Source organism: Odocoileus virginianus, chromosome 1 (genome assembly GCF_023699985.2).
Source record: "Odocoileus virginianus isolate 20LAN1187 ecotype Illinois chromosome 1, Ovbor_1.2, whole genome shotgun sequence".
NCBI classification, from domain to species: domain Eukaryota; kingdom Metazoa; phylum Chordata; class Mammalia; order Artiodactyla; family Cervidae; genus Odocoileus; species Odocoileus virginianus.
In genome coordinates this window covers 24,170,287-24,314,465 of record NC_069674.1, presented here as the reverse complement: position 1 = coordinate 24,314,465, position 144,179 = coordinate 24,170,287, and the positions used below count along the sequence as shown (strand labels likewise).

Here is a 144,179-nt window from a genome sequence, read left to right as displayed (position 1 = left end):
GTCAGGACCACGGAGTTGCTGTCATGACAGATAGCAAACCCAGAGACTGTCAAACAGCCTCCCAGGGCGGACACTAAGACGGTAGGCGGATCAGGACCCGGGTTTTTCCTTCGCGCCGCCGTCAATTTGCATGGCTCCATTTTTACCCATTGTTCTAAAGGGTCCCAAGGAAAACTTCCTTTAAGGAAAAGCTTCCAGGCTCTAATGCTAAAAAAAAAAAAATTTGGAAAAATGGCTAGTGTTTTCATTTGCCCCAAACTATTCCCCCGTATTGCATTTGAGAACGCGAGGACTAAGTGGCAGGTATGACGTCGCCAAGCCAACAGCAGGTTAATAACAGTGTTGGAACCAGTCTCCAGCCCTCAGTCACCCTTCAGGGGGTTGGAAACCTCCGCCAGAGGGAAGGTTGTCAGTACTGCAGCCCCTCAATACACCCCACTTCCCACTCGCCATTCCAGGCAGGACGCAACTTAGAAGCTGTGTGAGCCCCAGTATGTGAGGCATTCAGCATGTACATGGTTGGTGCGCAAAAGATAGTGATGAGTATTCTTACTTCCTGGCATCAGTGGTGGGGAATCTGCTCTGGGACCCCCATGTGGTCAGCCTCAAGTGCCGAGGGCGCCCTTGACAGTGGGGCTCTGCACCCTCAGCCCCTGGAGGGACCTGCTGAGCTGTGACAACATCCTGCCCTCAGACCCGTGGAGTCTGGGAGAGGGAAGTTGGGGTGGTGAGCAGCCTGAGACACCCCTCCCTCCCCCGACCTAGGAAGGTGGGAGTTACGGTCCTGAAAGCAGAAGAGGACATGGCATCCCCTCCCTAAATTCTTCTGGGAAGGATCCTCGTGTCAAAGTCAAACTAGGGGGCCTTCTCCCAAGGTCCCCACTAATCTGCATGATGCTCCCCATGACCTGGGCCATGAGATTCATTGAGATATGTTCCTGAATACAGGCTGCAGGAGCCCAGTAGGAAGGAGGAACAGCCCACGCTCACTGGATGGTGCGGGTGCTGCCAGGGCTGGGGGGACCAGGTGCCTCTACCAGCCTGCCCTGCAGGCTCCGGTGTCACAGGGTCACGGAAGTTGTTGCAATACAGCAGGACTTCTGGTTTGCAGGGCAGTGAGAGGCTGGGGTAGGCGAGGACTAGGAAGTGACAGGAGGGAGCCTCCTCGCAGAGCTGCGGCCCTGGCAGGGTGAAGGTGGCCCCTCCTCGTGGAATCCTGCAATTCCATCGCCCTGAACCTGGACAGAGTGAAGGATGGGCCCTGGGGTCTTTTAAACAAACAAGCCCATCACCTGCTGAGCAAAAGTTGCTGTGGGTGGGAAGGACTGTGTGGTCAGCCCAGACCTGGCTGTTTAGCGTTTAGGTTATCTTTGTTTGCTACTGAGAGAATCATAAAGCCATCTGCAGGTATTAACTGTGCCCACCTGCTTCCAATGTTAATTTGCTCTTCCAGGATTCCAGCCAATGGCACCAGTAATAAGGGAAATTGCTTCTGAAGTTGACAGAGACTGAAAATGGAACTCTAAGACTGGCTGTCTCCTCCAGGTGGCAACTGGGTCCCTCCCCACCTGCCTGCCTGTCCCCCAAAGTCAAGGGGGGTATAGTGGCCACTGTGGAGCTGGGCAGAGTCCTCAAGTTCTGTTGTATTTTTTTTTCCCCTCCAATGACCCTGTCTGTGTCTCCCAGTCCAACACAGGGTATCTGCCAGGGTGCAGCATGAGGGCCTTAGGAGAGATACCAAGCAGAACTTCCTGGTGCCAGACATCTGGAACATAAGGAAGGGAGTGGCATCTCCTCCCTAAGTTCTTCTGGAAAGGCTCTTGGGCCTGGGAAATCAGAATAAAACAAAGGGGTCTTCCCCTAGAGTACCCATGAATCTGCAGGATGCCCCACCCTACCAGGTAACCTGAGTTGTGAGAGTCATGCAGATATTCCTCCTTAAAGGGGCTTCTCTGCTTTCAGGACATGAACTCCCACTTTTCTAGGTTGGGGGAGGTTACCTCAGAGAAGTGTATTATCGCCCCAGTGCCTCACTAGTGACCACTTTGTATGTGTGTGTTAAAAACTTCATCGCAAAAGCCCTTTTTACTCCCCCAGCATCACCCTCAGGACACGCACTGTTGTTGTACCTCTTGTTGGAGTTCTGAGGCCCTGGCGGGTATCTGGATGGTGGGCTGCCCAGGTCTCTAGGTGTTTCTCAACTGCCAGCTCCTTCCCTGCCTGCCTCCAGCCTCCAGCTCAGAGAGAACCTTGCCTGGGCTGGCCCTGGGCACCCTTCCTCCCTCCGTACCACGCTACACGTCTCGCTCAGGGCCGAGGGGCAGCAGCCTGTGTGGCTGATGTTGGGGGTGGGTAAGGGGCTCTCCCAGCCTTCTTGGGCATCCTGGTCTGGAGGGGCTTTTCCCTGGGCAAGAGGAGGGGCACCCAGAACTTGCAGGGTCTGGACACCATGTCCCTCCCTCCCCCATCCCACCCCCACCCTTTCCTCTTCTCCGCCTTCTTTATTTCTGTATCAACATCACCAGTATTCAGAGGCTTCTCAGGCTGGAGGCCTGGGTAAACGACATCACCTTCCTTGGTGGAACGGAACCCTGACTCTCCAAGGCTTGACCCTGACAGGAGGCTTCCAGGAGGGCAGCCTGTGTGCCTTAAGTAGCCGACGATGCCCTCACTTCCTCCCCGCCAGGGTCTCACTTCGATGTCTGCTGACACCACCTTGGCACAGGTGAGCTGAGTCCCATCTGTTACTCTGGTCCAGGAACCAGGTTCTTTGCAACACAGCCAAGATGGACTAGAACCTTCAAAAGGGACTTTGTTTAACTCCAAAGGAAATGCAGCCAAGGAGTAGAAGTAAGCATCACAGCAAGTAATGTGTAGTGAAGTAATGTGAAGTAAGCATCTACTCCCACCTTCTCTGGTCCCCGAGGGGTCCCTCTGCAGTACCGCTGCATCCGAGGTCCAGACCCGCAGGGAAACTCCCGCTTGCAGGGTTCTTGCATATTTCTTCTCCTTAGAGGTTGGTGTGGTGGGTTGAATGATGCCTCCCTCCCCGCCAAAAAAAGCGATGTGCCCATCCACAGCCTAATCCCTAGAACCCGTGAATGTTACCTTATTTGGAAAAAGGGTCTTTGCTGATGGAAGCAAGCTAAGGACTTTTGAGACAAGGGGATCATCATGGATTATCCTCGTGGGCCTTAAATCCAGCGATGAGTGTCCTTACAGGAGACACAGAGGAGACAGACATGACAGAGGAGGCGGCAGAGAGATAACAGAGGCAGAGATGGGCGTGACGTAGTATACGGGCCAAGGCAGGCCAAGGGCTGCGGCCACCCCATAAGCTGGGAGAGAGCTGCAGATCAGGTTTCCTCCTAGTCTCTCCGGAGGCAGGGGCCCTACCAACTTGGGACTTCTGGCCCCAGAAATGAGAGAGAGGATGTGTTTCTATTTTTGTTGTTTATATTTTGGCCACTTTGCCCAGCATGTGGGATCTTAGTTCCCTGAACAGGAATCAAACCCAGGCCCCCTGCATTGGAAGCAGAGTCTTAGCCACTGGACTGTCAGGAAAGTCCAATTTCTGTTGATCTCCACCCTCCAGTTGTGGTCATTTTTTATAGCAGCCTCACGAAATAAACACAGCTGGTGTCCTAGAACATTACCCAAAGACCACTGCCACCCTCTGTACACTGCTGACGGCTGAATCTGTCTCTCTCTGTGGGTCTCCATTCCACTCCAGTATTCTTGCCTGGAGAATTCCATGGACAAGAGGAGGCTGGTGGGCTACAAAGATTTGGACACAACTCAGCGACTAACACTTTTTTTTCACTTTACCAGATCTCTACTCCCAGTGACCTTGTGTACACCGTCACCTGCCTGTCTCACAGGAACCTCAAAGCCAACATGTTTTAAAAAGACCCACAACCTGCTTTTTCTCCCAGACTTCCCCTCCCAGGAATTGGAGAGCTGCCTTGCCCCACATTCAGCCAAGGAGTTCCTAGTCCTTCCAGGTCTTTCCACCTCAAGAATGGCACCCTCGTGCAGGGCACCAGCAGTTCTCCCTGGGGGTAACTGCCTCACTGACCTCTTCATTTACACTCCACCACTTCATTTGAAAATAAATATTTATTTGTTTATCTGGCTGCATCAGCTCTTAGTTTCGGCATGTGGGTTCTTTAGTCTTGGTGTGCAAACTCTTAGTTGTAGCATCTAGAATCTAGTACCCTAACCAGAGATGGAACCCAGGCCCCCTGCATTGGGAGTGCATAGGCTTAGGACCACTAGGGAAGTCCCAACTCCACTACTTTAAATTAGCCTTGCAGTACTGAGGTCTGGGGAAGGTGACACTCAGACACCTCTTTCTCATGTAGCTTACTATGTCCCGTGTGAAGGATCCAGGTTCAAGTCCCAGGATACCCGCTGGCGGGATGCTACTCCTCCAGGCTCCTTTCTTTGCTCTTGGCAGACATGTTCCTCTTGGTGGCTACCTGTCAACCTGTCCCAAATGAGGTTCTAGAGGAAGCCCCAAGTGGGGGCTTACCAAGCCTCTATCCCCCTAGTATGTCACCCTGAAACCCTAGCGTAATTATTTTATATTGATCCCCAAACTACCATCAGCCTACTGTCACCTGTCTTGAAGGTTATGATTCTTGACACAATTGTTAGCATGTTACCAGGGTGTTGGGCTTCTCTGGTGGCTCAGATGATGAAGAATCTGTCTGCAATACAGGAAACCCAGGTTTGATCCCTGGGTTGGGAAGATCCCTTGGAGAAGGGAATGGCTAGTATCTACTCCAGTATTCTTGCCTGGAGAATTCCATGGACAGAGGAGGCTGGTAGGCTACAAAGATCTGGACATGACTGAGCAACTAACACTTGCTTTTTTTCACTTTACCAGAGCCTCATGCCACGTCTGACGGTTCTATAACACTGGCCAGATGTCACAATGGGCACAGTCCACTGTGACCAGTGACTGTGGCCAGCTTTGGATCTGGCTGTCCCCTGCATGGCCAGGTATCAGTGGGAGGGAACATCCAGCCCTTCTTAATCACTTCCCCTCTGCAGCCAGAGCGAGCTTCCTGGAACAGAGCTGACCTCATCTCTCTCCTCGCTGGGACACTCAAACTGCAAGACCTGGCCCTGCCTACCCCACCTGCCCACCTCTCCCCTCCCCAGTGCTCCCCACCCACCTGCTTCACTGAACTACTGCAGTTCCCTGAATGAGGATGTACTTCTTCCAGAACACTTGCTCCCAACTCTTTGCCTGGACAATTCCTGCTGATCTTTCCAAACTCAGAGCAAGCACTGTCTCTGATAGCAGGCTCTTCCTGATTTGCCCTGTCTCAAGACCCCTTGCCTTAGCTTGGGCTGCTTTTATAAAATACTATAGACCAGGTAGCTTAAACAACGGACACTTATTTCTCAAAGTTCTAGGGGCTGGAAAGTCCAGGATCAAGGTGCTGGCAGATATGGGGTCTAGTGAGGGCTCTCTGCCTGGTTTGTGGACCATCACCTTCTCTGTGTCCTCACGTGGCAGGAAGAGAGAGAGCTCTGGTCCCTCCCTCTTCTTTTAAGGACACTAGTTGCAACTTCATGCTCTCATCTAAACCTAGAAAGTATGTTAGTTGCTCAGTTGTGTCTGACTCTTTGTGACCCCATGGACTGTAGCCCACCAGGCTTCTCTGTTCATTTAATTCTCCAGGCAAGAATATTGGAATGGGTTGTTATTTCCTTCTCCAGGGGAATCTTCCCAATCCAGGAACAGAACCCCAGTCTCCTACATAGCAGGGAGATTCTTTACCTAAGATTCATCTAAACCTAATTACTTCCCAAATGCCTCACCTCCAAATACATCACATTAAGGATGCAGGCTTCAGTATTTGAATTTGGGAGGGGGGGACACATATATTCTGTCCATAACCACTCCCTTTGATTGTTTGAACTGGGATCCATATGTGGTCCATACCTAGTTCTTGGTTGGTATGTCTCTTATCTCTTCTAATTGATCCCAAAAGAGATTCCCCTTCATTTTAAATTTTTAAAAAAAAAATAATGTTATTGGCTGATTTTTTTGGCTGTGCTGGGTCTTCATTGTTGTTTGGGCTTTCTCTAGTTGCAGTGAGAGGGGCTACTCTCTAGTTGTGGAGTGCGGGCTTCTCATTGCCTGTAACTTCTCTTATTATGAAGCAGGGCTTTAGGGCATGTGGGCTTCAGGTATCTATCATCCTTAATAACATTCACATCGTCTCACCCGTGGTTTAAATTTGCATTTCCTTGGTAACGAATGATGCCACACAGTTTATTCAGGCTAGCTCCTGAGTTGTTTTGACTCAGTGACCTGTTGTTCCTTGACAGCATCTTTACTTTCTGGTATGATGCGTTCTGGATTCACCTTGGACATTTTCTGCCCCCCACCCTTACCTCCAGACCTGGAATCAATCCATTTCCTCCACAGATATCTGTTTCTTTTCAGTGGGAGATATAGTCAGAGCCTAGAATCTGGGTGTCGGGGATCTCATTGCGACTGGATTGGTCATTATTTCTGGTCCTTTCCAGTAGCTGAACTTGGAAATATTATTTGTCTTAAAGAACAGTTGTTTTTTTTTTTTAATATATTTATTTGGCTGTGCTGGGTCTTAGTTGCCACACTCAGGATCTTTGATCTTCATTGCAGCACGCAGAATCTTTAGTTGCGGCATGTCAGATCTAGTTCCCCAACCCAGACCCCCTGCATTGGGAGCATGGAGTCTTAGCCACTGGACCACCAGGAAAGTCCCATGTTTTGAAAAACAATTTTTAAAAAAATAAATTCTTAAAAACTTTCTGTTCAAATCTAAGACCCAACCATATTTTAATTAACCCTATCAATCATCTGTCTGCTTTCTCCCATGCCAACATCAAGTCAGTTCTCAGTGATATCAACATAATTGCTCACTTGTTTTATTCTACAGCCCACATACAACACAGTTCAGAGTGACAAAGCCAACCCCATCACTGACAGCATGATTGCTAAATTTAAGTGTTTTCAGTTCTTTAGTCTGTTGAGTATTTTCTACGAGGAATATAAAGTCAAATTATGTATTATGGTTTAAAGTCACTTGTTATGAGTATGCCCTTTAACTAGATATAAGGATTCCTTCGTTTTAATCCATTTTTTATTTTTAGGAATTTCTTTTTTTTTTACATTTCATTTTTAAATGGCATTTTAACTAATTTTTTTTGTTTTTTTTAAAAAGAGGACACACACAATTTAAAAAAGAACTTCTCTGGTGGTTCAGTGGTTAAGACTTAGCACAGCAGGGGTCTCAGGTTCAATCCCTGGTTGGGGAACTAAGATCCCGCATGCATGCTCTGCAGCACGGCCGAAATAAGTAAATAAATACAGGAATAAAAATTTAAAAAACAAAGATTAAAGAAAGAATACATTCATATAGTCAAATCCAAGACAACAAAAAAAGATAACAAAAAATCTTCCAACCTCTTTTTCATTTTCCCCTTTCCAACCACTTTTATTGGTATCTTGAGTATCCTTTGAGAGTTTGTTGAAATGTAGGCAAATATGAATATAGATTACATTCATTCTTATATAACTGTGATTTATCTATACATTGTTCAGCACACTGTCATGCCATAAAGTAACTAAAAGTCACCTTTATTCATTTTTACAGCTGCATAGAAATTGTTTTAACCAGTTCACTACTGATTGACATTTTAGTTGTTTTGAGCTATTACAAATGGTTTACATTTAATTTTTTTATAATTTTGTAAAATATTTACACAGTTCCATAGTCAAATCTACAAAAAAAAAACAAAAACATTAAATCTGGTGTCCATTCTCTCCACCCTATATAACCACTCTGCCCCTGTATATAGCCAGTTAGAAATTTTGTATGGGTTTTTGTTTCATTTTTTTTTAAAATGGAAGCATGTGCATATATGCCCTCATATTTCCCTTTCTTAGATAAATGAAGCATAAACACATACTTTTCTCTACCTTGATTTAAATTTTTTTTAAAATGTGAAATAATTACAAACTTACATAAAAGGTTTCAGTACAGTAAAAAGAACATTTGTTTCCATTTGAGAATAATGGATATTCTAATGGTGAATACTGCATCACCTCTGAATATTTTTTTATATTTTCTATAGAAAGACCATTCTTCTACATAGCCAGGATACAAACATTAAAATCAAGAAACTATGGTTGATAGTCACTAAATCCTCAAACCCCCCTCAGTTTTATCAGTTTTATATTAATCACAAAAGGCTCCAGCTCACATTCTTGCATCATATTTAGTTGTCAAGTCTCTTTGGTCTCCTTTAATCCAAAAGAGTTCTTTTGTTCTTCCTTAACTTTCATGACCTTGACAATTTTGAAAATTTCATACCCACAATTTTGCAGAATCGCTCTCAGTTGGGGTTTGTCTGATGATGGTTCCTTATGATTGGATCCCTCAGGTGATGTGTCTTCTGCATAAATATCTCAAAAGCAGCATTGTGTCCTTCTTGTTGCATCAGGAGGTGCAATATTCTTTGCTCTGATACTGATGATGTTCTCTTAGATCTTGTCTTCAGGGCTCTCCCTCTCTCCCCATGAACTTACTCCTACCTCCTTTGTTATTAATAAGTATTTTGTAGGAGATGCTTTGAGCCTATTTGAATACCCTGTGTGTGTGTATGTGTGTGCGCATGCTAAGTTGTTCAGTTGTGGCCGCTCTTTGCAACCCTATGGACTGTAGCCTGCCAGGCTCCTCTGGCCATGGAATTTTTCAGGCAAGAATACTGGAGTGGGTTGCCATGCCCTTCTCCAGGGGAGCTTCCTGACCTAGGAATCGAACCTGGGTCTCCTGCATTGCAAGCAGATTCTTTACTGCTGAGCCACTGGGAAACCATGTAAGTACCCTGTCCCTCATCAAACTTTCAATTTGTGTGTTTATATCAGTAGAGTCACAGATTGATATTTTATTCAATGAATTATAATCTTTTACTTTACTATCATTATTTTGATGTTCATTGTCTTAGATTTGGCCAGTGGGAGCCTTTCAAGAGGACTCCTGTGTCCTTTTGACACATCCCTATTTTATTTGAGCACTTCCTTGTTTTTTGGTGCAAGATGTCTCAGACTCATCTGTACATTTCTTTTAAAAAATGTTTTTTTTTGCTATACCACACAGCCTGTGGGATCTTAGTTTCCTGACCAGGGATCACACCTGTGCCCCCTGCACTGGAAGCATGGAGTCTTGACCACAACCAGGGAAGTCCCATTAGTTACTTGCCCTTGGACTAAAATCCACCATTGTTCCAAGGGGTCCCAGTTCCTTTTAGTGGAAAATGTTACTTAGAATCAGTCTGGGCACTGGGAATGGGCACTGCTCATCCTAGGAGTATCGTGGGCACATCAAAGGTGAAAAATAACCTTTGCTATCACTGTTACCACTGATCCCATGCCCTCTTAGTGGGGAGTGCTAGAATATATGTTTACATTTATATTTATTCTTGGATCTATAGATGCAAATACATATTTACCTAGAACTATATTTCGACATTGATGTACACATGACAAAACACCACAAGTTTTCCAACTCCATAGCTTCTCCTAGCTTCCCCTTTTTTCCATATTTGTAACTTCTCCTCCAAAAGTGAGAAATCTGGTTCCTGTGAGTCTCTTAAAATGTTGACTTATTTGATCCGTTCCTGTGTGCAACCAATCTCAAGCTGCAGTCACTTCTTCCCTACAGGTCCTCTTAGTGGACCAGAAGCTCTATCTCTAGAGTGGGGTATCTACTAGTCGGATACCGCATTCTAGTCCACCCTCCTATTCCCCTCGATCTCTGATGCTCCATGACGGGTGGGCCTCCCATGGGAATGTCTCTGTCCTGTTTGGGCTTACCTGACTCAGGGGCCCACCTGCACCACAGCGTGCTTACCTCATTCAGCCCACTTCATGGCTTTGGGAATGAATTGTTCAGAAAGGGAAGAAAAAGACGTAAGAGTAAGAAAAAGAGATCTACCTTAAAAATTTTTTTTAATTTTATTTAATATATCTGGGAGATCACTCTATCTATTTATGGAAGTAGAGACATTTTCATGCCTTTTATTTTGTACCCGTTGCAATATGTAAACATATCATGGTTTATTCCATTGCTCCTTTGTGGTGGCCAATGTTTTGCCACTGCAAATAGTTGTCAGGTCTGTTTCTGAGGCACCTGGGAAGAGTCGAGTCTGGCATTTTAGAGGTTCTGTACTCTTGGCCCTGTTCTGTAGAAGCCACCAGGTACTCTTTCTAGAACATGTCCCAGATTTCAGAGAAGTCCCCCTCACTAGCCCATCCAGGGCCAAGGATAGAGGCTTGAGCCAGCCATTGGACCACAGACTGGACCTCAAGGAAGCCAAGAACATCTAGGAGTTCTGGAGACACATTGGGCTTCCCTGGTGGCCTAGTTGGGGCTCTCCACGTTGAAGGTGATCAAGGATCCAATTGGAGCCTCTGTTTCAGGAAGAAATTCCTTTAGCACATACGGAGGAAGGTCACAAGTGCTCTCACTGGGGTTTGTTCCTCAGAGGAGTCTCAGGACCCAGGGATCAGCTGAGGAGACAACCTCCCGTCAGCCAGTCTCCCTGCCCTGAACTCTAAAGGCAACCTTAAAGAACCTTGTGTGTGTAATTCTCGTAGGATATTAAATAAGGCTTTGCCCCCCACCCCCCGCCTTCAATTATGCTACTTATTTACGCAACGCTTTTTTGCATGCAGGGTACAAAGGTACATTTCCTCTTAACTCTTGTTTTCGCAAGTGTCAAATTATGAATTAGAAATGCTTTATGGTAGGTGCTCCTGCAAAAGTGATTGATGGAGAGAGAGAGAGAGAGAGAGAGAGAGAGAGAGAGAGAGTGTGTGTGAATGGGCCAGAATCAAATGAATGATTTTATGAATGAGATTCTTATCAGGATGACACAAGGCAGCTTCAGGAGATGAGATGCTCGCCTGAGAAGGAAGGAGACGGTATTTGGAGGGGAAGGAATTGGTTAAGAATTTTGAACACACAGGTCCTTCAGCTCCCAGGTGTGGATGGGGAGCTGCCAGAGGGAGATCAGAGAGGCTGGTGTTGACGTTCCAGAAAAGTGAGAAGAGGGATGTGGCTGGTGACTGTCCTGCCAGCCGGGCACGAATTATTCATGGGAAGGCATAGAGCCCGGTGGAAAGAACACCGTGCTATCTATAAGGGGGCTGGTGTGTGACACTGGATGGGTTCTGCTTGGCCTTAAGCAAGTCACTTGAACTCTGAGCTGAAGCACCAGTGGCTGCTCACATCCCACAGGGCAGGAATCCACCCTCTGCGTCTCTCAGGACCAAGTAGGTTACTAGGTACAAAGTGTCTGTGCCTAAAATCCTTTCTGCAACAAGGCAGGGTATAAACAGACAGACCAATAAAACCCAAGGCATCGAGGTCCAGGGCGGACAGTGAGACCCAGCCCAAGGATCCCAGGAGCAGCTTTTTTTTTTTTTTTAATTGTTATTTGTTTATTTATTTTGGTCACATGGAATCCATGTGAGACCTTAGTTCCCAGACCAGGGATCAAACCCATGCCCCCTGCAGTGGAAATGTGGCATCTTAACTGCTAGACTACCGCGGAAGTCCCCCTGGGAACATCTTGACCCTGGCCCCAGGGGGAGAGAGCTGCCTGGAGTGTGTGGGGGTGCTGTGTGGGACAGAGTTGCCTGTGGGGTGCCAGACACCCTGGGAAGAGCTAGGACTGTCCAGGGTGAAGGCTCCAGCAGGATCACAGGTCATTTCCCTTGCAAAATGAAATTCAAATCTCGGGTTGTATCAGTCTAGGGAAGACAGCTGGCACAGATGTGTCCGGGGAGGCTGTGGGGACAGGTGTGGACGTTGCATCACGTGCCAGCACTGCTCAGGGACCCCACCCTCTTGCTTGCTGGTCTGAGCTCTCAGAACATGGGGGCTGGCTGTTTTCACAAAGCAGTCTGGCATTTCCCCGAGGCTGTCTCTGGGGCCAGAGCTGGGTGAACACAGGCTCCTGAACCCCCAGCCCGCAGGCTCCCTGGGCCCAGCTGGGGAGGCTGAGACGGCCACTTGGCCACCACCAGCACATGCATTAGTAATGACCACTGATCCTGCTGGCCCCTCGCCCTGTTTCCAGAATGGGACAGTAACCAGAGCCCAGGTGCCCCCTGCTTTCCAGACTCCTCCCTGTAGTGGGGTTATCAGACACCGCTTCTTTTCCTGGTCCTTGATCTCCGCATCAGAGTGGAAAGCAAAGATATTATTTTTCCTCTGACATCCCGAATGTTCCATATTCACATTGTTGCTTCTTTCAGAGGCTTATCCAAGATGGAAGAGTTAGGAGGTGACCTGGGAGGCCTTTTAGGGGCACCTCGGCTCGGGTGCAAGTCTGTCCCAGGCTGGACCTCAGTTTCCTCACGTGGACTGTTCAGTGTTCATCTCCGTTCTGAGGCTGGGCTTCTGGGAACCCTGGGACTTGGTCTCTGCCCTAATGGGGGTCTCAGTGGATGGTGGGGACACAGCAGGGCCACAGTCAGACCACAGCAAGCTAAGTATGTGTGCCAAAGGGCAGCGGAGGCCCAGCTGTGGGGGCTCCTGAGAGGGCGTCCCAGACCAAGTAGGTGTGGAGGATGGTAAGATTCAAGGAGAGTGGCAGGGTCCAGGAGGCATTGCTTACACCCCAACTGTCCTCTGGCCCAGGAGGGAGCAAGGAAGCTTTGGGGCGCTCCTCTCACCCTGGCCCTGCAGAAAGGGCCTCCTCCCTTCCCAGGGCTGAAGTTCTGCCCTGCCTCTCCCCGGCACCACCCTTCACCCCCACAGCTGCCCAGGGGTCTCCCCAAGGATCTCCAGCTCTGTCCTTGGGCCCATGGCCTGGTTCTGGCAGCTGTCCTTGAGGTGAGGGGAGGTTCTGGCCACTCTAAAATGCCTCTTCCAGGAGTCCTGTATTTCCCCCGAGGGAGATCAGGCATTGCTGTTTTTATCATTGCTGTTCAATTGCTAAGTCGTGTCTGACCTCACCTGAACACATCACACTGGGGAAAAGAACACCTCCAGGAAGGAGGCCGTCAGTGAGGGACGGATAGGCCTGTGTAGGAAGGGAAAACTTTGGGGGAAGGGGGTGGGCAAGTGGGGGCTCAGGCAGCCCAAAGGCCCTGAGAAAGTGCAGACAAGAGGGAAGCGGGAGGGCGGGGCCAGCCCAGGCTCCGTAGGGGACCAGCTCTGCGACCTTAGAGCCACCACAACCCCCATCAGCCCACCTCTGCTCACCCACCCATGGCGCAGTGTCTCGAGACTGCTCCTACCAGAGCTGCCTTCACGTGCGGAGGCTGATGTCTGGGTCCACTAGGGTGGAGGCCGGGGGCAGAGACAGGGGTGTCAGGGCAGGATGACCAGAGTGGTCTTCTCTGGTTGGAGCTTTTACAAGAGCCTAGAGCTTCAACCAACTGCCCAACACCAGGCTCTGGGGGTCAGAGGCTGTGGTGCCTGCCTGGTCTTGCCCCCGTGCCCACCTCACCTAGAGCTTACCTAAGTGCGACCACCCTGGGCCCAGGCATCCTGGTGACAGAACTAGAGTGATAAGCAGATGGATGGTGGGACGTGAGGCCCCGGGCCAAGGTGAGGACGTGCCCCACCCTCAGAGGGTTCTCGTTGGCCCACCCAGGACACCAGGCCCCTGGGCAGGAGGGAGGGTGTCAGAGAGACAATGCCCCAGCCTGGCCAGGCTCAGAGGCCCGGCAGCAGGGGAGGGGTGGGCTCTCCCTGGAGACCCAGGGCACTCATGTCCCCAACTTCCCAGGCAGCCTAGAGCAACCTGGGTTTCCAGCGCCGGCCTTGGCCCTGGAGGGGGCACAGTCATGGCTGAGAGGCAGCCGCTGAATAATTCAGCAACTCTGGGTATCTTGATTCCTCGTGGGAGGCCGACTGCCAGCCCTCCAGCCCTCCACCTGGGCTCCCCAGAGCTCCTCCACACCCCCGAGGTCTCATCAGCCTCCTCACCAGGTCGAAACCTGCTTCTCCAGCCCTGCTTTCCCCATAGCTGAGACCCTGCCAGAGCCGCCTCTGTCATCTCCCTCTCCTCTGTCCTGGGGGCTCAGACAGGTAAAGAATCTGTCTGCAATGCAGGAATCCCGGGCTTGATCCCTGGGATGGGAAGATCCCCTGGAGAAGGGAATGGCAACCGACTCTAATATTATTGCCTGGAGAATTCTCTGGACAGAGGAGCCTGGCAGGCTGCAGTCCATGGGGTCGCAAAGAATCGGACACGACTGAGCAATTTTCAGTCACACTTACTCTCCTCTGTCTCACATCACCAAGTCTTTATAATTCCATTGCAGAAACCACTTTTTATGAGATCCACCTGCCTGGACTCCACTCTGGTCCAAGCTAACACCATCCTGAAACCTCTTGACAGCCCCTGGCTGGGCTCCGGCCTACAAAACGGCACTATTTGCTCTGCGCTCAATTGCTCATATTCTCCCCTGCTGCAGGCAAATTCTGCATTCCCACATCTTAAAATCAAATCCTGCTTCCTACCCGGGTCCGCCCATCCCCGGTGGTCCCACCTGTACCTCCACTCTAGGCCTTTCACCCCCACTCCAACCCCCTCCTGCTCACCCCCACCCCGCCACACACAGCAGGATCATATGCAGTATGTTACCCTAATAAATATGTTATTAGTATGTTAGGCCTAAATAAATGCCTCTTCCTCAGCCTGGAACAACGCCCCCACCCTCGGCCTCCTCAGCTGTCACTCAGCTCGGAAGATGCTGCTGTAGTCTTCCTCCTCCAACGAGTCCTCCCTGATTACCATGGCCCAGGCCACCCTAGCTGTGTCTTTATCACAGTCCCTTCTGCAGAGTTTATAACTGTCCAGTCCTGGGTCTGTCTTTTCCACCAGGGTATGGAGTATAAGAGAGTGGTAAAAGTGAAAGTGTTGGCCGTTCAGTCATGTCTGATTCTTTGCGAACCCACAGACTGTAGCCTATGAGGCTCCTCTGTCCATGGAATTCTCCAGGCAAGAATACCGGAGTGGGTTGCCATTCCCTCCTCCAGGGGATCTTCCTGACCCATGGACCAAACCTGGGTCTCCTGCATTGCAGGTGGACTCTTTGCCATCTGAGCCACCAGTATATATACTTTTCCTTGTATGTTTATCAGGTGTCTACCTTTTCTTTCTTTTTACATATTTTATTCATTTTTCTGGTTAAGATACATATAACATAAAATATACCATTTAAACTATTTTAAAGTGTACTACGCAGTAGTATTAAGTACCTTCACAAAGTTGTGAAACCATCAGTTCAGTTCAGTCACTCAGTCGTGTCTGACTCTTTGTGATTCTATGGACTGCAGCACGCCAGGCTTCCCTGTCCTTCACCAACTCTCGGAGTTTGCGCAAACTCACGTCCATCAAGTCGGTGATGCCATCCAACCATCTCATCCTCTGCAATCATTGCCATGATCCATTTCCAGATCTCATGCTCCTCTTGTCAGATGGGCCTCCTCTCTTATCAAGTCAAGGGCCAGTTCATCCCCTTCTCCTCCTCCATGCAGCCCTCCTGCACACCCTGACCTTACACTTCTTGCCAAAGGAACACACATGGAACATTTTGCCACCGATTCATCTCCTATATTGGAGTGACTATGTGGAGTGTGGGTGCTGCTGCAATTGGCAGTGTCTGCTCAAATAAATTACAAACTGTTGAGACTGGGGCCTAGGTCTCATATGCCTTCAGTGATACCCCCATCCTCCCTGACCCATAATACAAACCTAGGCACACAGAAAGATCCAGTAAGTACCAGGCAATGGAACTGTCTAGCAGGTGTCATGGCCTGGAGGGACATTAGAGCATAAGACATGTTGGGAACTGAGCTAAGCTGTGTGTCACCAGACCTATTCCTTACCAATAGAGCTCCAATGTTTTAGAACCCAAAATTTTAAAGTATTAATATCAATGCATTTACCTAATAGCAAAACTTTAGAGAAAGTTCTTTTTAAAAAATGTATTTATTTATTTGGCTGTGCCGGCCAAATAGTTACAGCACACAGGATCTTCAGTTGTGGCATGTGGTATCTAAATCCCTGACCAGGGGTCAAACTCATGATCAAAGCCTTTATTGGGAGCTCAGTGTCTTAGCTACTGGACCTGCAGGGAAGTCCCAGAACTTTAAACGGACTTCTATTATGAAACATTTATAACCTACTTAAAAGTAGAGAGGGCTTCCCTTGTAGCTCAGCTGGTAAAGAATCCGCCAGCAATGCAGGGGACCCAGTGTGATTCCTGGGTCGGGAAGATCCCCTGGAGAAGGGATAGGCTACACACTCCAGTGTTCTTGGGCTTTCCTGGTGGCTCAGCTGGTAAAGAATCTGCCTGCAATTCGGAAGACCTGGGTTTAATCCTTGGGTTGGGAAGATCCCTTGGAGAAAGGAAAGACTACCTACTCCAGTATTCCGGCCTGGAGAATTCCATGGACTGTATATCTATGGGGTCACAAAGAATTGGACATGACTGAGTGACTTTCTAAAAGTAGAGAGGATGGTCTAATGAATTCCCATGTACCCATCACTCAGCTTAGCTTCAGACGTTGTTAACAAAGGGCTAATTATGTTTCATCTACTACATGCCCTCCCATCATTGGGTTATTCTAAAACAAATTAAAAAATCATATTATTTCACCCATAAATTCAATATGTATTTTTAAAAGGTAGGTAGTCTTTGAACAAATATATACTCACAATATTAAATAATACATTTCTCACCTATAAAAAATAATAGTAATTTCCCAATATGACATCACCAGGTGGTCCATACTGAAATCAGATTAATTATATTTTTTGCAGTCGAAGATGGAGAAGCTCTATACAGTCAGCAAAAACAAGACTGGGAGCTGACTGTGGCTCAGATCATGAACTCCTTATTGCAAAATTCAGACTTAAAGTGAAGAAAGTAGGGAAAACCATCAGACCATTCAGGTATGACATAAATAAAATCCCTTATGATTATACAGTGGAAGTGACAAATAGATTCAAGGGATTAGATCTGAGACAGAATGCCTGAAGAACTATGGGTGGAAGTTTGTAACATTGTACAGGAGATGGTGATCAAGACCAGCCCCAAGAAAAAGAAACGCAAAAAGGGAAAATGGTTGTCTGAGTAGGCCTTACAAATAGCTGAGAAAAGAAGAGAAGCTAAAGGCAAAGGAGAAAAGGAAAGATATGCCCATCTGAATGCAGAGTTCCAAAGAATAGAAAGGAGAGAGAAGAAAGTCTTCCTCAGTGATCAATGCAAAGAAATAGAGAAAAATAATATAATGGGAATGATTAGAGAACTCTTCAAGAAAATTAGAGATACCAAGGGAACATTTCATGCAAAGATGGGCAAAATAAAGGACAGAAACAGTATGGACTGAAGAGAAGCATAAGATATTAGAAGAGGTGGCAAGAATACACAGAACTATACAAAAAAAGATCTTCATGACTCAGATAATCACGATGGTGTGATCACTCACCTAGAGCCAGACATCCTGGAGTGTGAAGTTAAGTGGGCCTTAGGAAGCATCACTATGAACACAAAGCTAGTGGAGGTGATGGGATTCCAGCTGAGTTATTTCAAATCTTAAAAGATGATGCTGTGAAAGTGCTGCACTCAATATGGCAGTAAATTTGGAAAACTCAACAGTGGCTACAGGACTGGAAAAGGTCAGTTTTCATTCCAATCCCAAAGAAAGGCAATGCGAAAGAATATTCAAACTACCGCACAGTTGCACTCATCTCACACGTTAGCAAAGTAATGCTCAAAATTCTCCAGGTGAGGCTCCAACAGTATGTGAACTGAGAACTTCCAGATGTTCAAGCCGGATTTAGAAAAGGCAGAGGAACCAGAAATCAAATTGCCAACATCCATTGGATCATCGAAAAAGCAAGAGAGTTCCAGAAAAACATCTACTTCTGCTTTATTGACTACACCAAAGCCTTTGACTTGTGTGGATCCCAACAAACTGGAAAATTCTTAAAGAGATAGGAATACCAGACCACCTTACCTGCCTCCTGAGAAACCTGTATGCAGGTCAAGAAGCAACAGAACCAGACATGGAACAACAGGACTGGTTCCAAATTGGGAAAAAAGTACGTCAAGGCTGTATATTGTCACCCTGCTTATTTAACTTATATGCAGAGTACATCAAGAGAAATGCTGGCCTGGATGAAGCACAAAATAGAATCAAGATTGCCAAGAGAAATATCAATAATCTATGATGTGGAAATGACACCACTCTTACGGCAGAAATCGAAGAGCTAAAAGAGTCTCTTGATGAAAGTGAAAGAGGAGAGTGAAAAAGTTGACTTAAAGCTCAACATTCAGAAAACTAAGATCATGGCATCCGGTCCCATCACTTCATGGCAAATAGATGTGGAAACAGTGGAAATAGTGACAGACTTTAATTTTTAGGGCTCCAAAATCACTGCAGAGGGTGACTGCAGCCATGAAGTTAAAAAACACTTGCTCCTTGGAAGAAAAGCTATGACCAACCTAGACAACATATTAAAAAGCAGAGACATTACTTTGCCGACAAAGGTCTGTCTAGTCAAAGCTATGGTTTTTCCAGTAGTCATGTATGAATGTGAGAGTTGGACTATAAAGAAAGCTGAGCACCGAAGAATTGATGGTTTTGAACTGTGGTGTTGGAGAAGACTCTTGACAGTCCCTTGGACTGCAAGGAGACCCAACCAGTCCATCCTAAAGGAAATCAATCCTGAATATTCATTGCAAGGACTGATGTTGAAGCTGAAACTCCAGTACTTTGGCCATCTGATGCGAAAAACTGACTCATTTGAAAAGACCCTGATGTTGGGAAAGGTTGAAGGCAGGAGGAGAAGGGGATGACAGAGGATGAGATGGTTGGATGGCATCACTGATGCAATGGACATGAGTTTGAGCAAGCTCTGGGAGTTGGTCATGGACAGGGAAGCCTGGCATGCTGCAGTCCATGGGGTCGCGGAGTGTGGGACACGACTGAGCAGCTGAACTGAACTGAATATGATCACTCATTGTTCAAATATCCCCAATCATCTCATAATTTTTTTTTCTTTAAAAGATTTATTTTTGGCCGTGGTGGGTCTTTGTTGCTGTGCGCAGGCTTTCTCTAGTTGCAGCAGGCGGGGGCTACTCTTCGTTCTAGCGCACGTGCTTCTCACTGCAGTGGCTTTTCTTGTTGCAGAGTGCACGCTCTAGGGCTTGCGGGTTTCGGTAGTTGCAGCCCGTGGGCTCAGTATTTGTGGCACTTGGGCTTAGTTGCCTTCAGGCATGTGGGATCTTCTTGGACTAAGGATCAAGTCAGTGTCCCTTGCATTGCAAGGTGGGTTCTTAACCACCGGACCACCAAGGAAGTCCCTAAGACTTGTTCAAAGAGTTGTCAGGTGGGAGATGAAGAAGTTTTATCCTTCTCTCCTTCCTTCTTCCTACTGCCTAGAACTTGGGATGTGATTTCTGAAGCTACAGCAGCTCTCTTGGACTATGAGGTGACATATGAAAAGTGGAAGCCAAAGTGAGGATGACAGAGAAGAAGAGAGTAGGAACCCACTTCACTGTTATTCCTAGTCTTTATTACAGAATAATTTAACATTAGGTTCAGTTGTAAAACATAGAAAACAAAACAAAAAATTTTAAAGCAATGGTTTAAATATGATAAAAATTACGTTTCTCTCTCATGTAACGTAAGTCTCGAGACAAGCAGTCCAGTGCTAACACAGTGGTTCCACAAGGTCACAGAGTACTAAATACGGATGGCTGTGTAACTACTTACACCCCAAACTTAGAAGTGTAAAACTACAAACACTGCTTCTGCATTTCAATTTCTGAGGGTCAGGAATCTGGGATTCATGAGGCCTGGGCTGCAGTCATTCCTAGCTTGACTGGGTCTGGAGAAGCCTCTGCTTTAGAGCTTCAATTCCCAGCCACATGAGTCTCTCCACAGTTCAGTTTAGTTCAGTCACTCAGTCGTGTCTGACTTTTTGCGACCTCATGAACTGCAGCACGCCAGGCCTCCCTGTACATCACCAGTTCCCGGAGTTTACTCAAACTCATGTCTGTCGAGTCAGTGATACGATCCAGCCATCTCATCCTCTGTCGTCCCCTTCTCCTCCTGCCTTCAATCTTTCCTAACATCAGGGTCTTTTCAAATGAGTCAGCTCTCTGCATCAGGTGGCTAAAGTGTTGGAGTTTCAGCTTCAGCATCAGTCCCTACAATGAACACCCAGGACTGATCTCCTTTAGGATGGACTGGTTGGATCTCCTTGCTGTCCAAGGGACTCTCAAGAGTCTTCTCCAACACCACAGTTCAAAACCATCAATTCTTCGGCGCTCAGCTTTCTTTATAGTCCAACTCTCACATTCATACATGACTACTGGAAAAACCATAGCTTTGACTAGATGGACCTCTGTTGACAAAGTAATGTCTCTGCTTTTTAATATGCTGTCTAGGTTGGTCATAACTTTGCTTCTAAGGAGTAAGTGTCTTTTAATTTCATGGCTGCAATCACCATCTGCAGTGATGTTGGAGCCAAAAAAAAAAAAAAGTCAGCCACTGTTTCCACTGTTTCCCCATCTATTTGCCATGAAATGATGGAACTGGATGCCATGATATTAGTTTTCTGAATGTTGAGCTTTAAGCCAACTTTTTCACTCTCCTCTCTCACTTTCATCAAGAGGCTCTTTAGTTCTTCACTTTCTGCCATAAGGGTGGTGTCATCTGCATATCTGAGGTTATTGATATTTCTCCTGACAATCTTGATTCCAGCTTGATTCCAGCGTTGTTCATGATGTACTCTGCATATAAATAAGCAGGGTGACAATATACAGCCTTGACGTACTCCTTTTTCTATTTGGAACCAGTCTGTACAGGGCAGCTCAAAACACATGAGGTGACTCCCCGCTCCTCCAGAGCAAGAGCGCCAAGATGGAAAGACGGAGCAAGACAGGGCACTCAAGGTGGAGGCTGTGGTCTTCCTCTAAGTCTCAGAAGTAACATCCTCAAATCTCTCTTCTCCTCCAGCCCCCAGCACTTCTAGCCCCACCTGCCCCTGCAGCCTGTGTCACTGTCCCTGCTTGCCCAGTCCTCTTGCTGCTGGGGAGTTCTTCAGGCCCCGTCCACTGTTCTCTGTCTCTGTATTTTCGTTTTGTGCCTCTCAAGCCCATTCAATCTCCTTTCGCTCCATCCCTCAAGGCCAACCAGGGCTCTGAGACACCTCCTCTATCTTCCCCCCATATCTATTCCCACCTCCTTAGACACCCCTGGTCACTCCTTACCTGGGCCGCCCTGGGCTTTCTCTCTTTATACAATCCCTCCCCATCCAGCCAGGCTGGATCAAATCTTCTCTTCCAGGAAGTCCCCTCTTCGTGGTTAGTAGTTCTTTGTAGAGTTTTACTCCTCCCTGCCCCAAAGGTCAGCTGGGGAGGCCGAGAGTAGCAGAGGGTTTGGAGAGTGGCTGGCACAGAGCTGGTGTACATTCCTGGCCTTTGGCCCCTCTGTGCTGAGTTCCCCGTCTGCTCTGGGGGCTCTTTCCCGGAAGGGATCCCGTTCGAAGAGGCTTATGTCCCTACCTCTGGGCCCCCACCCACTAGCACAGGGTCCTGGCTTTCGCTGGGGCTTTCCTGTTTTCAGCAGGTGATGCAGAGAGGAGGGATGGTTAGATTCAGGTTGCGTGGCCCGGCCTTTCGTTAGGGCGGACTTGTTCTGGCCAGGTTGCTCTTGAGGCCGGATCTCCAAAGTCCCTCAGCTCCTTTCACATCCCAAGCCTGGTCATACAGCACCCCCCCCCCCCCGCCCCCGGAATTCTGGGGCCCCACCTTGACCTTCCAACAAGCCGCTGCTTACTTAAGCAGTTTCATCTGTCGCTGGCCACCGGGAGCCACGGCTAAGGCGACAGTCAGGCTGGGAGGCTCTGGCTCCTACTGAGATGGGCAGGGACGGTCCGGGCCAGGGAAGGGAGCCAGGGGGCGGCCTCTGTGGCACCAACGGGGGACACCGGGGGAGGGGAGGGTCATATCCCAGGCTCGTATTTGGTGACCTCACTGCTTTTCTTCCTGGCAACCGCGGGGCACCGCCGGTCTCCCGGTCCCACCCCGGCCGGCTGGGCGGGCACACGGGCTGAAGGGCGGGTCCGTCCGGAGCCGAGGCCGCAGCGCAAGGCTCGCGCGCCCTCTAGTGCCGGAGGCAGGACCCGCTAAGGTGGCCAGGGGTGGGCCGTGCCCCTCCGCGCTGGCCTCGGATCCCGCCCCAACCGGCCCGCGGCGGAGTCCCCAGGCTCCAGGAGGAGGGAGGAGCCACTTCTGTCCCCGAAGGGGACACCTGCGAGCCCCCGGAGTGACTGTGGCTTGGGGTCTTGGGCTCCAGCCAGCAGCGCGCGGCGGGGCGAACGGCAGGGGGCGCCCTCGCGTCCTGGAAACCACGACTCCGTGGCCGCGGGCCCGACCCCGAGGGTCCCCCCGACCCCGGCCGCTGCCATGAGTCGCCCACGATTCCGCTGCAGGGTCCGCACGATCCCAGAACACTCTCCTCGGGTCTGGATGTGCGAGTCTGGGTTCTGCGCCCCGTGAAGTCTCTTGCGATTTGTTCGCTTGTCCTAAAAATTCCTGCTCCACCCGGAGCCGTCCAAGGGCGCCGTCCAGTGGGTGGCCACCAGCCACTTGTGGCTCTTGAGCCCGTGCCAGGTGGTGACTGAGAAACTGAATTTTTTCCTCTTATTTGATTGTAATTAACTATTTCAAAACCAACAGGGTACATTTTTCTGTAACCCAACCTTGTTTTGGCAGGACTCTTTTTTTTTTTTGGAAGATGACTCTTTTTTTTAAATGTTGCAAATGTAAGCGTCCAGATTGAGATGTTTTATGTAAAACACCCACTGGATTTCAAAGAGTTAGCACCGTAATAAAAATGCAAAATATATCATGCATTTTAAAATAGTCATTACACATTGAAATAATATTTTGGATATATCGAGTTAAATAAAACATTACTTGTACTCTCTTTTTTTTTTTAAAGAAATGTGGCTACTAGAAAATTTTAAATTATTGATGTAGATGGTACTCTATTTTTATATTTCTGCCCTAGGTTTCAATCTGAGTTTTCTGACTCCACTGCAGGGCCCAGAGGTTGGGGACACTGCTATCAGTGGAAATGGGGATGTGTGTGAGGAAAGGCCCTGACCCTCAAGGATCAAGCCCACGGAGTCTCTGGACAGGCCAGCTAGGCTCACGGGGTCAACCAGGAGGCATCCTGAAGGAGCCCCAGGTGGCAGAATGAAGCTCTCAGAGACCCAGGTGCCCACAGACCCAGCCGAGCACAGAACACTTGTCTATGACTTGCAGATGTGGGTCCAGCATGGGTCATGCCACATACTGTGTGCCCAGGTCTCTTGGCACCTCACAAGGAGTGTGGCCAAGGGCTGGTTTACTTCCTGTGGGGCTTCTAGGGCCAGTGTGAGAGGATGGCATGGGGAAGCCCCCAAGGGTCACGGCTCATGGTGGTTATCTCCGCAGGAGGACGCTGTGGAAGACCTCCATGGGTCTCTGGAATGTCCTTTTGTCCGCAGCACAGAATTCTTTGGAGGAAATCTGTCAAAGTGTATCTTTTAAAAGCTTAACTTTAATGTACACTTTTACATGCGCATTCGCAGGCATCTGAGAACAGAACTTGGCCTGAAGCTTCTCAAAGTGAGCTGCTTGCTCAGCGCTGGATGACTTGGGTGATAGGAACAGAGGGAAGGGGAGCTGAGCGAGAGCAGAAGGCCAGAACCCACCAGCAGCCCAGCCACCCCTTCCCAGGTTAATCATCAATGATGGAGAGGCCAGAAGGGCCAATTTTTTCTTTTAGGGAGGCCAAGTCTGTTCCTGCCACCTCAGTCATTTGACACTAGAAGCCAAGTTTGAGCCCCAAAGTGCTCTGAGGAGTCCAGGTTCACACAAGCGCCCCAACCCCTTTGAAAAATAAACATCCTTCACTATATGGGTCTACACACACACTCGCACACACACAGTGAGAGGGGATATGCTCCGGCTCCTTTTACCTCCTAACAAACCTCTAGTATGTATAACTGCGGTTCTAAGCAGTTCTGAGTGCACAAACCCTACAATGTGAGGCACTGGGGAGCAGGCTTGGCCCCAGGTAGATTGTCCCAGGCTCACTGGGGGTGTTTGGATCCCAGAGAAACCTGTGAGCTCCCCCCAAACAAGGCTGCATGGTCTGTCAAGTGGCTCCCAGGCCACCAGGACCTTGCAGATCCAAGGACTGTGGGAGCCAGACAAATGCCCTTTGCAGCGGTACTATGTGGGGAGCAGAAAACATCGGGGTCCAGAGTCACAGAAATCTATTTCCTGAGGTAGAGAGCAACCTTTTGAGATAAGAGTTTAAAGTGAGCATAAGGGGCTCTGAGCCCATAACGTTCTGTTCCAGGACAATATACTTCAGAAACCCCGCATTCCCCTTTCTCAGGAAAGGGGCAGCGCCTCAGGCAGGCAGCAAAGAGCCCCCTGCCACTCAAGAAGCAACTGGACTGAGGCTGAGAGATAAGTGATGCTGGGTGAGATTATGGTGGGTGGGGGACCCAAGCGCTGGATGCACTGAGACTCCTCATGGGGTCTTTTACAGCAGCTGCCTGTGTGGTTATCAACAGGATGCTGGTTCACATGACCCTTAATTCTTTCAGCTCGAAAACTCCTGAAGGTCTTTGGGTCTAAAACCTCTAACTTCTGGTCTTGAAACCTTGGTGTTTTCTCAGGTCGATACATCTTCTTCTTTCAGGATACGAAGATGTGATATCATTTCAGAGCCCGATGGAGTTCTGAGTCATAAAGTGTCAGTCAAAGCCTATTGGTTTAGGGACTTGACGTTACAGATGAACCTGAGGTCCACAGAGCTCAAGGCCACACAGCTGGTTTCAACAGACGAGATGGGACCAGGACTCACAGTGGTGATCCAGTTCTTCGGTCCCCTACTACCCTGGCTGAGAAGTTATCGAGCTGTCAGAGCCTGCTGTCGACTGTTTTGTCTCTGAGCACTGCGGGCAGCCAGGGGAGCTTGAGATGCTTGCTGGCACCAGAGCAGGGTTCCTAGGTGGTCCTGCCCTCCTCTCTAGTAGATAAAAAGCTGTGCCTCCAGTCGAATGCACTGGGATGCAGTGAGGAAAAAAAAAAAAAAGTGTGGGGGAGATGAGTAAGGAGGAAACAGTGCAAGAGAGTTGGGGGGATGAGGGCATGTCACCAAAGGAGAGACCCTTTAAAGGGTCTTTGAACTTAATCCAGCATAGGACTAACGGGGAAACATCGCCACCTGCTGGCCGATGCGGACAAGTGCTTTAGAAAAAGAGTTGAAATGTTGGGCTAATCCAGTGATCAGCTTCAGACCCAACACCCACTGCTTCCTCCCTTCCTTGTTGAGGCAGATTAGTCTTGGCAGGAAGTCCTGCTGCCTGTGAACTCCAGGCTAAGGGGGTGCCTTTTGCTCAGCATTAGTTAACAGGGTCTAGAGGTTTGGGCTGAAGAGCAACGCTGGAGCCACACCTGCTTTATCACATGGGGTTAGGCCGGGTCCTCCAGCCCACAGAACAGATGGTTTTTCAAGGCGTTAGTAGAAAAGCCTCAAAGACAGCCCTGTTTATAGCTGGCAGTCACCTGCCACTCCAGGTGTAGGGATAGGGCTCTGTAGGCAGTTTCTACTGCCAACACACGACCCTCCCTTCCCAAACTAACCCAGTCTTCCTTGTAAGAAATTCTCAGTTTAAAAAAAAAGTCAATATCTGCTGCTCAAAGGAGCCAGATGAACAGGGCAGATTTTTTTTTTTTTTAATTGGGATCAGTAATCACAGGGGCTATTATCTTATTGATCAAGGTCCAGCCATTTGCCAAGGTATATACACATTTTATTTAAAAAAAGTTTACAGTTTTCATTATACACAACTATTAAGAGGTTATAGTCAGAAGAGGCATTTGTCCTGTTGACAGAAGTGCCCACTAGATCATCACAATGCAAGGAGAAAGGTGGAAGGGAGGAGAGGGGGCAAGGAAAAAATAAGTGATAAAAAGCTTAGATTTCAATTAAGGGCTGGTAAATCCCTTTTATCTCTTCAAGTATCACACAATATGTACCAAATACAATCAGTAAATAATGGCCATTTCTTCCCAAGCCCACAGCCAAGACGATTATTTGCTGACTTGAGAGTCCTGGCCCTTCCTCAGGTGAGTGGAGAACCTGCACACCTGAGGACTTACTCCCCCTCCCCCAAGGGGCCTCCACTCCATCCAGTCCCTAATGGAATCTCCAAGGTGTTCAGTGGCCAGAGAAAACATGAACATGGATTCAGAAGTCCAAAGAAACGCAGGTCTTTGCGTCCGATCGGAAATGATTTGATTTCAGTCAGTAAGGCTGTGAACCCAGGCAGGAAGCTGATGAGATGAATAAAACTCTTACTAACTTTTGTTAATGGCTTTCACTTTTCTGATTGAGTCCCTAGAACACAGAAGGGTCACATGCCATTTAAAAATCAAACCCTAGTTCCCAGAAAGTTGGTGTCTAACAACTTCACCATGGAGGCTAGCCAGAGGATCTGTTTTTCATGATTCTCGGCCATCCCAACAGGACGCCTAATAAAAAACAAGTGTCAGGTCAAGGCCAACTGGGGCTTCTGGGAGCCTTGTGAGGGGGAAGAAGATTCCTTTGAAGGGAGACACTCTTCTGGAGCTTAGATCAGCCTGTTGGCAATTAGAACCGCTTTTGGAGTGGAAGAAAAACGTTAGGTGCTGCAGAGATATATGGCAACTTCTGATAATTATCTCACTAATATGAAACGCTGATAACCTGCACAGTAACTTCAAGGAGGGTGATACAATTGAAGACAAAAACGCATAAATGCCAGTGTCTAGGTTGGCTACCATTAAATGCAACCCGTGAGGCCCCGGTGCTGGGGAGGTTGGAGGGCAGTGGGCCGTGGTGCAGCCATCTTGTTTGTTGTGTTTGGTGAGAGATGGAGCTCGGTCATTTGAACAGGGGCAAAGAATGCTTTGTGCTGATAAACCGCAAGGTAGGATTTAAAAAATGAGGGGTACGAAAGAAGAAAAGGGAAACTGCCAGAAGCAGCTCTGATCTACCATTACCACCTTTAACAATGTGCAGCCTTTCTGAGGGGCTCTGGATGCTTCTCAGGAGTGTTGTGATGGGACAACGTGGACGAAAGCTTTTGGTGTCACACCTCCCCTTGCTGCAGACTCACTCGACCGTCTGTTATTGGGGGCCTACAGGCCTCAGAATCACAGCCAGGCCCTCTTGCAGCTTCTTCTCCTACCCCTCTCAGGCACAGGGAAGGGACAAAAGTTAGTGTAAAAAGGGAGTCTCTTCAACTTATCAAAAGTCAGCTTCCCCGTGGAGAGGAAAACTCCACACAGAGCCCAACACATACACGGGACCAAGGTGAGTGCCCAGAAAGCACAGGCCTGAACAGAGGCGGGGGCTCAGCACGACGCGGGCAGCTATTCCAGGAGCTTCTAGTGCTCAGAGAGAGGCCTAAAGGCACCGTCACTTGGGTGGGTGTGCGCGCGCGCACACGTGCACACACACACACACACACACACACTGCAGCCACACTCACATCAGCTTCTGAACCCCTGCAACCGCCCCCGATAAATCTCCAACTGGGAAATTCTGCACCACCAGACTCCTAGCGCTGGTGCTCTCGAGTGCAGGAGAGCTGGCTGGTGTCTTTTTGTTGGATCAACATGGATTTAGGTTGGGGAGTAGAGCTGTGGCACTGCTCACGTACCTTCCCTAAACTTGCTTCTACTGGTTTTGTTTGTTTCCTGACAAGATTAAAAGCAATTTTTATCTGGACATTATTTTTTTTCCCCAAAAGGTAATTAGAACACTATTGTTTATACAATATTGAAAAAATACAATTTTTATTGTTTGAACTCAAATCACCACCCAGCACTTTAAGCCTACCCTAAGTCGCACCTACAGATTACGGTTATAGCACAAGCAAACTGCTAATTCAGCAGGTAAGCAAGTTAGACAGTGCCAGCAGACCCTCCCTCCCCCAAAGTAATGAGAAGACAACGTGCTAGATAAGAGTTAAAGTACACCATTACATGTTAAATAGTTAATACTACCCTTCCAACAAGCCACAAATGCTAGAGCGATAACTCAGTACATGAACTAACCACAGCCCTACCTAACTGCACTTTTAAGAAAACCTTTTGCTTCATGCCCGTAATTAACATAAGTAAATTATTTGCTTTTTATTTAGGAAAATAATCATGCTAAAAACAGGTTGTACTTTATATAGATTTTCAAAGAAAAGAGTGATTGTGCTTTCTGAATAAAAAAGATAGGGTATCTTCCAACTTTAATGACTCATATTGTGTGGAATATAGCACTTCTAAACTAAAAACACACATCAAAAAGAAAGATTAAATTCTCCCAGTAGGACATTCAAAAATCATCTTTAGAAGATTTTAGGATCGGCTAATTCTGCTATTGTCCTATTGGTTGTGGCAAAAAACAAAAACAAAACTCCACAGAGCTACTGTCTGAAGTTCTCCAAATTCAGCAGGCAACACTCAGATCTGAAAACTCTGCCAGCAACCTGGACACATGGTTAGCTGAGTAAACAGTTGATTAGCAGGCATTGAAACTGTCTAATTTCCTTTTAACATATACAGGAGAGAAAATTCTCTTCCTTCAAAACCTGTTCTACATTGTATTTCTGAATCCTTTCCTCCTATTCAGTCTCACTCTGAAAAAAAATTTTAAAAAATGAAACTGTTTTTCCCAGGAGAGTCACTTTGGGTACAAGAACCCTTATTTGTTCCAATTATTACTCATTATAAATTTAGAATGTGTGTTGGGTCTACAATACCCGTTCCCCATTTCCACAGGCAGATGATGACTCAGGCTGCTGTCAAGAGCGCCAGCAGAAGGAAACACACAGTCAAAACGTGAGTGAGGACCCAGGAGGCACAGTCGCCAGCAGGGTCTTCTTCCCGAGTCTAACGGTCCGCTGAGCGGCTGTCCAAGGGGGAGGCCATCTCTTGGAAGGTGAAGGTTAAATGTGCAACCTAAGCACGATACACACACACGCACACACACCAAAATTAAAAAAAAAAAAAAACCAACCAACCACCAACAACCCAAAACCTCGAAACAAAAACCCCCACGAGCATCCTCAAAGTTAAAGCTCTCAGTCCAGGGCAGCGGTCTCACAGTGGCCAACAGCGCGATGAGGGCGGACTCTGCCGTGTGAGAGGAAGCTTCCTCCCAGTCACTTCTCTCCTCCTGTCCTGTCCTCTCAAAAAATGGTCTGGAATAGAAGTTCTACCCCCAAGAAAAAAGAATCAGATTCAGCAAAACCATTTCCAAAAGGTTCTCCAAAGCAAAAAAAACAAAACACTTGTGGCTGCAGGGCCTGGTAGCAAGAAGGGCAGAAATCTACATATAAAAATGTACTTAAAATCCAAGTCGAAAAAAATCGTTTTACGTTTCAATACTCCAGTGAGTTCCCTGTTTTACACTGTTATTCCACAGAAGCGGGGCCACCTGGGACGCACAGGAAGGAGCAGCTCTAAATGCTCCCACTGCAGGCCTTTCCTCCCCGATTTCTTCCTTTCTGTTTTGAAAAAGCACTATTCTATCTTCATGTCCGAGAGCTGGTTGGTTTTGGTTTGTTTCTTTGGAACCATCAATAAAAGAAGCGACTTTTTCCTGTTATTTTGACTCAGGCCTATCTATCAGAGCGGCTATTCCTTTTTACAGTTCAGTAGCACACAGGCTGACTTGGCCAAATGGACTTATCAATGCATGCATTCGGACCGCATATTGCTACCAAAATGGAATGTGGGAATATGCTATGCACCTCAGGTTGAGAAATGACCAAGAAATCAAGATCTAAAGGGTGATATATAATATATATATATCAATGCTATTATTCATAAAAACCTTGTTTAGTAATAAAAAAAATTGCTTTGTTTAAATATGAATATTATAGTCTGCTTCTCATGGTTAGGAAATAATAGTCTTTCTGAAAAGCAGGTGCTTTTTCTACTACAACTCCATATCCTGGGCCTCGTCTTCCGAAAAGTCAGACATAGAACTCTCCGATGAGCTGTCTCCGGTGCCCTCTTCCTGCTCTTTCAGTGCCTCCTCCGTTGCATATTTCTGGATGTACTCTGCATGGGGGGTGGGGAAGAGAAAACACAGTAAGCAGGCGGGCATGTGCTTCAGTGACCCCCAAAGCTGCCAAGTCCAAGGGAGCTTCACACTCTCCCTGTGCTGCAGGGGTGGGGGGACAGACTGACAAAGATGACAGTTATTATAGTCACTAGGGTATAAGCAAAGGGGGAAACTGCACAGGGAGATGTCTTTGGATGTTATGCATTTTGCCCCCTTGGTAAGAGAGGCAGAGCTGAACACTTGATTTGCAGGGGAACAGAGACGCTGCAACACCACCCTCAAATCTCCTGTGGGCCATCACCTCTCCCGTGGGCATGTATGAGAGAGCTGACCACCCCTGGCATCGGCAGCAAGGCTCAGGACAGCTGGCAGACGTCCAGGCCCCAGTCCTCCAGCTAGGGCGCTCTCCCGCACTCCGTGCTGTCTACTGATATAGCTGCACTCCTCCACACTTGATGAACCAGGGAAATGCAAACCCCACACTTTCTTTTTACTTCCTGTGTTCATAAAACTATTCACTGCTCCCCCCGCCCTCCCCAGACAGAACAGGGCTAATTATGATTTCATAGTCATGTATAAGGAAATCCCCAGTCATTTTTTAGGGTTGCAGTTATGTAATTACAGTCAGCCCAAATCTATTATTTTAGAAGTAGGTTTTAGTCTAAACAGATCCTGCCTGTCAGGTTTTGAAGCAGTAGGTGAAAACAGTCTCTCGATCTGCTCAGGAATGAGCTGCTATCTGGGGACACAGAGAGCCTGAGTGTGACTTCACCACCTACTCATTTATTTACCTGAAGATTTACGCTGTTGTAGCCTAGGCTGAATCTGCTGGTTCAAAAAATGTTAAGAACTGCTGAATAAACAATTAAACTTTTCCTAAAAGCTCCAGCTGCAGATGGTTTTCAAGTAAATAGCCTACGCATAATATGAAAGGACAGGACAGACTCCCACCCAGAAAAACAGATCCTCATGTCCTTCTGCTGGTTGTTCCTCCTCTGGAGTGGTGGCGATGAGAAGAGAAGGTAAATGGGCCAAGTCTGAACGATTTGGTGCAGGGTCAGTGAAAAGTATTTTTTATATTTTCAAAGGATTGTTTAAAAAAAAAAAAGAAAAGAAAAGAAAGGAAAGAAGAGTATGTGACAGAGAGCATATGTGACCAAATCTGGTCCTTAACAGAAAAAGTTTGCAGGCTTCTGACTTACACCCCTGCGGATTCATTACAATGAAATTTTACTCTGAAAACACGATTTCAAAAGCCCCTGGCTAGGTAGGAATCTGCCTTAATTCTTCTTAGTGTGAGAGAAAGTTTACTGAAGTCTTAGAAATTTTATTTTTACTCTCTGATGGGCTGGCTACTTTGTTTCTTTGTAGAAAGAAGTTGCTGCATACTGACATTGCTCTCGAATGCTGTAATTCCACACTCGAGGAGACCATCCTATATTAAGGGCTTACTGGGAGGAGGCTTTTCAGGAGACAGAGAAACGATAAGCAAGGTCACTGAGGAGCAGCAGACACAGAAAAAAGCAGTGAGGGGTAAGTGCCAGCAAAGGGATGTGGGGGGAAGGACTGTGGTCCCGTAGGGGGAGCCAGGAAGGCAGTATCTGCCCTGACCCTTCAGGCAGCTCCTTGAAGCAGCACAGGAGATGCCACCCCAGGGGAAAGGCATAGACAGCTCCGCCCCAAGCACTGGGGAGGAGGAAGTGGCTGGGATGTTGAGACACATTCAGACAGAACAAAGTTTGTTTTCTTTCTTTTAAAAAATCTGAAGCAAACAAGGCAAAAGGTACAGGTTTTGCTACAGTTGGATAGTGGGTACATAGTTAAGTTATTCTGCTTTTCTGCATGGTTGAAAACTCTTCCTGACCAACTAAGGAAGCAGATACAGTTGGGTATCTGAAACTCTTTAGAAAGCTCCAGTGGAGTCCCATCCTACAGACAGTTCACTATCTACAAGATAAAACAGCACCAACTAACTATGAATCATGAGCATGGTAAGAAAGGTTACACTTAACTACACTGACACTGAAGCAGTAAGGGGTGAATTAGCTTCCTAATGGGTAGGTGGAGTGGGGTGGTGAAGGGAGAGACCGAACCGAAGTCTGGGACGGGAAAAGGTCTCAGAAAGGCAAGGGGTAAAAATACCACAGCTGCAGGGAGGAAAATGGGTCTTGAGAAAAACCCAAATGATTAAGGAGAGAGGGGGTCACAGATTTAGCAGAAGAGGGGAAAAGAAGCTAACTCCATGAGTTTAAGGGAAGGAACTGAGAAGTTTGAAAGTTAAGGGAAATAAACAGCAGGACTTCTAAAGGAGTCCACAGAAGCAAATGAAGTCTTTTGACATGGGGAGACCTCTGGTGGGGAACCAGGAGGAGGAGGAAGACTAACAATGCTAAGAGGAAGGGGATAAATGGAGAACAAGATCATGTTGGTGGGGGGACTGGGTCTGAGAAATAAGACAGGATCTCCTATTTCCTGTAGGAGGAACCAGAAAAGATGGGTATATATATATATATATATATATAATATATATAAAGGTACATTCATATATCTTTAAATATATATAGATTATATATATACACATACCTTTAAATATATATATATATAAAGGTACAGTAGGAAGCTGGGGTGTGCTCAGGTCTGGTAGTCATGATCTTCTCAGGTTACTAAGAAACACAAAGTGAAACTAATGTTTTGGATCTAGAGCCCCCTAAGCTGGAGCTTGCTGCTCGAAGATAAAAATGGAGGTTAGGTTCCTGTAGCAGATATGTACTAAAACAGGAAAAGTGCTAAATAGAGAGGCATAATGACTATAAGAACTATAGAAATATGCTCTGCATAGAGATATCTGTGGGTTGCAGACACTAAGTGATTCTTATGTCAAAGTAATATAGTCTTGTAACAGAATTTTATCTGATTGAAAATGAAATACATGTTTTCTTGAAATATATGTTTCTTTGGCTATGTCAATATTCTGGCTACATAAATTAGATATTAATTGGCAAAGCACTTGAGACCTAGGTAAGTTAATTAGAGTAGATTTATCTGTATTTTATTTCAACAAAAAGTACCAAATACCCTAAGAGACTAGGGAAGAATGAGAAAATGAAGGAAAACTACTGTTCAACAAATAGCCCCAGATGACCCCATCTGTCTCATACTTTCACATTTGAGAGTGAAGACCTCTGCATTTCTGGGCTCTCATAAATTATTTCTACTGCCATCTCTTGCAAATGTACTCGGAGGGGCGGGCCACTTTGCAGAAGCTCCTATTCTGAGCAGCTCTGCAGATGAACAAGTCAAGCTAAAACCTGGGTAAATACCAATGACCGCCATTTGTTAAGAAGAGCCTATTTTCCTGGACTTTGAATGCCTCTCCTTTCTTGTAGAACTTTATGTATCTAGACCTTCCACTATGACAGTTCTCAAATATCTACAGAGGTAAAAGAATGTGATAAATGCCAGTAACCCTGTGTGTAGCTTTAGCGGCTCTTTCACAACCCCACTTTCATTTTAATGAGATTCATATCCCATTCGCATGTACCCTTAAGAATGGGAAAATAGGATTTTAAATCTTAAAGGATAAGCTAACTAGCGCTACTACCATTTGCACATATCTCAGCTTCAATAGCACATTTTCAAGTTTTACGTAGCACCACAGCACTGGGACAAATACCTGCAGCAGAAGAGGAAAGTACCTTAGATGTAAACTTAACCAATGCAAGCAAGTCAGTATGGGAACAAGAAAAGAGTTCTTGGGTAGTTGGGTAATTTTTATTCAATGGGTAAAATGATATAATAAAAAAAAATTTAATGATGAATTCAGTAATTATTCCCCAAATCTCAAAGTTATCTGGTGTCCTGAAAGGCCAAGATGATTTCATTTATTTTAAAAATGTGAGATTATGCCTTTCAATTAATACTTTACTCTCAAGTAAATTTTCTAAATTACAAGAGGAAGCAAGTGAAGGCAAAAGTTCTTTCTGATAGGGGGTCACAGGGATTTCTGGCAGGGTTATGTCTGCTACTACCCAACTAGTAAGTCTCCATTTCCTCATCCTTTGTTTTTTTGCTTTTTCCTCTTTTTTGTTGAAACCTTCAGCTTTCTAAAGGTGTCTCTGGAAGCTACAGAGGTTAGTGAGCTCTGTGCCAGCCCAGAGCTGTCTCTTTTTAGGCCTGAGAAAAATTACGAGTAACTAAGAAGGGTTTTTAATGATCAACACCTAACAGACTTAAGTTCTTTTGTCTCCAGGCTAAGCTATTTGCCTTACCTTTAATTTTCTGCTTGTATTCTTCTGGTCGATGGAGGTACATAGCTGCAGCGTCACCGTTGAGAGGATCTATGGGGTTGGGATAGGCCAACAACTGGGGCAGGAAGGACTCAAATATATTGGTAAGATCTGAAAAACAAACAGAAGTATGTCATGTGCGGCAAGGATGTCAAGTTCACCTAAAATTCATTTGACTTCAGTAGTCAAAGCTTCTTACCTTCCAACATATTTAACTACATGGATATTTTTCCATAAAACTGTGGTCCATTACATGTGACTTATATTACATATTCGTTTCAACACCAATTTTAAAATGTAATTTTAATTTGAAGAAACAGATAAAGGTACACTTGATATTCTCTATGAAAGGCAACTGTCCCAATGGTAATTCACTCCACTCTGTAAACTGTGAATTCAGAAATACTACAAGGTTTATTAAAACTTGTACCCCAACACTGTATAAGCACTCTACATTCTTACAAAGTGAGCAGTTAATTTCTTAGCATCGACATTTTCTATGATTTTGGAAATTCCCATTCTAAAAAGTATTCAAGCACCAGGTCTTTTGAGAACTGAATGCAATTTTATGGCTTTGACACTTAATTCAATTCTCCTTCTAATGGAGGTAAATATAATCAGCTTTTAAATTATTCTGGGCAATGAGGGTAGGAAACTATATGGACCATTTAAAATCACAAACCATCGTTAAGACAGATAAGTATCAACTTACTCCTTTTATTAATACTCATTTAAATAAACATTATTAACGCCCTTCCTGCCAGATTCAGCATAAGGTGCTGGGTGTACACAGATGACATCTACATACACAGCAAAAACAAAACCCTGCAGTTACCCAGGGTTTTATGAAGGAAGTAGGCCTTGAAAACCTCTGAACACAGCCACGTAACTTCAGAGATGCTCTAACTTCCATCCTATTTGTTGCTCAGTTAGCAGACAGTGAACTGTGGAACCTTAGTGCTTCCATCTCTCTGCCCACTCTAAGTTACTCACCATGTTTTATAAAGAACATTTCTGTTTCTGGAGGGAATGCTGAAGAATAGTAGCATAGGAACTACTTTTCAATTTATTCTGCTCTTTTCACGGATTGTGTTTTAGAGTGGGTGTTCTCACACAGTATTATAAATGAATGTTCTGTCAAGCCACATCACTTTAGTGATTCCCAGCCGGGAAGATTTTGGCCCCCGCCCGCCCGGTGGCCACTCAGCAACGAGAGGAATTTCTGGTTGTCACAACCGGGTGGGGGAAGAAGTAAGGGAGGCTGGGGTGCCATTAGCATCCAGTGGACAGAAGCCGGGGACGCTGCTAAAACATCTTACAATACGGTGCACAGGACAGCCCTCCACGATAATTATCTGGGAGCAAAATGTCAACAGTGAAACACCCTGGTCTAGATAAAAGGGGTCAGCAAACTTTTGTAAAGGGCCAGAGCAAATACTAATTTAGGCTTGGTGGGCCACACTTGGTTGGTCACAGCTACTTAACACTCAGCTCTGCCATGCAGCACAAAAGAAGCCATAGATAACTGATAAACAAATGGGTGTGTGCCAATAAACCTTTACATACAAAATCAGGCAGCCAACCTTTGCTGTAGAAAAATCCTACAAGAAGCAGATTGCCCTTATCACTATAAGGTTAAAAAACTGAGCATTCAAAAAACTCTATGACATCATGGATGGACCTGAATGGCATGTTAAGTGGAACAATTCAGACAAAGAAATCCTGTATGGTCTCACGTGTGGAATCTTAAAAAAAAAAAGAAGAAACAAATAGTTAACAGACTGGTGGCTGCCAGAGATAGTGGATGTGAGGTGGGCAAAACAGGTGAAAGCGTGTCAAAAGGTACACATTTTCAGCTATAAAATAAATATTAAGTCCTGGGAATGTAATGTATAGCATGGTGACTATAGTTAATAATACTGTATTGCATATTTGAAAGTTGCTAAGAGAGCAGATGGTGATTGCAGCCATGAAATTAAAAGACACTCCTCAGAAGGAAAGTTATGACCAACCTAGATAGCATATTAAAAAGCAGAGACATTACTTTGCCAACAAAGGTCTGTCTAGTCAAGGCTATGGTTTTTCCAGTGGTCATGTATGGATATGAGAGTTGGATTGTGAAGAAAGCTGAGTGCCAAAGAATTGATGCTTTTGAACTGTGGTGTTGGAGAAGACTCTTGAGAGTCCCTTGGACTACAAGGAGATCCAACCAGTCCATCCTAAAGGAGATCAGTCCTGGGTGTTCATTGGAAGGACTGATACTGAAGCTGAAACTCCAATACTTTGGCTACCTCATGCAAACAGTTGACTCATTGGAAAAGACCCTGATGCTGGGAGGGATTGGGAGCAGGAGGAGAAGGGGACGACAGAAGATAAGACGGCTGGATGGCATCACCGACTTGATGGACATGAGTTTGAGTAAACTCTGCGAGTTGGTGATGGACAGGGAGGCCTGGCGTGCTGCGGTTCATGGGGTCGCAAAGAGTCAAGACACGACTGAGCAACTGAACTGAACTGAAGAGAGTAGATCTTAGAAGTTCTCATCACAAGTAAAAAAAAAAGTTTTCATTTAGTATGTAAGGTGGCAGACATTAACTAGGCTAATGCAGTGATCATTTCTCCAACATGTATAAAAACATCAAATACACGTATGTCTGAAATCATGTCATATGTCAATTATACTTCAATAAAACAAGAAATAGAAAAACAAAACAAAGTCTATAACTGCACTATTCAGTAGAACTTTCTGCAATGATGACAATGTTCTGTATCTGCTACTAATATGGTAGCCACTAGAAACGTGGCTACTAAGCATGTGAAATATAGCTGGTTTGACTGTGAGGATTGAATTTTTCATTTTATTTAATGCTCCTTAATTTAAATAACTGCATGTGGCTAGTAGATCCCATATTGGACAACTCAGGTCTGGAGAGTGATCTATGGAGAGTCCCACGATGGCCAAGTGTATTAGTCACACAGTTGTGTCCAACTCTTTGAGACCCTATAGACAGTAGCCCGCCAGTCTCCTCTGTCCATGGAATTCTCCAGGCAAGAATTTTGGAGTGGGTAGCCATTCATCCCCTTCTCCAGGGCATCTTCCCAACCCAGGGATTGAACCTGGGGTCTCCTGCACTGCAGGCGGATTCTCTACCATCTGAGCCACCAGGGACCCCAGCACAGTCCTATTCTCATGAACAGACACTGACGCAGAGCAGGTTTACCTTCAACCCCAAGTTAGGGACTCAGTATTACTGATGAGGCTAACTTTCCAAAGACCACATTACAGTAAAATTCTCACATACCAGAAAACAAATGTGGATATCCTTAACCAAAAAAGAAAACAAAAATGATCCAAGATAGCCCCAACCGTCCAGCAGGATTTTTCACTGCTGTTTTATTTTTTTTAAAGGAAGCAACATATTTAACAAACCAATAATTATTGATGGTATGAAATCATTGGAAACTATTTGTAAAGCTAAGGGACAGAGAAAAACGCTTATGTTCTATTGCTGAATAGATAAAGTCTGTAGAATATTATGTTCTCTAGGGTTACAATGATGTATACAGTATAATGGATAAGAACATTTTTAAAGTTATGTCAAAGCAACAGGCTTGTAATTTCTACTTTTCACATTTCAAATAACACTTTACTTTTTTTTTTTAACCTTTAAAAATAGCCATTTGCCTATAAGTATGTACTTTCTACTTTTGCATATGTTTGAAACATTTAATAAAACATGACAAGTCTGAAAAAAATTTTCTTTTCCTCTCTTTATCCTTTAGTGGGTGGGTTATCAAGGCAATGGTAGAAAATGTTAAAAGGTAAGCAAATTAAGGGACTTCGCTGGTAGCTCAGCTGGTAAAGAATCCACCTGCAGTGCAGGAGACCCCGGTTCGATTCCTGGAATGGGAAGATCCCCTGGAGACGGGATAGGCTGCCCACTCCAGTATTCATGGGCTTCCCTGGTGGCTCAGATGGTAAAGAATCTGCCTGCAATGCAGGAGACCTGGGTTCCACCCCTGGGTTGGGAAGATCCCCTGGACTAGGCTTCCCAGGTGGCGCTTGTGGTAAAGAACCCACCTGCCAATGCAGGTAGACATGAGAAACACGAGTTTGATCCCTGGGTCAGGAAGATCCCCTGGAGGGAGGGCACCCACTCCAGTATTCTTGTCTGGAGAATCCCATTGACAGGAGTCAGGCAGGCTGCAGCCCATAGGGTCACACAGAGAGGAACACAACGGAAGTGACTTAGCACACAAGCAAATGGAGAAAAAAACAAGGGGAGTGAGCTCCGAGTTTTACAGCTTAAACATGATCCCAGCACAGAGAAGAGTTACAATGACACTAATGATAGTAACAGTAACAGTACTGGCAGCAAGAATTTACACTTACACAGCCCTTACTACAAGCCAGGCCCTGTAAACACTTTTACATACACACTCTTCCGTTTCACTACAGCCAATGAGGTAGGCACATTATCATCTCCATTTTACATACAGGGGAAATGAGGCAGAGAGAGGGGTTAGGTGTCCATGGGACTGGGTTTCAAACCTGGGTTTTTGCACTCTGCTGCTTCTGTTAGTGGATTAAAGGAATGCTGTTCCCAACCATGATGGCACAAGCTCCCTACATCTCTGGCCATCCCTCTCCCCGACAGTTTTCTTTCTCGTATGTTCAAGGCCAACAGGATGGTCTCTAAGCAGAGAATGTTCAGGTGTTTCTTCAGGTAGCCCAACCCCAGGAAGGAGCCCACGGCCATTCACAGATACACACACATAGTAAACTGGGGGCCTCTCCTGCCACATGAGCATTCCAGGCGCTGCCCCAGAAGATTAACAGCTGAATGTTCCCATCAAACGGAAAAAAACAAAAAAAAACACAAAAACTTGAAGATTTTACTCTTTGTAAGTTCAAAAGTGTTTTAGGACTTGAGAAATATTGCAGACGACATGTCTCATAACTAGGTGCTTCATGTGTTCCAGGAGAAGACTTTATACCCTTCCCCACTACTTTTAAGTTTTTCAAGCTATCAATAGATGGCTTTGCCTATGTATTTCCTCCGAACAAATAAAGGAACCCTCAATTATTGCTTTTTCCTTCTTGTGTCTGTTGTCTTCCTACAGTAATATACTTTTGATCCATTTTACAAAGGTGCTTAGTCACATCTCTAAAAACAGAAGAACAGAAAAAGAAAAGTATGCAGCCCAGTTTTGGGTGAAGATGGCAGCTTTTGAAGGCCAAGATGCTGTGGCCATGGCCATTTTAAAGCAGTAAAGTACTCCTGAGAATGGCTGACCACTGAGAGTCCTCCCCAAAGAAACATCTCTCAATCATGCAGATGTGTACAATATCTTCTTTCAAGATAAGTATTTTGGCAGGAGAGACATAAACCATAAACCAAGTATCAAATAAAGATACTCATCTTTGGAAAAATCCATCATAATAATTTTTTTCCCCCTAGAACTGTTAATAATAAAAAACTTTGATCAGTTCCAAAGTCTTTTAAAAAACACTAACCTTTCACTTTTTGAAAGGGAGACAGCCAGACACGGATCACCCAATCTAGAGATTACAATCAGCTGACTCCATTACTGGATGCCTTAATTTTTAAAGCAAGTCCCAAGATCCCTGAGAAGTATGGTTTATGATGAGCAAACAGCTTTCCTTTTCCCTTGAACTAAATCAGCACTTAACAAAATGCAGTCCATTAGGACTGAGTCTTCAGCCTGATCTTACAGTATTAATGTTAACAATATTACAACAATCATAGTTCAGTTCTGTTGTTCAGCCGCTTAGTCATGTCTAACTCTTTGTGACCCCATGGACCGCAGCACACCAGGCTTCCCTGTCCTTCACTATCTCCAGGAGTTTGCTCAAATTCATGTCCATTGAGTTGATGCAAGAATACTGGAGTGGGTAGCCATTCTCTTTTCCAGGGGATCTTCCCCATCCAGGGACTGAACCTGGGTCTCCTGTATTACAGGCAGATTCTTTACCTTCTGAGCCACCAGGGAAGCGACATAGCTCAGTTTAGGCACATAAACTAATGGTTTATATCTATATTTAATTATTTAATTATAAGCAAGAGAGTTCCAGAAAAACATCTACTTCTGCTTTATTGACTACACCAAAGCCTTTGACTATGTGGATTACAACAAACTGTGGAAAATTCTTCAAGAGATGGGAATACCAGCCCACCTGATCTGCCTCCTGAGAAATCTGTTTGCAGGCCAAGAAGCAATGTTAGACCTGGACATGGAACAGCAGACTGGTTCCAAATAGGGAAAGGAGTACATCAAGGTTGTATATTGTTACCCTGCTTATTTAACTTATATGCAGAGTACATCATTAGAAATGCCAGGTGGGATGAAGCACAAGCTGGAATCAAGACTGCAGGGAGAAGTATCAATGACCTCAGATATGCAAATAACATCACCCTTACGGCAGAAAGTGAAAAAGAACCAAAGAGCCTCCTGATTAGAGTGAAAGAGAGCAAAACAGCTGGCTTAAAACTCAACATTCAGAAAACTAAGATCGTGGCATCTGGTCCCATCATTTCATGGCAAATAGATGGGGAAACAATGGGAACAGTGACAGACTTTATTTTCTTGGGCTCCAAAATCACTGTAGATCGTGACTGCAGCCATGAAATTAAAAGATGCTTGCTCCTTGGAAGAAAAGCTATGACCAACCTAGACAGTATATTAAAAAGCAGAGACATTACTTTGCCAACAAAGGTCCATCTAGTCAAAGCTATGGTTTTTCCAGTAGTCATGTATGGATGTGAGAGTTGGACTATAAAGAAAGCTGAGAATTGATGGTTTTGAACTGTGGTGTTGGAGAAGACTCTTGAGAGTCCCTTGGACTACAAGGAGATCCAACCAGTCCATCCTAAAGGAAATCAATCCTGAATATTCATTGCAAGGACTGATGTTGAAGCTGAAACTCCAATACTTTGGCCATCTGATGCGGAAAACTGACTCATTTGAAAAGACCCTAATGTTGGGAAAGGTTGAAGGCAGGAGGAGAAGGGGATGACAGAGGATGAGATGGTTGGATGGTATCACCAACTTGAAGGACAGACTTGAGTTTGAGCAAGCTCTGGGAGTTGGTGATCAACAGGGAAGCCTGGCGTGCTGCAGTCCATGGGGTTGCAAAGAGTCAGACATGACCGAGTGACTGAATTAATAAAAACACTCAAATCATACTGATCTCTCACCAAAAGTAGCAGTTACCCAACTCGGTCTAGAGCAATGGTTCTTCAGCAAGTCTGGGTCCTGGATGTTCATCCATTAGAATTACCCATGGAGTTTTTCCTACGTACCCTAGGGATTCTGATTTAGGATTGGTTGGCATCAGCATGTGTATGATATGTGTATAGAAATGCACCACCTACCCTACCCTCAACGACCAAATAAAAAGAGTTATGTGCTGGTGGGTTCTTTAGCTCAAGAAAATGTTTAGGTCTTGGCAGTTGAGCTGTTGCAGAGGCTCTAATTTAGGGGCCCTCCCTGACCCTTTCATGTTTTTTTTCCTGCACACTGCTATCACCATCACTTCCTCCAAGTGGGAGCATTCCAAACTATAAGTAGGAAATGCAAGTCTCTTCCTCTCTGCATCTCAATTTCTTCATCTGCAAAAAGAGAAGTATAATACTGCAATTCCTTACAAGATATATACATCTCTAAAAATGATTGTAAAATAGTCTTTGAACTGCACCAAAGGACTAGACTAAAATATTAATACAAATATGCAATCTTCTCAGAAGAAATTTCAGTTACCTGTATCCCTCAAGTGATATGTATTAAAAATTAAAATGAATTATACGCACAAAAATGTACCAATTCTCAAAGTAAAGCCACTCTATTCCAGGTGACTCACAAAAAGATGGGTATGTTGCTTAAGGGAGAAGACACATAGGAGAGGATGAATCACGTATCTCATGTTTTATTCTTGACTGTTTATGAACCAGTGACCGAAAGTTATTTCTTCTTCCTCTATTTCCCTTGAACATTAAAATGGAAACTTTTGTAAAGCATGCTGCTATCTTCAGGTTAAAACCTTGTGGACGCCAAAGCTTTACGTGGTCAGCCCCACCAGGAACCACAATTACAAAGCAGGCAGTCCTCTTAGAGACCTAAACGTCATACTCTTCGTTTGTTTTTCATATTTAACATCCAAAATACTGTGACTCAGAAAATATCACCATTGGACGGCACAGTCATGGACAGGTACCACCAACCATAAGAGCCCTCCTCCATTCTCCAATGCCACATCTCATGCCCTCTTTTCTCACCATCCTTCAGATGCCCAAGGCCCTGGGTTCCTTCTTATTAAAGCTAAACAACCAACATACAGAAAAACGTGTTTGGAAAGACATCAGCCACCTGCACAGCAATGTGAATTCTGTGGTCTTTGTATTAATATAAAGAGTGTATTTTACACTCTTATTCCAGAAAGTTCATCATCTCACAATTTTAAAGAAATTAAGTCTATGCTAATAACTACCAAACCAGTCTTTTACATTTCTGGTCTTAAACTCGACATGGCCTAAAATTATTTCCCTAAATATTCCTTTCTCCTAACACCTATATTGACTGCTCCAAACCTCTGGAAGGACCTTGGTTAGGCTTTCCTCCTTTATTCCATGTACTCAGTCAATTTTCCAGACTCACTATTTACCTTAGTGAAATGCCTCTAATTTCTCTTCTATTTCCCCTGGTGTGTAACTATATCAAGTCCAATATATCTTGCTGGCTGCACCACACAGTTTTGGGATCTTAATTCCCTTATCAGGGATTGAACCCGGGGCCATGGCAGTGAAAGCGCCAAGTCTTAATCACTAGACCCCCAGGGAAGTCTCCCAGTCTATCTTTCTAGATCTGCATCAGGACAACCATCTCTGGCTTCAACCTTCCAGTCTCTAAACGCTAGCCTTTGGAACCAGAGAACATGTCCTTAAAACAATCACTCAGGTTATTTCCCATCAAGAGCAAGTTCCTCTCGTTTTTCCTACAGTACTTTGTATTCCAGAAGCATGTTATCCAAACAAACTTATATTTTACTGACCCTCTCCCTCCAAGAGAAGGACCCCTGGTTTCCCAAGCTGAGAGTCACTGAGTTAGCCATGACTCCCTAAGGTGTTCAACTGTTTTGTAATTCAATAGGAAGCAGGGCTAAAAGAAGAGTAAAAAAGGAAAAGTACCGTACCCCTTACAATCAGAGAGGTCAAAAGATGGGCAAAAGCCACAGGCAGTAGATTCCAGTGGCTTAGGACTCTTGACTCTGTGACCTCCTCTTTCCATGGCTTCAGGCCATTATAGCTGAAGCTGATGGCTAAATAAGTTGAGATCACCGGGGAATTAAAGCTATGTTATCCTTAATTTGCCAGAGAAAATCAGCAGCTGACCTTTTAAAATCCCACTGATTGACTCTGCTCATCTTATGAAGAATTAATTCAACATATTGCTAAGTAAGCTATGGGTTTAATTTACAGTTATACGTTCAAAATAAAGCCAACCATAAAATTCCATTTTGCTTACTCAAGTTTTTTTTTTTGGGGGGGGGTAGGTGGGTGGTATCTGTATGTATAAAAACACACTAACATACATGTAGTCAGTGTTTGTAAGATTGAAACAAGGCAAATACAATTTCCAGGTTTCCTCAGGTTATTTAAGAATTAGGGGTTAATTAATAGAGCTTTACTTTTCTACTCCTGTCAGCTCCTAAGAAGCTGTACCACTAATGACAGTTTTGAGTTTTTTTAAACTTTAATTTTCTCCTGCTTACAGTCTGTGAATACTAAAGCCAATCAGGAGGAATGTCCTCAGATAGGTAGGAGGACTTGAAAAAAGAAGTGGCTCTGAGATGAAATATTCTCTAACTAACATGAATCTAACTTAATAGGGAAAGCCTATTTCTATAGCTATTTGAGGGCACATATGTGGCAAGCTGAAGTAGATTACTACAAAGACTTGCTGTGGTACTGTGATATAGAACCAGCTGGCCACAAGGCTTGTACTTAGTTTACCAAATGCTAACATGCTATAATGGAATAATATATCTGGCACACCAAAATGCTAGATGACATACTCAAGAATGTATCCAATCACTTTACTGAGAGGGTCTTCTGTGTGGATAAAATATAGGAAAGGTATGAACTCATTAGATTTATGTTCTCGTGTTAGACCATGAAAATGAAAGTCGCTCAGTCATGTCTGACTCTCTGCAACCCCATGGACTGCAGCCCACCAGGCTCCTCTGTCCATGGAATTCTCCAGGCCAGAATACTGGAGTGGGTAGTTGTTCCCTTCTCCTGGGAATCTTCCCAAATCAGGATCTCCTGCACTGCAGGCAGATTCTTTACCAGCTGAGCTACCAGGGAAGCCCATGTTAGTCCATGGGGATATTTGAAAGACAAAATAAGGTCTCATGCATGCAAAAAAGCAACTCTTCCCTCCTCACATCTTCTAGACAGAATTAGTAGGAATTGGTAATAATTAGTAAACACTTGAAGAATTTTTGCAATATTCACAATATACTTAATCTCACTACTGAAAGCATTACACTTTTTTAAGTATTCCAAGCTAAAAATAAGTATTCCTATCATATGTGGGAAAGAGCAATGTCAAAGATATAGGGTGCTAATTAAAACCTGGAGGAATACCAGATACATTCTGCCAAGTGTCAGATCACCAGGTCACTGATCAGAGGTGTAGTTTTATAACATGGAATGTTTTAAAGCATTCCGCCATCTTAGAAAATCATCTTTCATCCACTGCCTAATTGCATCTCCCTCCCAATAATGTCTTTAAAACTGTGGAGATCTGCAGAATGAAATGAATGCTACTACACAGATCAGAAGGAATAAGAGAGACCCTTGTTCAACAAAAACATTCCCCTTGTTGTCATATCAATCTCAAAACACTTTCCACCTTACCTAGGTGTTCTTTAGAGGTCATTCATCCTAGTTTAAACCTGGCATGACCCTGCTTACCTTAAAAGATTGCAAGCTAAAACATGGTAATAGGATTTGTTATTAGCCTTCTAGAAATGAGGGCAGTTAATGTATAATTAGCTAGTTGGATATTCTTACAGTCATACTAAAACTCATTATTAAAGTTTTAAATTACTAGGCAATAATTTAGTTTGTCTTTAATCTCAGAAAAGAACAAGATAACTTCATGGAATTATAAGATAAGTGGCCATGGGTGGGGAAAAATTTTACCTAGACACAGTGATCACAAGCAAACAAAGAGAGAACAAATCTATAAAGTCACAATCACTTTCTTTGCAGTTATAGCCCCGAACAAAGAAGAACATGGCTGTGGCTATCTTTCAGGACCATAGCCTGGTTCATGTCCCATGATCCACAAAGCCTGGACTACTCCATGGTTCTAATGCTGACCATCAGCATATGTGAATGTGATGTTTTTAATGAATTTCTGCTAAGTTGTTCAACCCAAGGTGGCTCCATTTTTCTGTGCATAGCTAATTAAACTCTTGGGCCACAGGCCAACACCAAATCTAAATATCTACAAGCACACAAAGGAGGTGGATCATGAAGCTAGCACTACAGAAACCATCAAATCCCAAACTCCAGCATATTTTGTTATCTGTTGCAGCTGACATCTCTCCCTTGGTCTGAGAAACAAACTGCTCTACCTGGCCTCAGTCTAGGAGACTCATAATGAAATCCAGCTGCTCCAAAAAGCAGGATGACATTTGTGATTCTAACATGGATCAATACTGAGCTCTCAAGCCTGTTCAAACAGTAGTTGTTGGTGAGTCAATCATCCATGCAGACAGATAAATGATATCTTATCTCTACAACTACACTAAAACGTCTAGAAACATACCGAGCAAAACTAAATCAGCCTAAAGCATTATTGTAAGATAAAGTTACCCTCAGGTACAATCTGAATTGTTTGGAAAGATTCACAGACTACCTGATTGAAAACAGGGGTGTAATAACAATGTACGTCCAATATGGAAAGGCTTAAATTCACTTAGCAGCTTAAAGTCATTAAGTTATAGCATAGTACTATTAAGCAAATTTATGACTTAAAATTTTTCTAAATGCCTAGTAAAAGAAGCATTGTTTCTTCTGCCTAATTCTAATCTCAAAGTCCCTGAAGTACTCCTTTCATCATTGTAGTCAACTTCATTTGTCTGTTACTGACCCTCCAAATGACTCCAGGTGAAGTAATTTCCCAAATGTTTTTGGGAAATGATTTTTCTCACCAGCAAAATAAGAGGAGTATCCAGTCCATTGGCTAGCAACCTTAAGGGTGAAAATAAAATTAACTGCACAATTTTATAAGAAAATTCTCTTCCACATTACTTGTTCACACTTACTTCACAAATAAGTAATTTATCAAGCCAGTCGAGAAATGAGTAAAAGGAAGGCTAGAGACTGAAACATAATTTGCAAGGGTCAGGTATGCACAGCCCAGGAGAGTGAGAGGGAAACTGAAGTTGTGTAATGCAGTGAAGGTACCTGACCTTCCAGGAGTGTGGGTTGAAAATACACTGATGGATAAAATATATTTTGGAGTAAAAAGGAAGACTGGAAAAAACAGAAGAGGAGCTAAGAAAGCTACCTATGGTTTAATGAACTTTCCTTTCACCAGTCTTTAAAATTACAGTTGTTTTTGAAACTGAAATACAGATTCCCTTGGCTGAATTCTAAGTTTTCCAAGCTTTTATCACTGCTGCCTGGAAGAGCAGAAAGGGATGTAAAAAAAAGATGCTATCATACAGGAAGCCAAAATGAATCAATCTTGTGATGGCATCTGCTACTTTCCTTTTGATGTTGTAAAGAGTGACAAGAGTAACTCCAAACCCAACGGATAACTTCATATTGATGACAAGCAGCATCTTTACAAAATTAACCATATTACCTACTATAATTCATTCTCTGGTAAAGTAAAACATAAAATTTGAAATTACTGGGTAAGTCAACTACAGCTATACCGATTTTGAGCTTCTGAATGAACAAACTGCATGCACACTGGGTAAAGGAAAAGGAGGAGGAGAACAGAGGCGATGAGTCAATGGGCTGCCAGATATCAATTTTCTTTTACAGGGTTGCAGGTGGTAGTGATGGTGGTAGAGGAATAAAGGGCTAAATTTGCTACAAACACAAATACTGTTTATTATCAGGTAATGATGAGTATAAATCTGAAATTTCAACTAGGAATTGCCATTACAATAAAAATATGTATACATACTGCACAGTACATACCCGGGGCAAAGTTAATTGCAGGAAATTTCACAAGTACCTCCCTGCTCCTTACCATATTATATAGTAGAGGTGCTTAGACAAGTTTTGGTTACCAAGCTAAGCCTCTTGCTTTTCAGTTGAATATACACATTAACTTGCCAACTTTCTCCTATTAATTATTTCATATTAGATTAGATTTTTTTGTCCTTTGAACTAGAATTCAAGAATCACAGCAGGAAACTGAGTGATTCAAAATTTACCGATTATGAACTAACCTTCAATGCCAGAGGGTTTAGCAGTTTCTAATAAAAATTCAGTTTAGATCTCAAGATCAGATAAGCCTAAAAGAAACTTCAAGGTCACCTGAACCAATCCTTTCTACCAGTACTTTTATTAAATATATAAATTGTAGTTAACCTGCTCCTAATAAGACTTTTCATAGAAGAAATGCTGAGTTTTCTTGAGGAATAGTTTGGATTTGAGAAAAATGTCAAAACAATGCTCCCATGATGAGTATAATCTTGACTGCACTCTAAAAACATTTCCTTCCTGGTTTTCTGCACTTACCTGTGTGCTCATGTTCTTGTATTACGGAACACTCAAAGGTAGCTCATACACATGTAATTGGGAAATCAAAATTCACTTTGATCAATGTGGTTTAATTCTTGTTATTAAGTGCTTTGCAAGGTAATACAAGAACATATTCTAAAATTTTTATAGATGTGATGAAACCTTAGTCATCTTGGCCTTATGCTTGAAAGTTTATTATTAACCTCATATATTATGACTGGTGGTGGGAATGTAACATGGTACTATTTTGGAAAATAGTTCCTCAAATGGTTAAACAAAATTACCATATCGCCCTAGGTACATACCCAAGAGAAAGGAAAACATGTCCACATAGATTATGTATGGACAAATATTTATAGAGGCATTATTCATAATAGCTAAAGGGCATAAACAACTAAAATATCTATCATCTGACAAATAAAAATGGTATCTGTACTGTAGAACATCACTTGGTCATAAAAAGGAATGAAATACTGATACATGCTACAACATAGATGAATCCTGAAAACACTGTAAGAAGTGAAAAAGCCAATCACAAAACATCACATATTATATTAATATAATTCCATTTATAAGAAATGTCCAGAACAAGCAAATCTATACAGACAACAAGTAGGTTAGCTGTTGCCTAGGGCTGCGGGAGGGGCTGGGAGATGAACGGGTGATAGCTAAAGGGTACAGGATTGTCTTTTGAAGTGACAGAAATAGTCTATGATAAAAATGTGGCAATGGTGTAGTGAATAATTGTGAATATACTAAAAACTATCAAATTATACACTTTAAATGTGTGTATTTTATGTATGTGAGTTAAAGTTCAATAAAACAGTCATTTAAAAAAATCTGTTCTGAGATGTGAAATGCTTGAGAATCAGTGAACCTCTCCCTCAAAGCTCCTCTGGTCAATAGTAAAAGAATTAGTCAAACTGAAGTCCAATTTACTTTATTGTAACTGGAACCAGCTTGCATTATTTAGTTATGTACATTTCTAAAATGTGAATGCAGTTTAAGACAACACATCATTACATCAGATATTCCAGGCAGCCTGCCACGAGACATTTTTACCAAAAAAAACCATCTTGAAAGGAATTCATTTAATAAACCTCAGAGTATACGTTCTTTCCTGTTGCCTCATCTCCTTATAAGCTGCCGTTTCCCTAAACTCTCATGTTAAACAGTACTGGGGGTGGTTAAGTCACTTATTAATTCAACAAATATTTGAACCCTCACTGTACACGAGGTACTGCTTTTGGCACTTGTACCTATGTACACACACACACACACACACACACACGAGACACAGTCTCTGGTCCTGTGGAGCCTACAATCTGACAGAACAAGATGAACAATAAACAAATTTTAAGGTTTTTAAAATAGAGGGTGGACGTTATTTTAGATGAAGTGGCCAGGAAAGGAGGCTTCTCTAAGGAAGCATGTTTGAGATGAGAAAAGAAGGTGCCAACCACACAGACATCAGGGAGGACAACTCTAGGCAGAGGAAGTTATTTCTGAACGAATCGGGAGGAGGGAGAAAGAAGGATTAATTGCGCTGCTGCTGACCAATCTCTGTGGCTCTTATCACCAGGTCAGTGCAAGGTGACTCGCAGATGGAGGCTGGAATAAGGGGGTCTCGTGAACCTTCAGACCACCAGAAGGTCTCATGACAAGAGGCAGCCGTCTCTGCTTAACCCCTGCCTGATGTGATCTTTCCCTCTCTGCACCTCTCAGCAAGTGTTTGCTGTCTGGACCATTCATTCTTACAAACACACTGGTGCGAGGCACCATGCTAGGCATGCCAGGACTTAAAAGACCAATCGGATGGGTGCCCTGGCAGCCCTTAGGGCAGCAAATAATCCAGTATCACAGACAATGTAGGGACAGACAACAAACACTAAGTAGAAAGCAAAAGCCACCCCCACCCCCACAAAAAAAAAGAGCTGTAAAACTGAGCCATGTCCAGAGATTACTTCCAGCTGGAGCATCAGGGGATGCTAATGAAGTGGGGGCATGAGAACAGGGAGACTCTGGGAAGCCTGAGAACTTGGACATGTGGGGAGAACACACAGACTGATTTGTTTTATCCCTAATTAACTTTAAATATATTTTAAAATATTTTTAGCTCCCCAACCAAGTTACAAGCTCAAGGAAATAAGACCTGATTCTCTCTCTCTGTGACCTCAATCTATGTGTAGACTCACTGTAAGAGATGTCAGTTTCAGCAATGAAGGTAAGGCTAAATGATTCTTTGCTTCATAACAAAGTTTTGATTTTTGAAACAGATGATCTCCCAAACCTCCTAATTACATCATTTCATTTCAAAGGGACATTCCTAAGAGTTTTTCCAAAACTAAAAGGCATTACAGATAAACATGTATACAATGTGCTTCAGAATAACACACATATGTTTGTTTGTGTGTCTGCATATGTGTATCAGTATACCTTCATTTCAGAATCTTAAAGATTATTTCAAACTTTCACCACTAAACCAAAGTCTGTACTCATGAGAAAATGTGTTTTTTCACTGATTAAACTTTCCCACCAGGCCTTCAAACTCCCTTCACATTCCCAACAAAACATCTTAAACCAGAGAAGAAAATCCAAACAACATTTTTTTAGGCAGTGTCTCAGTATCTCTAAAAAATATTCCATGGCCAAACTCACCATAGAGAGCTGTCCAAGTTTGATTAATTACATCTAGACACACAGTTCCTGACCTGAAACAGATGGAAAGAATGGCATTAAAAGAAAACAAAAATCAGAAAGTTAGTTGCATGTATCAGGCAACTAATTTTATCATCAGAAATATTTTTAATAGATCATTGAGAAAAAAAAAAAAAAAGACAAGACTCCAAAGAATCACAATTGGTAAAAACACAATGAGGAGCAGAATATACACAGAGTCTTAAGTGTCTCTTTGCAGACTGAAAGGGAAAACCAGTAACTATACGATGGAGAACCCAGGCAACACCCTAACTGGGTGATGAGAATTAACTCTGTAATCAGGGCAGACAGACCTGTGTGCCTCCAAATGGAATACCCTGGGGAGGACACAATCTCACCTTTTGGTTTTCTGGTCTTAAGAGCATACTCTGAACCTAATGATAAGGGAAAATCAGACAATCCCAAATTGAGGGATAGTCTATGAAGTAACTGGTCTTTATTCTTCCAAAATGTCCATTCTGTACAAATCTGAGGAACGGTTTCAAGATGGAACTACTTTAAAGAAAAGAAACATGCCAACTAAATGCAGTAGATGATACTAAACTGGATCCTTTAATGAATGAAAAAAGTGCTAAAAAGTACATTACCAGAAAATGGCAGTAGATGGAAAAGTACTGCATTAATATTCATATTCCTGAATCCTATGACTGTATTGCAGTTACATAAGAGATCATCCTTATTAGGATGACTGACAGTTTCAAAAGATAATGTGGCATGATATACACACACACACACACATATACATACAACCTCTCAGAGTTCAGAATACTTCATATGTACACACGTGTGTATATATGTAATATCAAAATTTAATGCTATGAGAAGGAAAAACTGTGGGACAAATAGTATTCTAAATTGCCCTAGGAGTACAAAATAGGAGGCACTTTAGCACATTTTAAAATACCACTAAGAATATATTGGAAAGAAAGGGGTAATTGTGATTCATTAATTGTTTGCTTTACTCTCAAGAACTGAGAAATTTTAGGGGCTGAAAGTAATACACTCTGTACACTGAAGACCTATCTCTGAACTGTGTCTATACAAAGAGATGGAGATGTGGAATAGTACAAATGTTAGCTGGATACCAAGGGAAATGAAGGACTCGTTAGTGACAATGGAAAAAACCAAGTAGTCCAATAGTAGCCTTTGAACTAAGCGGTTTAGAATATCGTATTCTTGGATTCTATAGTGTCAGTGACCTTTCTTACAGTCCTATCTGTTGATAAAATCCAAAAAGATAATTGACACTTTTTTTTTTAATACATAAACTGTAATCAAGAGAGTTGCTGCTAAGATTTAAACATTTAAAAATAGTTACTTACGCTTCATCAATGTTGGGATGGAAAATTTTATTCATGAATCCTGTAGAGAGAGATGTTAATTAACAGCAAAAAGTATCCAGAGAACAATGAAAGTATTTCAGTATTGGAAATAATCTCAGTATCAGGATAGCTCATTACTTTCAATCTTAGATCTTGGGTTACTGATTAGATGATATTCTCCTGACAGTGTCAATTACTTAAACTATATCAGCGTTCTATTAATCAAATGGGCAAACTTTGAGAGCAATGAAGCTTCTAATAATCATTAGATTATTAGAATAATCTAATGAAGCATCTAATAATCATTACAAGAATTACTTTGAGTTATGACTGTACTTGCCAAGAAAATTTATAGTATTAAATGGTTTATAACTAGTGCTATGATAAAAGTTAAGAAAGCTACTCTGACTTCCCTCCTCCAAAGTTTTATTGTTCAATTTCTAAATGTGGAGGTTCTGCATTTGAACTTCTCCTTCTGAAGCTCAGTTACTGGCATCATTGTGCTACACTGTGTGCGGAACATGAATGAAGCTGTTGAAACACTGAAGGAGTACTGCTTCCAAACCACAAAGGATTTCATAAAAACAGTGACCAAAATATTTCCTTTAACTTTAGTCTACTCATTCCAGGAAACCCAGTTTTGATTAAAATTGGGGCAACCAAGAAATTGAGCAAGGTGTTTAAAAAAATTCTGTAAGATGGTTCTACCTATCGGGGATTCAAGTTTTTTGATTTATTCCTAGAAAAACAAGCAGGTACAGACTTTTAAACAAATGTATTGGTATTTAACTTTGAAAAGAAATTATTTCCTAACACAAAACCAGTGATTTAATCAGTTTGTATACAAGCAAATGACAGTCCTCTAAAGCAGAGATCCACTGTCAAAGCTGTCATTTTGTCATCTTTACCGCCTAACTTCCTTTTAAGACTTCCTTATTCAGTTCCCTAGTTTCAATAAATTGTTTTATTAAGGTGAGCATCGCCATGTTCCAATCCCACCCTCCCTCTCACCCCCATACCTCCACATTCACCTCTTTCATTCATTCAAAATATATTTGTTCAACATCTGTGTATCAGGCAATGTGCTTATTTAGCGTACAAAACCAAACAAAGACAGTACACTATTCTTGAGGAGGTCATGAGACAGGAGCAATGGGACAGGAGACATGAAGAATAAATGGAAGATGCATAAAGAGGTGACAGGGAAGCATGCATGAGGAGAGGGAGATTTCAGGAAAGAGGCAGACACGTGGCACCAAAGGAGGATTCTCAAGGATGAGGAGTGACAGAGGTCAGCTCCAAAAATCTAAGAAATTTCTCTAGACTTAGAAAATGGAGATTAGACTATATGAAGTCCCAGGCATTCCAAACCTTAGTTGCTCAAGCCACTCCAAGTACTAATCATGCTTCTGATTTTTGTTCTTTAATCTTTGGTGTTAAAGCTTAATGCTTTATCTACCTACTATTAACAAAGTCCATGCAATCTTTAAATTACTCTGATGCAAAAGGATTTGTGTCTAATTACTATGTCATATTAATTTTTCATTAAAGATGTCTCAAAGTATAGATTCACAAGGTCTGTGTTTATAAGGAGATTGTAGTAAACCAATGGAAACATTTATGCCTTAATGTTAAGAGAAGAGAAGGCAGGATAGAAATTCTACCTAACCTTAGAAAATTACTAATACATGTGTACAACAAGACCTGTGGGGATACCTGTTGCTGTAGTGTTTATAAAAACCAAGAACTAAGTTCAACCCCCTCACCAAGGGACTGGAGAGATGTTGCACATCCTTGTACTGGGAGTCCTATGCAGCTGAGGTAGTGAACTAGGTCAGTATGTATCAATTAGTATAGAGCCAAGGCTGAGGGGAAACAAAAAAACTGCAGGATGATATATATATGCATCATGACACCATTCAGATAAATAAAAACAAAGCAACACTGCTTATTCTCTACGGTAACAACAAGAGAAAACTGTACTGGACCAGCATATACCACATTTACAAGAGTATTATTTTAGAGGGTGCAGGGTCAAGGTCATGGTGGGAATGGGGAACAGAATGGGGAATAGTGATTAACGATGAATTTAATTTACAGAACTGTACTCCTTTAAAAAAGAGATGGTGCTTGCTTTGGCAGCACATATACTAAAAAGAGATAGTGTGCTTACATATTATTTGCTCTTTTTTTTTTTAAGTGTGCACATAGATAGAAAACTGGAAACAAAAATGTACAAATATTAACAGTGCTTAGTTCTCAGTGGTGAGGATATTTTCTCCACAAGTTCTAGTGAGGTGGATGAACCCAGAGCCTGTGACACAGAGTGAATAAGTCAGAAAGAGAACAAATATATTAACACATATATATGAAATCTAGAAAAGTGGTACTGATGAACCTATTAGTAGAGCAGGAATAGACACACAGACATAGAGAATAGCACATGTCCTTGTGCTAACAGAATGTCCTTGTGGACACAGCAGAGGGTAGAAAAGGGTGGGACAAATTGGGACAGTAAAACAGTCAGCTAATGGGAAGCTGCTGGATTGCACAGGGAACTTAACCAGGTACTTTCTTGACAAACTAGAGGGTGGGGATGGGATGGGGAGTGGGAGGGAGACTCAAACGGGAAGGGACATATGCACATTTATGGCTAATTCCTAATGGCACAAACCAACACAGCACCGTAAAGCAATTATCCTCCAAATAAAACAAAAAAAAGAAAAATACCTCCACCTCTGTACTAGAAGTAGGATTGCACCAATGGAAATGGGCTAGAAGGAATGAACCCTCAGAAAACTAAATAAAGCATCACCGTATGATCCAGGAATCCCACTCCTGGTTTATACCCAGACAAAACTATTAATTCAAAAAGACACATGCACCCCTATGTTCACAGCAGCACTATTCACAACAGTCAAGATATGGAAACAATCTAAATGTCTACTGACAGATGAAGGGATAAAGAAGATGTGGTATATATACACAATGGAATACTACTTAGTCATAAAAAAAGAACAAAACAATGCCATTTGTAGCAACACACATGCAACTAGAGATTATCATATTAAGAGAGGTAAGTCAGAAAGAGCAAGACAAATATATACCACATGATATCCCTTATATGTGAAATCTAAAATATGAACAAATGATTCCATCTATGAAGCAGGAACAGAATCATGGATGCAGAGAACAGACGGGTGGTTGCAAAGGGGAAAGGCTGGGGTTAGCAGATGTAAGATTTTATACACAGGATGGATAGCAACAAGGTCCTATTGTATAGGACAGAAAACTATATTCAATATCCTATGATAAGCCACAATGGAAAAGAGTATTAAAAAAAGAAAATATATGTATAACTGAATCACTTTGGTACAACAGAAATTAACATTACATTGTAAATTAATCATATTTCAATAATGAAAATAAAAGAATGAAGCTTCAATAATGTGATGTCACAGGGGACCTCAAAAGTATAAGCCAAGGAAAAAGCTATGGTGAAACAAGCCTTAAATGTTTATCAAAACTGTCTCTGAAAGAATAAGGTGTCTGACTCCTTGTCTGGAGATTACATGTGGCATCAACACAGTTTCCACACAGTTTTCAATTAAATCTAGATTTTGGCTTGGTTGAGTCCAAAACTACATAAAAAAGAGAGCCAAAAAGGGCTCAGTAAACATATTCTTTAGTAACAAGTGGGATGGAGCCCTGTCCCCACTGTCCCTGCTGAACCCCATCTGGCTGTGAGGTGGAGAGCAGGACCTGACTGCAAGGGTCAAAGTGCTAACAGGGGCTTGGCTCCCAGCCCCAGCTCTGCCTTTTAACTGCAGGCCTTGATCAGGTCACTACACTTCTCTGTGCCTGTTTCTTCACCTGCAAAGAGAGAAAGCTGGACGACACGATCGCCAAACCCCCTACTCTTATTCTGTTTGTAAAAGGACGGTCAGTTCTAAAACCTAGGTTTTAATAACAATGGCCAGAGCTCTGAGAATAGAGAACCTTAAGGAGAAATGGCCAATGGTTAAGTCCATTAAGGAAATTAATTCTGTGAGGGCACATTTTAGGTACAGAAGTATTCTGGAGAATGTAATACAAAGCTTCTAACATGCTAAAATACCACAAAGAGAAACAAAAATCTGCTGACTATTCCAAAGTAGGCAGAAATGGAGTTTATAACCTTGCCACTGAGAAACAAGCACAGCCAGACCAATTCTACCAAAAACACAATTTCCACAGCACAGTCACCTCTTCCTACACCAGGTTTTTCCTGTTGTTAGAAAAATTACCCGATGCAAATAAATGGAAAGGGGTATGTGTGTGTGTCTATATATACACACATACATATATATATACACACGTCCTTTACATTTGTTCTTGGACAAGCTGTGGGAAGCATTTCTGGCAAAGCTATTTACATTCTGGATAATGATGGCAACAGTGGAACTTTTGCACAAGGAGGGGAGGAGACGGATAAAGAATAGGCTAGGAATTCAGGGAAGGAACGTTCTCAGGACTGAGCGTGTTTGCCCTGGCATGTTTTCCTTCCTTTTGGCAAAAGCTATCACCACACTAATGAATTTGTCTGCAACAACAGAATTTTCCCAACACTTGTTTCCATTCAACCAGGAACTATTTTGAAGATATTTAAAGAGAACATGTTAATTGTTCATATAAAATTCGGAACTCGTTTCAATTTTTTTGACAATTATTCTCTGGTATGGCTCAAGCACTTATAAAAAGGGGGGCAACAGGTACAAAGGCTTAGCTGAACAGCTTACCACCTCTGTCCTCTTTTATCAGAAGGAAATTAGGAGATTTGTCATTCTGGAGGAGGAATCCACACCATGCTAAGCTGACACAAAACTAAGCATCTTAGAAGATAAAAGCACAGATTATTAAAACAGAAAAAGACGCATGCTTTTGCTTGTTTCACTCCAACACTCAACTGCTCCAGACTAACCAATCTCTTGACCCACAGGCAGTAAATGATACCGTGCCGAGTCATGCTGAAAACTGTTTTGTTTTGTTTTTTTTAATTTCAGACTGTTTCTGTATCCAATCCCAGGAGGGGATCTGTACAAAGTTGTACACACTTTTGAATAACTGATACTGGATTAATATATAAAAAAGGCAGAAATTAATCATACTTTCCATCTTTGTTCCTTTTATTCGTGGGGATATTTTTAGTGATCAAGTTTGTGGATAGAATGAAATACCATGGGCCAATCACCTATCCAGAAATTGCATCCAGAATAATCTTGAAGAAATGAGGGGTCAAACAAGGTGATCCATGAAACAAGGTAAATCCACCCTAAGGTAAACGGGTGAAAAGCTCGAAAGGCAGAAATGAGAACTTTATCCTAGAGAACAAATGAACCTGGACTTCAGATGGCTGGGGCAGCTGTGGCTGATACAATTTAATTATAAGCTTATAAATCTCTGTGAGAAAGTATTAAATTACTCTGGTGTTCCATCTTTAGCAAATATACCCACATAAAGTAGACCATTCAGAATAAAAATGATCAATTCTCTATTTTTAAAGTAGATAGAATTATTTAAAATATATTTATTAAAGATTAAATCCTGTCTTCCCTAGCAGTGTCTCAGACGATAAATTTTTAAGGGCAGTAACTTGGGTCTCCAATCCTAGCGAGCAGGAGGTGACTGGAATTAGGATGCTCCAGCTGAAAAAGGGGTGTGGATGCCGCCAGCTTCACAGTGACGGCTCTGCTGCCAGTCTTGTGCATCAGTGCACCCTCAGACAGACTCTTCCTCTTTCCTCGGACAGCCAGGCCCAGCCCGTGGCAGCCTGCACCCGGGCAGAAGTCTCTTCCGAGAGCTGAGCCTTTCCTACTCAGGACAGATGGACCTGGGCCGGTCTCTTCTTGGGTGAGGAACCAAGCAAGGAGCTCACTCTCATTGCCCTGTGTCATGGGAACCTCTGAACTGATCTTGTGTGTGTTCAGGAGATCTAAACTCAACCAGGGGTCCTCTTTTCTGCTTCTTCCTTTCTCTCTGATAATATGGAATCTGAGGAATGGGCTGGATGGATAGGAAAAGTTTATTTATAACTAAGAAAAGGTGAAGTGTTATCCTTCAACAGTACAACTCTTCTACCAGCCTAGCAGATTACCAAAACCTACTCTCTGGCAATTCCATTTTTTGGAAGATCGCCTTCTCTTTCCTGTCTCCACAGTTTATCTTTCACTCTCCTGGTCACTCATATAACCACACTGACTCAATCAGGCAGAATTTATTTTCATGGTCAGAGACAAGGGAGTCTGAGCAGAACATCCTGGATGTGAAATTTTGAGACTTAATTTCAAGTCTCTGCCACTGACTATACAAAGTTGGGGTTAAAAAATCAGGCTCCAGTCAGGCTGCCGAAGTTCCACTTAGACCTACTGAATCTCTTAGTCTTTCTGTCTCCGTGTTCATAAAGCTGGGTTAAATAATGGGATCCACACACCACAGGACTGTCACCAAGGTTTAATGAACACACACAGAGCATGTGACCAGTAACTGGCGCACAGTAAGTTCTCAGTAATGTTACTATTAGCGGACAGAGTTCAGGCACGTAATTTCATACCACTTTCCTTGTCCGAAAAATGAAAATATCTGATCCAATAGAACCTTCTCTTAATCCTTCAGGAATTGTCAAGCACATTAGAAGGTATTTTGATTATGGGATATTAGTTTTTTTTTTTTAATAACCCTATCACACTGGAAATGGAAAATACAGCTACTCTAACATTTATTATTAAACAGACTGTTCTGATTGCATTTGGCATATGGAAAAAACATTGGAATGGAAGCTAGAAGGCAGATTCTGCAACTAGTCAGCAGTACTGTATCTCCGCCTCCCTAGGTCTCATTTTTATCATCCTTCAAATAAGGTAACTAGATGGTATAAAACTCCAAAGTTCCTTCTAGCAATATGGTTTTCACCAACCATGGTATCAAGAATATGAACAAAATCTTCAACTGCATGGACAAGCATTTCCAAGGGAACCAAGTTATTACTTAGTTTTTTAAGTTTTAAATGAATTTCATTTAACTAAAGAAAAATGAAGCTAAGACTATGTTTTCATTAGACCACCAGTCCTAAAGGGAAAGTGAATTTTATGCCCAGAAAACGTCAGAATAACTAATCAGCTCTAAAGCTAGAGGTTATCTACTATAGTTAAAGTCGGAACTAACCTAAACAGTGAGTTAGGTAGGATTTCTATGCAGCAAATGGAAAGACTGTATAATCATAAATTGCCAAAGGTAGAATTAAAACTAACATCAGCCAGTTTCAGGAAGGAAATGGGTGAATCTTCTCACAGAAGCAAGCATGAATAAAAGCAAAGCTACCCCTCAGAGGTGATATGGGGAAGGGAAATGAAACTGACTACTATTTTTACTCTGGCTATATAGCAAGATGAAGCTAAGAGGACTTAGGTATTACAAACTATGAACAACAGGCTTTTCAATGAAAGGGCCAATTTGGCAACTGACTTATTCCACCATTGAGAACTTCAGCACTTGGCCCGCAAGTTTCTCCCCCATCAACGCCGGTCATTTTTAGTGACATAACTGCCTATACAGACCATCCTCTTCATACCCTAGCCTTTCAGTTATCTCAGCTTCTCCTCAATGATCTTTCCTCAGTTCTACCTCATTCACACTCCCAGGACATGCTTTTGAAGTCTGTCATCCCTATAAACAGCTTCACTTTCAAAATCACAAATTCAGACATCCCCTCTCCAATGACAGTCTCCTATCCTTGTCAAAGCACTTCCCACCCCCATGAACAATTCTTTCACCTGTGAACTCTAATCCACTGACCCTCCCCTTTTCTTCCGACCTGTGTATGTGCGCACATGCATACATGCTCAGTCGTCTCCAGCTCTTTGCAACCCTATGGATTGTAGCCTTCTTCCTACCTACCACCCTATTTTCACTCCTTCTCCATACTAAGTCTAAGAGCTATCACCATCATCATTCTCTAGCACTCCTCTACTAATTCCCTGCCCTATCCCCTCCAAAATGCCCATCCACAACTGAAGGAAACCAATCATTCACAGTTCTCTGTACTTGGACTTGAGAATGCCACTAAATAGGCATTCACTCACTGACGCAAACAATATTCTTCTGCAGAACAGGCAGTGCACCAAGTCCTGAGTTGGGGAGATAGATTTTTAGTGAACCATACCAAGGGACTGTCTGTGGAGTTTGTATCTACTGGGTTGGCAGGGAGAAGAGACATTAAGGAAACAAATGTACCAGGTTTTAAAAATATGCTCCATAATCTTTTGTGGACTCAACATTCCCTATAATTTTCCTCTCTCCTTTCTGTAGTAGCTTGCTCCCCCATTCTCCAATGACTTGGACATTTTACCAGTATGCTGCAAATCTCTCCTTCCCTTTGGTCCCCCATTTCTCACTTAGTAGGACTTAATAGCCCTGTGTATTTTCCATGCGAAAATGGGTGCTAATCAGCAGGACCCCTCATTGTCCCCAACAACCCCCCCCCATGCTAATTTCTCCTGCCTGAACAGCTTGCTCATGTTCATGGTCTTCTCAAGTACCAGTCCTCTGTGTGTGTTCCAATCTTGTCCCTTCCTGCAGTGTCGAAGGCACCACTCCTTCATCCTCCTCCTGACCTCAAACATCACAAAGCTTTCCCTCTCTCCTAGACAACTCCCTACAATGAGCATATAAACATCCTTTTGAAATCTCCAAGAAATAGAAAGCAAAGCCTTCCTTTTATCTTCCTCTAGGTACTAGCCTCCTTTGTATGCTTTCCTTAATACAGACAGATTTCTTCAAAGTAATGTGGATCTACACCACAGATTTTCAACCTTGGCACCTTGATCCAACCCACTAGTATCTCTACTATTTCCCCACAACAGCAGAGTGGTAAATGAACCTGTTTAAAACACTGCAATGATCTTTTCCATTACATTAAATATATAACTCAACCCTTTAATCTGGCCTACAAAGCCCTAACAGGGCCTTGCCCTGCCTACAATTTGGACCCTTTCTCATATCTCGCTCTCTACCCAGCCTTCCAGCCTCATCTCTGCTTCCTGAGCATGCCAGCTAAGTTCCTGCATTGGTGTCTTTGTCTTCAGTTTTTCTGTCTAAAATGCTCTTATTCCTGACCTTGAAAGATCAGGGCTGGCTTTTTTCTCCTTTTCATTTAAACCCCAGCTTAAATTTATTTTGTCAAAGATCCCCTTCCTGAACACCTAATCTAACAAGCTATCATGTCAATTCTATTACATCAATTCTCTGAATAAAGCTATCAAGACATTAAAAATTTTGCTTTATCAGCCCCCATCCCCATTTACCCCAAAAGGATTTAAGGGTCAAGAGACCAATCCATTCACTTCTCTGTCCCTAGCACCTAGAATGACACCCTGCACACAGCTGGTAGCTGATAAATTTGTGGAGCTGATTTGAAGAAATAATATAAGCTGTATCCATTTTATGAGAAAAGTAGGTTCTACCTTGGCTGCCAAACATAATCTTTTCAAAATCATATCTCCAAAATTTCATTTTCAGAACACCAGTAAAAAGAGAGCTTTTAACAATAGCTTATGGTCTCACAGCATTATCTTTTTTTTTTTTTTTAAGGAAAATCTACTAGAGCCTTGTGTTCCTCTCTATCAGAATTCAAAAAATATAGATCACTATACAATAGCACTTAAGTAACTATTTTTAAACAGGAACTACATTCAAACCCAAAGTTATAAAAGTAGAGAAGTATATTGGTGATCTGAATGGACTTTAGCTTCCTCAGTCTAAGAATTCATTCTTTTTGTGGAAATACAGTGGTTCAAATCAGTCTTTGTTAAATGACTGACCCCAAACCTCTCATGAATGACACTCCTCTCTATTCCAAATCCTGGTCCACTCCTGACTAAACACCACTCACTTAAAGTCACTCACACTAGTTCCTGAGGGAGTAACTATACAATGTTTCCAACCAGGAAGACGCAAAGGAAAATGGTAAGTATTCTAAGCTCTAGAGTTAGTCATGCACCATATTACAGAACTCTATTCCAAAAATACTATGAGGTAATTTCTGGCCATGGTGAAATAAAAAGTGTATTATGCCAGAAGAGTCTGCTAAATCTGTCAATGAAAAAGGTGAAACCATTCCCCTTAACCACTGGCACAAGTAAAAAGAATATGGTACACTGCTGCTGCTGCTGCTGTCACTTCAGTTGTGTCCAACTCTGTGTGACCCCACAGATGGCAGCCCACCAGGCTCCGCCGTCCCCGGGATTCTCCAGGCAAGAACACTGGAGTGGGTTGCCATTTCCTTGTTGGGTGCATGAAAGGGAAAAGTGAAAGTGAAGTCGCTCAGTCGTGTCCGACTCTCAGCAACCCCATGGACTGCAGCCTACCAGGCTTCTCCATCCATGGGATTTTCCAGGCAAGAGTACTGGAGTGGGTTGCCACTGATCATCAGAATATCTTTTTAATTAAGAACTGGCGGCAGACTGTGAAATTCAGAAGGAAGTCTGAGAGGTTATGTAGTCTAGCTTCCTTTTGGAACAGAATGACCTAAAACCATTCTATTTAGATAATAGTCTGAACTAGTAAAGGCCACTAGTATGGCTCAAAATAGCATTCTAATTTTTGTTACTGCCTATGATTTTCATTTTGTTTCTATTTACTTAAATGGATTTGACTACCTCCTGCCATATGCTACTGACATCAATTATACTGTGGAATGAGCTTGGTTTTCCCCTAGCCATTCTATCAACACTTGGCAAACCATGACATGGTCTCTCCAGAATCTTGCTGTCAACCAACCACTCCTTTTACACAGTCAGCTTTGGTATCATCAAATTACAGTCCCAGACAAACAGTGCATGTAGCCTGTTCCTGGGAGAAGGTCCTCCTCACTGTTCACATGGAGATACACACATGTAGTACTTCATAGTTAGTTTCTAGACTTGTTAGCTGGCCTTTACAACACAGTTTTCCATTTTAAGAAAGTATCAATGGTGACAGAGTTCTTGAGCTTGTCTTAAGGTTACTTACAAAAGATTCTGTAATATAGTTCTATTTGAAATTAGTAGAATGCATGTCTCTTAATATATTAGTCAGCAGTCATTTAAAAATAAGGTTCAATGACAACTTTAAAATCTTGTCTTGAATGCTACTGTTCAAGTAACATAGGTAGATCTGATGGATACTACTGCAGATCTTGAAGCGAACTTTTCGAGGTACTTTCAAGACCTTTAGAGGCTGAAAGCCTTAAATCCAATATTTTATGTCATATTTTATTAAAGACATAATTTTTACCCCTTGGGTTAGGTTTATCAAAAGGATTACTGTTATTAATAGCTACAAAGGGGTCTTTTTGGTTCACATGAAGAGAAAAATGGAACAAAGGAGAACAAGTGGAAGAGTCAGACTGAAAAAAGCAGGTAAGAATTGCTCAAAGTAACAGGACAGGAGAAGGGAACGGAGGAAGGCAAAAAGGAGAAGAAAGGAGTGGAGAATGGTTACATGTAAAGATGCTCCAAGATGGAGTAAACCAAACTGTAAGCAGAGAGACAAAGGACACAGTATGTACACTTACACGCTACTGCTGCTGCTAAGTCGCTTCAGTCGTGTCACACTTACATGCACAAGTAATTAAAACTGAAGGAAAAAAATTAAGGGGAGTGGTGGGAAACGCGGGAGCCTTAGCAAACTGAGAATTCTGACCAAAGACTGCTTGATGGCTTTCTAGAACGACAGACAGGAAAAGCATAGACTCAGACAAAGATGCAGACAGGACATCTGAAAGACACACACTTGTCTAAGTTTCTTACTTACTTACTTTTATAATAAAAGGGAACTTACTGTAGACTATTTGGGAATTACAGGAAAATGGCTCTAATTCCCTTAACAGCCATGGATAACTATAGCCAAAATTTGGTATTCAAACTTGGTATTTGCATAGAAAAAAATTATAGTGTAACTTTTTTATCTTTTTTTTTTTTTTGGCTGCGCTGTGTGCAACTTGCAGAATCTTAGTTCCCTGACCTGGGCCCCTGGCAGTGAGAGTACCAAGTCCTAACCACTGGACCACTAGAGGATTCCCTCTTGTGTGTTCTTTTATTAAAGACGGTGTTAACTATTTACAAGAGCTAGAACATGGAAGCAGCCGGATGTCCATCAACAGATGAGTGGATAAAGTTGTGGTACATATATACAATGGAATATTTCTCAGCCGTAAAAAGGAATGCATTTGAGTCCTAATAAGGTAGATGAACCTAGAACCTATTATACAGAGTGAATTCAGTCAGAAAGAGAAAGATAAATATTGTATTTTAACACATATACGGAATCTAGAAAAATGGTACTGAAGAATTTACTTCCAGGGCAGCAATGGAGAAACAGAGAATAGACTTATGGACATGGAGAGAGGGGAGGAGAGGGTGAGATGTATGGAAAGAGTAACATGGAAACTTATATTGCCATATGTAAAATCATAGCCAAGGGGAATTTGCTGTATGGCTCAGGAAACTCAAACAGGGTAAAACATATTGTTTATTAAAATGTACTGTAATTTGGACATTCCTGGCAGTATCCAGTGGTTAAGATTCCATGCTTCCACTGCAGGGAGCATCGGTTCTATCCTTTGTTGGGGAACTAAAGGTCCTACATACTATGTGGCATAAGAATGAGGGGGGATAAAAGGAACCATAATTTAACTACTTTATTTATCAATTGAGTCATTAGGTTGCTTCCAACTTTTAAGTTTTAAAAATAACACTGCAATTTACATACTCCTGCGCATTAATCTTAGTGTACAGGTCTGAATATTTCCTTATTTTAAGTAAAATCACTCAAAGGATATAAAATTTTATCAATATATACTGCTAGGTTGGCTATATCATAATACCTTTGCCAACAATGTTTAACTTGCCAATTTAGAAAGTCATAATATTTTTTCATTTTTTAATCTTTTGCATTCTTTGGATTGGACACAAAATGATTTTGTATCCTATGCTAATTGGTTTTCATTTTTAGGGAAAAACTGCTCTATGTGACCTCTCTATATATGGGATCACTCATCTTTATCTCCCCACAGGCAGCAACTGCAAGTCTGTTTCCTTAGATGGGTAAAAGCTTTTTCTTAGTTGAGCACATGTGTAATGGCAGAAAAGTGTGAATCTAGAGAAGTACGGAATAAGACAGTCTCCGCAGCAACTTCTTTGCATAGAACAAAACCTTCATGGACTGGGCATCACCTAGGGTTTTGAAAGAGTATTTATAAAGTCCTTACGTTCAGCTTCACCTCTCTGAAGCTTTGTAAAGACTCTATTCTCAATACATGAGATACAATTCGTGTAAACATCTATCTCCTCCATATACTCTCTTCCTCAATTGAGGTGCTGAGTCACACTTCTCCTAAAAAGCAATGAAATGCTGTCACTAGAGCAAATGCGGTATTTTAAATACATTGATATTTTTCCCTCCCAACTGGTGAAAGCCTTATACGGCCTTCCTAAGTATCTGGTGGAATGCCATATCATACATCCTGAATATTTAATACACTGGTCAATATCAAACATGCACAGTCCATTTAATTACATTATCTCATTTTCTAGAAGAGGAAACAATTCAGATAAGTATCATCAGAGTCAAGGAGAACTGGGGCCAGAACCATTCTTTCCTGATAACCAGTCCACTGACCAGTCAGACCCTCCTACCTACATGGTGACACGCCCAGCAGCACTGCTCTCATTCTAGTTTCTGAATGGGGAGATGAAAGTGTGGGCCTTCCAATAAATCAGAACTTAAGAGATTCAAATATGATTTATATCAAAGCAGTCTCTCTGGAAAACGATGCAAATATCTCAATGATGTTACAACTGATTAAAGGAGTTTTAGAATTTCTTTCTGAAAGAGCCCAAAGGGCCAGTTTAAAAAGGAAATCGTAACTCTTAAATTTCAGTCAGTTTCATAATCATATATCATTATAGACTTCAACTGATGCTACTCGGTTTTTCAATTCATCTTATTCTCTGGAATTAAATGACCTTTAGCCATTTCAAAAATTTATATCCAGCTTCAAAGCATCAAGACTCGCCATCACTCATGATATTCAAAGAGAATGTAAAATTCCAAAAGATGAGCTTATTAGGATATTTGGAACAAAGACAGCTTTGTAAGAGTAAGCTGGTAACTTCCCCAGGAGGCTGTCAATATTCCTTCTCTTTCCAAAGAGGAGTTAAGATGTAAGTAAATTAAGGAGCTAATTTACTTACTTAAAGATGAAAATTGTTTTTAAAAGGACTTTTTCAGTTACATGTCAAGCATCAGGTAACTATTGAAAACTCCCTTAAACTGTGTTTGGAGTTTACGGTTTACCTGTAAAAGTACATTGCATATACACTTAAATATTTAGAGAAAAATGTTTTAAAGTACATTTTTATGTACTTTATATAAATAATAATATCCACTGAGGGACAGGATTATAAGACATTTTAATTTTTCTTTAGTTTTGCTCACCTGGACCTTCTTACATTCCTATCGATAAGGAGCATTTATACAATTAAAAAATATACATAGCAACATTAAACAAAAGTATACATAGATATATATTTTAAAATCCCAAGACTTAATCATCAAAACACTTAATCTAAATTTACACATCTTAATATTTAAGAGATCAATATTTGGCTCTGAAAAGAAGGGCATGCTTGCTTATATACCATTGAGGCAGGGTTTAAAAAGAACAGTTAGGGTGGATTTATCTCATCTCCTCTTCTGCATACTCCTGCAGCTATTCATACAATTCAAAAACAAATCCTTGCCTACTCTGCAGGAGCTACTACCTCTCAAAATGCTTAAAGCACACTGCAACAGTAATTACATTGTTGATGACCTGAAAATGGGTCACCCCACACGACTGATTAAAACTCTTATGCAATCTTCCTCTGGAGGAAACAAGGACAGCTTGTAAAATATTTCAACTAGATCTACTTCCCTAAGAGAAGATGGTACATACACATTTGTAGGTATCATCAAGTTCTAAAAGCACACAGAAAGGGAAAGGAAAAATTATCAAGAAGTAAAGTTAGCCTAGTCATTTGTCCTAACCAATTTCATGTTACATCATTAACTTAAGAAAGTACAGAGGCTTCTGTTGCATCATTAGTTAACAAACAATGTCTGAAGTTCAGATAGTTTTACTTTGAAAGTTATGATGAAATAATTGTTACCTGGAAACATGTTAAGATTTGAGAAATTAAAAAAAAAGATTTCAGAAATAACTACATTTCTATAGGATATGTAATTGCACGTCTTGGTTCACTGTTAGCTTCATCAAGCTATACTGTTCCTTTTCTGACTAGGAATCTAGGGTAACAAAACTAAATTTACTGCTAGATTTAGCAAGCAAATTTTTAGTTCTATAGGTAAATAGTTACTTATGAAATATACCTGAATGAATTTATATGGTTTGGAGATTCTGTTTATAAAGGTTTAAAGATTCTACCTACATTCCAACATGCCAGGAACTGAGAAACAGCTGCTGTCCCACCTGTGCTAAGGTATTAAGTCAGATACAGTCAGGAACTGTCTCAAAGATTCAACACCTCAGAGAACCCTTCCTATATCACCATCTGATAACTCTACAGTTTGCAGGTTCTGATAGCAATGGGAGATTTCCAATTCAATTATCCATAAAGTATCTCCGCAACTGTTGTTTAGTTGCTAAGTCATGTTTGATTCTTTTGCGACCCCATGGACTGCAGCTCGCCAGGCTTCTCTGTCCTTGGGATTTTCCAGGTGTGTATGCTGCTGTGCGTTGCCATTTCCTTCCCCAGGGAATCTTCCCGACCCAGGAACTGAACCTGCATCTCCTGCATAGGCAGGTAGATTCTTTACCACTGAGCCAGCTGGGAGGCAAGCCCATCTTGTTAATTACCAAGTTTAAAACTCAGCTAAGGGTCCTTCAGAGGAAATTACCAGTTTATTCTTAAAATGAACATTGAGAGTTCCCAGACTAAAAAGGAATTATAGATGCTCTATAGTATTTTTATAGACTTAAATTGTAAAACATATAAAGTAGCTAGATGTCAGGGGGACAGGACACTGCATTTGATTGGGAATTACTAACATTTTCACATTATTTATCCCAGACAGAAACATGGGGGCTTCGAATTAAAACACAAAGCTCGGAATGTCTTTGGTTCACCTCTTTTAAAAAACCCTTTTTCAGGGGCAAGGGAGAAGTGTAAATTCCAAGAGTTTTGGCATTAGCTCTGACAATTCTGAGTAAGTGATTCACTGTGACAGAGAACGCTCTAAACATATTCCAATTTTATTTTCTTCTTCCTTCTTAAAATTGGCCAGTTCTTTGCAACATCTAAAAATCATCTACAGAATGAAAATTTTACAAGCTGGCTTAAGTTAGCTAAGTTACTACAGTCTCAAAATATTTAAAGGTATCAAGCTCAACCAAAATATACCTCCGCAGCATCTGATGCTAATACCTAAACTGTCACTAATGCCTTAATGAGGGTGAGAAGTTAATATCACCAATTACTGCAGAAGATGAAGGTGAGGAAAAAATACCTCACTGAGGGTATTTTATGTAACCCTACTGAGGTTTGTTTCTACTTTCTTTAGCCGTTTAGAGGGTTAAAAAGATTTTGAGTGGAAAGAATGGAAAAAGGTACATAGAGTTGGAGTGAACAAAAGCAAAAGTAAGGTATAAGGAGGATTTTTAAATGACAGAACTAGAATAGGCACTATATAATATTCATTTCAACAATCTGGCATTTAAAATGAGATTTAAGATGTTTATTATTTTACTGCTAATAGCCTGAATGGACAGTGGGTCTTAAAGTTATTTAATCTGACCCTAAAAGACAGAAAAATTTAGAGTTACAGTCATTACAAGCACATGCAAAGGATATATTTAAACACCTCTTATCACACTATGGAAGTCCCTCCTTAAAATTACTAAATAACCTGAGCAAAAAAAAGGGGGAAATTCAGTTGAGCAAATACTTCTGGAATTAATTATCACCCATAAAATGTAGGCTTGTTTTCTTTTTTTTTTTCCCTCCATTTCAAAATTCTCTAAGGAGAGAAACTGGGTAGTTACATACCTATAGAAGGAGATTTGAAAGGGTATTTATCAGGAAGATCCACTCTAACTTTCCATACTCCACCTTCATACGGTGCTGAAATAAAAGCAAAAATGTTAAAACATTAGAATTGTCTCCAAATTAGAAAACAGAATCTGACTATAAGTTAAACATTAAATTCTAATCTCTTTTGAGAATCTTGTAAATTAATTCCTTCAAGAGTCAGGGAACTCTTATAACTAGTAGGTATTCTATGTTCAAATGTAATACTTTCCTTTAAAAAAAATCTAGAATTAGCATAGATTCATTTTCTCTCTCAAATTTACCTGTTTCTTTACCTGATTTTTACCTAATTTACCTGATTCTTCAAACACTGTTCAATTATTTGGTAAGTAATAGCTTACTATCTCAGTCTATCCTGTGCCCAACCCAACCCTCCCCCCAAACAACAAAACACATTTCCACAAAACCCAGAATCCACAATTTATGTTTAATACTGTCTCACAGGGCTTCCCTAGGGGCTCAGATGGTAAAGGATCCACCTGCAATGCAGGAGACCCAGGTTTGATCCCTGAGTTGGGAAGATCCCTTTTGAAGGGAATGGCTACCCACTCCAGCATTCTTGTCTAGAGAATTCTAAGGACAGAGGAGCCTGGCAGGTTACAGTCCATAGCGTCGCAAAGAGTTGGACATGGCTAAGTGACTAATATTAAGTCACACTAACATAGAGATAAGAGAAAAAGCATATAAAATATTTATCCTAACAGCAAGATTTCCTTACTGCTTTTAGAATTCAATTTACTTTTCAAGAAGCCTATGAAGCATATCACCATCTATCTTGATATTCACATTGTCTATTAAGGAATATAAGTAAAATAGAAAAACACATACCAACACATATACTTACTTCCTTGTGGTCCATAAAACTTCACTACAAATTCATTGAGTCCTCCCAGGATAGTGACCTCATGTTTACTCTCAATACTACGGTGGAAGTTAAAGGAAACTACACCGGCCTTATTACCCAGAACTAAGGATGGCGCCCCAAGACATGCCAATCAAAGTGCTACCAACACCTTACAAGAAACCAATAAACTGTGATAATAATTCTGGTAGTTTAAAAGGCAGTATATACTCCTGTGAAAAGAATAAGAATGAGCTTTAGATTCAGAGAGATTGGTGTTCAAATCCCAGGACTGCCATTTGGTGGGTTTGAGCCTAGACAAAAAAAATGTAAACTCACTTCTCGAGCCTTTTGTTCTTGGCAAATCAGGAAAATACCATTTTACAGACCTCTGTGAAGAATAAATGGGTTAAGTATGTAATATGTGTAAGACTGCATTGTGTATGTAAGTAAATGAAAAACAGGAACTTAACTTTAGCTTTTCTCCCCTCTGTTCTCTCTCCACCCCAACCTCTCCCCAATGATCCTTTAACATAAATCCAGTGTTCCCTTTAGTCAAATTCAAGCATTCAGGAAAAACACTGATTTTCCTGAACTGGAAATGCGCACCTAAAATTACTGATTTTCTAAGGAAGTCCTGATAATTTTCTCCCTGGCTTAGAGAATAATTGAAATGACTAGTGATATAACTGTGCTATAAGTAGCACTGCCAAATGCAAAAAAACAGCAAAATATATATATATATATATATATATTTTTTTTTTTTTTTTTAAACTTTGTCTGTAGTATTTATTTTCAGCTACTCTTTTCCTCGCTCACAAACCTCTATCCTTCTTAGACTGGCCTCTAGTTTTGTAAGTGTTCAGGGGCTCGAATCACAGAGCACTGGCACTTCTGTGTTCTCTTCCTTATCAATTTTATGTGTCCTGGGACTCATTCCTTTAAGGTACTAAGATTCAATTACAGAAACCAAAACAACCCATTTCTAGATGATAGGGCTTCTGGTATAATTTCTATTTTGTCTGTGCTTTGTGGTCTAACCCAATAATGACTTTAGTGATAAAATTTTTAGGTGGTGGGGGCTCTGGGGAACTCTCAAATCCCACTGGAACATTAAAAAAAAAAAACAAAAAAACCCCCACCACAACAAGATATGACAGACTGGCCTCTTCTTTCTCAATCAGAAGTACAAATACATTTTAATTATGTGTACTATTATTCAAAAAAAAAATGCCAAATAAATTTTAAGTAATCTCTTAAATAGAGAAAAATGTTATTTTTTAAGGCTTGAAATTTGACTCTCCAAATCCTCTGTCCTGTAGGTCACAGAACAGAGGTCAGGTGTATTTTTGGCAAAGTCCTTGCTTAAGAGCAACTAGAGATATTAAGTAAGATAATGTAGTCTATTTGATCTCATTCTTTTCTAAACAAAAACTAACTACTTTTAATAACATGCACACTGAAAGAATTCAAATAGCAACCACACTGGAAAATTGGCTTCATTTCTCATGGTCAGATGACACATGAATGCAAGTTTTGGTGTACTAACTTCTTCCTGGCCAGTCACACTCTGACATCCCCCTACAAATATTCCAAAGCTAATGCTAATATAGTAGTTAAAGTAAGTGGTTGTTTTAAAACAAAAACAACCAAAACAGCTCCCTTGCATTAGTGAAAGAAAAAGTCAAATCTAGTTACAATAAACAAAATTAAATACAAACAATTAAGTTCTCAAAGAAAACAAACAAAAAAATTTTGTAGATAAAAAGGCTTAAGAATGACACCAAAGGCAGAAACCACAGAGGGAAAAATTAGCAGATGCAAGCACACATACACATTTAAAACTTCTTTATTATAAAAAACAAAGGACAAAGCACAAACTAGGTAGAAAAGGCCAGAACAGCCAAGTTAAGAAAACTGAAATTAAGCTATAAAAAGCCCAACTCATTAAAGTAGTTTAAAAATGAGATATTTTCCATTATTAATTGATAGAGATGAAAGAGCTAGATAAAACCCAGTGTTCAGTGGAGTATAAATTAGCATTCCTGAGAACAAAATTTAAGCACTATACTCTAAAACTTAAAATGAATTTATTCTTTCACTCAGATTTCACATCTTTGAAGTTATTTTTAAAAAAACAAAACCCAACACTGCTGGCAGGAGTGTGATACAGTTTCAACCATTTGAAAACTGTTGGCATGGTAAGCTGCACACACATATGCCCTATATCCATCAGCACCACTGCTAGTAGACAGGAAGAGCTATGTTCACCAAAATACACGTTTAAGAATGTTCATATAAGGCCTCCCTGGTGGCTTAGTCAAAGGTAAAGAATCCGCCTGTCAACGCAGGAGACAGAGGTTCGATCTCTGGTCCAGGAAGATCCCACATGCCACTGGGCAACTAAGCCCATGCACCAAGATTGTCGAGCCTGTGCTCTAGAGCCTAGGAACAAAAACTACTGAAGCCCAGGTGTCCTAGAGCCTGAGCTCAGCAACAATGAGAAGCCCTTGCACTGCACCGAGAGAGTAGGCCCCACCTGCCACAACTGGAGAAAAGCCCGTGAGGCGATAAATAACCCAGCCCAGTCAATAATTAAAAACAACTTTAAAAAGAATGCTCCATAACACTATTTGTAATATCCAAAAGTTAGGTCACAACCCAAAAGTTCATCAACAATTAAAAGAATAAATTATGGTACAGCCTGGCTTCTCTGGTGGCTCAGTGAGAATCAGCCTGCTAATGAAGGAGACGTGGATTCGATCTCTGGGTCAGGAGTATCCCCTGGAGAAGGAAATGGCAACCCATTCCAGTATTCTTGCCTGGGAAAACCCCAGGGACAGAGGAGCCTGGTGGCCTACAGTCCGTGGGGTCACAAAGGAATCAGACACGACTTAGCAACTAATCAACAACAGTGGTACAGTCACCCAACGGAATATTACATAGCAATAAAAATGAACCTGGAACTTCCCTGGTGGTCTGGTGGCTAAGACTCTATACTTCCAACGTAGGGGGTGAGGGTTTGATCCCTGCTGGGGGAACTAAGATCCCACATGCCCTACAGTATAGTCAGAAAACAAAAACAAAAACAGTAACAACCACTACAAGTAAATGGATGAACTCTCACAGACATTACAGTTGAGTAAAGGAAGCCAGATACCAAAGAGCACACACAGTATGATTCCATTTACACACAGCTCAAACAGGCTAAATGAATCAAGATGCTAGAAATTAGGACAGCTACCCCCTAGTGGGGACTGTGGTCACTGTAAAGCGGTTTGAGGGGGACTTCTAGAGTGTGGATTACACGTTTACAGTTCCATTTATCAGTGAGCTACAAAAATGATTTGTGCACTTTCTGCATACCTATTTAATTAAAAAGTTTACTAAAAGTAAGACTATCTGATGCATGGACAATTTTTTTTACCTTAAATTTTTAAAATGAAAATAACTTTGAGTATTTTTTGGTCTTGAATTTCTCCTTTGGCCATGCCACGTGGCTTGTGGGATCTCCGTTCCCCAGCCAGGGATCGAACCCAGGCCTTCAGCAGTGAAAGCACAGAGTTCTAACCACTGGACTGCCAGGGAAGTCCATAATTTAAGTATTTATCAATAGGAAACTGGCTGAAAGAATTATAAGCCATTTATACAACAGGCTGTTATTAGTGTCTATTAGTGTATACTAGTGCCTTTTCACCATCTAGAGCTCCCTAATATATGTTTTGGTTTAACTGGGAGGTATCCAGAAGTAGTAAAAATGAATATACTATAGTGCCACATAGATATCTCAGATATTAAACTAAAAAAACTGCAAGAATAATAATGGAATAAGGTAGAGGATTAAATGAGTTTAACAAAAGAAGTCAAACTAATTTTACAATATAAAAATCCATAGAAGCAGCATTCCCTACCAGACCTAATTTGTTATGAATGACATTGATCTATAGCAATTAGTTAATTAATCATTTAAAAGTGTAAGTTATCTACATGAATGTCCCCTCTAGAAAATTAAAGATATCTTTTCTATCCTTCAGGTGGATGCAGTAAATGTGAGTTTCTTCCATTTTGTGATCTGTCCATGCTTTTAACTATTTTCCAAAGAAGATTTTCCTTTCGAAATGTCATGTTAAAATGAGATTAGAAATTGATGCTCCAAATCTCCTCTTTCCCAGGATCCCTGGTACAACCCACATTCCAGATATACTGGGTCTGTCTTTAATTACACATTATACTGTAAATTAAAGAGTTCTTATAGTCCATTTCATATGAAAAGCTAAAAGTAAACGGAAAGAAATCTTTAAACACTTCTACAAAGTTGGTAAAATGAAGAAGCTGTGCTAAATTTATGCTGCCTTGCAATGGTACAGACACTAAATCAGATGGAAAAAAAAAAAAGAATTTTTAAGTTTAGTTGAAAGAAAAACACTGCGTTAAAAATAAGTCATTCCATCACCATGAATGAATGACTTGCCCACAAAAACTGTAAAATTACTTGACTACTGTTACCATGTGTATTTACGGTACAGGCCATGAGTTTCTTTCTGCTCTCTGCTGTAAAGTCACAGGCGAGGAAGGCAAATGAGAAGGCAGGTTACAATGACAAAAATAATGATCTATTTTGGATATGTGCTGGTCAGACTAGTAGCCTGGCGGGAACTCACTAGAAGGTTCGTTCATTACTGTCTCACTTTCAAAGTCTGAAAATATAAGACACCCTTCAGATACTGTTCTGGTAAAAATATGTTAAATTCATAAAACCTGCATTTTACTCACCTCTAAGTTATTTGTAAAATACTGCTTTTTACTTACTTAGTGTTTCACTATTAAGGAATATCAGCATTTTCAGTAGAATGATGATCAACATTCCCAGGAACCCAAGTTCATTTCACTTTTAAAATGCCAGCCTCCCACCACTTTATTTTCCCTGAATGGCATTATGATTACACAATCTAATATTTAAAGGTTAATGCCAAACTGTCAAGAGACAACTGACATTCTTGGCCAAACGTGTCTATTGGGATTTTAGAAATGATTTTTATGTAGTTCTGGGATTTTTCAGAAAGCGAGCCAAGGGCTAAGTGTGTTAAACAGGTCAAGGATTCAGACAGCATCGTTTCCTAAACTTGCTGATAATGAGTTATTCAGATAAGAGATGGTGACCTCCCTGAGCTGTGTCTATGGCAATAAGTGACCAGGATAAAGAATGGGCTTCTCCTGTGAAGAAGGTAAAAGCTATTTGCATGGCTTTCTATCTACATGTTCAGATCAATCTGCTTCCAACTCTCCTTGAGATTAACTACGAAAGAGATTACGAAAGTTGAAGAAACTAGGCAACTTTCTCTATCTAGCTTTCTTGATAAAAATATGGTATGTCTACTAATCAAGTAATGTTCAAAAATAACAAAGATAATACTTTGGGGGTTATGTTTACAAAGAATCCTTCTCCTTTAGAGACATAAATTGAAATATTTATTAATTAAGATGTATGTGTAGGATTTACTTCAAAATAACTCATTTAGGAGAGAGAGGTACAGAAGAAAGGACACTGACCTTGAGTCAACAATTACTGAATCTGATGATGAGTACATGGGGGTTCATTACACGTTCTCTCTCATTTGAAATTTTGTTATAAGTTCTGAAAAGGTAATGTGGTCAGTTATTAGAACTTTAGTATTTAACAAGCATGACAATTTAGAAGAACTTAGCTACTGTAGCTCTCTCAAAAGCTTACAAAATAATCCAACATTTTCCTGAGGTCCAATATTTAGTTTGAGGATGAAAAAAATTAGCAAATGATCAGGTCTTCCCTGGTAGTCCAGTGGTTAGGTTTCCACACTTTCACTGCAGGGAGCAGAGGCTGGATCCCTGGTCAAGGAACTAAGATCCTGAGTGCCGTGTGGTGTGGCTCAAAAACAAAAAAAATTTAGCAAGTGATCTAGTACTTAAGAAAACAAAGACTTCATATTGAAAGAGAAGAATACTGTGCCAAGATAGTCAAATTCTAGAAGAATCAAATTTAAGTGAATTCAAAAGGATGTCTAAGAAAAATCTAACCACAATGAAGGAAGATGAGCATGGCTTTTGCATATTCATGACAAACAGCCTCGGGGCAAAATAATAATTACAGACATGGCTTTGCTTAAATTATAAGAAAAAAACTGGTCATGTAATATCAAAAAGGCTCCTTGTTGAAAGTTTAAATTTTTTTTAAAAGTTTTTAAATGTTTGTGTTCTTTGTATTAAGAGGAAGGGAGACTTCTATTTAAAGGAGAAATAATAAAAACAGCAGAAATGAAAGCTACTGAGAAAATAAGCATAGGGCAAAAAAGATGAAAGGTAGTAAGAGGGAAATATACACACACAATGTACAATACAATGTGTAATACAATGTCAAGGGGAATCACCAAAATATATTTGTGCCTTATCTATTAAGCTCAGCAGTTTTACTCCTTGTATTTCCCTTCCACCATGAAATATTTATGCTTTCTACATGACTTAACAGAAATCTATAAGCTGGGCTATGGCGAGTATAATGTTAACACCTATTAAATTCACAAAGATCACAGGCTTTAATTTCTACTGAAATGTTATGCTACACATGTCCCACACACATACTACAAGGCAAACAAAAACCACTCTGAAACTAACCTGCCTTCAAGAAGCTTAAATCTTAGCAAAAGAACATAAGATCTGTGTAAGTAAAAGCAAAAAAAGTTTGCATAAAGTATATTAGAGATTAGAGTAGAAAGAGTACAGCTAGGTAGAGACAGAGAGAGATGGTTTGCTATGGAAAGGCAGGATTGCTGCTATACAGTACTACAAAATACAATGATGCCCTTTAAGAAATATACTTCTTTCCTGAAAAAGAAAATTTCCCATACTCAGGCTGGAGAGATTGGCAGGTTCTTTTCCTAGTTTGTCTTCCTTCTTTAGCCACATTTGAGAGCTGTCACTGGGCTACCATTCCTTAAAATGGATCTATGGTAGGTTATAAAAATCAGATAACCAAAGTTCATGAAATTTTATTTTTTAAAAAAGGGTAAGTAATTCTAAGTAAGACATGCTCCAACACATAATTTTTAGCTGTACGTTTTCAGGGTTAAAGCAAGCCAGGCAACTCTGGAGGGAAGTGTGTGCTCAGTAGTGTCTGACTCTTTACGACCCCACGGACTGGAGCCCACCAGGCTCCTGAGCCCATGGGATGTTACGGGCAAGAACACTGGAGTGGGTTGCTATTCCTTTCTCCAGGATATCTCAATTCAGTGCCGAAACCCACATCTCTTGTGTCTCCCGCATTGACCGACGGTTTCTTTATCACTAGTGCCAGCTGGGAAGCCCAACGCGTGGTACCGGCGGGGACATGGCTTACTTTACAATAGTCTCTTCCAGGAATTCCCGAGCAGCCCAGTGGTTAGGTCTGTGTTTCCTGTGCAGGGGGCACAGGTTTGATCCCTGGTTGGGGAACTAAGATCCTACAAGGCACACTGTGCAGCCAAAACTGAAGGAAAAAAAAAAAAAAAAAAACCTTCTTCGAAGTAAATATGTATTGTCTGGAAGTTAAGTAAAGCAAAAAATTTGACAACTTACTATGATATACTGAACACTGAAAGACTCGTTATCTAAATGGCAAAAGTAGCATGCATGATTTCTTAAATTTAACAAAGATAGTCCAAAAATTAAGTTAAAAACCAAGCATGTTCCTTACCACCCAGCAGTCTATAAATTACACTATCCTTTGCAGTTTTTCTGTGTGTGGGTATTTTTTTTCTTCTCAAGTTTATGCTTTTACTTAAAGCTTCCATGTCAGATACCAAAGCAAACACTGGCAAGACCTAAGTAAATGTTATTTTTTTAAATGGGAAAATCATTATAACTTAGCTCTTCCCTAGAAGCATTATTCTGCTACTAGGTTCCCAAATAATAAAGGAAAAAACTCAAAAGAAAAATTGAGAGTCATATGTTATGGAAAATAATTTTTTCAGGTGGGTTTTAGAAAAAGGAAGTGTATTAGAAAGGCACATAAGAAATCTAAGCCCCATTTCAACTCCACAAAATTTTTATACAGCAGATTTACAAAGTCAAATAGTCAGAGATGACCCAGATGCAGAAGTGAGAGAAAGCAAAGGGAAATATGGAAAAACAATGATGCCATCTTGAGACCAAGAAAATATAGTCAAAACAGAAATAAGCTTTACATTTTCTAAAAAGCTTGAAAAACTAGAAATTTTTCTAAAAAGTTCAAATTCAGGTTAACCACCTAAAAATATTTAGAAGGCTACTGATAAAATCACAACAGTACTTTAATATACAAATTTTGATGCTTTGCTATTTTATGGCAACAACACATTGTTCATTATTAACTAAAAATGTATAAATCCATGTATACAAATTAATAATGTATTACCTAATAGTATATTACTCTTAAATAGCTCACAAAATTTTTCATAGTTTGGTTTGTTACAGCTTGATTCACAGCATGTTAAAAACAAATCACTGTCCTAGTGTGATAATGTCATTACAGTTATTTAAGAAAATATTTGTATTTTTAAGAGGGGCCTACTGATAGATGCAGGTAACAATGTCTGGGATTTGCCCTAAAATATTTCAGAAAGAAGAGAAACAGATGTGGGAGAAAATACTGATAATTAACAAAATTTCAATTTGGGTAATGGGCATTCATTAAACCTTTAGTTTTGTGTACACTTGAACATCTTAATGAAATTATTTCTTTTTCGTTAATATCCAATACTTATCTTTTTTTTTTAAATCAGAAGACTATGTATATATTTACACTCTACTTCTGTGGAAAGGGGTACTCTACTTCTACTACTGTCAAAGAACTAAATCAGCAGGTCTAATGTCCAATTTAAATCTGCAAACTTGGAATACACCTTTGAACTGCAGAGAAGAAAATAAAAGATGGCAAGATTCTCAAGTCACAGAACATTCCTGAGATATCAAGTCCATAATGAAAATCAAAACCAATGATCTAGAGAAATTGTTAAAACAAACAAACAAACAACAACTGGGAAAAATTTTAGAGATAGGACACATAGAAAGATTGCTGTTGTTGTAGTTTAGTCAGTAAGTTGTATCTGAATCTTTGACCCCATGGACTGTAGCCCGGCAGGCTCCTCTGTCCATGGGATTTCCCAGCCAAGAATACTGGAGTGGGTTGCCATTTCCTTCTCCGGGGTATCTTCCTGACCCAAGCATTGAACCCGCATCTTCTGCTTGGCAGGCACTGAAAGATACCAGTACTTAATTACAATCTCCAGTTCTCCTGTCCTCAGTATGGAGGTCCATGGAACTATGCTCCACATGCCACAGAAGGAAACAGAAAGAACCCTGTCATTGCAGAGGCATACTACCTAATCACAGCAGGCTGGAAAAGAAACACTTGAATCACAGCCTTACAGATGACAACTGTACCTGAACACTTCAGAGTCACAGGCAACGTGTAATTTCCCCAGAGATGATAAAGAAACATGAGTGGTCATCTGCAAAATCTTAATGGAAACATCTATTTAAAACACATTCCACCTTCTCTTCTGGGCTGTATGCTACTTCACCAAGCCATCCACAGTGCAGGGCAATGTACACATGAAGCAACTTCTCAGTAAGAAGCTAATATGGATTTATGGACTATCTATGCAGTATATTTGTATTCATATTTCCAGTATTCTTCTCTTCTCAGAAAATCCTTGAGAACCTACTTCCTCTGTTGGTTTTAAATGTAGCAGAGCAGTTTTTACCCTAACACCTGATATATAGACTACAATGCCAATCAATGAAAATAGAATTAAGTTACGTGTTTGATAATCCCTACCCACTGATATTCTAATCAAGGCATATGCATTCACAGTAAGTAGTGACATTTTAAAGGAAATATTTTCTCTGCACTCTCCAAGTGACATATAGTATAATACAACTGCAAAGTGATGTGCACCCATTAATACTGAGCAGTGGTACCCATTCAGGAGATGAAGATTACAGATGAGTGAAAAACAGTGGATCACAGAAATGAGGAGGAGAAGATCTTAGGTATCAATGTACAGTCAGTCATCCTCTTAAAAAAAAGTCATGGAGCTATAGATGGAAAGACCTAGATGTGCAACCCGGGCCGTGGCTCTTCTTCCTTCCCTCTCAGCACTGGCTAATTACAAGCTTGTGTCTCTGGAGACCAGTTTTCCCCCCATCATAATTTTATGACTTCAATAATCTCAAGGAAATTTTCTTAAAGCAAGCTCTTTAAAACAAATGCCTGTAAACCCAGACAGAAGAGGGGAAGATCACAACTGGCTTGCTCTTACAAATCACTGCTCCAGAGCCTGGTCTCACAGCCTCCTCACCCCATGGTTCTTTCACAGAACATGAAGGACCAATGCCTGCCATTCACTTTACTTCTCCCACGTTCACTGGGCAAAGCAGGTGTTAAGTGTTAACAACAACCTTGACTTCATAAAAATTATAAGTTGGAAGTGAGCAGCACAGACTCAGGCTTTTTAAAGCAATATATGTACAAAGGAATCAGTAACAGGTTCAAGATCATTGTCAAGATTTTACACTGAAAAAGGCAGAACTACAGATAAATACACTGGATAGGATGCTAAATTAAAGTTCAATCCACCATGTAGAGAACTCTGCATTCCAAAGCAAATGAATGTGCCTTCATTCAGCTGAGCCCAGTCTCTATTGCCCATTTGGAAGACTTATGAGAGGTAATAGCTCTGTTGGAAATTTAATAAAGGCTTGGATAAAGGGTGGGGAAGAAAAGGATTAAAAAGTAATCTGAAGTGATATAGCATTGTCTTCTCGACTGAAATTCTGCTTAAAAACTATAGCATATAAAAGGGTATTGAGTAGGCAAATGTCCTATTTGATAAGATCAAGTAGCTATTACAAGTTGCCTTCATTTATTACCTTTATACATAATTAGAATGGAAAAAACTGGGATAAAAATTTCAACAGAAACTGGAATGCTGCTTTAAAAAAAAGTCCATACTGAAAATAAGCAAAAGAAATGGTGGAAATGGTGGGGTGGGGGGGGGGGGGGGAGCTGCTTTTAGAGAAACATCCTACCATAAGAAAATAACCCCAATATGACTGAAGAGTAGAAAACCCTGGAAAGTCAAAAAGATGTGAGGTGAAAGTGAACTGTAAGCTAGGTATGCAATGTGATACAACAAGGGAGGGTGCAGCTATTTAAAGCACCATACAAGTAACAGGTGACAAAGCTGAGAAAGGAAGCTTTCTTGCCGTGCTAGTGAGCTTGCTAGCTTGAGACCAACAGAAATGATTAGTGCATAGTAAGAAATGGGTTGTTGCGTACAATGAAGAGACATGGGAATGATAAGTAAGTGATATGGAAGCTAGCTTAATAATAATTTAACCAGAAGTTTGAGATTTAAATGTATACAAACAGTAAAGAGAATAAAGGCTATATTGCTATGAGTCATTGCTAGGAAATTAAAAAGTCGAGGTTCTCACAAGGATTACTTCCTGGATAATTAAACAATGTGGAAAAAAACCAAGTTATTTAGCAAAACAAGAAAAAATAAACCCAGACATACACAACAGTGGGTGTATATATAGTAAGAAAATCTGGCACTGAAAAGGTGACAAAACTATTAGGTTTCCCTCTCCTGTGTTTATACCATGGGGACAAGTAGGATTGATAGGCTCAGGTGCCACCAAGCGAGATGGTTTTCTGGTCCCACAATCACAGGGCAGAGTGCAGTTCTGAGAACACCTTATAGTACCACTAAATAATCTCTTGCGGTGAAGCACTGAGTTTTAGGCTTTTAAAAATTTGTCTTTTAAAATGTGACTGGGGCATAAAGCAGTGTCCCCATTCCCCTAATGCCACTGCCCAGATATTACTACTGTTTATATTAATGCTTACATATACACACATTAACATCATCATGTACACCCAGACACACAGGTGTAAACTCTTCTATAAACACCTTTCTTTGGGTTATACACAGAGAACATCTTTATTAGTACATATAGACCTAAGCTCCCTTAAAAAAATGCCTGTGAAATACCCCTGTACTATACATTAAATAACTGAGCATCCATTAGTGAAGAGTAGGTTGTTGCTGGTATTTTGCTATTACAATGTTATAATGAACATCTCAATACATGAATCTTGCTGTACTTTTGCTGGTGCCTAAATGTCCTTCAAAAAAGGTTGCGTACAATCACTTTATAACACACACCGTCATATGAGCCAACCTGTTTTCCTGATACTCTCACCAGAATTGGCACTCAAGCTTTTAAAGTGAAACAAAGTTAATCTTTAAAAACTACCCCAATTGCATCTGAGCTTCAAATTGGCCAGTGCTCTTTCTCACCAATTCAAGTGCGGCCCTGGCTGGGTCACCCAGAGGGAAAGGATCCAGCGTGTTGGACAAAAAAAAAAACTGAAAACAAGGCAAGTTTGGTCTGACATGGCATCACTCAGTTAAATGATCGGAGTAGTACCTTACTTATTTCTCTAAATACTCAAATCATTTATACTTTTACTTATCCCCTCAAGTAGAATGTAAAGTTAACTTCTTATTTCTTGGGTGCTTCTGATATTTTAAATAGCTCCCCTTAGACCAACTACTTTTGCTGTTACAGTATACAAAATAATGAATTCTCACAAAAGAATTACAGAACTGAATCCCTCAACAACAGATATTCAACATTTAAAGAACTATGTTAGTCTCCAACTTACTGATAGACAGTTTACCCCTGACTGCAAAAAACAAAAGATCTTGTAATAATGAGCATATAAATATTATTCACTGCTAAGCCAAATATCAATAACCTCAGATACGCAGATGACACCACCCCGATGGCATAAAGTGAAGAAGAACTAAAAAGCCTCTTGATGAAAGTGAAAGAGGAGAGTGAAAAAGTTGGCTTAAAGCTCAACATTCAGAAAACTAAGATCATGGCATCCGGTCCCATCACTTTATGGCAAATAGATGGAGAAACAGTGGCTGACTTTATTTTTTGGGGCTCCAAAATCACTGCAGATGGTGATTGCAGCCATGAAATTAAAAGACGCTTACTCCTTGGAAGAAAAGTTATGACCAACCTAGATAGCATATTAAAAAGTAGAGGCATTACTTTGTCAACAAAGGTCCATCTAGTCAAGGCTATGGTTTTTCCAGTAGTCATGTATGGATGTGAGAGTTGGACTATAAAGAAAGCTGAACGCAAAAGAATTGGTTTTGAACTGTGGTGTTGGAGAAGACTCTTGAGAGGCCCTTGGACTGCAAGGAGATCCAACCAGTCCATCCTAAAGGAGATCAGTCCTGGGTGTTCATTGGAAGGACTAATGTTGAAGCTGAAACTCCAATACCTTGGCCACCAGATGCGAAGAGTTGACTCATTTGAAAAGACCCTGATACTGGGAAAGATTAAGGGCGGGAAGAGAAGCGGACGACAGAGGATGAGATGGTTGGATGGCATCACTGACTCAATGGACATGGGGTTTGGGTGGACTCCGGGAGTTGGTGATGGACAGGGAGGCCCAGAGCGCTGCGGTTCATGGGGTCACAAAGAGTCAGACACAACTGAGCGACTGAACTGAACTGAAGCCACACAGTACTATAAGATTTTTTTTCAGGATTTCTTTTCCCCAAAGAAATAATCACCACCCTAAAAAAACTAAGAAAACAAGAAATAAATGTATCATTATTTGTCCTTCAACTCTGACAGACTGTCTCTTGATGATTAAACTCATCAAGATGAGTATCTGAGTATCTGCATTTGAATGTTTTCCCTCAAAAATCTACCTTCCCCACACTTCGGGCTTGATCAGGTAGCATGTGTTCCCCAAGTATATGCTGGCTAGACAGCCAAGGAAGGTGACTCATGAATATCCCAGCTGACAGAAAGGAAGCTGCCCAGGGATCAATACCTGACTGACTCTGCCTAGTGTAATGAAGAATTTTTCTGTTAAAACCACTATGATTACTTTAACAGCAAGAGACAATATCCAGTGTCAGCATTATGCAGATAGTAAAATCCAGGGCTGACAGGACGGCAGAGAATTCCCACCAACGTCTGCCACTCAGTTTCACCACATCACTGGATTGCAGAATTCCAGTTCCCCAAAGGAAGAGGGCTCTTTTCCAGGAATAGAGATTTCACAATAATACTGTCTGGAATTCTAGTAGAGAGTGGGCTCATTAGTGTGAATCTCCAGATGCCATATGGGTCTTGGGCAGGTCACTTAACCTCTCTGTGCCTTCATTTGCCTCAAGGCACAAAGAAAGCAACAGCAAATATATCGTAGGATTAAGGTTAAGGCTCAGTATTTGCTATTGTCATTAATACTTCCAAGACAGTAACTTCAGATTTAACAAGGTACATCTATTCATCTAATCTACCTTAGCTACTAACCTACAAAGCTGAAATTACAGCTCTTCAATCTTGAGAAGAGTTAAGCACATAATGACTTTTTACCTTTAATATGCCTACGTCCTTAATAATATTGATGTTAGCAGCTGCTAATGAGGGGATTATTAACCTATAACTTGTTCCAAAGATAGCATTCAGCCCAATTTCTATGCCGATGCAGCCCCTCCCCAATTTAAGAAATTGCTACTTCCCCGTTAGTCACAAATATTAACAGCTAGCCCTTCAACACTTACAATGCCCTGAGCACCATTCTAAGCCTTTCGTACTAACTTACAACCCTCACAACAGCCCAGGGAGACAAGTTGTTATTACAAAGACAGGCTAAGTAACTGTCTCAGGCTCACACAGCCAGCAAGTTGTAGAGCTGGGGCTGAAACCCTGGCAGCCTAGTTCAAGTCTGTGCTCTTAGCCACTCAACACTGTCTATATAGACCAGAGCTTTTGGAGAAGGGTGGCGCGTGCTCGGTCTTGTCTTGATTTAGGAAGATTAATTCCAGCGAGGCTGCAGAAATGTCTGGGAGCCAGTGATGGGAAGGCCAGCTGGGATCTGATCAGCAAGAACAGGGAGGAGCTGACAGGAACAGGAGGATAGAGAGGAAGCCATGTTTCAAAGAGATTTCTAAGAGCTGAATGAACTTTATGACAAATTATACGTGAGGGGAGAGAGGTGCTGAAATAGTAGGTGGACCAGCAGAAAATAATGATAGTAAGACTAAGTGAAAAATTCTCAATGATACAGAAGGCTAAACTGTATTATAGGTTCCCTAGGGAGATAAATTTAGGCATAAAAAGGAACTTCCTATGAGTGTTTGGCTAACTGTAAGCTATTTTTCACACATGAGACTGAAATTCTTAGTTCTTTTTCAATCATTATTTGTGAAAATTAACTCTCCAGGAAAGAATACACAAAAAGAACATCTAGAATCACAAGTTCTAACAAACAATGATGAATCCAGTTGCAAACAAATCTTAACCTGTGTGAATCACCATATCAACAGCTGTCTTATTTTACTCATCCGAACCCGTAATATAACCAACACACTCACGCCCTATTCTGCCTGCCTTGCGAGCTGTGCTGGTCTTTCATTTCCCTGCAGTACAAGCTCCTGCCCTTCTCAGCGCCTCTGCAACGGCTGCTTCTGGCTAGCCTTGACTTCCCTGTTTCTACAGATCGCTTGCTTCTTCTTATCCTTTACGTTGTGTCTTAAATGCCACTTCCTCACTGATCTTTCTCATCACTTGGGACTATATACCCCAACAGACCCCCAACTATTCTTTACTTCAGCCTAAGGTCTGTTTCCTTCTAGGTCTTACTATAGTACTATTTTGTCTAATCTCATTCTCCCTAACCTCCAGAAAATGTAAGTTCCAAGACAGTAGGGAACCTAGTATCTGACTTATTCTTCGTCTGGAGTATGGTGGGTGCTTAACCAACACTGGTTAAAGCAAATAAAGTGAGTGCCAGGCACCATGGCTACAGAGTGGGATCTGCTCTCAGAGAGCTCAAGTTCTTGTGGGGAAATAGACAGGCAACCAACTACCAAGCAGTGAAATAAGTGAGTGTTATGGTAAGGGTTACCCAGAGGTACTACGGAGGAGTACAGAGGATGCTCTAAACTCAGGAGGGTGGGGAATGGAGAGGGTGTTTTCAGGAGGTAATGATGCCAGCTGAACCCAAGGGGAGATGAGCCTTTTGCTCTTGGCAGCTACAATGAAGTTTTCTCTAAACATAAGAAATAAAAAGGCCTTCAAAGTTCAACTCAAGATCAACATATAATGGCTAATAAGAGGGAGGCACAAGCCATCTAAAACAGAAAGCCTGGTTTGCTGCATAACAAGATTCAAGCAGAGCCAGAAAGAATGTATTTATATATAGAGAGACACAAGGTATTCAGTGACTTCCCTGGGGGTCTGGTGGCTAAAACTCCCCGCTCCCAATGCAGGGGGCCCAGTTCAACCACTGGTCTAGGAACTAGATCTCACATGCTGCAACTAAGACCCAGCAAGACCAAATAAATAAGTATTTTTTAAAAAAAAGAAAGAAGGTATTCAACAGCAAGGGTCTGCCCTCCAAGCACTGAAGAACAATGGAAAAGAGAAAGGCTGGCAGGGGCCACGGAAGTAACTGGGCAGCAGAGGAGGACCTTTTGCTCACGGATGAGTTTTTTGGTCACAAAGGATCTCCCTGTTTGTTACGAAACGGATGGTAGCATCATTCGATCATGACAAGCCATTAAATACTTGATTCACAGCATCGCTTTTGTTCTGACTCCTTCTCGGATAACGTTCTAATTATGGTATGGGCTTCTAGCTATGTCTAGCAGAGAATACACTGAAAATTATATACTAGCTTTCCAATTTCAGACTCACGAGTTTGGTTAGCCTGAAGCCAGGGAAATGGATCTGCTCTTAGTTCACCCCCCAATTAAAGACTCTCCAACAAAGCATGAGGTTAGCCTATCTTTAAACAGAGTCAAGGAAAAGGATTTAAGGAAAATGTTTGAGGTGGATCTGACTGATAGGGAAGGTGAGGGAAGAGGGACATGCCAAGGATGAATCCAAGATTTTAGGCTTAGTTATCTTGGTATGGTTGATACCATTCAGCAAGAAAGCAACAGCAATGAGAGTAGGCCTAAGACTTATAGACGATGTACCATTTAGGACACGTTGAATCTGTAGTCTCTGAAGGGCAGGTAACTGGAGATGTCCAGTAGGCATTTGGCTATCCAAGACTGGAACTCCAGAGACACGGAATTTTTAAAATTTGGAGACATTTGTATTTGAGCAATCATAGATGAAAGAACCCAAGAAAGGCATGCCAACTACCAAAAGATGAAGAACCTGAATACATCCATTATTTAAAGGATGGAAGAAAAGAAATCTGCAAGGTAGGCTGTGAAACAGAGAAAAGCACCTATAATTGACCTAAATATCTGTTAGGTTATCTTTCAACATCAGATTTCAACAAGCACATCTGCAATTTTTTTTTTCCTTAGCAGAAAAAGTAAAAGAAAAACAAACTGCTTATAGTAAAGTCGCTAAAAAAGACACAAAAGTTCTTTCAGAATACCAAAATATGGCTTCCTGGAACAGGAAGGAAATCAATGAGATACACCCCTACTGACTTCTCACTAGGACTTGAAAAAGTGAAATAAGGCTGGTTGAAAGGAACAAAGGCTTTTCTTTTGGGACCTACTTTAAATGTTTAAGTCTTGCCAAGAGTTCAAAGTCCATGATGCTAACCACCTTTGGATGAATGTGTGAGGCAGAGATAAAAGCGCCAATGTGCTTCTTAATGACTAACACTGGTTTAGAGAAACTTGACTGTCCATTCATACATTTTTTTTCACTCTGACAAATCAAACTTTCATCCCCTAAGAGAGCTATAATACAGCACAGTACTATTCACCCCAACAGTGTCACTGAGTTGGTGACTGATTTCGAAGAGCCACTGAAAAGTTTACTGTCAACAAGAACAATTTATTGTCTTGTTTTTTTTTTTTAAAGCAAAGCCATGTGCTAAAAATTGAGCTGTACAACATTTTCTACCCTATAGCAGTTAACAAGTTTACTAGACAAGACCAAATTACTCCATAAAAAACCTGAGATTTCAATATAGATTGCAAAGTTTAAAGGCCGAACAGCAGTACACTCAAGTCAGATGAGGGTATAATTACTCAAGACCTGATTGTATATTAGAAAATAGGGTCTAAGCCAGATTTACGGAAAGGCAAGACAGTCAAGAAAAGAGACAACGTGAAGTTCCAGCAGTGCTACAAGCAGAGTACAGATATAAGCAACAGGACGGATGCAGGAACTGTGCCAGGAATCAGCTGAACAGGTTTTGTTTGGTTCTGGTTTTTTTTTTAATAAGAGATTCATGTAGTCGAGCTGTAATAAACAAGGCCAGATGCGCCAACAAGCAGCTAGACAGCTGAACACAAGGCCATGGAGTTTTGTCCTTTATCCTATGGACAGTATATGGCCAGTGGTGGTTTTATGCACAGATGGGTGGTGGATGCAAAGCAAGATTTTTGGAAAAATCAATCTGGCAACTGCATGCAGAAGAGGTAGAAGGTAACAAGATCGCGGTGTGTTATACATTTGTCAAAACTCACCAAATCTACACTTGAAATTGCCAAATTTCATGGTATGTATTAATACATTATACATCCCCAAGGCTAATTTCTGGAAGGCAAAGGACCATCGCCAAGTCAGGAATGAGACAAGTATTAAAAATACAGGCTGCAAAACTCCAAACGTTTAGTGACTGAGGTGAATTCAGCAGTGTGCTGAAGCCTGCTGATCACATGCATCTCTTCTCAAGTTCAGTGACCTCCCATCTGTAGTCTAAAATCAGGCATGGTGGAGTATTTATACCTCAAAAATCAGTAACTGCTACAAATAAGGGCTTTATCCCCCCATGGGTGGTTGTTCAGCACTCACCAGCACACCACTGTGTCAATTCTACACAAGGTCTCATATGAATATGGCACTAAATGAAGAGTCCCTCGACACTTTTGTCTAATTCAAAATAATGACATTGTTCTGAAGCACCATTTCTTAATCTTACCATCGACAGATGGTTACCAAAAAGTATTAAGATTTTAAGAGCCTAACATTTATTTAGTTTCAAGAACTAAAGCACGCCTATGAGTAAGACAGAAACCTTTGTCTGCATCTCTCAATCAAGGTTTTATAGCTATTATGTGGCTGCCCTGGGACTAACACCAATTGATGATGATAATACACAAAAAATTCCAGCATTCACTCCAATATAGTAGAGGCTAATTGCATGGGCCTATTATTGGAATATGCTTTCCAAGTTCAAACTAGTTGCATTTCAATAGAGTTCAGAGGGTTTTCTGGGGAAACCCTACTGTGAAAAGATGAACTTTGTCTTAACAACTTTAGTTTCAAAAACTATTCACTTATAGATGCCTATTACACATCTCTGAAGCAAAATGGCTCATTTGTTATGTAGATTACTAAGCAGTCACTTAGGAATAAAGAGATTTTTTTCTTTAGAGGCTCCAGCTAACTATCAGCATAGGCTCACATTCAAAACAAGCAAAGTGTACTCTAAATATGACAGCAAATAATTGTTTGAACCTTTCTGATTTAACTGCAGAAAGTACAAACATGCACCCCCTTCCTATTTTCCAACCCACCTTCCAGGGGCCAACCTGGAGTTCCTCCCAAGAAAGGCTGCCTTTCTATACAGTCCCTAGTGAAAGTGAAAGTCGCTCAGTCTTTGTAACCCCATTGACTATACAGTCCACGATATTCTCCAGGCCATGATACTCTCCAGTCCAGAATACTGGAGTGGGTAGCCTTTCCCTTCTCCAGGGGATCTTCCCAACCTAGGGATCACACCGAGGTCTCCCACATTGCAGGTGGATTCTTTACCAACGGAGCCACAAGGGAAGCCCAAGAATACTGGATGGGTAGCCTATCCCTTCTCCAGAGGATCTTCCTGACCCAGGAATCGAACTGGGGTCTCCTGCATTGCTGGCAGATTCTTTACCAATTGAGCTATGAGGGAAGCCCCATAGAGCCCCTAGGTCACCTGCAAAGCTAAGCAGTCAGGGTCCACAAAGAGGTGGGGTACAAAAAAGGGCAAAGGATGATGTTCACTGTAGCAGGCAAGCCCTTAGCGAACAGACAAGTTTTGTTTCAAAAGTTCTTTAGTTCATTACTTAAAACTCAGAATGTTACTTTCTCACAAATAAAAGTCAGTTAAACTCATCTTTTATTTTCTTGGGCTCCAAAATCACTGCAGATGGTGACTCCAGCCATGAAATTAAAAGATGCTTGCTCCTTGGAAGAAAAGCTATGACCAACCTAGACAGCATATTAAAAAGCAAAGACATTACTTTGCCAACAAAGGTCCATCTAGTCAAAGCTATGGTTTTTCCAGTAGTCATGTACAAATGTGAGAGCTGGACTATAAAGAAAGCTGAGCACTGAAGAATTGATGCTTTTGAACTGTGGTGTTAGAGACTATTGAGAGTCTCATGGAGTGCAAGGAGATCCAACCAGTCCATCCTAAAGGAAACCAATCCTGAATATTCATTGAAAGGACTGATGTTGAAGCTGAAATTCCAATACTGCGGCCACCTGATGCAAAGAACTGACTCACTGGAAAAGACCCTGATGCTGGGAAACATTGAAGGCAGGAGAAGGGGAAGACAGAGGATGAGATGGATGGATGGCATCACCGACCTGATGGACATGAGTAAGCTCCAGGAGATGGTGATGGACAGGGAAGCCTGGCATGCTGCAGTCCATGGGGGTCACAAAGAGTCGGACACGACTGAGCGACTGAACTGAACTGAAACTCATCTCTGAAGTACACTATTTTACTTTGAATTGTTAGTCCTCATCTATACCAACATTCCTATTAGAAAGTATATACGCATCCATACTGAGATGCTAACATTCTTTGAACCTCACTGTATCTAGAACCCTTCTCTCAGAAGAAGGGAAGTAGGATACAAGAAATCATCATGAAGAACTCTGAAATAAATGGAAGGAGCAGGGAGAAAACATCAGGTGGGAGAAATAACAATTACCAGGATATTAACATCCTCTTCCCCTACTGATAATTGGGTGGGGACAGTGGGTGGTAGGGATTCATCAGACATGTGCACACACTCCTTGAAGCTCCACTGCTCTATGGAGTGAGCTGCCAGGCCATGAAGAGCATAGAGGGGATGGTTCTAAGCCCCAGGCCTGTTCACTGAGCATTCTTTGTACCACAGACTCTAGCTGAAACTTTCCTTTTGACACTTTCCTTAGGCTTTTAATTCCCTTAGAAGAGTAGAAATAAGAACTCCCCAAAAAGGAAAGAAAAATGTACATGTGTTCCTACCTCTTTATTAATGAATATTTACCATTCTTCAAAATGTCCCAAGCCCAGGTGTACCAGGTACAGTTCTAGCAGCGGGGGACAAAGGTATAAAAGATTCAGGATCTACTCTCCAAGAAGCAGCTTGAAAGAGGTGGGAATTGGATATACAAGCACAAACTGATTATAAAGTGGTAACTGCTAGACTGAGGGAAACACAAAGGGTGCTATTAAAATAATGCAGAAGGCAGGAAAGCATCTAAGGCAAATGTGGAGTTGGGGCGTTTGAGGAAGATGCAAGACTTGAGGAGTGGAAATTGACAGCAAAGGACTTCTTAGTACAGATATAAGAATTCAAAGACTGGATAATTTTTGAGAGAATATCGAGGAAAAAAATCCTGGGGGAAAAAAAGATTAGTCATTACAATAAAAATTCAAAGAAAAAAAAAAGAATAAACCAAAGTTAGCCAAAAGAAGAGAAAGGAACTACATAGATAAGTCAGGAACTGTCCTCTCCAAAGGCTGGCGTGCTGCAAAGTGGGTGCAGCACTGCATCTCAGACTCTCACGGTAGGAAGGCAATACCTCTCTTCTGAAATGACCTTTACACCAAGGGTAGGCTTTAAACCACAGGGACTGAAGAACAACTGAGGGTTTTTAAGCAGGAAGTGGTATGAGCAGATGTAATACTAAAAACAGGATCACTCTAGCAGCAAAATGAAAGGCAGACTGGAAGGAGACAGAGGCTAGACACAGGGAGCCCTGAAGTGAGGTAATTTGCAACAGTCCAGGTAGATGATGGGAGGCTGAATAAAACAAGGTGATATGGATGGGGAGAAGCAGGGCAGTAAAGATTTCAAGGGGGGCAGAACAAACAGGATGAAGAAGGAGTTAAGGGAACATTCTGGTTCCCCACTTGGAAACAGATGACTGACCACACATAAAAAGACTACAGTCTGACTCTGAAGAATACAGTACTAAAATCAGTATCAGAAATGTTAAGGGGTTCGTTGGGATATTTATTCTTGGAGAGAAATTGGAAGGCAGGCAGCTATACTAATCTAGAGTTTGGGAAACAATTCAGCTGAAGGTGTGTGTGTGCATGCGCATGGATTTCCCAGGGAAGAATACTGGAGTGGGTTGCCATTTTCTTCTTTAGGGTTATCTTCCCAACGCAGGGATTGAACCCATGTCTCCTGCACTGGTATATTCTTTACTGCTGAGCCACCAGAGAAGCCCAATGTGTGTGTGTATATGAATCATTTTATGATAAGGAAAGTGTTATGTGAAAAGAAGAATGAGGATCAACCATGGGAAAACCAACCTTTAAAAAATCTACATCAACCTACAAAGAGAGATGTAGGACCAAGACGGAGCTTTAAAATGAGACTGAACCAAGCATTTTTGTTTAATCCAGGGATCCACAAACCATGAACCATCATCTGTTACTACAAATACAATCTGACTCTACCATGCCAAGCCCATCCACTTATAAATAGCTGATGGCGGCTTCTGTGCTGCAACAGCAGAGTTGAGCAGAGTTGCAAAAAAAAAGACTGCTGGTTGACAAAGCCTAAAATATTTACTATTTGGTTCTTTACAGAATATTTACTATTTGGCCCATCCCTGTTTTAGTTAACAGCCCTTGGGCAAGAGTCCATCCCTACTCCCTACCTCAGTTTCTCCATTTGAAAAAAGTACATTATGTTATTAAAGGCAGCAAAAACTTAAAAGGCTCATGAAAGTTGTTAATATCAAAGCCTTTCATCAACCAATGTATTTCCAGTTAAAATCAAGGTTTTAAAGTATATAAAAATTTACAACACATAATTTAAGAACACAGTATTTAAATTACAAAGCAATTTACTGATTTCCATGACTACAAAATAAATGGAATCCCAAACTGTACCTTAAATCCAATTCAGAAGGTTACAGCACAGTCTATTCCAGAAAGCATTCACCACTACAAAAACCTTTGGTAACAGAAGAGATGGTAACAGAAGCAGAATAAAACACCACCATCTCCATCACCACTGCCGTCATTTCCAGAACACCTTTCATGTTCAGACACTATGCTGAGCACCCAATGCCTGTTTGTCTCTCATTTCAGTGCTACAGTGATGGTCCCCATCCATCTTACAGATGAGGAAACTCAGCCTGAGAAAGGTTAAAAGCCTCATCTCAGTCACCAAGTGGAGAATGGGTGGAACTGTTAACTAGTGCAGCCACTTTCAGAACCAGGTCTGACCTCAGAGGCTCTGGACTTATCCTAAAACCCATTCATTTCAGTTTGTTACCCTCACCAAGGGTAAAATTTGTGAAGGGACAAATGGAACTTGGAAACAACCAGGAACACATACCTATCTGCTTCTCTTAATGTCTTGAAACTCAAAGATCTTAGAACCCAGGTTGGTATCACAGGCATAAGGTGGTGAAATGTATCGACTGCCCTAAGGAGCTATGGCCTCGGAACGACAACCAGGTACATTTTTTGCCAGAAGACAACGTACTGAGTTCCAAACCACCATCTCACAAATGACCTTTTTAAACAACTCTCTCTATAAACTTAGGGCAGCCAACACAAGAAATAAAAAGATCTCAGTAAATCAGATATTACAGTCAAGTCACTCAGTCGTGTCCGACTCTTTACAACCCCATGGACTGTAGAATACAAGGCTCCTCAGTCCATGGAATTTTCCAGGCAAGAGTACTGGAGTGGGTCGCCATTTCCTTCTCCAGGGGATCTTCCCAAGCCAGGGATTGAACCCGGGTCGCCTGCATCGCAGGCAGACGCTTTACCGTCTGAGCCACCAATGTACTCTAAGAAGTAATACAATACACTTAATGGAAAGAACATGGGTGTTCCCTTTAAACTGACCCAGGTTTGAATTCTGGTTTCAACACCAGCCTCATGACAGTAAACTACTTATCTTTTCTGAGTCCACTCTCTCTGGGAAAAAGACCATCCATCTCTCCATGTGGTCTGGGTAATACCGGTACTATAGAGTTGAGTGGCTCAGAGTCAGAGACTGGGTTTATGACCCAGCTCTGCAGCTTAACTTGGCGTGAGTTGTTTAGTCACTAAGTCATGTCCGACTCTTTTGAGACCTCATGGACTGTAGCCCACCAGGCTCCTCTGTCCGTGGGGTTCTCCAGGCAAGAACACTGGAGGGGCTGCCATTTCCTTCTCCAGAGGATCAAACCTGCATATATTGCATTGCACGTAGATTCTTTACCACTGAGCCACCAGGGAAGCCTGGAGCCTAAACCTCAGGTTTCTTAGCTGTGTAACAGGAAAAATGACAATCGGATTTCCTTCTGGGGGTTATTTTGAGGACTAAGATATCCAAAGTGCCAAAGGCACAATGCCTGGCATGTGGTAAACACTCAAAAAAAAAAAAAAAAAACCCAAACCCACTTTTTTATCACTTTAAGTTACCAAATGACAAGTCAGCTTCCAACCCTCCTAGAACAGATCTCTAAGGGAGGCAACATCTTTCCCTGAGGATATGACATTAACTTTTATAGTTTAAAGGAGTCATAGAAAAAACACTGCCCCCCCCCCGCCGCCCCCCCCCCCCCAAAAAAAAACCAAATGATGGCTTGGCTCCATTTTGTTAAATATTGGGAAGTTTTCTTCATCTCTTGCCTCAAACCTTAAAAATAAATATTAAATAATACTACTGGTGCTTTCAGGCAGGCAACGCCCTTAACCTTTAAACAGAACAAGACTCTCTTCCCCCACATATGGTTTTCAGAGCACCAGGAAGAAACACTGGAAAGGCATCTGTTAGAAGCAGAACTTTAACTCTTTGTAAAACAGTCTGCATGCACCTGTGGCCAGAGCAGAAGCACAAGCTAAGTGGGCCACGACCCCTGCCCAGAACTAACCCCCCCCCCCGCCCTAATATGCAGTCCCTTTTAAGCCCCACCCCATCTCTAAAGCCATAAAAATACTCAGTTCCACAGATTTTTCTTTCAATCATTAGCTCAGGATACAGAAGCAGATCAAAGGAACTGCAAAGATAATCTATAATTTAAAAAAATTCCTTGTCCTTTACCAGTCTTGTAAGTCCATCCAGCTAAAATATGTCTTTCACACCAAGTTCAATTATTAATGACAAGACAGAAGAAATCCATAAAACATTCTGACTCTCAGAAGGCTTTCTCAGATGCACTTTACATTTTCAAATGGCTTATAGTGCTGCACCTGTTCATTTCTCTTCAAATGACTTCTGCTTTTTTTTTTTTAAATAGGCAGATAATCACATTTATTTATTTAGTCCAGGACTCCCATACTCTAAACATCAAGTTTCAATGGGCACTATAACTGGCTTAACATAGAAATCCTCTGCCGTTAAATATATCCAACTCCAAATGCATCTAAGAAAATTGGGAAAACAGTCTTCAGATACAGCACTGGCTTTATCAAACACAGAAATCAACAAGCTCAACCTTTACAGCTCTCAAAAGATTTGGTTTAAATTTCTCAGCTATTTCCTACAGAATATGAACAGTGATTAAGTCCTGGACTTTCATCTCACTCTTCCAAAACCATTTATCTGTGCTCAAGTTCTAACAGAATTTTTTAAAAAGAGAAATCCTCACCAAAAATCAAACTCAGGACCAGAGCCATCATCTCCAGCACTAAGCAAACAGTCTAATTCAGATTATTAACCTGACTTTTGTTTTGAAAGCTAAAGGGAAGTAGCTTTTCTGTTTTAGATTTCATTCCTGGGGGAATGGAAATAGATGCAAGATTTCAAGGTTATACAGTACACACAGAGAACATCCTGTCCACTTGCCTAACATACTCCTAGCATGCTTAGAGTTAATTGCCAAACCATCTGCAAAAGTCTCCTTTGCTCAGTCTCACATGTTGCCCACAAATTCAAGATTATACTGTTTCATTTTGTTTATTTTAGAACAGTCACCTTGTATCCAACTGATCCAGCCTATTTCTGCTGCCAAGGTATTAGCATGTATTACACTTGCTAAAGGCAGTAAGTAAATAGGATAGGCCCAGCCCCCATTCTGAGGACAAACCCTCACACCCCTCTCTTCCCTCACCCATTGAACTGTGTGTATGTATGTGTATGTGTGTGTGTGTGTGTGTGTGCGTGCACATGTGCACGCACGCGCATGTTACAGGCTGGGTGGGTGATAGGAGGATGAGGCTGAGAGAATCAACACTGGGGGGTTCTGAGACGAAAGACACAGGCAGGATAACTGGGCAACACAAACTTCTGTCTAGTTCTTTCAGTCCCACGTATGAGTCCCTCAATTAGAGCTCTCCTTGGATCAAGTCCTAAACTAATAAAAAGCCTTTTTCGGATATCTCATGGAGGGAAATGGGTATTTTTAGGTTATCAAGTAGCTCAGAAAAACAACAAAGCCTTTGCACTGTAAAGTTTAGAAAAGTTATTTTAGGTATCTACTTGCATATAATTTTCCTAAATTAAAAATAACATCTACACAGTAGTCAGTGTTGACCCAGCATCTCAAAGAACATACCTCTACTTAAAACAAACACAAATGTGACATTTATTATGAGTGCTAACTGTTCTGTGCTAGATATTTAACATTTCAAAATACAGTTGCTCTCTCCAACCTGGTCTCTAAAATTGTCCCATTTAAATTAGGTGCTGGCAGGCCTCAACTTTCACGCCTTAAAGCAAGACAAATGCTCCTATGAAATGCTACTATGAAAAAGAACTGGCAGCTGAGGGATGCCAAAAGCAGACAGGACCTCAGAAAGACCTCTCATATCATCTATACACACACAGAGTTGATTGACAGAAAGCACTCAAGCTTTCTTAAGGAAGTTCTTTCAACTATACTCGTATTTGCTATGAAGCAGCGAGTGAGATGAAGACTGAAAATATCACCATGAAAGATTTTCCTGAACCACAAATTCCTAAAGTTACCAATTCTATACAAACCTATACCCACTTGACGACAGAAAGAAAATACCATGAAGACCGTTTGCTGTCCCACTTAAAACCAAGCAGCGAGGATGAGAGCAAATGCATCACATGCTAGGCTACAAAAATATTTCTATTTTAGAAAGCAAATGACCAATTCCAGTTTGGAGGAAAAATATCGCTTTCTGTTATCTGTTTCAAAAGGCAGTAATAAACAAAAAGCCAAGCTAATGAGCCTGAAACTGAAATTAAAAGCAAAAACTAGATTAACTTTTAAAATACAAAAAAATTCATTTTAGACTTAAAAAAAAAATCTCCTATTTAATACCCTACTTAAAACTTTCACTGACGCCTGTGAATGCAGGCAGTGCTCAGCTCCTTCAGCCTGCCCACGTGTCCACAGCGTCTCCTCTCCCTCGGCCGCCCAATCCTGGGACTCTCCACAGTCACGAACACTCAGTCAATTCTCTGAATGACTGGTTTTACACCTCTTATGTCTTTGCCTAGCTCCCTCCTCTCCACCTGGAATGTCCTTCAACTTTCATGTGCTGTCTGAAAATGCCCGCTCATCTTTCAAGACCAAGGTCAAACTTCTTCAAGACCATGCAAACTGTTGTACTACAACAACAATGGCCAGCGGGCTGCATGCTGCTCCTTCCTCTGTGCGCCTCTGCCACTCACAGGCTGGCAAAGCTCACCTCTCTCTCCTAGAACAGAGAAGCCATGTCTCTTTTCTTTTGGTAGCATCTCTACTGCTTTGTAAAGGGTCTGACAGAAAAGGAACTCAAAATATTTGATTAGGAAACAGGCCGAGAAAACCCTGGGATACCATTTCACATCCAGTAGGCTGGCAAACGTTAGAAAGCTAGACAAGTGCCGGTGCGGGTATGAATAAACAGGAAGTCTCACAGGCTGCTGAAATGTAAAGTTTGGTACAACCACTTCCAAGAGCAATTTTTTCATGTCTATCAAAGCTGAAGATGTACACCCATTAAGAGCAGCAATTCTGCTTCAAGTTATACACACTGAGCCATTATCTGTCAAATGTAGAGCCTGATTAGCCTTTTTTAAGAGAGGTATCTCAAGGTTTTGTGAGTAATCACTTTTTCAGGGTAAATATTATTACAAAAGGAAAGTTTCTGTTTTATATATATGTATACATATATACAAATTTATATACATGCTGCATCTCATTGCAAAGTACATTTCTTACTGTGTTCAATAAACAAAAAAGCCTGATAAACAGTGCCCTAGAGAAACATATGTGGTCAAAAAGATTCTCACAAATGTTCTTTACAGCACTATATATAGTGGTGAAAAACTGGAAATAACCTAAATGTACATTAACAAAATGGATAAGTAAAATATGGTAAATGCATGCAACTTTTACAAATGAGTTATCAGAGACCACCAAAGACGCATGCCTCTCCCTGACCACTGCAACAGCAGTAAAAGTACCAACAATGAGAATGATGATTAGTAATAAATCCTATAATGGGAAAAAAGTGAGTTACAAATGAAGTAGATCTACTTCTGTCAGCATCAAATCTCAAAAGTAGTAAGTACTGATATCACTTATTTAAACATGCAAGATAATGCTACATATTTATGGACATATACATATATTAGAAAGTCTTTTAAAATGATTGGAAAGATAATTCAAGAAAGTTTCTACCTCTATTTCATGGAGAGAGGGAAGTGAAATCCAGGAGGATTCCAAGGGGGAGTGAAAGTAATCAGATCTTATTTCTTTTTAAAAAATAAATTTTCTGGGGAATTACCTGGCAGTCCAATGGTTAGGACTCTGTACTTCCAATGCAAGGGCACAAGTTCAATCCCTGGTCAGGGAAACTAAGAACCTGCAAGTGATCAATCAACCAACCTTCTGAAGCAGTAAGGCAAAATGTTAAGATCAGACAAAACTGGGTAACAGATCCTCTTTTACTATCTTTCTCTTATTCCTCATATTTGTTATGGTACTCAAAAAATTTCATCATTTTAAAAACATTCTTAAATGAGCAAATAAATAGAATACATCAAAAGGAAAAAAAAAAAGGCAATCTTGTAAATGTCCTGGTGTTTATAGCTTCAAATCAATTCACATTCCACATTTTTCCTTAAAGCTAGCATTTGAATGCTTACAGATCAGACACTGCATTAAGCCTTAAGTACAGCCTCACTTAACCGATGCAATGGCCTCTGCGGCAGTCACTATTAATTTTTATTAGGATGACCGCATCACTGCCTCTGGCCTTTAATCTTGAGGGTCCAACTGTACTTACCATTCCACATTTTCTGAGGGCAGAAAAATGGATTAATCTATTTCTTAAAGATTTTAATATATAACAAATCAAAAGGGTTCCTTCTGCTCAACTTTCAGTTAATTCAAAGAATCTACTTCAAAATCATACACAACCGAAAATTTACTAAAATGTTTCCTACCTTTGCAGCTTTTTGTAAAAAATAAATATATGTACAATGAATGAATGCTAATCTAGGTTCCATTTGGTTGCTTTGCTTTAAAAAATCAATTCAATGAATATAGGTACACGTCAAGTTCATTCTATGTAAATTACTAAATGTTTAGAAGATAAGCAGCTGTAACAGCTAATTTAAATTCTAATTTAAATGTTGAATTTATAAATTATTAGAATGTCTGAAAAGTATTTTCCTTACTAGGATAGCATTGGTTTTAAAGTAATCTTTTGGCACTTTGTCTTTTTAATACTGTTAAATTATTTAAAGAAAAAAAATATGCCTTCTTACTCTGAAAATGAATAAACAGTCTCATTACTTGAATATTTCCTCCATGGAAGTTACATGATTTAAGTGCAATTATTGTTAAAATTATTTGATGTGATAATGGTTCTATGGTTATATAGGAAAAGTCCTGACTCTTTGAAGATGTGTGTTAAAAGTAGTTAAGCTCAATATTTTTGCAACTTAGAAATGATTCAACCAAATATATATAATTACATGCTGCTGCCGCTGCTGCTAAGTCGCTTCAGTCGTGTCCGACTGTGCGACCCCATAGACGGCAGCCCACCAGGATCCCCCGTCCCTGGGATTCTCCAGGCAAGAACACTGAAGTGGGTTGCCATTTCCTTCTCCAATAATTACATATTTATATATAAATATACTTTTATAAAATGTTATATATCTATATTAAACATATAATTATGTATTTATTAGTTATAAATATATAATTAAGCAAATATGGCAAAACACTTATTGTTGAGTCTAGTGGGAAGGTATACAGAATTTATTTATATTCTTCCACTCTTGTTTATCTGAGATTTTTCATAGTCAACTACAATGAAAAATTTCCAGTCAATACCTGCTGTGCAAACTTAATACTGCCAACATCATGCAATTCTATCTGAATTACCCGTTATCAATTAACAACCAGAATATAATGAAGTTTTACCTGCTTTTGTAGTTTTATTCATAAAAATGTATAGCTGAAAGAAAAAATATCTACAATGTAGCCAAATTCAAGGCATACCAGTATATTTTAACCAGTAAGTATTATTGACAACCTAGAATTGGTTCCATAGTATTACTAGTCATTATTTAAGGCAGCGTGGACAAGCTTAGACTCTTTTTATGTGATTAGAAGTTATGTAGCAATTTAGAAAAATCATAAAACTGACAACCAATTTTCTCAATCACATTTCCAATAAGCCAAAATTTGGTAAAAGGATCTATAATTTAATACCTTGGTTTCACCTATCAGTGAAAATATTCCTAAAAGCAATTACAGATATGAGTTGATTTATATTAGATAGGACTGGTTCTAAAACACAGCTGCATTCTCAAATATTGTTCATAACACCAAGGATCAGAGAACAAAAATGAAAGAAATTTACTGATTGAAATTACATTTCAAGAAATTCTAACACAGGCCTTCTCCCATCTGCCACACCGTATCGCCTCTCAAAATATACTCTACACAAGAAACAAAACTGAAACAAGACATGAGGTGACCACAAGCTTCTCTCCTAAAACATACAATGAAAGACACACTCACCCCCTGGACAAAATGAGTGTTCTCTTAATTTGGCTGCTCCCATCGTCAATGAAGGACCATAACCTCTTGACTCAATTTCATCATCCACCATAATGATAATAGCTGCTTCATTCACAGAGTTGGTCAAAATTTGACCTAAACATGGTAAACAAAGCACTTGTTTTCTCAGGTAAATAGGTGATGAGTTAACACTGAAGAGAGTCTGAATAATGACATTTTCATAATACTTCAACTAATTCCAAGGATTCATTTCTAGAAATGAAAGAGCATTTAACAGGCTTTTCCTACACAAACTTAACATTAAATGCAGGTTTCTAAATATGAAGCAACATTTTACTACCGTATTTCAAAGTCAGAAATGAAGATGTCAGGGTTTCCTAGTTCATACTTCTAAAAGCCCTAGTAAAAATTCATACCAAGAAAGTACTAAACTGAATAAACTTACTTATTTTTGCTACCCATATCTGCAAAAACAGTAAGATTCAAAATAAGATTTTAAATTTATGCTATAAAGCTATTTTCAACTCTCCAGTCCCTAGAAGGCAATGCCAGGTATACATACGGCTGTGAAGGTCTTTCACTTCCTTCACATATATATACATACATACACACACAGTAAGAGTTATACACAAAATGCCTTCAGATAAAATCGAAGTATTCAAGTTGCAAAGACTCAAAATGTCTAAGCCAACTCCTTATTTGATAGGTGAGGAAACAGATATATCCCAGAAGAGCACAAAAGGTGCATTTCACAGCAAGAAGCAGCGGAGCCAAGGGCAAGAGCCTTTCAGGCAGTCATCCTTCACACTACCGTGCTGCGCCTCCTTCACCAACCTCCCACGACCACACTCCCAAATTAGGTCCTCTGAGTGAAAGTTTGAAGATACCAGCTAAATTATAAATGAAAAGTGTCAAGTGAATGGCTTTTCTTCTCCTTTAATGCCCAAGTAAATAATTTATCATACAATCCCAGTCCCCCAACAAAGCAGAACCTAGAAGACATGGAATAAGGGTTAAAAGATCAATTTTTGTGAACCAAAATTCAAGGTATGGAAAACCAAGTCTAAAATGATAATGCTCTCAAATATGTATGAAATAAAAAAAACTTAGCATTTACTGTGCCAAACACTGCTGGTTTCCCAACCCAATACCTATTCTCCCCTTCTTTCTTACTAATAAAATTCTGACTTTATTAAAGTGTAGTCAAAAAGCAGTGTTTCCCAGCCTCCCTTGCAGCTAAGGTTGGTCAGTTGACATGTTGTGCCTGGGATATAAGAAGTGCAATTTGTAGGAAAGGATGTTCAGAAAATCTTGGAGGTCGAGGGAAGGGGAAGAGCTGTCTTACCTAGTTCATATCCCTTTCACCTTATTCACCCCTTTCTTCCTCCTCTTGCATGAAACATTAATGTGATGATAGGAAAGACTCCTTAAGGAAGTGAGCCACACACAAAGACGGCTGAGGGGAAAAAAAAAAAACAACAGAAGGAAGCTGGATCCTTGCCAACATCAACCCTGTCCTTATCTGCCAACCTGCTAACTCTATGTTACAGATACATTATTTTAGATCTTTTACTAGCATGCATGCGTGCGACATCGCTTTAGTCATGTCTGACTCTGTGCAACCCTAGGGAATGTAGCCTGCCAGGCTCCTCTGTCCATGGGATTCTCCAGGCAAGAATACTGGAGTGGGTTACCATGTGCTTCTCCAGGGAATCTTCCAGACCCAGGGATGGAGCCTGCATCTCTTATGTCTCCTGCACTGGCAGGCGGGTTCTTTACCACTAGCGCCACCTTAGCCAATTACAATTCCTGAGTTAACTAAGCAAATACACAGTAAACACATTTACAAACATTATTTCAAATAATCCTTCATGCAATTCTATAATGTGGTATTTTCTTCACTTTTTGGATAAGGAAACCAAATGCAGATGCAAATCTAAGTATGTCACTGAAACCTATAGTCATCCCACTGTAATTTTTCAAAAGTAGTACATATCTGGAAAAGTATATGCATTTCAAAACATTACCTTAATCATTCTCATATAACATAAAATCCATGCATTCCCTTCTAACACCATTAAAATCCTGCCAATTCATGATCAGATTTCAACAACCTATGTGTGTAAATTCTTTTTCCCAAGAGTCCTTCTTGGGTTGACTAAAGATGAGAGATCATACCTCTAGCAAATACCAGGTGTACCCTACTGGTTCCACAGTGTCCATTAGATGATAAAAGGTAAAAACAAACAAAAAAAAGCTCAGCCAAAGATATGGGAATACCAGACTACCTGACCTGCCTCTTGAGAAACCTGTATGCAGGTCAGGAAGCAAGTTAGAACTGGACATGGACCAACAGACTGGCTCCAAATAGGAAAAGGAGTACGTCAAGGCTATATACTGTCACCCTGCTTATTTAACTTATATGCAGAATACATCATGAGAAATGCTGAGCTGGAGGAAGCAAAAGCTGGAATCAAGATTGCCAGGAGAAATATCAATAACCTCAGATATGCGGATGACACCACCCTTATGGCAGAAAGTGAAGAAGAACTAAAGAGCCTCTTGATGAAAGTGAAAGAGGAGAGTGAAAAAATTGGCTTAAAACTCAACATTCAGAAAACTAAGATCATGGCATTCAGTCCTATCACTTCATGGCAAATAGATGGGGAAACAGTGGAAACAGTGGCTGACTTTATTTTTTTGGGCTCCAACATCACTGCATATGGTGATTGCAGCCATAAAATTAAGACACTTACTCCTTGGAAGGAAAGTTATGACCAACCTAGACAGCATACTAAAAAGCAGAGACATTATGTTGCCAACAAAAGTCCGTCTAGTCAAGGCTATGGTTTTTCCAGTGGTCATGTATGGATGTGAGAGCTGGACTATAAAGAAAGCTGAGCACCGAAGAATTGATGGTTTTGAACTGTGGTGTTGGAGAAGACTCTTGAGAGGCCCTTGGACTACAAGAAGATCCAACCAGTCCATCCTAAAGGAGATCAGTCCTGGGTGTTTATTGGAAGGACTGATGTTGAAGCTGAAACTCCAATACTTTGGCCACCTGATGTGAAGAGCTGACTCATTGGAAAAGACCGTGATGCTGGGTAAGATTGAGGGCAGGAGGAGAGGGGACAACAGAGGATGAGATGGTTGGATGGCATCACCGACTTGATGGGCATGGGTTTGGGTGGACTCTGGGAGCTGGTGATGGACAGGGAGGCCTGGCGTGCTGCGGTTCATGGGGTCGCAAAGAGTTGGACATGACTGAGCCACTGAACTGAACTGAATTCACCTTATAGCAACTCATATAATCCTGATCACACACACTGAACTCTAATATATACATATTTACAGTGACAAATGTACAGCCTCTGATCCTTTCATCAATCTAAGCCACCAACCACCTGCCATCCCCACAGGCGCCTTTTTGCTTATTTACCTCCAGTCTCTATGACATTCAGCTTCCTCCTTCTCTAACAGACTTAAATCCTCACTTTTCCAGGCTCTAACTCTTTTTAAACTTATTTTTAAGAATATCTATTTCTAAATATCTTTATATCTTCATATCATGGTCCTATTCATTATTTATAGACATAGAATTAAACAGAGGCACTGGAGAAGGAAATGGCAACCTACTTCAGTATTCTTGCCTGAGAAAGCCCATGGACAGAAGTCTGGCAGGCTGCAGTCCATGGGGTCGCAGAGTCACACACAACTTAGCAACGAAACCAGCACAAACAGAGGCACGAGGTTAATAATAGAACCTAGTAATTTATCTTTTACTAGAATTATTTAACAGAACAGAAAATGCTCTAAAGATGAAGAAACGAGTATCTGTACCTCACAGGTCCTCATGAAATCATGCAGAATACATATTAACAGTCTTCAGACTTAAGAGTAACAGATGCCAGGGCTTCCCTTGTGGTCCAGTGGCTAAGAATCTGCCTTGCAATGTTGGGGACATTGGTTCAATCCCTGGTCCAGGAAAATTCCACATGCCGAGGAGCAGCTAAGTCTGTGTGCCACAACTACTGAAGCCCACACTCCAGAGCTCGTGCTCTGCAACAAGAGCAGCCACAGAAATGAGACGGCTGTGCATGGAAACTAGAGTAGCCCTTGCTCACGGCAACTAGAGAAAGCCCACGCAGCAACAAAGACCCAGCACAGCCAATAAATAAATAAATATGTAGATTAAAAAAAAACAGATGCCAAAAGTAAACTTGTAAATTTCCTCAAGCTTCAGTAAATAGGTTAAAAAATTTTTAATTGAAAAAAATTTTAAAAAAACCTTAATTCTGCTACTCTCTTTCATTCATTTTTAAGAGCTACACAGTAAAACCTTCCAAAGCCTGCTTTACAACAGAAATGAAAATAACTCAATACTCACCACTGTGGTCCAACATTATGATTAAATAGAACAACAAGAAGCTTTATATATAAAAAACAAAATTTAACACCATGTCTTACATTTTATTTTAAAAGCCTGAATTCTAAGATTATAGTCTTCCAGCTTGGAATAAAGATACCTGCTTTACAAATGGAATATTCTGACAGTGGACCCATTGTCAACCGCCCATGGTCAACTCTGCCTGATAAAAACATTTAATGCATCATACCCTGAAGCCCAAGAAGTAAACTGCTACCCAACATGTTTCCTCATCTCCACACAAGCACTATCTTATTTCATGACATCTATAACACACCAAGAAAGAAAAGAGCTGACAAACTGACTCACAGCCAATTCTAAGACATCTCAAAGATGTTAAGGGGAAAAAAAATGCCTTAGAATCTATGAAGTACGGTGTAAACCTGACATCCTTTACTAATATAAAAACACTTGCCATCTTCACACACCTATTTTCCTTCTTGGGTAAATGTGTATTTACATAGTTTACTGTATAATTCAATTCAATCTGATTCAAATATGTTATTAAAGAACCTACTATTTTGCCAACGCTATACTAGGTACAAATAAAACGCATCCTAGGCTTTACAACAACATGACAACTTCTCTACTGACACACGTCTGTTAGAGTAGCAGTTCTCTAACTTTTTGGTCTTAGCACCCTTTTCACTTATAAAATTGATGACCCTGGACTACCCTGGTGGTCCAGTGTCAAGGATCTGCCTGCCAAAGCAGGGGATACAGGTTTGATTCCTGGCCCCAGAAAATTTCACATGCCACAGAGCAACTAAGCCTGTGTGCCGCAACTACTGAGCCTGCCTGATGCAAATGCTAACGTCTGTGCGGCCAAGAGCCCACGCTCTGCAGCGAGAAGCTACCACAAGCAGAAGCCCACGTAACACAACTCGAGAAGGCCCGTGTACAGCAACAAAGACTCAGAGCAGGCAAAAAAATTGAAAAAAAAAAAAAACTGATGACCCCAAAGAGCTTTTTTCATTTAAAAATTTTTAAACATTAATTCATTTAAAACTACTAAGAAATCTTATGCATATTAACATATCATTTTTTGGGGAAAAATTTTCCAAAAAAATAACAATTTAGCAAATCTCTTTAATGTCCAGCTTAATAGAAGTGAGCTGGATTCTCAAATTTGCTTCTGCATTCAACTTGGTACAGTATGTTTCAAATGTAGTTAGGAGACAGAAGAGTAGTTTAACAGATTTTTCAGAAAATTCTGAACATTCTTCTGGTATTACACCTAAACTTGACAAGTGGTAGATTCCTAAAGGCTACCTGCAATGTGGAATCTGAAATAGTACAAATGAAATTTTCAGTTGCATTTAAATCCACTGCTCTACTTTGCATTTGAAACAAATCTTTTACCCAACACAAGACTTTCTATCATGCACTGGCCATTTAGAAAATACTGGTTTACTGACTTCTATAAATCTTCTCAACATTGACACATTTCATCACACAGCATCAAAAAAATCACGTTACTATCACCACTGATCTCATCAGAAATGTCTAAGTATTAGACAACTGTCAAGCATGTGGTGCAGATACAAGTTTTTCCAAATTCTGATATTCACTTTAAAGCCTATATTATTATCACTGGCAACATATATCATCAGCTTTGCTCAAAGTGGTGGGCTCACTTTGTTCCTTTCTGAGAAAACATCTGCCACACATCCAAGTCTGAATAACCAGTTTGTCAGTCAGTCACACTTTCAAGTTCAAATGGTGTTCCATTAAAAAAAAAAAAAGGAGCTAGTTTGGCTGGCAAGTCACCTATGTGCTTTTGCTGGAAACCACCACCATACTTTTAGTATGCAGGAAAAGTGCTCCCCATTTTAACACACAGAATACAACACCTAGAGAGACAGGTACTTGAGAGTTAAAATTCTGAGTAATTGTCAAAATTTCGAGTACCTGTTTTGATAAGTTACTCCTTATCAAAAGCATGTTCAAGTGAAACTGCCTTTTTTAAAAGCTGTAGATGTATGGTGGCGAAAAATGTGACAACTGCTAATATGGTTTTGGTGTGCTATGGGTTCGATGGTGGGGGTGGGGTGGCGGTGGCATGTGGCCTGCAGGATCTTAGTTTCTCCACCAGGGACTGAATCTGCACCCCACTGGATTGCTAGAGACGTTCTAAGCCTTTCATAGTTTAATCCATTATTGGTTTTGGCCTTGCACCATCAGTACAAAACACCACTACTGAAAAAACAGAAAAAGGCAAAAAAATTAATTAATCTAACTATGAAACAAGTTTTCGCTTTATTATCTCCCTGAAAGTATCCTGGGGATCCCCAGGCAGGCAACTCTGGAACCTCTGTGTTAGAGAATTCAAACGACTAAAGAACTTACCAAAAACCTAAGGAGCAAAAATCTGTTCTTCCCTAAGAGCTTGTGCGTGCACACAGAAAGGAAAAAAGTATACTCACGTGTATATACAGTTTAAACATATCATTAAACCTCAAGTTCTGCATTTGTAAAATGAGCTTTTAAATATCTCACTATAACAAAAACATGGAAGCAAATGCCCAGTGACAGATGAATGGATGAAGATGTGGCATACATAACACAATACTACTCAGCCACAGAAAAGAATGAAATGACATCTGCAACAACATGGATGGACCTAGAGATCATCATACGAAAGAATGATACTAATACATGTACTCACACATGATACCACTTAACAGGTGGAATCTAAAATATGACACAAACGAACTTATTTCCAGAACAGAAACAGACTCACAGGCATAGAAAACAAGGTTACCAAAGGGGAAAGGGTGTGAGAGAGGGATAAATTAGGAGTTTGGGATTAGCAGATACAAACTACCATATCAATATACAGTATGGAAAAACAACAAAGTTCTACTTTATAGCATAGAAAACTATCTTGGGATAAACCATAATGGAAAAGAATATGAAAAAGTACACACACACACACATATGTAACTGAATCACTTTGCTGTATAACAGAAATTAACACAATATTTTAAATCAACTATACTTCAATAAAAAGGATTTTTAAAAAATCCAACTGCTACAAAGTATTCTTCCATGATCCTGCCTAACTAATAATAGGCCACATATAACTTTTACAGCAGGCGTGAGCTGTTAAAGCACTTCTTAAAATCTTCTCTTTCCTCACAGGGTATGGGTAAAAGGTAAAAATAAATACAAAATAAAGGTCCTCAACAAAATCCTGAACAGACCAACAAGTTCACGGTATCAAATATTAAGACAGTAAAAGTCATCTCTAGAACCACTAATTTGTAAGGGAGAACTTGAGACAGTTTATAAAGTACAAAATAAGAGTACTAATAAGCTAAATGATATGATGAGTTTAAGGTATTCTATTTTACAAATGGAGTAACCAAAGTTTCAGCTGTTTGTTTTCCCAATCTTAAATTCCTTTGATCTTAAATAAAACCAGCAATCAAAGAATCTTTAAAAAGAACTCCTCTGAAAATGCCATTTAATAAACTAAAGTATTACCATTTGGGACAATTTCAGAACACAAATACATATTATATGTGGAAAAATGAACAGTGTACAGAAATGGCAGATGGCACCTACACATAAAAGAATTTCAGTCCTCATGATGTGAAAGAGATCTGCCTCTCTCCTGTGAGATTTCCATATTGTTTCTATATAGAAACAATGTTTAGTCTAAAACTGATCTAAGCAAGGACCTGGTGAAAACCTGTGGTATATTATTTATCAGAATTCATTGAACAGGTGTTTCCTGAGCACCTACTTCATATGCAAGGCTGAATATGTGCTAGAAGGGGCGAAAGCATGAGAAACTCTCATGGGCTCCAGGCCTGTCACTAGAAGGACTTAATGATATCGTCTCAGCACTTTCAACCAATCTGTGCAGCTCATAAAAAGTGGGTCATAACATCTCAACGCAAGGCTTCTAACAGAATAAATGTGAAATGTATTAGAATGAGAAGTAACGCGTTATAAAACAAGTATCAGGGGATAAGAAAGGTAGAACTGAGGATAGAACAGGGCAGCTGTATAAAATTCAGCTACTTGCTACTACGAGTTTTTTTTTTTTTTTTTTTAAAGTACAAAAGCGAATCTGGAAAAACAATTAAAAGTTATTATTAGCTCTGGTCACAAAAAAATGGCTCACCAAGGTGAATGGATAAACTGTGGTACATCTAGACAACAATTATTATTCACCTCTAAAAAGAATTGGGCCAAAACGAGACAAGAAAGAAACTTAAATGCAAATTGTTAAATGAAATAAGCCAATCTGAAAAGCCTACCTACCGTATGATTCTGGAGAAGATTAAGACTGTAAAAAGATGAGGACTTGCCAGGGGCTGGGATAGGGAAGGAAGAGTGAACAGGAAAGAGCACAGAGGATTTTTAGGACAGGGAAAATACTCTGTATGATACCATAGTGACAGATACATGTTGTTATACACATGTCCAAACCCACAGATGTACAACACTAAGTGCATCCTAGTATAAACTTTGGACTCTGAGTGATAATGATGTGTCAGTGTAGGTTCATCAACTGTAACAAATGCCCCACTCTGGTAGGGGATACTGATAAGAGGGGAGGCTGTTTATGAGTGGGGCAAGGGGATACAGGAAATCTTTGTACCTTTCCCTTCAATTCTGCTATGAACCTAAAACTGCTCTAAAAAAATATTCTTGGGAATTCCTTGCTGGTCCAGTGGTTAGGACTCTGCACTTTCACTGCCAAGGGTGATGGTTCAATTCCTGGTCAGGGAACTAAGATCCCACAAGCCACTCAGCATGACCAAAATGAATGAATAAACAAAGAAACTTAAAAAAAAAAAGGCCTTCCAGGGTACTCAAACTTAAGAAAGTGAGCAAAGAAAAAAGGAGTACAAAAGAAAGAACCAGCTGAACATCTGCCCAGAGTCATCAACCCAGTAAGATGTCACTAAGTGCTACACCACTGACTCTTAGCACTGACATGACAAGCAGGTGCTGGCGTTAAGGTCAAAGGTCTAAAAATGCACCACCAGAGTTACTGAAACAATAAACAGCTGGTTACAAACACTTCTGACTTACATGCCAAAACCCCAGGTGTCCTCGTGAGTTGAAACATAAATTTTGAACTATTTTCTATAGTCTTAAAATAATTTATTACCACTACAAATGCTACAATATTTATAACTAGCAAGATATTTACCATTAACATTCAGTTTCTACCATTCTTCCTCACTATCTTCAAAAGAAGCCCCTGAGAGCTAAATACTTTAGCTTAACTTTTGAGCCTAGAAATCAAATGGGTTTGGTCAAATTTTAATATCTCATTATTACTTTTTCAGAAGTCACCTACCCAATAACCTCAACTATAAATATACTCTGCTCAAGAAAACAACGTATTGTAAATAGTTTAAGACTTTTATCATATGAAAATCAGTGTTATTCTTAGGTGAAAAGGAGAAAACAGCAGCAACAACAAAAAAAGAAAACAGTCAAAATGCACCAAAAACTGTCAAAGTAAACAAGTTCTCTGAATTAAAGAAGTAAAGCTTCAATTGCTTTGAAAATTCTCAAGAAGTTCTATGCAGTTTATCTTTCCATAATAATTTAATTTCTGGGTTAAAACTGCCAACTATAATTATATCAAAGTTTTCATTGAAACTACAAATAGAACTGCCAAAAACAAGAGAAAAAGATGAAATGGTGAAAAATACACCCCTTTAAGATAGAATAAAATGTTTCAATGGGTCAAAATAAGGACCCTTTGCTAGAATTCACAGCTAATAATATATTTTTTTCCTAAGTTAACTATATAACTAGCTAACAACAGAAAGATATACAGAATGTAATAACATTTTATCACTATCTCACACCCAAGTTCTTTTTCTGATCTAAAGCTCAAGATGACAGAATTTCTTGAGCTATAAGGTTTTTAACTAACACCTTTGCAACTCATCCTGAGTTTATCTTCATTTCCACATGTTATTCTAGATCTAAAAACAGCCAAATGTTGAAAGATAAATTTGCCATGCAAATTGCTAAATAACCAAACCCACTAAATCTGTGTGCTCCAAGACCACATTCTCATATATCTACATCCCATTTTATTTTTTAAAAAAGGCAGTACCATTTATACTCCACTCAAGAGTAAGTTCTGTACAAAATCCACCAATAACTGAGATTAATGCACTATTGTGTTACAATCAAAAGTCAAAAACAATTACTCCCTCTATGAGGTGAAGCCTAACTCCTCTGGCCTCCTTGACAGTCAGCTAACACTTGGTAAAGAATCCACCTGCAATGCAAGAGACCTGGGTTCAATCCCTGGGTTGGGAAGATCCCCTGGAGAGGGGAAAGGCTGCCCACTCCAGTATTCTGGCCTGGAGAATTCCATGGATTGCATACTCCATGGGGTCACAAAAAGCTGGACATGGCTGGGCGACTTTCACTTTCACACTTGGTGACTAGCTTCTGAAGAATAGAATACAGAAGGGAAAAACAGTAACTTTACAGTGGAGAAACTTGGCAAGTGCAACCTAAACCAAGTGGATCAAAGTTAACATCACCAGTGAGGTCACGAGGACATAGGTACCCCCCCATACACACCCCACTGTGATAAAAAGGGCACTTCACCTCTGCCGTATTCTTTCCAAACACCAAAAGAAGTTTGGCTAAATTTTAATACCTCACTATCATGAGGTCTAATTATGAGGAGAAAAAAATCAGATAGACTGGAATTGGACACTCCAAAAACTGCCTGACCAGTGCTCCAAAACAGTCAGGTTCATGCAAAACAAAGAGAAACTGTCATAGGCTAGAGAAGGCTAAGGAGATGTGACCACTAATACAGAAAACCTGCAACAGAAAAAAATATGTTCATGGAAAAACTGGTGAAATCTGAATAAAGCCTGGAGTTTAGTTTATAGTAACATACCAACATTGATTTCTTAGTTTTGAAACACGTGCCTCAGTAATATAAATAACACAGGGGTTACTAGAATTGGGTGGGGCCTAAGAACTCTCTGATCTTTACAACTTCTCTGTAGATCTAAAATTATAAGTTTATCTTTAAAAATAAAAAAGCTATCAAAACATTAAGGCAAATCAGTAGAAAAGAAGAAGGGCAGCTTACATCTCAAGTCTTCTGTTAAAATCACTCCAACTTATAAAAAAATTAAGCATCTAAAATGTTTGTACATTCTTGACCGTCTTGAGACTAATAATTGAAATTACCATAACACAAAGCAAAACTGAATGACTACAGACACTCAGTTTAAGTATCAATAAAAATGTTGGCAACTAAATTTTCTTCAATAGACGTTATCTTCAATACCTGGAGAGTATTAAGACATAAAGGTGTCTATAAGCACTATTATTTCCACTTCATGATTTTGCAGAATGCAAGGTATTTCAGTAATGCATTTGTGGCAATATAACAGAAATATCTCTATGTCAAAATTTAAACTATGATCTGAAAAAAATAAAGGACAAAGGTAAAAAGATATTTAGATGCTTAAATACTGAACTGTCTCAAACTCTTATGGGATCCTATTGTGGCTCTGGGCCAAAATCTTTTACTCAATTATACCCGCATTCCCTAAGTTTACCTTTTAAAATCTGAAATATAATTCAGGTAATTAAATTCATAAAATCTTGAAAGGAACAGCATGCTGCCATTCTATCTTGATAAAGCTTCCACAAATCAGGTACTTTTTACAAGGCTTACTTTCTTCTAAAATTATTGACAGGGCACAAACAATTCAGACATCTCAAGAATACCAAATACAACGCCATCTACTCTACTGTTGTAAAGAGATATCAGAACATTTATATTAAAACCTATTTAAGTCCATTTTTTCTTTATGATATATTCATAAATAGGATTAACTGAGGCATTGGGCTATATACTGCTTTAAATCTATTTTTCATGTAATAAATGTGACTATAAGTAGCAAAACTGACTTTATAAGTCACAGATGAAAAGCAGATTCCTTATGACAACTTTGGCTTCTATTTTTTTCTATCAATAACAAAAACAAAGTTAGCCAAGTTTACTCTCCTAGTCTGAAGAAGTATAGCCAAGCATTAGTATTTCTCAAAGTGTTACCTAAGGCCACAAATGATATTGCCTAAAAAGAATACAATTATTACTTTCAACTTTCAATTACAAGGAGCCCTCATATTTAAAAAGGGCTTTGGATACTATTATCTGCATTCCAAGTTTTCTCTAAGTAGAAAAACAGGTTAAAATATCTATGAAAGTGTAACATCTACTAAAATTTAACTTCAAATAATAAAATGCCATCAGAACTTCATCAGAGCTGACAAAACACTCTAAGAATGACATTTGAGAACTAAAACAGCCAGAATTGACAGACTAACATTGTTACATTTTACCCAATTCTTTCAAATAATAAGCCCCAATTTAAAAGCATAAATCATATACTAATTTTTGATTCTATAAAAAAGATTTCTATTTCCCATTAAGCAGAAAGATAAGACATGTATCTCTTGTCAGTTAAGATAATCCAGTTCACAGGCTTAAGCACACAGATCAGACCAACCCCCAAAACGAAGAATAAGCACAGGTAGATATGGTATTTTTTTAGTCATTCTTTGAGTTACAAGGTGCAAAGGGGGCAACCCCCTGGAGGTTCAGTGGTTAGGATTCCATGCTTTCACTGCATGGGGCATGGGTTTGATCCCTGGTTGGGGAACTAAGGTCCTGCATGTCCATGTGGTGTGGCCAAAAAAGAAAAGATGTAAAAGTGCTAAAATTTAGTCCTGGGAGTAAGCTCCCAAGGGGCAGGAGACTCCCATTTACCTTGCCTGAAGAGCACAGGAAGATGTTGAGAGAGACCTCTAGACTTCCTTCCTTGAGGACTTAAAGAAAATAGTTAGCAGCTCCTGAATCTCAGAAACACTGGCCAGATTGCATAAAACCAGTTAGAAAAACCAAATTCTCTACAGCGATGAGAGATGATCTTTAAAGTGTAAGAAACTCAAGATTAAGGTGCCAAGTTCCACCATGTCTCACTTCACTGAACAGAGTTAGGGCAAATCTAAGGCACAGCCTATTTTTACCAGAGAACGGGTATCAAAGTTGTAAACTACTATATGTTTTTAGCATAAGTAAGTTCAAGTTTGATAAATAAATGCCAAATTGCACAAAGTGAAATAGGACAAGTATATTCTGATTTTCCAACTTCTGGAAAAAAGAATCTGACTTTACTTCTACTTTTAATTAAGGAAATACCTTCTCTCCAAAGGCTTATTTGTGTACTTTCCTGCCAGTAAATTCAACTCTTTTGTCTGATTTCTAGAAATTAGTCACAATATAAGAGAGGCACACTAACAGAAAACAGACATACAGAATGAAATATATGAAAAGAATTTAGTCTTTTTCAGTCACCAACAGTCTTCCTGATATGTCACTGTTAACATAGTATAAAACTTTTAGCTAAAACTCAAACAAAGGAAAAGCCACATTAATTACTCAAAGACTGATAGAATCTGTCTATTCTAGTTTAAGAGCCTGTAGAAAGAAAAAAGCAAGTAAATGTTCACAAGAAGGTGAAAGACTCAATATAGGTATACTCAAATATATATCATTTGATAATCAAAGGCAGCATTCAAGGGTGGCCTTTCTTCACTACCAAAAAGAAATGGGCAGCAATCCAGGTAATGAGACTAAAGAACACACTTAAAGGTCTACTTCCTCTCCTCCTTCCATTCATAAAATAAACCTGACTTAAAAGAAAAGTACTTTGTTTTTTGTTTTAATTTCTGAAGATACAAATGAATAGAAAAGCAAAATACAGGGTTCGTTTTTTTTTTAATTATTAAGATGGTGGCTCTGGTGAACTGAATGAATTAATTGGTAAAATCAACAGATTCTAATAATGCCAAAATAGAGTTGCCAAGATCAGTGATTCTGTTATCAAATACACATTATGTTCTACATTTTAATATACTTACTTAAATATACTCAAAAGCAACATTGAGATGGGTCACCAAATTAAGATAAACAGTTAAAACTCCTCTCACCAGAAAACACCACAAGCATTTAAAATACATTTCCCTTCTGTGTTCATCCATTTCAATGTAAGTTTGTAATAAAGACCCAAAATGTCTAAGAAATTCATGGGATGATTTCATTGTAGGAGCCTTAATCTGCATTAATGATGTGACCAAGTTCCAAATCCCACTTGTAGGACTCTCAAGGTGACCATTTGTTAGTGAAAAAAGCAAATTCAGTCTCTTTCCTTTGGAATGAAATAAAAAGTATGACCTAGTTTCAAGCTTTGTTGCCAAGGAGACTTATTAATTTATTTACAGATTTAATTGATTAGCAAAAGGGTACTAAACATTCAGTAGTCTGTAAAACCATAAAACAATGTAGCTAACTATATTACACCTAGTGATCTGTTAAGAACACAGTTCTAACCAAGTCAACTTTCTACAGACAGACACTACAATGGAAATGTTTACTCAACTCTTTGAATTAATCAATCTTCCAAAATTGTTTATACAACAGAAAGTCAACTGATTAAAAAGCAAAATTCAGATAAACCAAAGTTATACTGAACCATCTGAATGAAACAACTAAATTCACTAAGCTGAGTAGTAACCCAATTGCTTCTGAAGTAACATGAACCAGGCACACACTGTATCTAATTTTCTATTTATATTACATCAACTAAGATGTTATCATCCAAGAAGCCTTGAAAAGCATGCATGATAAAAACATAATACACAGAAAGAGAAACATTTTGCCTAATACTAAAACCAAAATGCAAAATTTACAATATTAATAACAATTTCTCATATAGGGAGTATCTCTTACTCTGATACATAATGCCTTCTTAAAAGTAGTTTACAAGTTGGAAACCAGGAAGTTGAACAAAAGTCATAAAGATTCCATTTCCTATCAATTAAATAATATTCTGAATCCTTAAATATGGTTTCTCCAAGTGCAACAGCCCAGGTACCTTTTGAGAGCCCAAAGACAGACCCACCAATCATCCCTGTCCTCCTGAAAAAGTGCAGCCAAGCCTCTCCACGTCACATGGCTTTCCTATGCCTTCCTGGCTGCTCTGAGGGACAGGTCAAAAGATCAGTAAGCACCTATTCAAACCACCCACTTGATGCCCCAGATACCTAAAAGGCAGGGTAAGGCAGAAAGGATCCTTCACCCCTCATGAGCATATAATTGCCCCGTGGGACTTTCCACCACCTGGGTCTTAAGGATTTGGGTTCTGTCAGGCATGGGCAGGTGCCATCACAAGCACCAGCCTGTGAACAACCTGCCAGTTTCCACAGCATACGATGAGGTACAGAGAAAAAATTATAATAACCATAGCACCCCCATGAAAATATAACAATTCTTCTCATACCCCACCTGAGAATTACCAAGGTAACAACAGCCTATCAAAAGCACACACTGACTTGCCTGTGTTTCCAAAGATTTCTACACTGCATTTAAATTACACTTTGGCAATCTGGAAATAATACTAATATATATGCTCAGGGCACCATCCTCATGTTTGAGGATTGAACCAAAGTCCACCCAGTGAATAAACTGTCACTGACTCCAACATAAAACAGGTTGTCTTTATTCTTGGTAGCCAAGCTAAAAATTCCAGTTGTCAGTAGTTAAGATGTTAATTTTTTGAGCAACATGCATATAAACTAGTATACATTCAAATTTTTGCAATGTATGAAAATGTGACAGTAAAGCAACATCTAATTTTTTATTATGGCAATATCTATTAATTAACTTATCAAATCACTGATAGAGGATGCCAGAAGTTAAAAAGCAAAACAAAAAAACCCACTATTTTGCTAAATATTAACTTTTTAAAAAAGATTCCAGGAAAACATATTAAGGGATACCCTCTTAGGATCTGTTTCCAGTTCTGCCACTGGGTTCCTGTTGGTTCTTTTTATCTGAATTTAGTCCATAGGAAGGGGCTTCCCAGGTGGCCCTAGTGGTAAAGAATCCACCTGCCAATTCAGGAGACGCAGGTTCGATCCCTGGGTCGATAAGGTCTCCTGGAGTAGGAAATGGCAACCCACTCCGGTATTCTTGCCTGGAAAAGTTCATGGACAGAGAAGCCTGGTGGGCTACAGTCCATGCAGCCACAAAGAGTCGGACGCCATTGAGCGACTGAACGCATACACAGTCCATATGACAATTTAGACCTTAACAGAGTCCTACATAATTATTTGTAAACTGGAAGTGCTAAGTAAAACTAATGTTAAAAAACTTATCAATACTTTACAAAAAGCAAGAAAAGGGTACCATCAACAAAGACGGTGCTTACCATCTCACAAAAATACAGTCTTATTATTAACAAATGCAAAAATAAAAGTTATTTGTGACCATATTTCTTGAAGTACGATTTCAAAGGGCCACAAAACAAAAATATTTCACAACGAAAATTTAACTAACTTTGAATGGGGGAAGGGAAGGGAAGCCACAGAACTAGCTTTGACAGAGTTAGGTTAGAAATCAGTGTTTAGGCTTATGTTATTTAATGGGACTCCTTTAAAAAACACACAACTGAAACAAGAGTTCAATGCCACAACCATCTTCATTTAACTTAACAACCCGAATGTCCACAAAGGGGGAAGGCATAAACAAATTATGGTAGAGCCATACAATGAAATACCACTCAGTGGTTTTCTACAAAAAAGGAAAGAACTACATGATAACAAGGGTGGATCTAAAAAATATGAGGAAAGAATTCACACAGAAAAGAGTACACAGTATACGATTCCACTCATCTAAAATTCTAGAAAATGAAAAATAATCTACAGTGACAAGAGAAACTTTGGGAAAATGAGTATGTTCACTATCTTGACTGTGGCAATAGGCTTCATGAGTGATACTTATGTGAAAACCTACAAAATCTATCACTTTAAACATGTACAGTTATTTTATATCAATTATACCTCAATAAAAAACAAAAGGAACAATAATCAAGTCACTAAAACTCTACAGCTCTTACCAATCAGATAGCTCATGAGTATATTATGTGCAACCTACCCACTCAGAGAAGGCACTTTGAGAAGTACAAAAGTATCCCTAATGTAAAAATCACTATTTTCAAACACACACACAAAAAACATAAAGTTTAAACAAAGAGATCAGAACTCATTTTTCATTACTATGCCAGGCTGATTGCTTCAGTGCTGAAATGACACCAACTAAAACACAATATAACAAAGAGTCCACTTTGTGTGGGACCCCAAGATTTTTAATTAAATATTTTAATTCAAAAGCTTACCTTCTCTGATCTAGAATATCATTTCTAGAAAAGAGAAATAATCCAAAAATGTAAGAAAAGCCTTATGCATAAGATGTTAATTTCAATCTTATTTATCACAGAAAAAAGGCAAAGAATTAAATCAATGGCACAGGTATGCTTTAGGTCATGGTCATATACTCATGTATATGAGTATATATACTCATGTAATAGGCTATTACATGAGCTATTATATCCGATATGTATAAATGGTAAAAACAGTTGCAAAAATATTAAGCAAAAACACGACACATACAGTATGATCAACAGATTGAAAATAATATATCCTGGGGCGGGGGGAAGTACTGATAAAAAAAAGCTATATGTTAACATTTCAGGACAATGGTTCTCAAACTGGCTGCTGGACAGAACAGCATCACCATCATCTGGGAACTTGTCAGAAATGCACGTTCACAGGCCCCACTCTAGACTGAGTGAATCACACTATTTCAGAGGTGGGACCCAGCAACCCATTTTAACAAACCCTTCAAGTAGGCTTCCCCATGGCTCAGTCGATAAAGAATCTGCCTGCAGTGCAGGAGACCCGGGTTTGATTCCTGGGTCAGGGAAGATCCCCTGGAGAAGGAAATGGCAACACACTCCAGTTTTCTTGACTGGAGAATTCCATGAACAGAGGAGTCTGGCAGGCTACAATCCATGGGGTCGCAAGAGTCAGACACGGCAGGCTACAATCCATGGGGTCGCAAGAGTCGGACACGACCTAGAGACTAAACCACTACCACCACCAAGTAGTTAAGATCACAATGAAGTTTGAGAACCAGTATTTAAAAGAAAGGCTTATGGGAGATGGTTTTCTCTCCCTTTTTGTAACCTATATTTTCCTCAATTATCTTACTACTTGTATAATCCAATAAAAGTTTTTTCATTTAGGTATTTTACTAAAATGTGCATTGCAGGTCTACAATTAAAAAACTATTTCACTATAAGCACTTTCGCAGGTCTGAATCATATTCCAAAAAATCCAGTGATTCTTGGAACCATTAAAATCTGGTAAGACTGAAACAAGATACTAAATTACATATAATTATATATCTATAATGTATGTAGATATGTACAGGTCAAGGTGCTGGGGGAATTGCACACTAGAAAACCAACAAATCCAGGTTCCTTTAACACACACATACACACACACACACGAAAACAGGTAAGGGATTTTTATGGGTCACATCTGCAAAGGCTGTTTTCCCCTAAAAGCTGAATTTTTAGGCTTGTGTGTAATTTACTAGAATTGCACTGCAGGAATCAGATGTTCTGAAGCTGTGAATGCTTACTCATGTAGGTTCCTGCTTAACCAAAATAAGTGCCAGCATGTTATATCTGTCACCAAAATCTAGGCAGAGAAGACAAATTCAGAACACTGAGAGTTGCCAAAGCTTTAACTTTTAGCTTTAAGACCATAAAACTGTTCCACCTTCCATCTTTTCATCTCACTAAAACAGAGATCACAGGAAAACCACACTTTCCCAATGACACTGGAGTTAGTTAAAAGATAAAAGCACCGTCCACACTTTGAGCACAAATAAAAGAGCAACAAACACTACTAACTTAGGGAAAGAATAACTATGGATCAACAGCAAAACACCAAAGTTGAAGACAAATGGCTACACATTTAATATTTGTTTTTGTTTCAGTTTTTAATATCAATCTTTTAAATAACAGGAACAGAGATCCCCATATATCCCATAACATAAAATTCACTTTAAACTTTCTATTCCTTGAAAAGTCAATTCTGAAAGTAAGTATGAGTTATTAAAAAAAAAAAAAAGGTGATACATACAGTCCTCACTTGATATAACACAACACGTACTTTGACTTTTTTGTTTGTTTTAGTTACATAAGCACACACCAAATTTTTCACTACTAAACCTCCAGCATCTAGCCCCAAGCCTGGCACTAGAAGGGTGCAGAAATGACTGAGGGGATGAACTTGTTACTGAAAGCTTCTGAAACCCTAAGGCAGACAACTAGGATTCTATAAGATTCACTAATGCAGATAACGAATTTAGCATAAGACACTGGCCCTTTCTGATCACTGCTCTTAAAGCTTTTATGAAGGAAGCTTACCTTTCTACCATACTTTTGAATCCCTGCAGGAGTCAGTTAAATACATTGAAAGTGGTGGCTATCCGGTTTTAAGCTACCACACTCCCTCTGAAAAAAGGGACTCTTTGAAAACTCTTGGTATTATAAAATTAAGTTCCAAAATTTCACACCAATAACAAACACAGTGCTTGCCAAGTTCTCCTTAGCATCAGATCCACTTTTCTGATTTAACCCTGAATATTTCTTGTACTCTTAACAAGTCGGTTTTCCTCTCCTCTTTTTACCCCTTGAAAATACACTTGATCCTGTGACACCACTCACAAGGCCTCCCCAACCCCAACTTCTTTTGTATATAAACACGCTGGTCACACATTCCCATCAGCTGTTTGGTAGCTCCGCCCCTCCTCCTTTTCCGGGTAGTAACAGAGCAGCCAATAAGCTGTGAGGAGCTGTGCCTACGGCCTTTTGCCTGCATAGGCTTTTCCAAAACAAGCAGCTCCAGCCTTCAGCAGGGGCCACTGGTTCACAGATAAAAGGATCACCAGGCTGTGCAACAGGGTGAGACGAGTAACCCCCACCAACAAGGAAACCCGTGTAATCTGAGCTTGTTTGTTCCTCCACCCAGGAGAACTTAAACCGATATTCCTTTAGGGCAAATCACGCTTTAAGGTCACCAGAGTCCCAGTTCTCAGACAATCTAAATAATCAGCCGGTTTGAGATAGAAACCTCAAAGCTTGCCAGGCTGAGAACAGCGCAGTATTACCCACCCACCTCACTTTGCAAACAAATGGCAACACTATTATTCCACCACCATTCCAAAGGATTTGGGCTTTTTGCAAGTTTTTTGATTGGGACACATTCCTATAAGGCCCAAGTCATATACATCAGTTTCTAGGCTCCTGGAGAGGTTTGCACAACCCTCAGCAAAGGATCAGAAGAGAAACAATGAATGAGTCAGAGTTTCAGAACATAATCGCCCAGCAGACTATTAAGTGCATTGGTGCAAAACACTCACTCCCTCCATAACTTGGAAGTCAGCTCTCCTCCTACCAACCCTTCACAAAAGAAATATCACCGACTCCAAACAACAACCAGAGACGGTGTCTCTAAAAGGACCTAACGAGGTGCTGGAAGGCAGTGGCCAATTAGTTACACATCCTCTTCTTTCCCTACCCCCACGCACTACTTTCCTACTATATAGATTCCCTGCCAGGCTGTAAATCCTGGTGGCATAATTACGCTCAGGAGACATCCAAAAATGGGCTGAAACAGGAGATTTCAACAAAACCAGCTATCAGCCTACACACCAAAGAAATCAAGAGGGCACTGAGGGGCAAAAAGCAAGTACATTCCTCCAGACCTTTCCTACTTCCTCCACACCATCTTTCATTTTCAACCCTCGACTGTTTCACACAATTGTACTCATTTTAGCAGTGTCCTGGTAAATATACCTTGCTTAAATTTCATGGTAAATATACCTTGCTCAAAAACTGTTGTCTCCATTTGGGCCTACTAATGTGAATTCAACAGAGAAAAGAGGCCACAAAATCTCTCAACACACCCGCCCCAACACACATGCACAACAAAAGGAAATACAAAAAATTTAACTCAGACCAGAAAATAACAAACATGAAACAAAGATAACCTCTGGCTTTTAAATCCCGAGACTGTTGTCCTCCTATCTCAGACATGTACAATTTTAAAGCGCCTCTGCTTTCTTTTGTCAGAAAGGAGGAAGGTGGGGAAAGAACAGAAGGCCAATGCATCTTTGCCTTTCTTCATCTTCTACTAAAAATAAGCTATGAAATAAGCCACTTAGGGGAAGAAAAAAAAGAAAGACACCCTGCTGTTCTTTGTCTGTTTTCTTCCCCCTCTCCACCCCCCCACACCCCGACTCCTAAATACGGTAATCATTCTAGATGCCACAACTACTAATGAACAAAAGGCACTGTATGGAAAAGGCATCAGGTCAAGTAAGGCCTCACCCTCTTTATCCTCAGCCTTCTAAAAAAATATATTTAAGTATATAATTTGAGAATCTGACACTGATCAAAGACAGCTGGAATTCTCTCACCCCCATCCCAATTAAACATTAGGTAGAAATTTGCATTAGGTGTGACAGTAAGTCTCAATTCAAGATAAAAATAACTCAAGATTCTGCCACCATGTCATTTCCTAAACAAAAATAAAACCCGAAACTGCTTTGTGTAAAATGTACACACAGCCATAGTTACAAGTTTTCCTGCCACCTTATGAAAAGCCAACATTACTGGTATCATTCACACATTTACAAAACTCAATCACAGCCACAAACAGCTCATAAAGTCAATTTCACTTGTGCCTAAACATATATTTGGTACATAATATATACTTCATTACTTGCTCCTCTAATTCCCATTCCCACCTCCCCCAAATTCTAAACTTCTAACCCTAAATTGAGACGTTCATGTACTGTTCCTAATTTCTAATCAAGTTTTCCTGACTGAAGAGAAAAACACCTTATTCCTGAAAAGATTATGGGGTGGGGGGGTGGGGGGGAAGAATCACTTGCCCAGGCAACTTCCCTTCCATCCCCCACTTTTAAACCAAATGAAAAAAACTACTTTTTAAAAACTTCAGCGAATTCTTTAAGTGAGTGTTCAACAATAATCATCGATCTCTACAAACAGGTAAAACATCCAATCAAAAACAGTAACAATAAAAGGAAGAAAGAAGGAATTCACCTGAAGAATCTAGCCAAACAACTTGAGTTATATAAACAAAACCCTGCAACAGGGGGAAATGGTGGGGGGATGGGGGTGAAGGAGAAACATAAGCAGGACACAGGACTTTTTAAACTGCGTTTCACACACCACTCTCTAGCCCCGAGTTCCCCCTCTCCCCAGGGATTTAGTCTTTCGGAACCCTGGGTTCCTCTCTCCCATCACTCTCTAAGTTACCTCTCAAAAAATGTCTCGATTTGTCACAGGAACCTTCGCGAATTTCTCTAGTTGGTCATGAAATAATCGGTCTGGACTCCAACCAAAACCACTGCCTGAAGGACTCTTATCAGTTGGAGCTTTCCCACTGCTACCTCCAAAGTACATAAAGTTGGGGTGGGGGGAGTAGGAAAATAAAGGGTGTCACTTGGCAAGAACAGGGCAGTTTTTATGAGCACCTTATTCTCATACAGGGAGTTTGCTTAAGTGGCTAGTGCAGGGGCTATTTGGTCAAGGAGATCCTCTTTTTCTCCTTCCCCCTCAGCTGTCAGAGCCACAATATGGAGGGTGGCTTGCTGGAGGGCCTGGGGGTCCTCACCACATACTATGGGTGGGATAGGCTTTGTCGGTAGGAAGAAAAGAGTGGGGTTCTTCTAAGGACCAGCAAGCTTAATAAGGGTAGATGATCTAAAATACTCAGAGCTCTTTAATACAAGAGGGGGGCACTGAGGAGACTTCTCTCTTCCTAATATAGAAAGGAATTAGGGATAAAGGAGGTCACTTGAGTTACCCCAGTTCAAGAAGCACTGTGAGAGGAGGGAATGAAGGCATCTCAAGAAAAGGAGAAAGGCTTCGCTCTAGGGAATTTCTATCTCGAGTCCCCAAATTCACAGCGAGCCAACAGGAAAAAGAAGGTGGGCTTGGTGGTGAAGAGAGAGGGCTGGTACTGCAAAAAAAAAAAAAAAAAAAAAGGCCCATTTGGGAGTCCAAACGTCGTGGAGAAAAGTCACGGGGACTGGGGGTGCGGAAAGAGCGTGGAACAACGCACATTTCGAGGTGCTGCAGATAAAGGGGGAGCTGAGAAGGATCTCGGCTCCTGGGAGGTGCCAAGGAGCCTCCGTAGGCACTGGGAGGAGGGGGGGTGGGGTGGGAGGAAGCCTTGGATAGTGGGCTGGAGTGCCCCTGGGCCCCTGCTTAGGTTTTAGGGGGTGCCCCGGGCATCCCCATATCGTCCCCCACGTAGAACCCGAATTCCTCCCCCTCCACGAAGGATACAGCTTGACCACGTCCGTGTCCATCCGCCTCTTGCCCGGACTAGGGGATGACATGGTGTCGCCGCTGCCTCCCCGTCGCCTGCGCCGCCGCCGCCTCTCGCCCTTCCTCGGCCCGCCTGTCACGGGCCCCGGGCCCTGGCTCTGAGGAGCCCGCGGCCGCCCCGGCTCCTCGATGGAGGTGGCAAAACCCCCGCGGTCCTGTTTGGTCCCGTCAGCCGCCGCCGCCGCCCCCCGCACGGGGGGGGAACACCGGGCACTGTCCGGCCGAGTGGGGGTGGGGACCCCGCGGCGCACGGCTCGGGCTGCCCCTCTCCGGCTGTGGGTTTCGCCGCGGCCCGGACCTGGCGCTCCTCAGCGCCGCGCGTCGCTCCCTCCTGCCTGCTCTAGCTCTCTCGCCTGCTCGCCCGCTCACCCTCTCGCCGGCTCCCAAGCCGCCTCCACGACAAGCGGACGACTCCTGCTCAATCGGCCTCTCTACCCCAGCCTCGCTCTGGGCGCCGTGACGTCACCTCTGTGACGTCATCGGTGGGGGCGGGCCCAGTTGGCGAAAGGGGTGGGGTGCCGCGACAGTGGCGTGGGGTTTTAGCAGGGGATTCTGGGAGTTGTAGTTCCTCTTTCTCCTGCCCTCCCAGCTTTCTGCCCCCTCCCCCAACTCCCTCACACACTTAATCGCTCAACTGTCAGCGTCGTTGTCATCATCAAAAACGATAATGGTTAAATAATGGCAGTATCACCATATTCATGTGTTTTAGGGTAATGAACCTCTTTCCCACATACACTGTTAAAAAGTCTGTTTATTTGATTTAAGGAAGCCAAGGTGGCAATTAACCCAGACAGGCACCCAAATCTAGAAATTCCTGCACTAGCAGGTTCCCTGCCCTCTGCTCCCACCTTGATTGGAGAGAATAGCCAGGCTTCTTCAAGCTTGCAAATCAGGGTTTGCTATCCCTCATATGTATAGATAGGGTCATTTTTTCAAGGATTAGAGTATGGCGGCAATTTGTTTGTAACATCTTTAATCTACACAGTATAAGGTGATTTCACAAAGTGAATGACTGAAAGAAGCAGAAGTACCGCAAATATGCTGTTGTTTAGGACAAAGTTTGTTCTGCCTTCCAAACTCCTAGAGCAAACCTATAACTTCATCATTCATTCAGTAAGCATTTATTGATCACCCATTGTGTGGTAATCATTCGGCTGGACATGGTGAACTAAGAAAGACTTTAAATTTACACAGCCCTCCTGATGTGGTCTAGATCTAGACTGTCAGCATCACCCGGGAACTTGTTAGAAACACAGGCTAGAGCTTCACCTCAGGCCTACTGAATTAGAATTTGCGGTTTAACAAGGTCCCCAGGTGATTCCTTTGTGCAGTAAAGTTTGAGAGACACTGCTCTACAAGGCACTCAAAAAGAAGTGATGTGGAATCCTGGAGTCAACCAGGCAAAGGGGCCAGGAAGGAGTGTTCCAGGCAGCTCCTGTATTTATATCATATTTTCGCTGCCATCTATTTTCAAAATTTTTATCTATTCCTTTGTCCCCATGAATACACTTGTAGTCTGTCAAACCACGTGCTGTGAGTTGGGTCCCCTTATGTAACCTCCTATGCACACTCGCATGCACACACACATAAACATACACAAACACACACACACGTGAACCTGGAGCAGCAGCAATCAGCTAAAATTGAATGTTGTTTGCGCCTATCATTTCATCCCCCCAAAGACCTGTTATTGTTGTGTGTGTGTATGTTAATTATACATAACACAAAATTTGTCATTTTAACCATTTTAAAATGTAAAATCCAGTGGTATTAACTATATTCACAGTGTTCTACAACCATCATTACTACCTATTTCCAGAACTTTTTCATCACTCTAAACAGAAACTCTGTACCCATCAAACAATCATTTCTTACTTATTTTTCACTCTCCGCAGTGCCTGGTCACCTCTATTCTGTCTGACAAATACAGGCTATTTTAACTGCTTCTAAAAGGGCTGTATTGCTCTTTCCTATTGCACATAGCATTTCTGTCAGAAGGAACACGTGTTTCAATGACGAGATTTCTAACCCCCTTTATTTGACCACTTTGTTAAAGGGAGATAAGGCCAGAGCAGGGAATTGTTCATGACTGTGTCTCCTTTAGCCTCTCCAGGCTCCCGCTGCTGCTCCCTCCCCTCCCAGCCTGGTTCCCCGTTTCCCTTCACCTGAGTGATTCCCAAGCTTTGGTGTGCTTCAGAATCACCTGGGGAGCTTGTTAAGCTCACAAATGTCCAGAGCCCACCCATGGCGATTCTGATTCCAAAGGTCTGGGATGGGGCTTGGACATCCAAGTCTTTAACAATCTCCCCAGATGATGCTGATGCAGGCCAAAGTTTGAGAACCACTGCTGGAAGATTCCAATAGGCATCAGCACTATCAAAACACCTGCCTGACCCCTCTAGGTGGGTCCTGTGCTTCCATAATGTCCTATGTAAATAAGGATGTTTCCTTCCCCACCTGAGAGCAAGGTAGCAAGCTTAGAGGACCCGAAGGTATTTTTTTCTAAGAGCTGGTCAAGGGTGGAACACTTGAGAAAGAAGGGCATAGGGTGGATCTAGACATTTTCCCCGGATGCTTTAATCTTCACAGATGTTATGCTGCTGTAATCTAAGTACTAAGCAAAAATCATCAGGGGAGTGATTAGAGAGGCTTGCTCTGGATCACTCTAGGGAAGGTGGAGCTGCTCTACCTAAGAATGCATTTAGCCTCTGAGCAATCCTTGAAAAGGAATCACCCTTTCTAGTAAGCATCTTAGCTCTGGGTTACTTAGGACAAACCTGCCTCTCCCCAGACCACAATTATTCTTCAGTTAATTGCTTATGTCCTCCCCGAGCCTCAGTTTTCTCATCTGTAAAATGTGGCTTATAATGCCCTACCCACTTGAGTGGGTTGGTGGAGTCAATGGAAAAGATGAATGTGAAAGCCCCTCGTAAACTATAAATTGCTTTTCATGATTATAAGTGTGACAATATTACTGGTGGTATTATTAATATCAGCCCCCCCATTGCCCCACTCCTTATATGCTGTAAGTCATAAAAGAAGAAAAGCATTCACTTTTAGGGAGTATTTTTAATTTTATCAATATTTATTTATTTATTTGGTCAGGCATGGCATGTAGGATCTTAGTTCCCCAACCAGTGATCCAAACTGTGGCCCCTGCAGTGGAAGCATGGAGTTCTAACCACTGGATCGCCAGGGAATTCCCTTTTCTGGTATTTTTTTTTAAGGATGTCATAGGGTCCATCTTTGCGGTAAAGGTATGTTCACATTTTTACCAAGTTTCTCTCTGGGCATTTTGCCATCCGCTCCTTCACCGCCCCCTTTCTGACTTCTTCTCCAATCCCTCCTCTTTCTGGAGCTTCAGAGGGCTTCTGAACCCACCCTTGACCAGGTAGGTTCAAAAGGTGGCTCCAAAGAGGTGTCACGTGACAGCTCTGGTTTGTCGTCTTTTTGGCTTCTGGACCTGGAGCTCCTCTTGAGCAGAGTAAGTTTGTGCTCACCTTTTCCCCCAAGGTTTCAGCTATTCAGAATGTCAATAATTTACTCTAAAACAACACCAGGGCCTGGGAGTGTCTGTTTATGTGTGTGCGCTCACAGCAGTACGCTGGAATGAGCCGTGTTCTTCCTTATCGGGGACAGCCAGTGGCACTAGGAGGGCACAGCTGTTCCGCCCTGACTGACTCGCCAGTGTTGCAATCTGGGAAATGTATTCAGGCCTGTTTATCTCTCCCCAGGGCAGGGCCAAGCTTGACCAAAGGAGCCTCTGATCTCAGGAGCAGCTTCTCAAAGGCAAGAAAACAAGTTTGCAGAGAATATACTGCTTTGAGCAAGACATTCAGACAGAGTAAAGATGAACCCATCATTCGGTGGAGTGAGTAAAAGAATCTGGCCCAGAAGCTTCTCTATCTCCAAAGGTTCCCTACTAACACAATGGCCCTAAAACTAAAGTGAATTTATCACTGTCCCCGCCAGATGTGAAAGTCTCCTAGATAAGGCCTTCTGATTCTGTTTGACCATTTCTGTTGAGAAATAGTCTCATTTTTAGTCCTGAACTCTTGATATCAGAGATCACAGATCCAGAGCCCTCAAGAGGGCAATAATATCAGCAGTTTTCTTGCTGCCAGGAAATAAAAGCTTAAAACTCATTTCAAGTCTCCTCCATGTAACCCTGTTACAACTTGTCCCCACAGAAGCAGTCAGTAGGGCTCGAATAGCCAGCAGTGGCCAGGATGGAAAGATTGCATCTCCTACACTGCTGTCATTCCCTTGGGATTCTCTGCATACTCCCTCTGACAGCAGGCCCCCTAGGGAAAAACCAACATTCCCCCCACCTGCACCAAACAAGCATGATCCAATGAGAATGTGGAACTTGGAGACAGATACCTTGATGTAACTTGGGCAAGAAACCTAATCTTTATGTCCCAGTTTACTCATCTGTAAAATGGGATGATAGCACCTGCATTACCCTTGCCTGGATCAAACAACAGAAGAGATGTTGTAATCTCTAAAGATCTAGCCATGGATAAGCTATTACCATGTCCCTCTTACACACACACACACACACACACACACACACACACTCCGTAATGCCAAGGCTCAAGGAGAGTGCAAGGTTGGAAATGATTCACACCTATATTATTCATTGAGGCCAGTTCCCTGTTTGGAACCCTTGTTTTGCCAGTCGTGGCTTCCTGTGTTTCCTTTGCTGCTTCCTCATCTCTCTGATCTGGAAATGCTAGAGGCCCCTGGCCTGCTCCCCAGGCCTCTGGGGAGCAGAGGCCTCGGTTCTCCTTTGTCTGTGTTTAATCCCTCTGTGACCTCAGCCAGTCTCAGAGCTGTAACTACCCTCTGTGCTCTGACTCCCTAGTGTACATTTCTGATTGGGACCTCGCTCCTGAACTCCAGACATGTATATATGGCAGCCTGTTCAACATCTTTTCGTGTCCAAAAATAAACTGCTGATACCCTCCCCACCACCTCCTCACATAGTTTTCCCCTTCTCAGTAAATGGCCATTATTAAGTTGGAATACATGAAATGGTCACTTTTTAAGGCCAAGAACAATCAAATATCAGCAACTTCATTTGGTTCAACCAAATACATCACATCCTTCCAGCACTGAGGTCAAAGGCCATGGACTTTACAATCCTTGACCCCTCCTTCTAATATTGAAACTGTCATTACTAGAATTGCTTCCCAACAGGCCTCCTCTCTTTAACCACTGAATTCACACAGATAGAAACCAGTGATCCTTTTAAACCATAAATCAGATCCCCACTGTTCAAAAGCCTCTGAGGACTTCTCATTTAACTCCATGCTAAAGCCAAAACCATTGCAGGCTTCCCATGCCATATAGGAGCTGCTCCTACCTTCTTCCCTCACTTACTTTTCTAGCCATACTGGCCTTCTAGCTGTTCCTCAGACGTACCAAGCATGCTCCTGCCTCAGGGCCTTTGCACTTGCCACTTTTGGTCTAAAACATTCTACATTTAGTTTTAAAACATGGCTCCCTCCCTTCTCTCCTTTAGGGCTTTGCAGAGATGTCACCTTCTCGGTAGAGTCTTCTCGGGGCATCCTATTTAACATTGCAGTCCCAGCTCCACCCCAGCGTCTCCTCTTCCCCCTCCCTGTGTTGTTTTCTCCCTAGGACTCAGCACCATCTCATATATACATTACATACTGTCTATTACTTAGTTATGTTTGTCTTCTCCCTCCACCAGAATGTAAGCTCCAAGAAGGCAGGGATTTTGTCTGTTTCATTCACTGCAATTCATGCAATGCCTAGAACTGCATGTGGGACACGGTGTTCAAATATCATATAAATAAAAGGAAGAAAGGATGACTCTGGCTGAAAAGGCAACCAAAAATAAGCAGCTTAAAGCAGTCCTTTGGATGCTCAAAAAGTTAGTCCTTCCTAATGCTCTGTACAGAGTAGCAGGAAACCCTGTATGTTGAACACCTTCTCTGTGCCAGGCACTGTGCCAAGGTGTGTTACAGCCTAACACCTGAAAGGACAGATGTGACTTTGCCTATTTTATGGATGAAGAACCTCAAATCCAAAGAAGTAATTGGCCCAAGTCACATAGCCAGTAAATGTCAGCACCAGGATTCAGATCAGCTGGGCAACCCTGTTTGTTAACTCACATGAAAATCTTCATTTGCTGATATTGATGAACTCCTTATTCTGAAGGTCCAACCCCAATTCCACTTCCTCCATGACCATGAAGACTTCCAGGCCATTCTAAACCCAACTAATGTTCCTCTGTGAAGGAAGAGTCTGTGCCTCCTGTCCAGAGTTCCCTATCTCAGCAGATGGCACCACCATTTGGCCAGAGGCTCAGACTCTCCTTGGAGTCTCCCTTAACTGTTTTTTCCCTTCATTCCCATGCCCATCAGCAAACTCCATAAGAACTCCCCTTCTGGGACATACTTGGCAAAACTAAGTCCTTTGCCCTGTACCATCACCTAATCTGAGACACCATACTCTGCAATAAATCCTACTTATCAGCCTCTCTGCTTCCTCTCTTGTCCCTTCTGACCACCACACCCACCACCCAGGAACCAGAGAGATGTTTTAAAATATAATTTGATCCAAGGAACTCCTCACTCATGGTTCATTAGTAGGTCATCCTTAAATGTAGACTGAAATCTCAATTCTGTGATGCTATATAAGCTGGATTTAGGCTACCTTTTCAATCTCATTTCCTGCCTCGATGACACACCCTCAGCCTCTCTTACTGCTTGTGTCCAGGGACACAACAAGCCCGTTTCCATGTCAGGGCCTCTGAGCTGGCTGTTCCTTCTTGCTGGAATGCCCTTTCCTGGATCCTTATGGCCAACTCCCTCCTTCCTGCATTTAGTCAATGTCTGTCTTCAGAGAGGCCTTCTCTGACCCCCTTTTGTAAAAAGATATACCCCTGGGATTTCCCTGCTAGTCCAGGGATTAAGACTCCATGCTCTCAGTGCAGGAGGCCCGGGTTCTGGGTGTGCAGGTTCTATCCCTAGTCAGGGAACTATAATAGAGCCCACATGGTCTGCATGCCCCAATGAAGGTCCAGTGCAATTAAGGCCTGGCATGGCCAAATATATAAAAAATAAATTTAAAAAAGATACACCCCTAAATTTTACCTTGCTTTAGTTTTTTTTGCTTTGTAATTCTTTTGGATTTTTATTTTGGAAATGTTCAAATATGCTGAAAATATGAGAAAACACAACAATGACCACCCAAATACCCACCATCCACATTTAACAACTGTTAACATTTTGCCATATTTGTTTTACTTGCATGTAGGCATGTATGTATATGTATGTTTTTTGGCTAAACTTTTTGAAAATAATCTTCAGATACCATGACACTTCAGCCCTGCATACATCAGCATGCATACATTGCAAACAAGGACATTTTCCTTTTTAACCATATCATTATCACACATAACAAAATAAGCAATGATTCTCTGTTGTTGTTGTTGTTCAGTCACCCAGTCATACATGACTCTTTGCAACCCATGGACTGCAACATGCCAGGCCTCCCTGTCCCTCACCATCTCCCAGAGTTTGCCCAAGTTCATGTCCATTGCATTGGTGATACCATCCAACCATCTCATTCTCTGACATATTCTTTTCCTTCTGCCCTCAATCTTTTCCAGCATCAGAGATGTCTAATGAGTCGACTGTTTGCATCAGATGACCAAAATACCGGATCTTCACCTTCAGCATCAGTCCTTCCAGTGAATATTCAGGATTGATCTCCCTTAAGATTGACTGGTTTGATCTCCTTGCTGTCCAAGGGACTTTCGGGAGTCTTCTCCAGCACCATGGTTCAAAGGCATCAATTCTTTGGTGTTCTGCCTTCCTTACAGTCCAGCTCTCACAACCATACGTGATCACTATACGGACCTTCATCGGCAGAATGATGTCTCTACTTTTCAACACACTGTCTAGGTTTGTCATCGTTTTCCTGCCAAGAAGCAATCATCTTCTGATTTTATGGCTGCAGTCACTGTCCACAGTGATTTTCAGTTCAGTTCAGTTCAGTCGCTCAGTCGTGTCCGACTCTTTGAGACCCCATGGGCTGCAGCATGCCAGGCCTCCCTGTCCATCACCAGCTCCCATAGTTTACTCAAACTCATGTCCATTGAGTCGGTGATGTCATCCAACCATCTCATCCTCTGTCGTCCCCTCTCCTCCCGCCTTCAATCTTTCCCAGCATCAGGGTCTTTCAAATGAGTCAGTTCTTTGCATCAGCTGGCCCAAGTATTGGAGTTTCAGCTTCAGCATCAGTCCTTCCAATGAATATTCAGGACTGATTTCCTTTAGGATGGAATGGTTTGATCTCCTTGCAGTCCAAGGGACTCTCAAGAGTCTTCTCCAACACCACAGTTCAAAACCATCAATTCTTCGGTGCTCAGCTTTCTTTATGGTCCAACTCTCACATCCATACATGACTTCTGGAAAAACCATAGCATTGACTAGTCAGACCTTTGTTGGCAAAGTAATGTCTCTGCTTTTTAATATGCTATCTAGGTTGGTCATAGCTTTTCTTCCAAGGAGCAAGCATCTTTCAATTTCATGGCTGCAGTCACCCTCTGCAGTGGTTTTGGAGCCCTCCCCACCCCAAATAAAGTCTGTCACTGTTTCCACTGTTTCCCCATCTATTTGCCATGAAGTGATGGGACCGGATGCCATGATCTTAGTTTTCTGAAAGTTGAGTTTTAAGCCAACTTTTTCACTCTCCTCTTTCACTTTCATCAAGAGACTCTTTGGTTCTTCTTCACTTTCTGCCGTAAGGGTGGTGTCATCCGCATATCTGAGGTTATTGATATTTCTCCCGGCAATCTTCATTCCAGCTTGTGCAGTGATTTTAGAGCCCAAGAAGAGGAAATATGTCATTGCATCCACCTTTTCCCCTTCTATTTGCCATGCAATAGTAGGGCTTCCCTGCTGGCTCAGATGGTAAAGCGTCCACCTGCAAGGCAGGAGACCCAGGTTCGATCCTTGGGTCAGGAAGATCCCCTGGAGGAGGAAATGGCAACCCACTCCAGTACTCTTGCCTGGAAAATCCCATGGACAGAGGGGCCTGGTGGGCTACAGTCCATGGGGTTGCAAAGAGTCAGACACAACTGAGCGACTTCACTTCAGTGGGGCCGGATGCCTTGATCTCAGTTTTTTTTAATACTCTTAAGCCGGCTCTTTCACTTTACCTCTTCACCGTTATCAAGAGGCTCTTTTGTTCTTCTTTGCTTTCTGCCATTAGAGTGGCATCATCTGCATATCTGAGTATCTGAGATTGTTGATCTTTCTCCTGTCTATCTTGATTCCAGCTTGTAACTCTTTCAGCCTGGCATTTCTCATGATGTGCTCAGGGTATAGGTTAAACAAACAAGGTTACAGCAGACAGCCCTGTTGTACTGGTTTCTTGATCTTGAACCAATCACGTGTTCCATACAGAGTTCTAACTGTTGCTTCTTGACCCGCATACAGGTTTCTCAGGAGACAGGTAAGATGGTCTGGTATTCCCATCTCTCTAAGGGTTTTCCACAGTTTGTCATGATCCACACAGTCAAAGGCGTTATTGTAGTTGATGAAACAGAGATAGATCTTTTTCTGAAATTCCCTTGCTTTCTCTCTAATCCAGAGAATGTTGGCAATTTGAACTTTAGTTCCTCTTCCTTTTCTAAGCCCAGCTTGGACATCTGGAAATTGTTGGTTCACATAATGCTGAAGCCTAACATGCAAGATTTTAAACATGGCCTTACTAGCATGTGGAGATGAGTGCAACTTCAATGGTTAGCACATTCTTTGGTACTACCCTTCTTGGGAATTGTGATGAGGATTGACCTTTTCCAGTCCTCTGACCACAGCTGGGTCTTCCAGATTTGCTGACGTAATGAATGCAAAACCTTGATGGCATCATCCTTTAGGGATTTGAATAGTTCTGCCGGAATTTCATCGCATCCACTAGCTTTATTAACAGCAGTACTTCTTAAGGCCCACTTGACTTCACACCCCAGAATATCTGGTTCTAGGTGACTAACCACACTATCATAGTAGTCTGGTTCATTAAGATCTTTTTTATACAGTTATTCTGTGTATCCTTTCCATCTCTTCTTGATCTTTTCAGCGTCTACTAGGTCTCTACCATTTTTATCCTTTATTATGCCCATTTTGGGGCAGAATGCCCTTGATGTTTCTGATTTTCCTAAACGGATCTCTAGTCTTTCCCCTTTTGTTGTTTTCTTCTATTATTAAGCACTGTTCACTGAAGAAGGCCTTTTTGTCTCTCCTAGCTATTCTTTGCAACTCTGCATTTAATGTGATATACCTTTCTCTCTCTCCCTTGCTTTTTGCTTCTCTTCATTCTTCTGCTATTTATGAAGCATCCTCAGATAACCACTTTGCCTTCTTGCTTTTCCTTTTCTTTGGGATGCTTTTATTCACTGCCTCTGATATCGTCTAATTTCCAGTTCATAATCAGATGTTCCTAACCGTTCCCTCTATGGCTTTTTTTTTTTTTTTTGAGCCAGAATCCATTGAAGAGTCATATGATGTATATTGATTTTATATCTCTTTAGTCAGAGGACATTTGGGGAATTATATTTATATTTATAGTTCTTGGGGGACTTCCGTGGTGGTCCAGTGGTTAAGACTCCACACTTCCACTGCAGGGGGTGCAGGTATGATCTCTAGTCAGGGAAATAAGATCCCACATGCAGTGTAACATGGCCAAAGAATAGAAAAAAAATTTTTTTAATAAATAAAATAAAACATAGTTCTTTGGGTTTCAACCCTCCTACATCCTTTCTCTCACCCCTACAGCTATTACTATGCTATGTACACAGAGGCAGTCAGTAAATAATTGATAAGAACTGATTGAAAAGTCCTACTCTTTCATATAAATCTTGTCTACTAATGTTTATAAGCACTGTTATTCTTAATGGTGGAAACAACCCAAATGTCAATCAACTGATGAATGGATAAATAAAATGTGGTATAACCATACAATGGGATATTATTCAGCAGTGAAGAGAAATGAAATACTAATTCACCCTGGTTGAGCCTCAAAGATATGATGCAAAGAGAAATAAGCCAGTCACAAAAACATTGAAAAATTTCTTTTATATCAGATGTCAGAACAGAACTATGTACAGAGACAGAAAGTAGATTGATAGTTGACTAGTGCTGGGGAAATAGGAAGAATGGGGGGAATGACCACTGATGGGAAGAGGTGTCTTTTCAAGGTGATGAAAATGTTCTAAAAATGTGGTCATGATTGTAAAACTCTGTAAATATACTAAACAATATTGAATTTCACACTCTGAGTGGATGGCATGGTATGTGACTTACAGCTCAACAAAGGTATTACTTTAAAAAAACAAAACAAAACCAAAACCCTACTCTTCCTTGTTGCTCTGGGTTACAGCAGAAACAACTGTTGACCGAACATCCTCTTCCCTCCTCTCTCAACTTCTCCTATCCTCTGTTCTCTGCGTTACTTAAAGTGCCACAACTTTTCTTTCACTGAATGTCCTACTTTGCCCTCTCTGGGGCAGAACTCCCCATTTTTGTCCTGCCAAATGTGGGGCTTACCCTTTCCTCCAGTATGTGGGGCTGTGGGAGGCACAGGTCCCCTGCAAGGGCACACACAGCTGCCCATCTGAGACCATCTACTGGAATCACAGGCAGCTTGCCAGGTTCCGTGTGCCCAGCACTTCTAGCTTGGGGTGACACATGGTTGGCATAGCTACTTGTTTCTGGTGCACCTTCCCTGCTGTACTGTGAGCAGGCGTTGTCTTATTCCTCTTTATATTTTCTGTGCCTAAAACAGACATTTGCACTTAAAAGGCAGAACATGTGGAGGCAAGGCTTCCACACCGGGTGCCCTGACCTGGCTCTCTGGGAAGGGAGGAAGAAGCTCTGGTTCCGAGGCGTGTGAGTGTGTGTGTGTGAGTGTGTGTGCACATGTGAGTGTGTGTGTGAGTGTGTGTGCACATGTGTGTGTGAGTGTGTGTGCATGTGTGTGAGTGTGAGTGCGCACGCATGTGTGTGTGCATGCGTGTGTCTGTGTGCACGTGTGTGTGCATGTGTGTGAGAGTGTGTGCATGTGTGTGAGTGTGTGCATGCGTGTGTCTGTGTGCGTGTGTGTGTGTGTGTGCGTGTGTGTGTGTGTGTGCTCAGTCACCCAGTCATGTCTGACTCTTTGCAACCTCATGGATTGTAGCCTGCCAGGCTCTGCTGTACATGGAATTTTCCAGGCAAGAATACCAGAGTGGGTTGCCATTTTCTCCTCCAGAGGATCTTCCCAACCCAGGGGTCGAACCCATATCTCCTGTGTCTCCTGCATTGGCAGGTGGATTCTTTACCACTGGGCCACCTGGGAAGCCCAGGCCTGAGGCAGATGGTTTCAAAATCTGAGCTTCTGAATTCCAGTCCCAGCTGTCACAGGGCACCTTGGGAATTCATCTGCTGGACCCTGATAGACTAGGGGAAAATGGCCTAATACCAGGAAGGTTACACATACTTTGAGTTAGGACCTTTAAAATTTTAAGTCTGAAAGGACTTAACCAAATTTTTCTTATTCCTCTCAATGCCAGCCAAGTCTCTTTTGCTATACAAGAAGAGAAATGGAATTGTCTTGGGGGAAAGTGAGACGTAAGAATCTCTTGAGTTGAGCAGAGAAAAGGCAAAAAAGTGAGAAAATAGGACTCCTGGTTCCTTCTCCTTCCTAAATTTTCCTCCTCTGACTTTCTCCCAATGTCTCAAGAGGCAGTTTGGTTTTCCCCAGGCACTCTGATTGCTTGGGTCTTATTCCAGTGGTCACGTGGCAAAGGGGTACCCTCAGCTGACTGGCCCACAAAGGCAGATGGTGGTGTGTGTTGGGGGGTAGAGGTGAGGGGAATGTTACCAAACTCTATGATGATAGCTTTGATTCAATCAACATTCTTCTTGGTTAAAAATGATCATATTGAAATATGTACATATATCAAATCACTATACATCTGAAGTGAATATAATCTTATGTTAGTTATAACTGAGTTTTATACAGTACACATTGATATATGCCTACATAAAGTAATAAAAATGTGCCTCAAAATATTTTTTAATTTCAAAGTTTTGTACTTCAAAGGACATATCAAGACAGCAGGAGGAGAATCCAGAGAGTGGAGAAAGAATTTGCAAACACATATCTGACAAAATCTATGTAAATGCCTTTCTTGAATTTTGCATAAGGATGGAATTGGTGGTGGCTGTGGTTTAATCAGTAAGGCATATTTGACTCTTTGTGACCCCATGGACTGTAAACCACCAGGCTCCTCTGTCCATGGGATTTCCCAAGCAATAATATTGGGATGGATTGCTGTTTCCTTCTCAAGGGAATCTTTCCAGAGGTTGAAACTGGGTCTCATGTCTCCTGCATTGCAGGCAGATTCTTTACTGACTGAGCCACCATGGAATTCCAGCTGAGCTATCTAAAATCCTAAAAGATAATGCTGTTAAAGTGCTGCGTTCAATATGTCAGCAAATTTGGAAAACTCAGCAGTGGCCACAGGACTGGAAAAGGTCAGTTTTCATTCCAATTCCAAAGAAGGGCAATGCCAAAGAATGCTTAAACTAGGGCACAATTGCTCTCACTTCACATGCTAGTAAGGTAATGCTCAAAATCCTTCAAACTAGGCTTCACCAATACATGAACCAAAAATTTCCAGATGTACTAGCTGGGTTTAGAAAAGGCAGAGGAACCAGAGATCAAATTGCCAGCATTCACTGGATCATAGAGAAAGCAAGGGTTTCCAGAAAAACATCTACCTCTGTTTCATTGACTACATTAAAGCCTTTGTCTGTGTGGATCACAACAAACTAGAAAATTCTTAAAAAGGTGAGAATACCAGACCACTTTACCTGTCTCCTGAGAAACCTGGAATATGTCAGCAAATTTGGAAAACTCAGCAGTGGTCACAGGACTGGAAAAGGTCAGTTTTCATTCCAATCCCAAAGAAAGCCAATGCCAAAGAATGCCCAAACTACCGCACAATTGCACTTATCTCACACGCTAGTAAAGTAATGCTCAAAATTCTCCAAGTCAGGTTTCAACAGTACATGAACTGTGAACTTCTAGATGTTCCAGCTGGTTTTAGAAAAGGCAGAGGAACCAGAAATCAAATTGTCAATATCTGCTGGATCATCGAAAAAGTAAGAGAGTTCCAGAAAAACATCTACTTCTGCTTTATTGACTATGCCAAAGCCTTTGACTGTGTGGATCACAACAAACTGTGGAAAATTCTTAAAGAGATGGGAATACCAGATCAGCTGACCTGCCTCTAGAGAAATCTGTATGCAGATCAGGAAGCAACAGTTAGACCTGGACACAGAACAACAGGCTGGTTCTAAATAAGGAAAGGCTGTATATTGTCACCCTGCTTATTTAACTTTTATGCAGAATACATCTTGAGAAACACTGGGCTGGAGGAAGCACAAACTGGAATGAAGATTGCCGGGAGAAATATCAATAACCTCAGACATGCAGATGACACCACCCTTATGGCAGCAAGTAAAGAAGAACTAAAGAGCCTCTTGATGAAAGTGAAAGAGGAGAGTGAAGAAAGCTGGCTTAAAACTCAGCAATCAGAAAAGTAAGATCATGGCATTCGGCCCCATCACGTCCTGGCAAATAGATGGGGAAACAGTGGAAACAGTGACAGACTTTATTTGGGGGGGGGAGGGGCTCCAAACTCACTGCAAACGGTGACTGCAGCCATGAAATTAAAAGACACATGTTCCTTGGAAGAAAAGTTATGACCAACCTGGACAGCATATTGAAAAGCAGAGACATTACTTTGCCAACAGATGTCCATCTAGTCAAGGCTATGGTTTTTCCAGAAGTCATGTATGGATGTGATAGTTGGACCATAAAGAAAGCTAAGCACTGAAGAATTGATGGTTTTGAACTGTGGTGTTGGAGAAGACTCTTGAGAGTCCCTTGGATAGCAAGGAGATCAAACCAGTCCATCCTAAAGGAAATCAGTCCTGAATATTCATTGGAAGGACTGATGCTGAAGCTGAAACTCCAATACTTTGGTCACCTGATACGAAGAACTGACTCATTTGAAAGACCCTGGTGCTGGGAAAGATTGAAGGTGGGAGGAGAGGGGACGACAGAGGATGGCATCGCCGACTCAATGGACATGAGTTTGAGTAAACCATAGGAGTTGGTGATGGACAGGGAGGCCTGGCGTGCTGCAGTCCATGGGGTTGCAAAGAGTCAGAGATAACTGAGTGGCTGAAGTGAACTGAAGAAACCTGTATGCGGTTTCATGAAGCAACACTTAGAACCAGATGTGGAAAAACAGACTGGTTCAAAATTGGGAAAGGAGTATGTCAAGGCTGTATATTGTCACCCTGCTTATTTAACATATATGCAGAGTACATCATGTGAAATGCCACCCTGGATGAATCACAAGCTGGAATCAAGATTGCCAGGAGAAATATCAACAACCTCAGCTATGCAGATGATACCATTCTGAGGGCAGAAATTGAAAAGGAACTAAAGACCCTCTTGATGAGGGTGAAAGAGGAGAGTGAAGAAAGCTGGCTTAAAACTCAACATTCAAAAACCAAAGATCATGGCATCTGGTCCCATCACTTCATAGAAAATAGAACGGGAAAAAGTGGAAGCAGTGACAGATTTTATTTTCTTGGGCTCCAAAATCACTGCAGATGGTGATTGCAGCCTTGAAATTAAGACACTTGCTCCTTGGAAGGAAAGCTATGACAAACCTAGACAGCATATTAAAAAGCAGAGAAATCACTTTGCCTACAAAGTTTCATATAGTCAAAGCTATGGTTTTTCCAGTAGTTGTGTACACATGTGAGAGCTGGACCATAAAGAAGGCTGAGCACCAAAGAATTGATGATTTTGAATTGTGGTGCTGGAGAAGACTCTTGAGAGCCCCTTGGACTGCAAGGAGATCAACCCAGTCAATCCTAAAGGAAATTAACTCTGAATATTCATTGGAAGGACTGATGCTGAAGCTGAAGCTCCAATATTTTGGCCACCTGATACAAAGAGCCAACTCTCCGGAAAAGACCTGATGCTGGAAAATATTGAAGGCAAAAGGAAAAGAGGGCAGCAGAGGATGAGATGGTTAGATAGCAGCACTGACTAAATGGACATGAATTTGAGCCTACTCCAGGAGATAGTGGAGGACGGAAGAGCCTAGCGTGGTGCAGTCCACGGGATTGCAAAGAATCGGACATGACTGAGCAACTGAACAACAACAGCAGACACTCCTCACCCACTTGGATGGCTATAATAAAGATACAGACAATAAGTGTTGGTGAGGATATGTAGAAATTAGAAGCCTCGTAGATTGCCGGTGGAAAAGTAAAATGGGGCAACCACTTGGGAAAAATCTGGCAGTTCCTCAAAAAGTTAAACATGTAGTTAATGTACGACCCAGCAGTTCCATTTTTAGGTATGTACCCAAGAGAAATTAAAACACAAAAAACTTGCAGGAGACATAAGAGACTAAGTTCTGATCCCTGGGTCGGGATGATCTCCTGGAGCCTGCCGGGCTCCTCTGTCCATGGAACTCTCCAGACAAGAATACTGGAGTGGGTTGCCATGCCCTCCTCCAGGGGATCTTCCTGACCCAGGGGTCAAAACTGTGTCTCTTATGTCTCCTGCATTGGCAGGTGGTTCTTTACCACTGCACCACCTGGGAAGCCCATGATGGACTATTAATCAAGCATTGAAAAGTACTGAAGTTCTGATACATGCCACAACATGCATGAACATTGAAAGCAGACTGAATAAAGAAGTCAGTCACAACAGGCCACATACTGTATGATTCTACTCATATGAAATGTCCAAAATAGGCAAATTCACAGAAAAAGAAAGTCAATTAGTGATTTCCTGGGGGGAAAGGGGAATGGAAAGTGACGGCTGATGGGTATGGGATTTCTTTTTGGGTTAATGATAATGTTCTAAAATTAATTGTGTTGCTAGTTGCACAATCTTGTAAATGATCTAAAACAACTGAACTGTATATTTTAAAATAATTAATTTTAAGCTATGAGAATTCTATCTAAAAAAACAATAAACCATACACAGCTTGAAATAAATAAGTAACTTAAAATGATGCTGTACCCATATGTAAAATAGATAGCGAATGGGTAGTTGGGAAGCCCAGGTGGCTCAGATGGTAAAGAATCTGCCTGCCAATTCAGGAGATGCAAGTTTGATCACTGGGTCAGGAAGATCCTCTAGAGAAGGAAATGGCACCCCACTCCAGTATTCTTGCCTGGAGAATCCCATGGACAGAGGAGCCTGGCGGGCTACAGTCCATGGGGTCACAAAGACTCGGACATGACTGGATGACTAAACTCAGTGAGAAGTTGCTGTGTGACACGGGGAGCTCAACCCAGTGGTCGGTAACAACCTAGAGGGGTGGGATGGTGGAGGGGAAGAGGAAGGTTCAGGAAAGAGGGGACATATGTATAGTTCTGACAGATTCACACTACTCTATGGCAGAAACCAACATAGCATCATAAAGCAATGATCCTCTAAAAAAAAAAATCATCATATTCTGATGACACAATAAAGCAGATTCTCCTTCCACTTAAAAAAAAATGCTGCCGTACCAATGCCGTGTTTTTGGCTACCTGCTCAGCAGTTGGACCCATGGTCCAGGCTCCTGTGTTGTGGGCTCAAATGTGCAAGGCTCTGGGACCTTGCAGACAGTTGCATCATTTCATCATGAGGAGAGAGCACAGCTCTTTTTTTTTCAGCTGGTGCTTACCAAAGCTGCCTTCAAAAGACATCTGACCGCCCAGAGCATCAGGGCCTGAACGAATTCACAATCAGTTTTTTCCTAAGGGACTGTCTGGACCCAGTTTATATACCTTCCCAGACTGGCTAAGCCCCATCTTCTTTTTTCCTTCAGTCTCATCTTGCCCTGCCTCCCAGCCAGAGAAGGGCTGGCTCCTTTCTGTGGCCCTGCAGTCACAGCTGCTGTCCTTGAGCTTCCGGTCAGGTGTGACCTCAGCTGCCCCGCAGGAGCCAGGGCACAAGATCCAAGTCCGACCCAGCTGGCCACCAGGGCCTCTGGCTGCCCAGCTGCTGTTCAGAGGGCTTATACCACCCAGAAGCGGGGAGTTAACAGCCAGGGGCCGACTTGGACCAGGAAGGGAGAGGAGGCCAGGAGAGGCTGGCCGTTGCTCGCCCAGCTTCTTTCTCCCCAACTGACTCTTCCAACCCCTGAGCCGCCCCAAGTGAGGGAGTGAGCCGCTCAGTGTATTTTCTTGTGAGGCCACTGCCAGTTAGATAACGAATGACCTTGTGTTTGCTTCCCCTCCTTCCCGGCCTCACCTCTCTTCCTCACTCCTGCTGCTCGGGGCTGACAACCTCTGCACTGAAACATTAACCCTTCGGCTTTGCCCAAGCTTTGTTTTCCAGGAAGCCAAGTCACACTCAGCATGTACTTGAGGCTAAAGGGTTTATAAACCCTCAGAGGGCTCTTTGGGCTGTTTTCATCACCCTGCATTCCTATCTTGCCCCATTAAATAGAAACTTCTGCTGGTTTCTCTGGGAGGGAATGGTATTGGAAAAATAACTTGAATTCTCGAGACCTCCCGCACTCCATGGGGTAAGCAGCCAGTCCTGGCAGGAAGGATGGGGGGTTGTTTGCCCTGCGGTGATCCAGCTGTTTGGCGGAAGACTTGTGTGGGTAAGTTTAAATCTGAGTGGAAAAAGTAGGAAGCCCGTTTGGATGGAGGGATCAGCCACATTTTTTCAATCAAGCTTTATCAGAAAGAAAGT

At 41.4% G+C, this 144,179-nt stretch overlaps 1 protein-coding gene across 2 annotated transcripts; it reads right to left on the bottom strand.

Annotated features, from left to right (window-relative positions):
- Positions 1–28,842: 28,842 nt before the first annotated feature.
- UBE2H (ubiquitin conjugating enzyme E2 H) lies at positions 28,843–125,834 on the bottom strand. 2 transcript variants are annotated; one of them, XM_020874659.2, is made up of 7 exons: positions 125,325–125,832; positions 70,356–70,432; positions 69,470–69,544; positions 52,350–52,389; positions 50,968–51,020; positions 34,496–34,624; positions 28,843–30,223 (listed from the first exon to the last, which is right to left on the bottom strand). In XM_020874659.2, the coding sequence occupies exons 1-7, from the start codon at positions 125,375–125,377 to the stop codon at positions 30,099–30,101; spliced, it is 552 nt and encodes a 183-aa protein (XP_020730318.1). In that variant the 5' UTR covers positions 125,378–125,832; the 3' UTR covers positions 28,843–30,098. The 2 variants fall into 2 exon arrangements, with proteins under 2 accessions (XP_020730318.1, XP_070321981.1); XM_070465880.1 differs by lacking the exons at positions 50,968–51,020; positions 52,350–52,389 and having other exon boundaries at positions 125,325–125,834.
- Positions 125,835–144,179: the final 18,345 nt, after the last annotated feature.

What these genes read in the sequence shown, in the direction of transcription:
- UBE2H (XM_020874659.2), bottom strand. Translation starts at nt 125,377, where the DNA reads ATGTCATCCCCTAGTCCGGGCAAGAGGCGGATGGACACGGACGTGGTC. An exon ending in GACACGGACGTGGTCAAGCT is followed by an intron (nt 70,433 to 125,324) that starts GTATCCTTCGTG and finishes CTTCCACCGTAG; the next exon opens with TATTGAGAGTAAACATGAGG. An exon ending in ATACAAGCAGAAAATTAAAG is followed by an intron (nt 30,224 to 34,495) that starts GTAAGGCAAATA and finishes CCCCCCATGCAG; the next exon opens with AGTACATCCAGAAATATGCA.